Source organism: Salmo salar, chromosome ssa14 (assembly GCF_905237065.1).
Source record: "Salmo salar chromosome ssa14, Ssal_v3.1, whole genome shotgun sequence".
NCBI classification, from domain to species: domain Eukaryota; kingdom Metazoa; phylum Chordata; class Actinopteri; order Salmoniformes; family Salmonidae; genus Salmo; species Salmo salar.
The window spans coordinates 34,937,772-35,061,683 of record NC_059455.1 but is presented as its reverse complement, the minus strand read 5'-3'; the positions used below and the strand labels follow the sequence as shown (position 1 = coordinate 35,061,683).

General features: G+C 43.2%; 8 protein-coding genes, 1 non-coding gene and 1 pseudogene across 16 annotated transcripts; 9 read left to right on the top strand and 1 right to left on the bottom strand.

Moving 5' to 3' along the window:
• The first annotated feature begins 7,421 nt into the window (after positions 1–7,421).
• On the top strand, positions 7,422–12,912 carry LOC106569427 (protein arginine N-methyltransferase 5). Of its 2 annotated transcripts, none has more exons than XM_014140776.2 (16): positions 7,422–7,666; positions 8,291–8,409; positions 8,586–8,671; positions 8,936–9,070; positions 9,235–9,347; positions 9,453–9,502; positions 9,605–9,768; positions 9,884–10,045; positions 10,133–10,210; positions 10,336–10,394; positions 10,513–10,635; positions 10,887–11,062; positions 11,261–11,464; positions 11,583–11,693; positions 11,776–11,840; positions 11,947–12,912. In XM_014140776.2, the coding sequence occupies exons 1-16, from the start codon at positions 7,566–7,568 to the stop codon at positions 12,097–12,099; spliced, it is 1,899 nt and encodes a 632-aa protein (XP_013996251.1). In that variant the 5' UTR covers positions 7,422–7,565; the 3' UTR covers positions 12,100–12,912. The 2 variants fall into 2 exon arrangements, with proteins under 2 accessions (XP_013996251.1, XP_013996252.1); XM_014140777.2 differs by having other exon boundaries at positions 11,583–11,697.
• Positions 12,913–14,935: 2,023 nt separating this feature from the next.
• Positions 14,936–29,516, top strand: LOC106569428 (large neutral amino acids transporter small subunit 2). Of its 2 annotated transcripts, none has more exons than XM_014140778.2 (12): positions 14,936–15,061; positions 16,003–16,217; positions 19,596–19,800; positions 20,262–20,413; positions 20,645–20,770; positions 24,520–24,673; positions 25,125–25,248; positions 25,464–25,567; positions 25,998–26,094; positions 26,250–26,399; positions 26,713–26,890; positions 28,313–29,516. In XM_014140778.2, exons 2-12 carry the CDS (start codon positions 16,079–16,081, stop codon positions 28,402–28,404), a joined length of 1,521 nt encoding a protein of 506 aa, XP_013996253.1. In that variant the 5' UTR covers positions 14,936–15,061; positions 16,003–16,078; the 3' UTR covers positions 28,405–29,516. The 2 variants fall into 2 exon arrangements, with proteins under 2 accessions (XP_013996253.1, XP_013996254.1); XM_014140779.2 differs by having other exon boundaries at positions 14,940–15,061; positions 16,008–16,217.
• A 962-nt stretch (positions 29,517–30,478) lies between these two features.
• LOC106569429 (AP-1 complex subunit gamma-1) lies at positions 30,479–44,120 on the top strand. Of its 2 annotated transcripts, none has more exons than XM_014140781.2 (22): positions 30,479–30,733; positions 31,414–31,621; positions 33,287–33,411; positions 33,689–33,830; positions 34,035–34,131; positions 34,372–34,448; positions 34,630–34,725; positions 34,831–34,911; positions 35,005–35,103; positions 35,250–35,305; positions 36,947–37,060; positions 37,190–37,330; positions 37,639–37,693; positions 39,718–39,840; positions 39,969–40,058; positions 40,168–40,295; positions 40,469–40,573; positions 41,242–41,386; positions 41,543–41,687; positions 41,918–42,072; positions 42,278–42,376; positions 42,465–44,120. In XM_014140781.2, the coding sequence occupies exons 2-22, from the start codon at positions 31,421–31,423 to the stop codon at positions 42,561–42,563; spliced, it is 2,373 nt and encodes a 790-aa protein (XP_013996256.1). In that variant the 5' UTR covers positions 30,479–30,733; positions 31,414–31,420; the 3' UTR covers positions 42,564–44,120. The 2 variants fall into 2 exon arrangements, with proteins under 2 accessions (XP_013996256.1, XP_013996255.1); XM_014140780.2 differs by lacking the exon at positions 30,479–30,733 and adding an exon at positions 31,217–31,335.
• Positions 44,121–44,233: 113 nt separating this feature from the next.
• Positions 44,234–89,786, bottom strand: LOC106569431 (NEDD8). 4 transcript variants are annotated; one of them, XM_014140784.2, is made up of 4 exons: positions 89,618–89,786; positions 44,910–44,957; positions 44,691–44,773; positions 44,234–44,585 (listed from the first exon to the last, which is right to left on the bottom strand). In XM_014140784.2, exons 1-4 carry the CDS (start codon positions 89,633–89,635, stop codon positions 44,468–44,470), a joined length of 267 nt encoding a protein of 88 aa, XP_013996259.1. In that variant the 5' UTR covers positions 89,636–89,786; the 3' UTR covers positions 44,234–44,467. The 4 variants fall into 4 exon arrangements, with proteins under 4 accessions (XP_013996259.1, XP_045550242.1, XP_045550241.1 ...); XM_045694286.1 differs by lacking the exon at positions 89,618–89,786 and adding an exon at positions 66,083–66,235; XM_045694285.1 differs by lacking the exon at positions 89,618–89,786 and adding an exon at positions 54,326–54,514.
• LOC106569434 (uncharacterized) lies at positions 54,658–57,336 on the top strand. The gene is made up of 11 exons (XR_006758811.1): positions 54,658–54,816; positions 54,943–55,127; positions 55,204–55,306; positions 55,580–55,671; positions 55,831–56,011; positions 56,253–56,358; positions 56,435–56,523; positions 56,604–56,695; positions 56,816–56,923; positions 57,037–57,078; positions 57,177–57,336. It is a non-coding gene; the product is annotated as an uncharacterized protein (transcript).
• LOC106569435 (uncharacterized) lies at positions 66,415–69,091 on the top strand. Its single transcript, XM_045694282.1, has 11 exons — positions 66,415–66,573; positions 66,694–66,878; positions 66,955–67,058; positions 67,334–67,425; positions 67,585–67,765; positions 68,009–68,114; positions 68,191–68,279; positions 68,359–68,450; positions 68,571–68,678; positions 68,792–68,833; positions 68,932–69,091. The coding sequence occupies exons 1-10, from the start codon at positions 66,510–66,512 to the stop codon at positions 68,806–68,808; spliced, it is 1,038 nt and encodes a 345-aa protein (XP_045550238.1). The 5' UTR covers positions 66,415–66,509; the 3' UTR covers positions 68,809–68,833; positions 68,932–69,091.
• LOC123726691 (uncharacterized) lies at positions 78,189–80,870 on the top strand (annotated as a pseudogene). The gene is made up of 11 exons (XR_006758810.1): positions 78,189–78,347; positions 78,474–78,658; positions 78,735–78,838; positions 79,113–79,204; positions 79,364–79,545; positions 79,787–79,892; positions 79,969–80,057; positions 80,137–80,228; positions 80,350–80,457; positions 80,571–80,612; positions 80,711–80,870. The product of XR_006758810.1 is annotated as an uncharacterized protein (transcript).
• Positions 89,787–89,950: 164 nt separating the features above from the next.
• Positions 89,951–92,633, top strand: LOC106569433 (uncharacterized). The gene is made up of 11 exons (XM_014140786.1): positions 89,951–90,109; positions 90,236–90,420; positions 90,497–90,600; positions 90,875–90,966; positions 91,126–91,306; positions 91,550–91,655; positions 91,732–91,820; positions 91,900–91,991; positions 92,113–92,220; positions 92,334–92,375; positions 92,474–92,633. The coding sequence occupies exons 1-10, from the start codon at positions 90,046–90,048 to the stop codon at positions 92,348–92,350; spliced, it is 1,038 nt and encodes a 345-aa protein (XP_013996261.1). The 5' UTR covers positions 89,951–90,045; the 3' UTR covers positions 92,351–92,375; positions 92,474–92,633.
• Positions 92,634–101,721: 9,088 nt separating this feature from the next.
• LOC123723977 (uncharacterized) lies at positions 101,722–104,406 on the top strand. The gene is made up of 11 exons (XM_045693769.1): positions 101,722–101,880; positions 102,007–102,191; positions 102,268–102,371; positions 102,646–102,737; positions 102,897–103,077; positions 103,320–103,425; positions 103,502–103,590; positions 103,671–103,762; positions 103,884–103,991; positions 104,105–104,146; positions 104,247–104,406. Exons 1-10 carry the CDS (start codon positions 101,817–101,819, stop codon positions 104,119–104,121), a joined length of 1,038 nt encoding a protein of 345 aa, XP_045549725.1. The 5' UTR covers positions 101,722–101,816; the 3' UTR covers positions 104,122–104,146; positions 104,247–104,406.
• A 9,084-nt stretch (positions 104,407–113,490) lies between these two features.
• LOC106598348 (uncharacterized) lies at positions 113,491–116,175 on the top strand. Its single transcript, XM_014189392.2, has 11 exons — positions 113,491–113,649; positions 113,776–113,960; positions 114,037–114,140; positions 114,415–114,506; positions 114,666–114,846; positions 115,090–115,195; positions 115,272–115,360; positions 115,441–115,532; positions 115,655–115,762; positions 115,876–115,917; positions 116,016–116,175. Exons 1-10 carry the CDS (start codon positions 113,586–113,588, stop codon positions 115,890–115,892), a joined length of 1,038 nt encoding a protein of 345 aa, XP_014044867.2. The 5' UTR covers positions 113,491–113,585; the 3' UTR covers positions 115,893–115,917; positions 116,016–116,175.
• Positions 116,176–123,912: the final 7,737 nt, after the last annotated feature.

Below are 123,912 nucleotides of genomic sequence, written 5' to 3'. Positions count from 1 at the left end.
AGCAGGAAGCACCAGTGACTCAGTCTATAAAAAAGTGGTCAGATGAAGCAGATGCTAAACTAAAGGACTGTTTTGCTAGCACAGACTGGAATATGTTCTGAGATTCTTCCGATGGCATTGACGAGTACAGCACATCATTCACTGGCTTTATCAATAAGTGCATCGAGGACGTCGTCCCCACAGTGACTGTATGTACATACCCCAACCAGAAGCCATGGATTACAGGTAACATTCACACTGAGCTAAAGGGTAGAGCTGCCACTTTCAAGGAGCGGGACTCGAACCTGGAAGCTTATAAGAAATCCCGCTATACCGTCCGACAAACCATCAAACAGGCAAAGCGTTAATACAGGACTAAAATCAAATTGTACTACATCGACTCCGACGCTCGTTGGATGTGCGGGGCTTGCAAAATATTACAGACTACAAAGGGAAACTGAACTGAGAGCTGCCCAGTGACACGAGTATACCAAACGAGCTAAATAACTTCTATGCCAGCATCGAGGCAAGTAACATTGAAACATGCATGAGAGCATCAGCTGTTCCGGACGACTGTAAGATCACACACTCTGCAGCCGATGTGAGTAAGACCTTTAAACAGGTCAACATTCACAAGGCCGCTGGGCCAGACATATTACCAGGACGTATACTCCGAGCATGCGCTGACCAACTGGCAAGTGTCTTCACTGACATTTTCAATCTCTCCCTGTCTGAGTCTGTAATACCAACATGTTTCAAGCAGACCACCATAGTCCCTGTGCCCAAGAACACTAAGGTAACCTGCCTTAATGACTACCGACCCGTAGCATTCACGTCTGTAGCCATGAAATGCTTTGAAAGGCTGGTCATGGCTTACATCAACACCATTATCCCAGAAACCCTAGACCCACTCCAATTTGCATACCGCACCAACAGATCCACAGATGATGCAATCTCTATTGCACTCCATGTAACCGATGTGAAATGGCTAGTTAGTTAGCGGTGGTGCGCGCTAATAGCGTTTCAATCAGTGACGTCGCTCGCTCTGAGACTTGAAGTAGGGTTTCCCCTTGCGTTGCAAGGGCCGCGGCTTTTGTGGCGCGATGGGTAACGATGCTTCGGTGGGTGTCAGTTGTTGATGTGTGCAAGGGTCCCTGGTTCGAGCCCGGGTTGGGGCGAAGAGAAGGACGGAACCTACACTGTTACATCCACACTGCCCTTTCCCACGTGGACAAAAGGAACTCCTATGTGAGAATGCTATTAATTGACTACAGCTCAGCGTTCAACACCATAGTGCCCCCAAAGCTCATCACTAAGCTAAGGACCATGGAAATAAACACCTCCCTATGCAACTGGATCCTGGACTTCCTGATGGGCCGCCCCCAGGTGGTAGGGGTAGGTAAACTTCAGTTAGGGCTAAATACGGCTGCTAGAATCCTGACTAGAACCAAAAAATGTGATCGTATTACTCCAGTTCTAGCCTCCCTACACTGGCTTCCTGATAAGGCAAGGACTGATTTCAAGGTTTTACTGCTAACCTACAAAGCATTACATGGGCTTGCTCCTACCTATCTTTCCGATTTGCTCCTGCCGTACATACCTACACGTAAGCTACGGTCACAAGACGCAGGCCTCCTAATTGTCCCTAGAATTTCTAAGCAAACAGCTGGAGGGAGGGCTTTCTCTTATAGAGCTCCATTTTTATGAAATTGTCTGCCTACCCATGTGAGAGACGTAGACTCGGTCTCAACCTTTAAGTCTTTATTGAAGACTCATCTCTTCAGTAGGTCCTATGATTGAGTGTAGTCTGGCCCAGGAGTGTGAAGGTGAACGGAAAGGCACTGGAGCAATGAACCGCCCTTGCTGTCTCTGCCTGGCCGGTTCCCCTCTCTCCACTGGGATTCTCTGCCTCTAACCCTATTACAGGGGCTGAGTCACTGGCTTACTGGTGCTCTTTCATGCCGTCCCAAAGAGGGGTGCGTCACTTGAGTGGGTTGAGTCACTGACATGGTCTTCCTGTCTGGGTTGGCACCCCCCTTGGGTTGTGCCGTGGCGGAGATCTTTGTGGGCTATACTCTGCCTTGTCTCAGGATGGTAAGTTGGTGGTTCGAAGATATCCCTCTAGTGGTGTGGGGGCTGTGCTTTGGCAAAGTGGGTGGAGTTATATCCTGCCTATTTGGCCCTGTCCGGAGGTATCATCAGATGGGGCCACAGTGTCTCCTGACCTCTCCTGTCTCAGCCTCCAGTATTTATGCTGCAGTAGTTTGTGTGTCGGGGGGCTAGGGTCAGTCTGTTATATCTGGAGTATTTCTCCTGTCTTATCCGGTGTCCTGTGTGAATTTAAGTATGCTCTCTCTAATTATCTTTCTCTCTCTCGGAGGACCTGAGCCCTAGGACCATGCCTCAGGACTACCTGGCATGATGACTCCTTGTTGTCCCCAGTCCACCTGGCTGTACTGCTGCTCCAGTTTCAACTGTTCTGCCTGCGGCTATGGAACCCTGACCTGTTCACTGTGATTACTATTATCTGACCATGCTGGTCATTTATGAACATTTGAACATCTTGGCCATGTTCTGTTATAATCTCCACCCGGCACAGCCTGAAGACGACTGGCCCCGCCTGATTCCTCTCTAGGTTTCTTCCTAGGTTTTGGCCTTTCTAGGGAGTTCTTCCACACCTGCATTGCTTGCTGTTTGTGGTTTTAGGCCGGGTTTCTGTACAGCACTTTGAGATATCAGCTGATGTAAGAAGGGCTATATAAATAAATTTGATTTTGAACAACACATCCGCCACGCTGATCCTCAACACGGTGGCGTCTCAGGGGTGCATGCCCAGTCCCCTCCTGTACTCCCTGTTCACTCATGACTGCACGGCCAGGCACGACTCCAACACCATCATTAAGTTTTCTGATGACACAACAGTGGAAGGCCTGATCACCGACTACAATGAGACAGCCTATAGGGAGGAGGTCAGAGACATGACCGTGTGGTGCAAGGACAACAACCTGTCCCTTATCGTGATCAAGACAAAGGAGATGATTGTGGACTACAGGAAAAGGACTGAGCATGCCTCCATTCTCATTGTCGGGGCTGTAGTGGAGCAGGTTGAGAGCTTCAAGTTCCTTGGCGTCCACATCACCAACAAACTAACATGGTTCAAGCACACCAAGACAGTCATGAAGAGAGCACAACAAAACCTATTCCCCCTCAGGAGACTGAAAAGATTTGGCATGGGTCCTCAGATCCTCAAAAGGTTTTACAGCTGCACCATCGAGAGCATCCTGACGGGTTGCATCACTGCCTGGTATGGCAACTGCTCGGCCTCCGACCGCAAGATCACTACAGAGGGTAGTGCGTACGGCCCAGTCAATCACTGGAGCCAAGCTTCCTTCCATCCAGGACCTCTATACCAGGTGATGTCAGAGGAAGGCCCTAAAAATTGTCAAAGACTCCAGCCACCCTAGTCATAGACTGTTCTCTATTCTACCGCACTGCAAGCGGTACCGGAGCTCCAAGTCTAGGTCCAAGAGGCTTTAATAATTCTACCTACATGTACAATGTCTCGTCATTGTCAGTGATCAGGCCTACCACTGTTGTGTTATCAGCAAACTTAATGATGGTGTTGGGGTCGTGCAGTCAATTACCTCGACACCGGTGCCCCTGCACATTGACACATTGACTCTCTACCGGTACCCCCTGTTTATAGCCTCGCTATTGTTATTTACTGCTGCTTTTTAATTATTTGTTATTCTTATCTCTTACTTTTGTTTAGGTCTTTTCTTAAAACTGCATTGTTGGTTAAACCTGTCTGGGCTAGGGGGCAGTATTTTCACGGCCGGATGAAAAACGTACCCAATTTAAACAGGTTACTACTCTGGCCGAGAAACGAGAATATGCATATTATTAGTAGATTTGGATGGAAAACACTCTGAAGTTTCTAAAACTGTTTGAATGGTGTCTGTGAGTATAACAGAACTCATATGGCGGGCAAAAACCTGAGAAAAATCCAAGCAGGAAGTGAAAAGTCTGAGAATTGTAGTTCTTCTTTTGATTCTCTATCGAAGCTCCAGTGTCTGTAGGGTGACGTTGCACTTCCTAAGGCTTCCATTGGCTGTCTAAAGCATTCAGAAAGTGGTTTAAGGATTTTCCTGTCACTGGGCAGAGTATAGGAACTCAGTTACTGAGTGGTCTGCCTGGCAACAAAGGGATTGGATATGCTCGGTTCCGCGAGCGCGCCCCTCCTTCTTCTTCTTGAATGAATATGCTATTGTCCAGTTGGAATATTATCGCAATTTTACGTTAAAAATACCATAAAGATTGATTTTAAACAGTGTTTGACATGCTTCTAAAAATGGTAATGGAACATTTTGACTTTTCGTCTCTCGTTCCGCACTCGCGCGTTATGCCTTTGGATAAGTTATCTGTACGCACGAACAAAACAGAGGTATTTGGACATAAATATGCATTATTTGGAACAAAAACAACATTTCTTGTGGAAGTAGCAGTCCTGGGAGTGCATTCTGACGAAGATCAGCAAAGGTAATACAATATTTCTAATACTAATTCTGAGTTTAGGTTGCCCCTAATTTGGCGGGTGTCTGAATAGCTAGCCGTGATGGCTGAGCTATGTACTCAGAATATTGAAAAATATGCTTTCTCCATAAAGCTATTTTAAAATCTGACACAGCGGTTGCATAAAGGAGTAGTCTATCTATAATTCTTAAAATAATAGTTTGTATTTTGTATTTTGTATGTATTTTGTCAACGTTTATGATGAGTATTTTTGTAAATTGATGTGCACATTCACCGGACATTTTGGTGGGAATACATTTTCTGAATATCATGCGCCAATGTAAAATGCTGTTTTTGGATATAAAAATGAACTTTATCGAACAAAACATACATGTATTGTGTAACATAATGTCCTAGGAGTGTCATCTGATGAAGATCGTCAAAGGTTAGTGCTTCATTTCGCTGTGTTTTGGGTTTTATTGACACATGTTCTTGCATGGAAAATGGCTGTGTGATTATTTTTGTCTATGTACTCTCCTAACATAATCTAATGTTTTGCTTTCTCTGTAAATCCTTTTTGAAATCGGACAATGTGGTTAGATTAATGAGAAGTGTATCTTTAAAATGGTGTAAAATAGTCATATGTTTGAGTCGTATGGCTAGCGTCCCACCTAGCCCATAGAAGTTAAATGCTTGTAAGTAAGCATTTCACTGTAAGGTCTACACCTGTTGTATTCGGCGCATTTGACAAATACAATTTTATTTGATACCTAGTCAGTTGTACAACTGAATGCCTTCAACTGAAATGTGTCTTCCGCATTTAACCCAACCCCTCTGAATCAGAGAGGTGCGAGGTGCTGCCTTAATCGACATCCACTAACTGCCTTGCTCAGGGGCAGAACGACTTTGTATATTCAATATCCTTTTTTTTTTTTTTTTACCCAGCTACCAATAGGGGCCATTCTTCGTGAGGCATTGGAAAACCTCCCTGATCTTTGTGGTTGAATTTGTGTTTGAAATTCACTGCTCGACTGAGGGACATAACAAATAATTGTATGTGTGGGGTACCGAGATTAGGTAGTCATTCAAAAATCACGTTGAACACTATTATTGCACAAAGAGTGAGTTTATGCAACTTATTAAGATCATTTTTACTCATGAACTTGACATAACAAAGGCGTTGAATACTTATTGACTCAAGACATCTCAGCATTTCATTTTTAATTTATTTGTAAAACAATTATTCCACTTTGACATTATGGGGTATTGTGTGTAGGCCAGTGAAAAAAAATCTCAATTGAATTTCATTTTCCATTCAGACTGTAGCACAACAAAATGTGAAAAAGTCAAGGGGTGTGAATACTGCACAGTATCGATTGTTTTATTCTTGTGACATGATGGTTGATGCTTGGCTGCCGTTTCACAAATAAAAATGATCTCACTCTGTTCACAATAATCTCATAATGTTCGCTATTCCCGCACTGTAGCTGCGATCTGTTGGCTAGAGCACATGTGCCAATACCAGAGTGGGCACATTCGCAATAATGCAAAACATTTTTGTGACAAAACCATCAGTGGAGTTGAAAATGCAATGGAAACCCATTTAACCTGTATTTTTTATTCAGTTCATGGGAATTAACCTTCAAAAGTTTTTTTTATGTGCACTACATCATCACACACAGCCTTTTATCCGCAAAAAGTACATTTGATGGAAACTCATCTCTGGTGGTAAAATGCATACATTGGTTTTATGCAGATTTTTGAATATTCGCACGGAAATCTGTGGCCAATTGGATGGAAACCTAGCTAATGAGTTAGACATGAGGAATTGTCAAAAGACACCTACGGACCCCACCAACGAGTATATACTATCAGTTCTCTATGTTTGACAAATAGTATGGAGCTGTGGCTCAGAGTATGGTTTCTTCATCATATGTAGTGTATTCTTTGTAGTTTATTATTATTATTTTTTTAATTTGGCACTGAAGTTGTTGGGTTTATGTACCATCCCACATCCTGATATTACCAGGTTCTGACCACTAGATGGTGCTGTTCCTGCTGTTATGTGATCTTTTTAAAGGGATAGTTCACTCAAATTACATATTGGTTTTCTTACTCTGTAAGCAGTCTATGGCCCACGGGCATATTCATTACGGAAATCATTCACCGTTTAAGAACCAAACTGAAGCGAACAAAGAAAAATGAGAGTTACTATTGGACAAATTCAGGTAGGTGCCACCCCATCTTGTTTGCTTCCGTTTTGAAACAGAATCAGTGTATTGAATACGCCCCTGGTATCACAGCAACGCTTTGGTTTCATTTACTTGGCCACTGTTTCAAATGCAAACTTTTCAGCAGTTGTGTCTAATGGAAAGTCAAATGGTACCTATATTAGCATTTCTTAGTAAGTTAGTTTAGTGAGTCTGCCAGATCAGAGGCAGTACGGATGACAAGGGATATTCGGTTGATAAGTGCGTGAATTTTACTATTTTCCTGTCCTGCTTAGCATTCAAAATGTAAGAGTACTTTTGGGTGTCAAGGAAAATGTATGGAGTAAAAAATACAATATTTTCTTAAGTAAAGCAGTGAAATAAAAGTAGTCAAAAATATAAATAGTAAAGTACAGATACCCAAAATAACTACTTAAGTAGTACTTTAAAGTAATTTTACTTAAGTAGTTAACATCACTGAAAATGTGATTTATATAGCCAATATATTTTTTATATATAAATAAAAGAAACAAGAAATCAAGAACGGCGGGACGAATCTAATTAACAACCACCCCAAAACAATCTGCACTTAGATACTTACTTACGTTGTCTGGGTTTGACGAAATATGATCCCAATGGTTTTTCAAACATCTCTGACAAATGTCTCTATGACGTGGACCCAAACTACCATAATCTCGCTGGAAATGCAAGTGTCGCGACAGTTGTTGAAACGCGTGAAACTGGAAGTCATTTTGATTCTGCAATCAACAGCCACGCTATGACAGCATACGCTTGACTAGAGCCAAAATGGCGTCAGTTTCCAGATTCTAATTGCAACTCCCTTCTTTCCCATTCACTCGGTTAATGATGGCGTCCCACAGTACAGGGGGCAGGGTGTCTTGCGGGAGAGATTTGAATTGTGTGCCCGAGGTTGCTGACACGCTTGCAGCGGTCGCTAAACTTGGGTAAGTAAACTGCTTCGCTCAAGCAGTCAAATACTGGAGACGAGTATGCTATCCCTATCTACCCGTCGGCTTCATTTCTACACGTGATGTAGCCAGCTAGCTATTTTAGCGCGGCAGTAACAGCAAACTAGCTAGGTTCACTTGCCGGTGAAATATTAGCACGTGCACTATCACAATGGCTAAGAAATGTTCATCCTGACCACTACCTCAATATGATCTGTTGAGAATACATTTGACTGTAGATCCATGACGTTACTTAAATGTATTATCCAATTAAATAACGTTGGCTACTGTAGATCCATTACGTTACTTGAAAGTATTATCCAATTAAATGTTAGCTACGTTTGTAAAGTAAGTTTCGTACAATAAACTTTGCAAGAGCATCAGACAAGTCGACATTTTTTTTTTTTTAAAGGTCAACTTTATTTAACTAGGCAAGTCAGAACAAATTCTTATTTACAATGACGGCCTGCCCCGACCAAACCCGGACGACGCTGGGCCAGTTGTGAGCCGCCCTATGTGACTCCCAATCACGGCCGGATGTGATTCAGCTTGGATTAGAACCAGGGACTGTAGATCATCGACAACTCAACTAAAGTGTCCCATCTGTCCCTTCTCTTTCAGGTTTGACTTCTTGTGCATGCCCCTCTTCCACCCGAGGTTCAGGAGAGAGTTTGAGTTGGATCCCGCCAAAGTCCGATCTGGAGCACATACACGCTCGGACCTGCTACTCTGTGGGAGAGGTGAGGTCAGAGGCAACCTGTATTTATACTGGCCTCAATGGTAGAAACTAGACAGTTCATTCCCAAGTTCCACTGAACACAGGAGCATCTACTTACATAACAATCTAATGGCTCTACAGTATGTATTTTTAAAAATTAAGTATCAGGATATTGAATTACAATTCTTCCTTACCCAGACTGGAACACTCTGGTTGTTGGAAAGCTTTCTCCATGGATTGAGACAGACTCAGAGGTGGAGACGGAGCGCAGGAATTCAGAAGCGGTGAGTTGGACATCATGAAAAGATGTATTCACACTGTAACAAAAAGTAGCAAAACGCTTTGCAATGGAGGACGTTTTGCTATGAAAATGACAGTTTCTATTGTACAAATTCAGGTAGGTCCCTCCCCATTTTGTTCTGTTTGGGTTCCGTTTGAATTTTTGTGAATAAACCATGGCCTCCTTTGTCTGCTCAAGCAGACCATTTGAAACATCTTTGCCACAGGTTGAATTGTTGCTCTCCTTTCATCCCTCTGTCATGTCTCAGGCCCTGGTCCAGGAGCTGAACTTCTCAGCGTATCTGGGTCTGCCAGCCTTTATGATCCCTCTGAAGGGCCCTCACTGTGCCAACCTGGCCCGCGTGCTGCTCAACCACATCCAGACTGGACACCACTCCTGCATGGTAGCTACAGCAGTCAAGCATTATCTATCTGTACCATTTAAGAACAATAACTCATTCTTAATCCTTGGCTTGTGTTGTGACTGGCAATTTCATGGTATTTCAGTGAACTTAAAATTGAAGTTATAAAACCTACAACTAAGAAACTGTGGATTGTGTCATATCAGTTCTGGATCCGGGTCCCCCTGATTTCCTCTGATGATATGCGTGATGACATCATCGAGAATGAGCCAACGAAACACACAGATGATGGCAGTAATGACGAGAAGACCTGGGCCTGGTGGGTCTGCCGTCACAGCTAGAGCCACATGGCTAAGGCATCAAGGTTTTCAGCCTTGTATTTTTGCTTTTTGTAAAAATGTACCTTCTGTTTTTCATTTTTCAGGTGGCATTCATTCAGAACTCTTTGTGACTACAACAAGAGAATCTGTTTAGGTAAGGAAGCAGGACAGGGAAACATGGTTGGAGTGTTGACAAACTGATAAGGAATTTTGGTCACAATTGATACTGAGCTGTCTTCCCTTCCTTTCCCTGAAGCCATTGAGGTTGGAGCAGACATGCCCACCAACGCTGTGATCGACAAGTGGCTTGGAGAGCCAATTAAAGCAGCTATTCTTCCCACCAGGATCTTTCTGACCAATAAAAAAGGGTTCCCAGTCCTTTCAAAAGCCCACCAGCAAATCATCTTCCGTCTATTCAAGGTACTGTAAATGCTAGGCTATATGGCAATTGTTATAGCAACTACAACCGTTTTATCTTCAGTCTGTCTTCTGTTCTTGAAAATGAATTTGACAAAACATTTCCTTGTTCTCCCAGCTTGAGGCCCAGTTCATCTTCACTGGCACCAGTCGTCACAGTGAGAAGGACTTCCGCTCTTACTTGCAGTACCTTGAATACCTCAACCAGAACCGCCCTGCCCCCAATGCCTATGAACTGTTCGCCAAGGGTTACGAGGATTACCTACAGTCTCCTCTTCAGGTGTGTGTTAAGTTTGTAAATAGGCATACCTATTGTCTGTATGCATTGGATTCTTTGTTATGTCTCTAACTGTTCTCTTCCCATTAGCCCCTCATGGACAATCTGGAGTCTCAGACATATGAAGTGTTTGAGAAGGATCCCATCAAATACTCCCAGTACCAGCAGGTAAGGAACCTTTAACATGCATGTTCTCACAGTATAATACACTAACATTATTAGTGATGTGGCTGGTAGGGTTTAACACAGTAATATCATTAAGTACCGATTGAGTTCTCCTGATCTTTCTGCAGGCTGTGTATAAGTGTTTGATGGACAGAGTCCCGGAGGAGCAGAAGGAGACCAATACACAGTGAGTAGCTCCAACACCTCACTGTCTGTCCTCTCTGTTAATGAGTATCTATTCTCCTGACAATCACCTTCCCCCTCTGTATCTGGTGGGTAACAGTATGTATTCTCTGTAACCCCAGGGTGTTGATGGTGCTGGGTGCTGGGAGAGGTCCTTTGGTCAACGCCTCTCTGCGGGCCGCCAAGCAGGCTGACAGAAAGCTCCGTATCTACGCCGTGGAGAAGAACCCCAACGCTGTTGTCACGTGAGTGGAACCTTTTCTCATTTTGAACCCTGACCTCCAAAAGATTTGCCAGCACTGACTAAACTCATTCCAGAAGATAATTAAAGTCCTCCATTTTTTTATTCAGGCATTAGGAGTTATTTCCCTGGATAGCTTTAATACTGGCAGATAAATAAATCCAGATGAAAATGGGAGGTTGGCAACATTAATCTCCACTGAGCTCCTAAAAATTCCCTCCACCCTCCTGTACTGATCCTGTCACACTCTCCCAGGCTTGAGAACTGGAAGTTTGAGGAGTGGGGCGATCAGGTGACCGTAGTGTCATGTGACATGAGGGAGTGGGCGGCACCTGAGAAGGCGGACATCATCGTCAGCGAGCTGCTCGGGTCCTTCGGGGACAATGAGCTGTCCCCAGAGTGTTTAGATGGAGCACAGAACTTTCTCAAAGGTGGGGGGGGGAAGTCACTCTAATTGCAGTCATTTGCAACTCGTTGATATTTAAATTTTGCTTATCACTGATTGATTGAAATCTTTATGTGATCGAGCTATACATATGGTAATTTTCTTTCAATGCCCATTTATTTTGCCTCAACCACCTCTACCCTTTCTCATCTTAAACGTGTTCCCGTTCTCTTATTCCTCTCAGATGGTGGGGTGAGCATCCCCTGTTCCTACACCTCCTTCCTGGCCCCCCTCTCTTCCTCCAAGCTGTATAACGAGGTCCGGGGGTGCAGGGAGCGGGACAAGGACCCTGAGTGCCACTTTGAGACCCCCTACGTAGTCCGACTCCACAACTTCCACCAGCTGGCTGAGCCCAAGGCCTGCTTCACCTTCATTCACCCTACCACAGGTAACACACACACACACGTCAAAAACCCTTACATGGCTAACGCTTACGCACCCTAGCTAACACAGGTAATGATCACACATAAGCTATGTACTAAATGCGCTTCTCTCATTTCCTTCAGATATGAACAACAACCGGTATCAGTGCCTCAGATTCTCTGTGGGGTGTAACACAGTGCTGCATGGCTTTGCTGGATACTTCGAGACCACACTCTATGGAGATGTCACACTCAGTAAGTAGTAAGAGTGGATGATGATGAGGTTTTAAGGTGTTTGGATATCATTAACATCAATGTGTGCATCTGTTTGGTCAAGGTATCAAGCCAGAGACCCACTCTCCTGGAATGTTCTCCTGGTTCCCCATCCTCTTTCCTCTCAAAGTAAGTTGACTGTCATACGGTCATGTAAAATGTCTTTACATTTAGCACATTTTATTACCCAAAAGAATGTAGTATATTTACTTTTCCTCCCCTCTCCCACCTGCAGCAACCGATCCCTGTGACGAAGGATGATGATGTCGTGGTGAGGTTCTGGAGGTGTAACAATGGGAAGAAGGTGTGGTACGAATGGGCCGTGACAGAGCCCTCATGCTCCGCTATCCACAACCCAGCAGGACGATCCTACACCATCGGCCTGTGAAGATCTCACACTCGCATACAAACACACACATGCATACAGACACAATTAGACAGGCACTTAGTTGCAAATGTTGAGGTAGTCTTGCTCACAAAAGGTTTAGCATTTTACCTATTCACCTGTAATCATGAGCCTGCTCATACCATGAAACCTACTGACCAGGGTCACAGTGAGGGTTTAGAAACCTACAGACCAGGGCCAAATTGAAGGTTTAGAACCTACAGACCAGGGTCACAGTGAGGCTTTAGAAACCTACAGACCAGGGTCACAGTGAGGCTTTAGAAACCTACAGACCAGGGTCACAGTGAGGCTTTAGAAACCTACAGACCAGGGTCACAGTGAGGCTTTAGAAACCTACAGACCAGGGTCACAGTGAGGCTTTAGAAACCTACAGACCAGGGTCACAGTGAGGCTTTAGAGCTGGGAATATGAACCCAATCAATGGTTTAGATTGGACCGATTTGAAACTGTTACTTTACAGTATAGTTAGTCCATGCCTGAAACTGACTCCTATCATCCACACATTCACATACCTATTGAGTTTAAGTTACTTATTTAGCCGGCAGTCAAGATACCTCAATGGCAGCGTTCAGACAGGCAGTTGAATTCTGATATTTTTTTCACTAATTGTTCTTTTGACCAATCAGATCATCTATGAAAAATATCTGATGTGATTGGTCAAAAGACTGGTTAACTCCGATACAGCAGTGTGTAGGAGATGGGCTATTCAGGTCATATGTTTTTCAGGTGTTCATTTCTTTGTTTTGTTACGGTTTTTGTCTGATCCATATTGTCAATAAAGACGACTACTAGCAACTTGCTGCTCTTTGCCCTGTTTGTATATGTACCTCTTGCATCTACTTATTTAGCATATTCCCTCGTGGGTTAAATGGCAGGCTGTGATAAGGTTGTTATTCCACTTAATTATTTTGAATATAGGCTATGCATATATCAAAAGGATATTTGGAGTGGAAAACTTAAATGCATGCATGTACACAAAGAAATTGTATATAAAATATGTACCGTATTCCTTTTTGTGTCTGATCAACAGACTGCACCCTGGTTTTAATGTCTTGACTGCACCATGGCATGTACTGTGGTGATGTATTGTGTCCAGTAGGTGTCACCATAGGAGAGGTCAGGATCAAATATTGGCATTGAATGTAATTAGCATTTTATTTTTTATTTAACCAGGCAAGTCAGTTAAGAACACATTCTTATTTACAATGATGGCCTACACCATTAGAGGCAAACCTATCAAAATAACACCAAATAAGTAGGTAGCTAAACCACACATGCTGTCATTTAGGGATCAGGTCCAATAGAAATGGAGAAGGAACACAGGTATACCAACTGAGAGGAAAGTTTATCACAGATTCTTGGAATTGCTGGTAAACACCAAGTTTCCTTCTGGAAAAGAAGACTTTTAAACTCGTCTCCATAAAAACAAGGCGGGAGTGTTATTGGTGCAGTGCAGACTTCTAGGGAATACTTTCACCTACTCCCAGATCAATATGGCACTAAGCAAACCTGGGTTCAACTACTATTTCAATTACTTTCACATTTCAAAGCAATACTCAAATATTTTTGGGGGGAAATTATATGTACTTGGAAAGTATTGATGTGTATTTCAAAGTATTAAAATGCTGAGTATTTTCAAATAAATACTCTGATGCATTTGAACCCATGTCCTAGGAGTATTTGTAATAATGTAATTGGAAAGAAGTATTTTCAAATATTTTTCAAATAGGAAATTATTGGAATTTTTGGGGGAAATTGTTTGAAAATACTTCCAATAGAATTAGCTGATTTCGGCCACATTATTTGAAAATACTCAAATACTGTACACAGAAACATTTGAATTGAAATAACAAATAATTTAATACATGCATTTCAACACAGCTCTGGCGCCAAGTGACCTTTCTTGGCCAGAACACTTCGGCCCTCTCATATTCCTGTAAATAGTGTCTGCTCTAGATATATAGGTACCCTGCTATTTTAGGGTGGGACAAACACTAATGCAAAACAAGCTCATAAATATTCTCAAATGTTGGCCTTAATCCACATCACAAACCAAACTGCTCACTAACTACCATTGATGTTTTCATTTTCTCAAAACGCTGACTGTGTTGCTGTCTCTGTCCCATGCTGTTTTACCATGAGAAGACCAGCAGCAACGCTAGCTCACCCACACACTCACTCTGGCTGCTGTCTTACCAACAAGCCGTGTACGTAATGTGTGCACACATGATAATTGTCATTATGGCAGTAAGTGACACAAGTATAAGATGTTTTTTCCCCAATGAAACACAATAATTCACTGAGGCATAGTTTGGAATTTGACCAACTCAAAGTCAGTGTTTCTCTCCATCTGTCCGTCTGCGTGACCCTAATAATGTGTTTTGACAGATTTCTTGTGATGACAGAGTTGCTCATGTTAAGAGAAAACAAATATCTAGCTGTAAACACATGTGAAGGAGTGTAGGTTGTAGCCTCCACCCCAAAATCATGGTTGTTTTAGAGGAACCTGTTTTGCTTCTCAGATCAGTCTAGTTTCCAGACAACTCACAGAAAACACTGAAATCAGTGTTAATACTATGTAATATGACAGCTACTCACACCCTTCCTAATTAATGCATTTGAATTCTTTCTATCATTCTACTTCCTCTTGACCTTTCACAAACTAATTTAAACTAACATTCTTAAATTGTATTTGAGTTTACTAAAGCATTATAACAGTAAAATAATAAATGAACAACCCTGCTGAAACGTGGAGGGGAGGGGCTTACCCTGTGTTGACTATTTCGGCCACGCTGATTGGATGAGCATTTCAAGCAAATGGTGTTAAATTTTCCAGTAAGGCAGAGATCTTGTTCACTTGCTAATGTCGAACAGCTGTCGGGTGTGCTCATAACAGGATGCTGGTGATTCGTCATTTTAAAAGTCACGGCTACACGGAGAAGAGGTGGGTCGTTGCTTTTATCAATTGCTTGAATTTGAGGCTGTCAAACAGTGTCAAGGATTACAATGGCATAGGCTATATTGTATCCATCCAAACTGAATCGCCCTCATCACTAAACTACAGGGGCGCAACTTTCACTGGGGGGGAGCGACGGAGACGGACGTCCCCCACATTCTGAAATTGCATTTTTTGTCCACGATACAAAACGAGACAATTGTGCCGTAGGACCATGGGTAGGCTGTTTGGAGTGTTTATCCGACTGGAAAACAAATAAATATGTCCCCCCCCCACACGTCTAAAACCAAAGTTGCGCCCCTGCTAGGCTATATCATGCATTCTTTTTTTAAAACAAATATAATAACTTTCGGGGTTAATGAAAAAAAATACGTATTTTTATTGGCAACAGGAATGTATTAGTCTGGCACACAGTATGGGTTCTTGGGAAAATTTAGTTTACTGATATAGCCTGCTGTAAATTGCTTGCCATTGCTAGTTTGCCATTGTTATTTTCAATGTGGTCGACCAGCCGCTGTGTATAGTAGGCCTGCAAGATTATCTTTAGTGACCTATTTTCTCTACAAAGCCTATTACTGCTGGGTGATCTTGCGCCTACTTTACGCAGGTGGGGCTGGGCTGGCTGGTCGCACCGCGTTGCGTCGAACGACTGAATTATTTATGAAGCGATGTAGTTTCTAATAATAGCAGTAATCTCCTAGTAGCCCAGACACTATTCGAATGGCAGGGAAACGTAATAGGGCGTTATATTGCATGCTTCATCAGTCTGAGCGCTTACATTTTTGTATTAGTTGACTAGAGAAAATTCTCACAATTGCGATTTGTAAATCACATAATTTGTGCCACGGGCTATGTTTTTTTAAGGCATCAAAGATAACTTTGACACTGAAATAGTTTTGCTGTAGATAACCATTTTTGTTCTCCATTAGTGCAGGTAACACCAAACTGAGCTAGGTTGCACTGCACCTGCGCTTTTCATCGAACAAAAGTAATCTTGGAAACGAGATGACCGATGGTCCTAGGCTGCGGGGCAATGCGTCGGGAGATGGGGAAACGCTTTCCTCCGAATCCACTGAAGACGACTCAGGAAGAGTGGCCCTGAAGAAGGAGATTGGCCTTGTCAGCGCATGTGGAATTATTGTGGGCAAGTCATTATTATGCTCATCCGTTGTTCTTGCTATCTATTATGTCTTCCTCAATGTAGGTATGGGTGTGTCCACCTAAAATCCAACCTAAAAGATTGAGATGAAATGTATGGTCCACATGGATTGCACAAAAAGTGCTAATTTTGCAGCTGATCTGAACTGGTCTTGAAAAACCTGTTTTCAATCTGTACTTTCTTTAATGGCCAGACTACCTCCTGAAAGTTTTGTGATTGCAAGAAGATCCACAGGGCTCAAAATAATACATGATGTGCCTGTGTGAGGTTGTCTTTATCTGGTATGTGGATTTGTTCTGAAATGTCTGTCACAGAGCAGCGTCCATCCCACCCACATGCAGAGGAAGTCAATAAAAAGTCATCTCAATCACGCTTGGCCTGTGTACCAGCTGCACTTTAAATCATCAGCAAAGTGTTCTTGGGGACCTTCAATGCTACATACATTTTTTGGTACCCTTCCCCAGATATGTGCCTTGATACAGTCCTGTCTCTGAGCTCTTCGGACAATTCCTTCGACCTCATGGCTTGGTTTTTGCTCTGGTATGTACTGAACTGTGCGACCTTATATAGAAAGGTGTCTTTCCAAATCATGTCCAATCAATTGAATTTAACACAGGTGGACTCCAATTAAGTTGTAGAAACATCAAGGATGCTCAATGGGAAACCTGTTTTCACTGTCATTGTGGGGTATTGTGTGTAGATTAACGAAAATAAATATTTAATCCATTTTATAATAAGGCTGTAAAGTAACAACATTTTGAAACAGTTAAGGTGTCTGAATACTTTCAGAATGTACTGGACTCGCTTGTTTTGTCAAACTGAAATTGGACTACTAGAATTTTTGCAACCAGGAAATGGCGGCGCTATTTCTGTATAGTAGTGCATCTTTTAAAGGTGCACTGCAGAAATGGCACACAGAAATAGCGCACAGAACAGACCTACCACTTCTTAAACTTGCTTTCAAAGAAATGTGAGATCTCATTCAATGTGAATTTGGTCAGGTCACCCAAAAAGTTGCATATTGCAGCTTTAAGGTAAACCCTTAATAAAGGGTATGTAGCATAAACATAACCACATGTAACATATGAATTTGCATTAGAATACGCAGCAGAAGTCCCGTGCAACGTTACCCTTCACTTTTACATTTTGAGTTGTTACATAAAACTGATCAGCATTCCGAAGAATGCCGAAGTCATGCCGGGAAACAAAAATAATTTGTGGGGTGTGACTTAATATGGAGGATGGGACAAGTCAGCCTATTCCCTATATGTAAACGCCAAAAGAAATAACTTCAAATGTATAACTTCAAATCAATTGCACTCATGATTACTGGTTTAAATTAAATTCAGCCAATTTACAAGCAAATATGAATTTGTTACAAATCAGCTTGCAAGGTTACTAGCCTGCTAATGTTAGCCCTACAATCTGCTAACGTTACATTAGTATTGCGTGAGTCAGCCAGATGCTATCAGCACCTACCTTCCAGCAACATTAAAGTAAACCAAAGTTTTGAAAATGCATAACGCCGTCTAACCAGCTATCCAATAATGTTACCGGTATATGCAGTTCTTATCTAGCCAGCTAAAGTTATTTTAGCCTGCTAGCTAACTTAGCCAGCCAGCTAGTCAACCACCATGGTCTACATAGCTAAGTAGTAAGCCAGAAAAACAATTAGTCTAGCATAGACAGCTGAGTTGGTTACCAAAGTCAAAGAAGAGCTAAGGAGAGACCTTCAGAGGGAGCGTCAGCTAGCTAATCCAATAGCGATATAGTGAGGTAAATCCACATTACATTTACCCGGTTTATCTCCACTGTTGACACTCGCCATGTACCGGTAGGAAATAGGTTGCAGGCTTTCTTTCACGCTAGGCACAGCACCTGGTTTGTCACTCATTCCAAATCTTGCCTTCCACTGGTTATACGAAGACATGTCTTCCCTGTGGCTCAGTTGGTAGAGCGTGGTGTGTGCAACGCCAGCGTGGTGTGTGCAACGCCAGGGTGGTGGGTTCGATTCCCACGGGGGGCCATTACAAAAAAAATCCATGAAATGTATGTATTCAATACTGTAAATCGCTCTGGATTAGAGTGTCTGCTAAATGACTAAAATGTAAATGTAACTTCAGTTATCAATGGCGAAATGAGTACTGCATACAGTGACGTGCTCAGGGTTCCCCTATTCCAATCCGCTCACTTCAACCGGACAAACCATTCCGACTTCAAAGCTTGCGTCTCCTTTTTGGGCCACAAATGAGTCCTTACCCCATCCTTGTGGGTATTACTGCACTAGTGACAAACGACATAACTACTACGACACTCACCCGACTACCACTAACAAACTCGCATTACTTTATATGGTTTCTTCTTTGTGGATGTACATAGTAGCTCACCAGTGACAACACTTGGTTTGGAATGTTATTACATGCTAGCAGGTAGTAGGTAGTGTTAGCCAGCTGAAATTAGCTAGGTAGCACCAGTTCTCCATATGATGTTGAGAAATGCATTGTGGGTAGTTCCTAAGATATCCGTAAATAAGTTAGTTATGTTTAAGCATTTTTACTTTTGTTTGTAGTTTCAGGTAACCAGATCGTGACTACAACTAAGTTACTAAGTCTTTGACCACACTGTTACTTTGGCAAGTAAAAACTCATGCTTCCTATCCTTTAAGGGTAATACTTAAGATGTTTTATCTAACTGGGCTCCAGGGTTGAAGTGAAAACCTACAGGACAGTATAGCTCTCCAGGAACTGGGTTAGAGAGCCAGACCGGTGCTGTAGAATCACACTTCATAACAATTTCTCTCCATGTAGATCTAATCTTTTAGAATTTCTTTTGCAGTCGGAGTCTGACTGGGAGCTTCCTTCCTGGGTGGTCTTTGTGGTAAACGGGTCAGTCATATAAGCCTGGGGGAAACGTGACAGTCAGCAGTCTGTTCCTGAGTGTGATTAGTCAGCAGTTGGTGGTTTTGCCCTGCTGTCCTGTTTGTGCTACTGTATTATCCCAGACTCCCAAAAACATTCTGATAATCCTGATCTTATGTTTGAGTCACAACAAGTAGTCTGAAGATGTAGTTGCTGTGTTGAGACTGATGTAAATGAGAAGTAGTGGAAAGTGAGTTAAACAGGATGAGAAGTTGGCAGAGGAACCCCATGATGTTGCGCTTACTTGGCCACTAAGCAGGAAGCTGTGGACTAAGTGACCGGAAACTCTCACTTTCCGTTCCAGTCCACACTCCACTTGTTTGTCAGCCAAAGGGAACATGTTGGCCCTAGTCAATGTTGTGAAATATTACCCTCCACTTTTGAAAGATTGATGCAGCGTTTTCCACTCCTCCTTACCCTCCCTGTCTCTTTGTCTGGGTCTCAGGTAACATCATCGGTTCAGGGATCTTTGTGAGCCCAAAGGGCGTTCTGGAGAATGCGAGCTCTGTGGGGCTGGCTCTCATCGTGTGGATTGTCACCGGAGTGATCACAGCCATTGGCGCACTCTGCTATGCCGAGCTGGGCGTTACCATCCCCAAGTCTGGAGGAGACTACTCGTACGTCAAGGACATATTTGGAGGACTTGCCGGGTAAGGGAAATGCATGGTGATGAGAGAATACTTATACTGTAAGAGTACTGCAAAAGAAGTGCTGGTTACCATCTGTCATTTTTTGAGCCACCCTTTTCTCAGACAGACAAATTGACAGTATACTGTACAAATGTGCCCCCCCACAAAGCAGTACAGTACCATCCTTTTGTCCCCCACCATTTCCTGTATGTCATTAACCTTGTTTTGTTAATGTCTGCCCTTTATTGTACACATACATCAGCCCATATTATTGAATAGTCTGCTAGTTGGTTCTTTGTGTTCCCACTGTCCTCTAATGAGCACTGGTATTTATTTTTCTCACATACAGTATCTCAAGTATTCTGACAGGTTTTTGCTCTACATCAGAAATGTAGATGTTGATATGCGTGATTGAGGTGTTTTGACGTGTGACTCTCCGACCCCCTTCCCTCCCTACATCCCTCCCTACCAACCTCTCCCAGGTTCCTGCGTCTGTGGATCGCGGTATTGGTGATCTACCCCACCAACCAGGCGGTCATCGCCCTCACCTTCTCCAACTATATCCTGCAGCCCCTATTTCCCTCCTGCTTCCCCCCAGAGAATGGCCTCCGCCTGCTGGCTGCTGTCTGTCTATGTGAGCGCCCCAGAGAACATGCATGCCGCCTTAGTTTTTTTTGGACTACTTTGTTTACGTCAGCCTGATTACTGGCCCTCCTGGCCCTCTTCGCTGAATTTGCGACTTGAGGTATATTTGTAGGTCAAATATACCGTATTACCCAGTCTAGTATAGTGTTACTGTATTCCATGTGTGATAAGTTGCTGTGTGCTATGATGCGTGATGTGACTCTTCCTCCTTTCGTCCCAGTGTTGCTGACGTGGGTGAACTGCTCCAGTGTGCGCTGGGCCACTCGTGTTCAGGATGTCTTCACTACTGGGAAGCTACTAGCCCTGGGTCTTATCATCATCATGGGCTTTGTGCAGATCTGCAAAGGTAGACTCGGTCTCTTGGATTTAGATTCTGATCTGTAACTGTTGATTTGTTTCATCATTCATTACAAAGTCATTGGGATGACTACAGGATAGGCCTACTGTACGTAGAGTATTGGCAAAGAGGGTACACTACGGAGATGCTTCTCCGATAGAAAAAAACTGCTTTTCTAATAGAAATCCCAGATCACACTTGTAGGAGAAATCATGGTGACGTTGGCTAGCCAAACTCATGCATAGAAACACGTCATTGGGTCTAACGGTAGTCTCGTGCTGAACTGCCCATGTCAAATCAAAGGCACTCCTTCAAGTTGTTTTTGACTGTGTCGTTCCCGGAAGTCTCGCAAAGTTGCGCCTCGGGTTCACAAACTCTGTGCGATCATTCCCCACTGACACATACTTTACGGTCTTAATCTGTCTCCACCTGCTGGACAAAGTGTCTGAGGCCACTAGAAGTTTGAGAAACTAGTCTAATCTGTTATTCATCCAGAACCTTTGATACACAAGAATAATCACAAGATGTGAGAGGGGGAAGTATGGCTGAATAAACATAGTGCCAGAACACCATAACTGTTAACTCGTGTTTCCCACAGGATTTGCATTGTCCCTATGTGAGAGGGGATTAAAGTCCCCTTACCTCTTCATCCCACACATAATCTCTTACCAAACCAGGACCCCAGTGTCCAGTCTAGAGCGTGAAGTCACGAGCTCTGCTGGTCGGCTCCTGCGTAGCAACCTAGCGGTGCCGAAAGCCTATGTAAATTACAATCGGCAGAATGGCCAAACGAAACTTTTTTTAGGCTGCTGTTTTGGCCTCTAAAATATGTTTATTATGAAGTTCGATCCCCACTGGTAATCATTTTAAAGTTCGCTACAAATCGGGATATTTAATTAAATATACAGTTGAAGTCGGAAGTTTACATACACTTAGGTTGGAGTCATTAACTTGTTTTTTCAACCACTTTACACATTACTTGTTAATAAACTATAGTTTTGGCAAGTCGGTTAGGACATCTACTTTGTGCATGACACAAGTCATTTTTCCAACAATTGTTTACAGACAGATTATTTCACGTACAATTCACTGTATGACAATTCCAGTGGGTCAGAAGTTTACATACACTAAGTTGACTGTGCCTTTAAACAGCTTGGAAAATTCCAGAGAATGATGTCATGGCTTTAGAAGCTTCTGATAGGCTAATTGACATAATTTGAGTCAATTGGGGGTGTACCTGTGGATGTATTTCAAGGCCTACCTTCAAACTCAGTGCCTCTTTGCATGACATCATGGGAAAAGCCAAAGAAATCAGCCAAGACCTCCAAGTCTGGTTCATCCTTGGGAGCAATTTACAAATGCCTGAAGGTACCACATCTGTACAAGTAATAGTATGCGAGTATAAACACCATGGGACCACGCAGCCGTCATATCACTCAGGAAGGTGATGCCTTCTGTCTCCTAGAGATGAACGTACTTTGGTGCGAAAAGTGCCAATCAATCCCAGAACAACAGCAAAGGACCTTGTGAAGATGCTGGAGGAAACGGGTACAAAAGTATATATTTCCACAGTAAAACGAGTCCTATATCGACATAACCTGAAAGGCCACTCAGCAAGGAAGAAGCCAATACTCCAAAACCGCCATAAAAAAGCCAGACTACGGTTTGCAACTGCATATGGGGATAAAGATCATACTTTTTGGAGAAATGTCCTCTGGTCTGATAAAACAAAAATAGAACTGTTTGGCCATAATGACCATCGTTATGTTTGGAGGAAAAAGGGGGAGGCTTGCAAGCCGAAGAACACCATCCCAACCGTGAATTACAGGGGTGGCAGCATCATGTTGTTTGGTTGCTTTGCTGAAGGAGGGACTGGTGCGCTTCACAAAATAGATGGCATCAGGAAGTAGGAAAATGATGTGGATATATTGAAGCAACATCTCAAGACATCAGTCAGGAAGTTAAAGCTTGGTTGCAAATTGGTCTTCCAAATGGACAATGACTCCAAGCATACTTCCAAAGTTGTGGCAAAATGGCTTAAGGACAACAAAGTCAAGGTATTGGAGTGGCCACCACAAAGCCCTGACCTCAATCCTATAGAAAATTTGTGGGCACAACTGAAAAAGCGTGTGTGAGCAAGGAGGCCTACAAACCTGACTCACTTACACCAGCTCTGTCAGGAGGAATGGGCCAAAATTCACCCAACTTATTGTGGGAAGCTTGTGGAAGGCTACCCGAAACGTTTGACCCAAGTTAAACATTTGAAAGGCAATGCTACCGAATACTAATTGAGTGTATGTAAACTTCTGACCCACTGGGAATGTGATGAAAGAAATAAAAGCTGAAATAAATCATTCTCTCAACTATTATTCTGATATTTAACATTCTTAAAATGTGGTGATCCTAACTGACCTAAGATGGGGAGTTTTACTAGGATTAAATGTCAGGAATTGTGAAACTGAGTTTGAATGTATTTGGCTAAGGTGTATGTAAACTTCCGACTTCAACTGTACTTGTCAAATATAAACGCAACATGCATCAATTTCAACATTTTTACTGAGTTAAAGTTCATATAAGAAAATCACTCAATTGAAATAAACTCATTAGACCCTAACCTGTTGATTTCACGTGACTGGGCAAGGTGAGCATTTGCCCACTGAAGTCGGTTATGACGCCGAACTGCAGTCAGGTCAAGACACTGATGAGGACGGTGAGCATGCAGATGAGCTTTCCGAGATGTTTTCTGGCTGTTTGCAGAGATTCTTCGGTTGTGCAAACCCACAGTTTCATCAGCTGTCTGTGTGGCTGGTCTTAGACGATCCCGCAGGTGAAGAAGCCGGATGCGGAGGTCCTGGGCACAGGGTCTGCAGTTGTGAGGCCGGTTGGACGTACTGCCAAATTATCTAAAACAATATTGGAGTCAGTTTTTGGTAGAGAAATTAACATAAAATTCTCTGACAACGACTCTAGTGGACATTCCTGCAGTCAGCATGCCAATTGCACGCTCCTTCAAAACTTGAGACATCTGTGGCATTGTGTTGTGACAAAACTGGACATTTTAAAGTGTCCTTTCATTGTTCCAATCACAAGCTGCACCTGTGTAATGATCATGCTGTGTAATGATCATGCTGTTTAATCAGCTTCTTGATATGCCACAACTGTCAGGTGGATGGATTGTCTTGGAAAAGGAAAAATGCTCACTATCAGGGATGTAAACAAATTTGTGCACAAGATTTGAGAGAAATTAGCTTTTTGTGCTTATGGAAAATTTCAGGGATTTTTTTTTTTTCAGCTCATGAAACATGAGACCAACACTTTACATGTTGATTTATATTTTTGTTCAGTGTAGTTATCCATTCTGACTACATTTGTTGTGACGCAGGACCATGTGCTGACAGACAAATCATGGGCCAGTAGGCTCCGAGGAGGGCCACGCCCTCATGCCATAGACATTAAGGTTAACTCTCAGGCAGGATGAAAACGACTACATCGACCACAATCCTTTCCTGCAGTTACAGCCACTTTCACCATGATCCTTATTGATTTTTTTGTTGTTGGTGCCATTCAGCTCAATTCAGCAATATTGCGCACTTCAAATTAAAATACTTCTGGCTTCATGTGCTGTTGGATTGTTTTCCATATTAATACGTGGATGACGTCAGCGCTGTCACGATCTACTGGTTTTAATGTCCATGGACCCAACACACAATTCCACCACCCACTCTGTTGTCTGTGTTGTCTGTGTTGTCTGTGCCCAGGGGAGTATTACTGGCTGGAGCCAGCGCATGCATTTGAGACGTTCCAGCCCTATGACATTGGCCAGATAGCCCTGTCCTTCCTGCAAGGCTCCTTTGCCTACGGGGGATGGAACTTCCTCAACTATGTCACAGAGGAGCTTGTCGACCCCTACAAGTGAGCTAGGTCCCCCAACTTGACCGAAATCACAAGTTGCACATGGTCTCAACAGGGTAGCATTACATACACACCCAATCTAGCCAGTTTCATGTCTGGTTATCATTAGTGCCCGACTTGGGCAGGAGCTCACCGGAGTGGAGTACCGGCACCTAAAATGTTCTACTGCTTGAGCTCCTGCACCTCTTATAGAATAGTAGCTCAAAAGTATTGTGGAAATGCTGCACCTAAATATATACGGTACCGGCACCCAAAATGAGTATCGGTACCTATTTCAGTCCAAGTCAAGCACTGGTTATCCTAGTCAACCATGATCTATACCTATAACTCTGTATTACAGATGAGATGGTGTCCTGTTAGGCCTGTGTTATCAAATCGGATGGTAATTCACACCATAAATACACCCCCACCAGAACCCCAGCTCTTCAACCCTGTTCTCTCTGTATAACAGGAACCTTCCTCGGGCCATCTTCATCTCCATCCCTCTGGTGACTTTTGTTTATGTGTTCGCCAACATCGCCTATGTCACCGCCATGAGTCCTCAGGAGCTGCTGGCCTCGAATGCCGTCGCTGTGGTGAGATGCGGCCCTCCCATTCCACTGCCCTTGTGTAGCTGCTTTTGGGAATGGCTGCTTTTGGGACGTATGCAGCTTGGTCTAAAGTCTGGTTATCAGTAGAAAATGCTTTTAGTCACCAGTCTTGGGTTTCAAAGTCATCCAGAAACATCAGTTAGTAGAATTTGTTTGTGTTGAAACTCTCCTCTCTCCTATGTCCACAAATTCTCTCCCAGACATTTGGTGAGAAGTTACTTGGAGTGATGTCATGGATCATGCCCATCTCTGTCGCTCTGTCTACCTTTGGGGGGGTCAATGGCTCCCTCTTCACCTCGTCGAGGTCAGTTTATGCACCCCATCCTTCTCTCTTGCTCTCTCTCGGTCTGTCTTTTTGCTCTCACGCTGTCTGTAATTTACATTCCCCATTCTTGCCTCCTGTCTGTAGTGCGTCCTTCATACGTGTGGAAATATCAGACCACAGAATGATCACATCTAGTCACTCTGATTCCTGTTCTTTCTGCACCATCTCTTCCCCTTTCTTATTCCATATGTTGCACCTCTGTGTGCCTCTACCATCACTGCCTTGCTTTGTCTTCATTTCTTTGTGTCCCATTTGTTATCACCTGTTTGTTGTTCTATACCTCAATGGACAGGTTTATTTTTATTTTTTTCCCTCATTCTTTGTGAGTCCAAAAGCAACAAGAGAGGACTGTTTTTCCAGTATCTGTGCTGACCTTATGTTCATGTTCTTCACGGTCTCTTTCATTCAGGCTGTTTTTTGCTGGAGCAAGGGAAGGCCATCTCCCCCGGCTACTGGCAATGATTCATGTGAAACGCTGTACCCCAATCCCAGCCCTACTATTCACCGTGAGTCCTAACTTTACCCGACATAATCTCTCTTCCTCTCACATCTACAAACGTGTCATCCCAGTTCGCTCTCTTTCTATGTATAGTAGTCTGATCTCTCTTGAGTCTTTAAAATGAATGGATGACTTTTGCCCCACCACCCTGCTTCTTTACAGTGTATATCCACTCTACTGATGCTGTGCACCAGTGACATGTATACCCTCATCAACTATGTGGGCTTCATAAACTACCTCTTCTATGGGGTCACCGTCGCTGGGCAGATTGTGCTGCGCATCAAACAGCCAGACCTAAATCGGCCTATCAAGGTAAACCCTTCATGTCTGTGCTTCCATCACTCAATCCGATTGGACAAGGTTATTGCTTGCTTGCACATTTTGGGAGGAGCATGGTTTTGATAAGAATTCTTTACTCAATACTGTCCTGATTGCAGTCATGGGTCTACTCTTGTTTATGACAAGTTACAAGCTGACACATGCGCAATGCCATAATTGTCAAAGCATGTGTTGTTCCCCCTGTGGATTGTTCAATTGTTTACTCTGTACTTTGTATGTATTACATTGTTTGTGTAAATTTGATTATGTATGAGATTGTATAGATTGTTGGCTGTCCTGTCTTCAGGTGAGCCTGGTGTGGCCAGTGATCTACCTGTTGTTCTGGGCCTTCCTGCTCATCTTCTCGCTGTACTCTGAGCCTGTGGTGTGTGGCCTCGGCATGGCTATCATGCTGACTGGAGTCCCTGTCTACTTTCTGGGGGTCTACTGGGACAACAAGCCCCAATGCTTCAACACCTTCATTGGTATGGAAACCATGTTCACTAGTGATGCTCATTACTACGACCCCTAGTTCTTCCTGGTCAGTTCATGTGGTCAGGAAACACGGGGTTCTAGTAAAGTGGTAAATGACAGTGCTTGTACCATTTTATTGTAGTGCAAAATGCTTAGCCTTCGGGATTATAGTTGTGGCCAAAAGTTTTGAGAATGACAAATTAATTTTCAAAGTCTGCTGCTTCAGTGTCTTTATATATTTTTGTCAGATGTTACTATGGAATACTGAAGTATAATTACAAGCATTTCATAAGTGTCAAAGGCTTTTATTGACAATTACATAAAGTTGATGCAAAAAGTCAATATTTGCAGTGTTGACCCTTTTCAAGACCTCTGCAATCCACCCTGGCATGCTGTCAATTAACTTCTGGGCCACATCCTGACTGATGGCAGCCCATTCTTGCATAATCAATGCTTGGAGTTTGTCAGAATTTGTGGGTTTTTGTTTGACCACCTGCTTCTTGAGGATTGACCACAAGTTCTCAATGGGATTAAGGTCTGGGGAGTTTCCTGGCCATAGACCCAAAATATTTATGTTTTCTTCCCCAAGCCACTTAGTTATCACTTTTGCCTTGTGGCAAGGTGCGCCATCATGCTGGAAAAGGCATTGTTCGTCACCAAACTGTTCCTGGATGGTTGGGAGAAGTTGCTCTCGGAGGATGTGTTGGTACCATTCTTTATTCATGGCTGTGTTCGTAGGCAAAATTGTGAGTGAACCCACTCCCTTGGCTGAGAAGCAACCCCACACATGGTCTCAGGATGCTTTACTGTTGGCATGACACAGGACTGATGGTAGCGCTCACCTTGTCTTCTCCGGACAAGCTTTTTTCCAGATGCCCCAAACAATAGGAAAGGGGATTCATCAGAGAAAATGACTTTAGCCCAGTCCTCAGCAGTCCAATCTCTGTCCCTTTTGCAGAATATTAGTCTGTCCCTGATGTTTTTCCTGGAGAGAAGTAGCTTCTTTGCTGCCCTTCTTGACACCAGGCCATCCTCCAAAAGGCTTCAACTCACTGTGCGTGCAGATGCAATCACACCTGCCTGCTGCCATTCCTGAGCAAGCTCTGTACTGGTTGTGCCCCGATCCCGCAGCTGAATCAACTTTAAGAGATGGTCCTGGCGCTTGCTGGACTTCCTTGGGCGCCCTGAAGCCTTCTTCACAACAATTGAACGTTAATTTGCATGGCAAAGAGGGACTTTGCAATTAATTGCAATTCATCTGATCACTCTTCATAACATTCTGGAGTATATGCAAATTGCCATCATACAAACTGAGGCAGCAGACTTTGAAAATTAATATGTCATTCTCAACTTTTGGCCACGACTGTATTGATGTGAATTCTATTTTTTCCTCTTTTACACTTGGTTACTCCTCACTTCCTTCTCCCACCCAGGTAAGCTGACCCACATGTGCCAAAAGTTCTGTGTGGTGGTGTACCCAGACATGGGCGAAAGCAGAAATGTAGGAAACCAGGGAATGGAATAGGGACAGAAAGAAGAACTGGGGAATGTTCAACCCATCTGAATGAACATTGGCACAGACAGTCACACTCTTAAAAGGGCGTCGAGAGACTGGGAGACTTCAAAAGATGGACAGATGCACTCAAGGAGATATGCTTGGTTTTCTCTCTTAAATGTTGACTGGCCTTAAGACTTTACACATCTGCCTCAATGCAATACTACTGCCCATTCCCATGAGTCTGAGCTGCAATATCAATATATTGGACAGATCATTTTCTGTAGGATCTGTTTTGGGAAATGTTGTACTGTATTGTCTTTATTTAGATTTTGGTATCTGTTGTATTTCGGTTTTGGTTGTGGCAAAGTTTAATAGTGATCTTAATGTATAGTCTTCCACATAACACTAAACAAACTGTCATTCCCTAAATCTATTTGTTTACTGCATTTAATTTATCACTCTTTTCATTGTTTAATGTTATTGTTACACATGAGTGTGATGTTTTCTGTAGACTGCTCTTCAATGTACTATAAATGGCAGATGTATGGTGTACTCCTGAACGATCAGATCTTTTTACGTGACAAAGTCACGTTATCTCACCCTCACATAACGTGTTGATGTTCAAGATTAGATTTTATATTCTTGCAAAAGAACTAGCATGACTGAATGTAATTATGTAAACAAATGATTAATAATCGTAGAAATGCTGCATAGAAAATATATAATTTACATTAAGTTTTGCTCAAAGGGGCACACCTCGTCTGTGTATGGTTGTCAATAATAATGCAATGCACTCCTGTAATGCCAGTCACAGGTCTTTTTATTTGGCGATGCACATCTTGCATTGATTGAAATGTTTGATATTACTGTGCTGCTCAGCATGGAATCACTAATTCCTTACACTTTCAAGTTTCATTAACATCTTCTCAATACAGACATGCAATGAAACACACTACTAGTCACTTGATAAGAAATTCCTCACTGAACTGCCACCATCTTTCTTACATGCTTTGTTACCCTGTTTGGAACTCAACAACGGGCAATGAAAATGAACAGGCATGCTCCCACTGTCTCCTTGTGGTGCTGGGAAGCCCAATGCTGGTGGTTTAGTTTCTTCCATTAAAATCCTCCCACAAACACCTCTCTGCTCCATTTATGTGGTCCAATCTATGCTTCCGAGGATATTACTTCCCTTTCCATTTGATATTCAACACTGCCTTAAAGATGTGTGCAATAAATGTGCCACCACTGTTTAGTAATATGTAATACAGCTCTCATCACGTAAATGTGTTTGAGTTGTGTGTCTGCAGCGGCAGAAAGGGAAAAGTGCATGCTTAGACACTAACACACACAATGTTACGTATGAAAATTACATTTCTAGGGATGACTGATGAGAGGACTGTTGCTATAATATGGAAAAAGATGACTGACCATGACCAATGTAATTGTTCAGTTGATCGCTTCTCTATCTGGCCATGCACCATCAGTTTACTCTGCACCCCCACCTCAAGCTTTCATCCACCTGGGGTGTATTCATTAGTTGGATTGTTTTGCAACAACTAGTTTCAAAAGGACAAATTCAGTTATGTTTGCTTCCGTTTGATTCATAGAATAAAACTGTTGCTAAATGTTTTGCAACGGAATCTGACTAATACACCCCTGTTGTCAAGGACACCGACCTCCACGTAGCCTACAGTCTAGGCCTAGGAACAGACAGTGTTCCTAGCAAAGTTGTATATAAACCCTGAATTGCAATGCTATGTTTTGGCCATTGAGAGGCTTTGAAACCACTGGACGGCCATATTGGCAACCCCCAGCAGGCGCAGTCCTCCATAGGAATGAATGGAATTGTCCTGCATTTAAATTCAATGTTTCAAGGACAAAATGACATGTATTTAAGTATGTTTCTGTTATAGTGGGGACTGTAACATTATGCATTAAGGTATCTGTAATAGAACAAATGTGGCAAAAACGAATGTAGGCATTAACTTCTATAGCTATTTCTTTACACCAGCGAGGGAGTGCCAGAGGCAAGAGGCTTCAACACAGCGCCCCCTACAAATCATCTAGTGTGTATATAAATAATTAGTTTCTAGCCTTCAGTTTTCCTAAGGGGCGGAGTTCAAGGCTTGTCAGAGATCCGATTTGGGAAGTGATGCTGCCATTATGTTTTTCAGATGAAGTTTATGGGTTTAGGTACCTTCGTACATTAGGCGTCGAGCCAATATAAGCCGCCGAGTAGTTTTAGTTGCCCATTCATTTGTGAGGCAAGAGTTTAATGAATGTTGACACATCTCCGTTTATTGAGAAAAAAAACGGCTTGGTATTTTTATAGGGGCGTTTTCACTTTCTGAAGGTAAGAGACGAGCATCAAGCTCCCATGTAATCGGAGGTTATCCTCGAGCATTAACGTTAGCTAGCTGGCTAAATAAATGCATGGTTGACATCTCTATTAAACATGTTCTAAAAGTAGATCGCCTAACGAACTGAATTTCTATGCAAGAGCTGTGGTTCCTCGCTTGCCATCACAGCATAAAAACATCGTGTGTGGCTAGGAGTGCTAGTTAGGCGAGTGAATTTGATAGCTAACTACATTGACTGTATCAAGATAAAATTGACGTCACTGTCTTATATTTCACCGCTGCCTGTATCGCGTAAAGCTTGTTGTTTAGTTGTACATCATGGTCGTTTCGTATTTTACTTTTCACTGTAAATAATGACTGAACGGCTGCTCTATTTAAACGAATTAGAGACCTTCTCAGGTGTATCATTAACCCCACTTGTACCTCGGAAGTAATATTGTTGTTCTTCATGACTGTACAGGAAATGCTAGTGCTTTTACAGGCGCTCATGAACATGTTATTAGTCCTGCTTGGACCGATACTCAATGCATTTTCCCGTTCAGATTATTATGTCTTCTTGTCTGTCATTTGCCTTACGTGTCGGTGAACCAGGCAGGTAATAAGGACCTTTGTTGACGTTGTTGGAGCTGTTGAATATTGCTCATCCTCAACTCTCTCTCACTCACTCCAACAGCAGAGCCATGTCTCCTTCCGTGCGTCTGCAGGAGATGATCAGGGTGATCAGAGGAGCCCGTACACAGGGTGAGGAGCGTGGTGTGATCCAGAGGGAGTGTGCTGCCATCCGGGCACAGTTCAGACAGGCTGACAATGGGACCCGCTCTCACAACCTGGCAAAGCTGCTGTATGTGCACATGCTGGGCTACCCCGCCCACTTTGGTCAGGTAGTGAACAGTGCTCTTAAGATAATCATTATTTATTGAGTTTCTATAGCGCTTTTCATTACAGAATCTCAGTGTTGATAAGAGAAATAAACAAGCAACATATAAAATATATATACAGTATGTAGCTACACTGAACAAAAATATAAATGCTACAATTTCAAAGATTTTACTGAGTTACAAAAAATTTAAGGAAATCAGTCAATTTAAATAATTTCATTTGGCCCTAATCTATGAATTTCACATGACTGGTATGCAACTGTTGGTCACAGATACCTTTAAAAAAAGGTAAGGGCGTGGATTACAAAACCAGTCAGTATCCGATGTGATCACCATTTGCCTCATGCAGCACGACACATCTCCTTCACATAGAGTTGATCAGGCTGTTGATTGTGGCCTGTGGAATGTTGTACCACTGCTCTTCAATGGCTGTGTGAAGTTGATGGATATTGGCGGGAACTGGAACACGCTGTCGTACAAGTCGATACAGAGCATTCCAAACGTGCTCAATTGGTGACATGTCTGGTGAGTATGCAGGCCATGGAAGAACTGGGACATTTTCAGCTTCCAGGAATTGTGTACAGATCCTTGCGACATGGGGATGTGCATTATAATGCTGAAACATGAGTTGATGAATGGCAAGCCAATGGGCCTCCGGATGCCATAGATAAAATGCAATTTTGTTCGTTGTCTCTAGCTTATGCCTGCCCATACCATAACCCACCACCTCCATGGGGCACTCTGTTCACAACGTTGACATCAGCAAACTGCTCACCCACACAACGCCATACTGCCATCTGCCCAGTACAGTTGAAACCGGGATTGATCCGTGAAGAGCACACTTCTCCAGCATGCCAGTGGCCATCGAAGGTGAGCATTTTCCCACTGAAGTTGGTTACGATACCGAGCTGCAGTCAGGTCAAGACCCTGGTGAGGACTATGAGCACGCAGATGAGCTTCCCTGAGACGGTTTCTGACAGTTTGTGCAGAAATTCTTTGGTTATGCAAACCCACAGTCTGTTTCATCAGCAGTCCAGGTGGCTGGTCTCAGACGATCCTGCAGGTGAAGACGCCGGATGTGTAGGTCCTGGGCTGGCATGGTTACACGTGGTCTGCGGTTGTGAGGCCGGTTGGACGTACTGCCAAATTCTCTAAAACGATGTTGGAGGTGACTTATGGTAGAGAAATTAACATTCAATTCTCTGGCAACAGCTCTGGTGGATATTCCTGCAGTCAGCATGCCAATTGCAGGCTCCTTCTATACTTCAGACATCTGTGGCATTATATTGTGATAATCGCACATTTGAGTGGCCTTTTATTGCCCTCAGCACAAGGTGCACCTATGTAATGAACATGCTGTTTAGTCAGCTTCTTGATATGCCACACCTGTCAGGTGGATGGATAATCTTGGCAAAGGAGAAATGCTCACTAACAAGGATGTAGCCAAATTTCTGCACCAAATTTGAGAGAAATAAGCTTTTTTTTTGCATATGTGAAATGTCAGGGGATGACTGGCTCTTTTATTTCAGCTCATGAAACATGGGACCAACACTTTACATGTTGCATTTATATTTTTGTTCGGTGTACATAAGATGTCAGGGGATGACTCCGTAGAGTTGGTATTTTTGCTCTTTTTGTATCCTAACCCCCCCCCCCATCTGGTCTCAGATGGAGTGTGTGCGTCTGATTGCAAGCCCTCGGTACAATGAGAAACGTGTTGGGTACCTGGGTGCCATGATGCTTCTAGACGAGAAACAGGATGCCAGCCTGCTCATCACTAACTCCATCAAGAAGTAAGGACAATTTTATCTGAAATACTCTAAAAGGGAGAAATGTACGACAGACAGACGGAACTCTGACACAGACAGACAGACAAAACTCTGCTAATCAGGCTGGAACTGGTTCTGTCTACAGTTCCATAATCATGTCTAGGCTGTGTACGATCAATGTAGTCATTAGTTACATAAACATTGAACTAGTGGTCTAGTAGCCTCTACTTGATGACAAAGTAATTGAGAAATGGTCATTAAACCCCTTCTCTCTCTCTCTCTCTGTGTGTGTGTGTTTCAGTGACCTGTCCCACAGCAGTCAGTATGTCCAGTCTCTGGCTCTGTGTACTCTGGCCTGTATGGGCTCGGCTGAGATGTGTCGAGACCTGGCCCCAGAGATCGACCGCCTCCTCAGAGCCTCCAACTCCTACATCAAGAAGAAGGTGAGCACCGTCTGTAGCCACACACACACACACCGCCACTCCTTCCATCATGGCTGAGCTTGGTAATGCAGAAACACAAACCAATCCATCTTGATCACTGCTGTCAAACACTGCGTTGCAACAGACTGACGTAAACAATCATGTGCACTGATGTTGAAGGTTATTTTAGTTATGTAGCTGATCGTGATGACGTTGCCATTTCAGGCAACTCTTTGTGCAGTACACATGGTGAGAAAAGTACCAGAGCTAGGAGAGCTGTTCACCCCTGCAGCTCGATCCCTGCTCTCTGAAAAGAACCACGGTGAGCCACTTTCATCTAACCGTTTAAAAAATATATTTTTATTACCAGAAATCTGTTTTAAAAAAATAATCAAAACAGCTGTTCACTGTCTGCTCCTCTGTACCAGACCTATTTCAGTCTTACATTTGAGGACAGTACGTAGTCTTCCATTTTGACTGTGAGCTGTTATTATGCATGTTATAGTAAATGGTGTCAGTGTGGCAAATATTCCCCTGTCCTAATGGTTAGGTCCGATTGCAGGTGTGTTACATGGAGCTGTGGTTCTGATCACTGAGCTGTGTGAGCGCAACCCAAACACTCTAGAGCAGTTTCGTAAGGTAAGACACACCTCATCCTACTCCATTCCGGTACATCCACTCAACATGAGACATTACATTTCAGTCCCTTGAAATCTGGTTTTACACTGTAACATCTAATTACAAAAACAGAACACATTCTCCCACAGCCCTAGATGATGGTCTGTGAGCCTGACTCCTGCTCTGTGTGTGTTTGGTCCAGGTGGTGCCGGAGCTGGTCCTGATGATGAAAGGCCTGGTGATGTCTGGTTACTCTCCAGAACACAATGTGGCTGGGATCAGTGATCCATTCTTGCAGGTCAGTGTTTTGAATAGTGAATTGGAGTTTGGGTAAAAACAAGCATATTGTGACTGAATCTACATGTTTCCCTTTCTCTCTTCCTCCTCCTTCCTCCATCATTAGGTGCGCATTCTTAGGTTGCTGAGGATCCTGGGGCGCAATAATGACACAGCCAGTGATGCCATGAATGACCTGCTGGCCCAGGTACAGTATTTTCATCAGTAAATAGTCATGCAGCGTTGTTGTTGTATGAACTATTTAGATTTTAATCACAGCTTATGTATTATTGACCTTCAGGTGGCTACGAACACAGACAGCAGTAAGACCGCAGGCAGTGCTGTTTTGTATGAAACGGTTCTGACTGTCATGGACATCAAATCAGAAAGTGGCTTGAGGGTAAGTGTCACGCGTGATAACGTCATCAAGTAATTTCTCATTTGTGTACATTTACATCTATTGGAAGTGCTACAAGTGATGGTGGCTAATGTAGCTCACATTTCTGTATAACAGAAGCCATATCTAAGATGTTTTGTGTGTGACAGGTCTTGGCTGTGAACATCCTGGGGAGATTTCTTCTGAACAATGATAGGAACATCCGGTTAGTCTTCGCTCTCTCTCTTCCTTTGATCTCATCTGGTCCTTTTCCATAGTTTCTACCCCGTTGCCTAGAAGATTATTGTTGCCTGAGGCAGACAAACATCTGGATTCTGATCATGCTAAACACAGTCAGTAATGTCGTGAGATTATTTAGCTAGAGCCTTTAGAATGGCAGACAGGGTTCTCTGTATGTCGTGGGCTCACGTTCACATATAAAGTTTCCTTTTTATCTGTCTGTTCTGAGGCATACTTCCTGTTGGGATTGTCCCAGTAGGGTCTGTCTGGTCCAGCAGGCTTTTCTTGTCTGGTTCTAGGCTTAAGCTCCCATCCCTGTGACAGTGTGACGGCTGCCGGAGAGCTGCTAGACTGGCTTAGATGGGATCATTCTGACATATCGATTCACCAGATGCACTATATATACAAAACTATGTGGACACCCATTCAAATTTGGCTATTTCAGCCACACCCGTTGCTGACAGGTGTATAAAATCGAGCACACAGCCATGCAATCTCCATAGACAAACATTGGTAGTAGACTGGCCTTACTGAAGAGCTCAGTGACTTTCAACGTGGCACCGTCATAGGATGCCACCTTTCCAACAAGTCAGTTTGTCAAATTTCTGCCCTGCTAGAGCTGCCCCGGTCAACTGTAAATGCTGTTATTGTGAAGTGGAAACATCTAGGAGCAACAATGGTTCAGCCGTGACATGGTAGGCCACACAAGCTCATAGAATGGGACCGCTGAAGTGCTTAGCATGTAAAAATTGTCTATCCTCGGTTGCAACACACAGAGTGTGTGTATGTATGTATGTATGTATGTATGTATGTGGAACTTCATGAAATGGGTTTACTTGGCCGAGCAGCTGCACACAATAATGGTCTGGGGCTGTTGTTCATGGTTCGAGCTAGGCCCCTTAGTTCCAGTGAAGGGAAATCTTAACTCTACAGACTACAATGACATTCTAGACAATTCTGTGCTTCCAACTTTGTGGCAACAGTTTGGGGAAGGCCCTTTCCTGTTTCACCATGACAATGCCCCTGTGCACAAAGTGAGGTAAATACAGAAATGGTTTGTTGAGATCGGTGTGGAAGAACTTTACTAGCTTAAACAAAGCCCTAACCTCAAAACCATCGAACACCTTTGGGATGAATTGGAACGCCGACTCCGAGCCAGGCCTAATCGCACAACAACCAGTGCCCGACCTCACTTATGCTCTTGTGGCTGAATGGAAGCAAATCCCCTCAGCAATGTTCCAACATCTAGTGGAAAGCCTTCCCAGAAGAGTGGAGGCTGTTATAGCAGCAAAGGGGGACCAACTGCATATTAATGCCCATGATTTTGATTTTCGATTAGCTGGTGTTCACATACATTTGGTCATGTAGTGTAGATATTTAAAAGAAAATTCAAAGACCTTGAACTTGGAGGAGAGCAGTCATGCTTAACACCAGGGAAGAAAGCACACCATTTTTTTTGCATAAGATATGAGATGGGAGATCTTGGAAATGATACTTGTAGACAAGAATCATAAGCATGTTGCTTGTTTGAGCAGAGTATATTTTCCGTGAAATGTATCCATGCACCAATTGTGTTGATCAATTCACAGCCCTCACACAAATATAACTTGTCTGAATGTATGCACAGGTATATCTCCATGACTTCCCTTCAGAAAATTGTTCAGACAGACCACAATGCAGTGCAGCGTCACAGGGGGACCATAGTGGACTGCCTGAAGGACCAGGATGCTTCTGTCAAACGGTAATGATTTCTGAACTTGTCTTACCAGCTGGCCATGTGCTGCCTATACATGAGCTACGATGGAAGAGGTGTGGTAATGTAGAGAACAGCAAACAGTATATAGTTCTATTATTTATGTTTATCTCCCAGCCGGGCGTTGGAGCTTTCTCTGGCCCTGGTGTCAGCTGTCAACATCCGCTCTCTGATGAAGGAGCTTCTCCTCTTCCTCTCCAGCTGTCCCCCAGAGCTCCGAGCACACACCACCTCGGGCATCTTCAACGCTGCAGAGAGGTACTGGGCTGGACCTCGCCTGGCTATGGGCTTTAATAATCTCTATGCCACAAAGTATTTCTTTGTGGTCTGTGTGTGCTGGGATATCTCATTTTGTGTCTTTGTCTATATGAATGTTTCCCTGTCTCTTTGAGTGATGTGTTACTGTGTTTCTGTCTTGCTCTCAGTGTCTGTATGTCTCACAGCTATCTGACTGTTCTATCACAAAACACACACAGGCCTAGCCAGGAGACTGCCCTCCCTGTGTGTCAGTCTCTGTCTATTTGTGTCTGAGCTGCAACACTGACCACTAAGTCTGTGTCTCTCAGGTATGCTCCCTCTCAGCGCTGGCACATTGACACCATCCTGCATGTCCTCACCACGGTAAATAATGACACTGTACTGCACCACAATCACCTGGGTTCAGAGCATCTACAACTTGTTTTTAACTATGAATAGCTATTGAAAATACCCCCATGATGTGTCTCACTGGTCTCACCCCACTAGCCTATACCTCAAGCCGTCTTGGTGGAAACTAGGCCGCCCCACATTGCCACTTTGATTCTAGTCTAGACAGTGGAGTTCTTCACGGATCCAGAAAGGACCCGTTCCGAAATGTACATGGGGCTTTCCCCCAAAATACAATTTTAAAATATAGAAACCCGTTCCAAACGGACCTGAGGACAACTAGACCCGTTCCATATAGACTTGGTCAGATCCAGACCCGATCCGAGTGAGTGAAGCAGCAGTCCATTTTTAAGCTACTTTATTAACCAGAGCTGATAAAGGGAGTGGCGGGAGAGAGAGGTGCTGCTCTAGCAGGGTCTGTGTTGTGTGTACTCTGAGTGTGAGCCAGTGACACTGGGGGGAGGAGGAGTTGGGGAGAGATGAGACAGCAACCAACCAAGTGGAGGGAGGGATAGACTGCAACGTCATGCCTGTCTTGACTGCCTCAAACCGGGAGAAGCTAGTTAAGCAAGCTAGCTAGACAAATTGATTCTTTGTGTGCTTTCTCGCCCTACACAGTTGGCTACAAATAACAATAATATTAAGTAGCAGCCTACCTGTTGGCTCTTGGTCATTTAAGCCTATCCTCCTTTAACTTTTAATTCTGTCATTTTAATTCCATCTTCCATTGATTAGATAACTCTGAACTGTTGCCACACGGAGGCTCTATGACTGAAGCCTATTGGCGCTTTGACTTATGATTCGTCAACAACAACAAGCTACACGCGGCAGGCTCCACTCTCGTGAAAAGCAAGATCAGCAGCATAAATTATAGAATTTATCTCTCTACTGCAGCAGTCACATTCAGATCTGTACGGGTCCTTCAGGACAAGTCAGTTAAAATGACACATACCTGGGACAATTAGATTCGACCCAGACCCGTGACATTATTTAGAGTTCTAGATCCGGACCCGCTGTCTAGCTTTCTACTAGACAGTACTAAATCAAATCAAAGTTTATTTGTCACATGTGCCGAATACAACAGGACCTTACAGTGAAATGCTTACTTACAGGCTCTAACCAATAGTGCGAAAAAAAGGTGTGTGTGTGTGTGTGTGTGAAGAAATAAAACAACTGTAAAAATACATTTCAAAATAACAGACGCAAGGCTATATACAGACACCGGTTAGTCAGGCTTATTGAGGTAGTATGTAGGTATGGTTAAAGTGATTATATGATATACTGCATATATGATGAACAGAGAGTAGCAGCAGCGTAAAAAGAGGGGTTGGCAGGTGGTGGGGCACAATGGCTAACCGGGCTATCTGCAATGTGTGGGAGCACTGGTTGGTCGGGCCAATTGAGGTAGTATGAATGTGTAGTCAAAGTGACTATGCATATATGATAAACAGAGTAGCAGCTGTATAAAAGAGGGGTTGGGAGGGGCACACAATGCAAATAGTCCGGGTAACCATTTGGTTACCTGTTCAGCAGTCTTATGGCTTGGGGGTAAAAACTGTTGAGAAGCCTTTTTTCCCTAGACTTGGCACTCCGGTACCGCTTGCCATGCGGTAGTAGAGAGAACAGTCTATGACTGGGGTGGCTGGGGTCTTTGACAATTTTTAGGGCCTTCCTCTGACACCGCCTGGTGTAGAGGTCCTGGATGGCAGGCAGCTTTGCCCCAGTGATGTACTGGGCGGTATGCACTACTTACCCTCTGAAGTGCCTTGCGGTCGGAGGCCGAGCCATTGCTGTACCAGGCAGTGATGCAAAACTGTCAGGTTGCAGCTGTATAACCTTTTGAGGATCTCAGGACCCATGCCAAATCTTTTTAGTTTCCTGAGGGGGAATAGGCTTTGTCGTGCCCTCTTCACAACTGCCTTGGTGTGTTTGGACCATTCTAGTTTGTTGTTGATGTGGACACCAAGGAACTTGCAGCTCAGTCAAACTATCTCTTTCAGGCAGGGGGTGACGTTCGGGATGAGACTGTGCCCAACCTGATCCAGCTCATCACCACAGCAACAGAACTTCACTGCTACACGGTCCACAAGCTGTACAGAGCCCTGATTACAGACATCTCAGTGGTATGGCTTTAGTATGAATGTGTTTGTGTGCCACACTCTGCAGGAATGTGTGTGTTATCAGTCAGGAAAACCTCAAGGCCCTGGTTATACTTATCAGCTGGGGAACTGTGCAATGTTTGTGTGTGCAGCAATCCCTGGTACAGGTTGCGTGCTGGTGTATTGGGGAGTATGGAGACCTGCTTCTGAGAGGAGAGTGTGAGGAGACAGAACCTGTTCAGGTACATGCTTTGGTTGTTGTAACACAGTCATGGTTAATACCAATTGACAATACAGTAGTAATTGTCATTAAACCGAGGCAGTAGTTCTTGTTTTCTGTCCTGCCCTTAGGTGACGGAGGATGATGTCCTGGACGCCTTGGAAACGGTTCTACAGTCACATATGTCGTCGCCAGCAACCAGGGGCTTCGCTCTCACAGCAACCATGAAACTCAGCACACGCATAACACATAACGTGGAGTAAGCATCAGTATCTCACACTGCTAGAACCACTATACAGCAATAACTGAAAACTGCCGTGTCAGTTTTTTTGCCCACTGCGTGGGGTCTGGGACTCTACATTGCTGATACAGCGAAAACTAAAATAGCTCTTGCTTCTGCCTGGTTTTCTCTCCCCTGTCCCTCTCTGGTAGTCGCATTAGGAGCATCGTCAGCATCTACGGCAGCTGTATCGACGTGGAACTCCAGCAGAGAGCAGTGGAATATAACGCTCTCTTCAAGAAATACGACCACATGAGGTACAACCAATAATATACATAATACTATTTCCAATGTTAGCCAATCATACATGCATATAGTGGTGTCAGAGGAAGGCCCTAAAAATTGTCAGACTCCAGCCACCATAGTCATAGACTGTTCTCTCTGCTACCGCACGGCAAGTGCCTAGTCTAGGTCCAAAAGGCTTTTAAACAACTTCTACACTTGAGCCATAAGAATCCTGAACACCTAATCAAATGGCTACCCAGACGATTTGCATTGCCCCCCCCCCCCAATACACCGCTGCTACTGTCTGTTGTCATCTATGCATAGTCACTTTAAACTCTACCTACATGTACATATTACCTCAACTAACCAGTGCCCCTGCACATTGACTCTGTACCGGTACCTCCCTGTATATAGTCTCGCTATTGTTATTTTACTGCTGCTCTTGATTTACTTGTTTATTTCTTATCTGTATTTTTTTAAACTGCATTGTTGGTTAGGGGCTCATAAGAAAGCATTTCACTAAGGGCTACACCTGTTGTATTCGGCACATGTGACTAATAAAATTTGTTTTTGATTTCTAGTATTATATTTTATGTAGTATTTTATGTATGGGTACATTGCCAGTGAGTGGGGCTTTGCATCATGGTTGCCACTATATCCCACCCCAGTACACTGCTAAGAGAGCTCTCTGTGCTCGCAGGGCTGCGGTACTGGAGAGAATGCCGGTGATTGACAAAAGCTCCCCGGGACATACCAATGGAGAATCAGCAGGGGGGACTATCAAAGAGTTGGAGCCAACCAAACTGACACATGAAATAGTGTTTCCCCAGGAACCTTCTAATCAGGTAAGTGATGAAAATGACTGCAATAAACTTTGGTATTTCAGCTATCTGGATATATAGAACTGACCTACTATTGTATACTGTGCGTGTACTTTCTCAAGCTAAACTTCTTGAATGTTACATAATGTGGAATCTTTACCCTCACTTTCCCTTGTCAAGGTGTGTGATCTGTTGGACCTGCTGGGTGGTTCTGGGGAGCCTTTCCAGCCCAGCCCGTCCCTGTCCAGCACAGCACCCGGCCCAGCTAGCAGCACGGCTGGGGGAGACCTACTGGACCTACTGGGAGGCCTGGATGTCACCCCTGGTGAGACGCACACAACAGCTGAGAGAGGGTGATGGGCAGAGCAGGGGGTCGCAAAGAGATGGATGGAGGGCGAGATGGAGTCAAATATCAACTATTTTGGAATGAACACATCTGTAGCTTTATACAAAATATACAGTACATCTTCATAATGTATTTAATGATGATTTGTTTCTGGTGTTGAATTCCAAGATTCCCAATGACAGAATTTGTTTTTTTCTTTGTTTCCATAGCACCACCTAGTGTTACAGTGTATGAGAAGAACGGTGTGACTCTAAAACTACAGACTGACAGACAGACAGACACAGGAATGACTGTTACCCTCACGGCCACCAACTCCACTGACGGGGACATCACTGGCCTCACCCTGCAAGCAGCAGTACCCAAGGTCTGCTTCCCCATCTCTTTTGTGTCGGAGTACCTTTGTATTTGTTATTCCAAGCTTTTACGTCATAAGTAGGGTCCTCTAGACCATGTAACTGACCAGGAAGAACTCTGGGCCCTACTTATAGGCTGTTTGTGACCTTTTTAAAACTCTGGGTCCTAGTTACAGGCTGTTCATGACCTTTGTCTCGCACTCCCATCCACCTCAGAGCGTCCAGTTACAGATGAAGGCTCCGAGTGGTGACGTCATCCCTGCGCATGGCTTAGGTCAGGTGACCCAGACTGTGCTCCTCAACAACCCAAACAAGGTGGGTCTTCATTCAGTCAGTTCATGGTCACCACACGCATGCGCACACCCACAATGGACTAAAAATGTACTTCCTTTCCCCCCCCCAGGTGAGTCTGAAGATTAGGGTGCGTGTGTGCTACACCAGCCAGAGCTCTGTCTGCCAGGACACGGTGCAGATCGACTCCTTCCCAAGCACCGCCTGGTAATGACCGCTGCAATCAACCTGTCCATCAACACTGACACAGACATCAGACAATGTACGTGGAAGGATCGACAGCTGACCAGGCCCAGGAGTGGGGACCCATTCTACCTAACAGCAGTTTGTAAATCATATAGAGGGGATCCTCTCTGTCAATCAACTATTCCACACTACAACCTGATGCTCTGTCAATCCAAGCTGATGTTTTTTTAAATTACTCTTAATTCTGTTATTTTTCTAAATGGCTGACCCTCGTGAACTGTGGAAATTGTCCCACTACAGTTTGACAAGGATTCATGTAGATAAACTCTCAAGAGACTCCGTCACCCTAAAAGCCATTGTCACCATTCTACCTTTTCAGCTCCTGTTCGGACTACTGGTATTACATTTCCCATAGGTTAACTAGCGGTATTAATGACACTACTGAACATGGTACTAGCTTCGCTGTGTATTTCCGGAGTTGCAGGTCATCTGTGTCACATCAATCAACAACAGTAATATGCAGCTGTCTGCCTGAGCCAGTGGGACTCGTCCAATCAGAAGGTGAATAAATCCTGAGAACTGTAATCATGACTGTCCACATGAAAGGGGTCCGTCGGGATACATTTTAAGAGTAGCTTGAAGTTTTGGCTCATGCAACCTTGTAAACTAGTTAAAAGCTTGACAACTTTTCTTTCACTCCAGGACCACTGACCTACTTACTGGTGTGGCTCAGTGTTACAATTCTCTGTAGTCTATCTGAGCCACATGATCAGCATCCCCTAACACTACGCCTTATCTAGATGTACATGCCTTCCGTTGGTGTGCTCTTCTCCCTACCTCTCTTTACCATCTGCTTGGCTGCTTCTCTCTTCCCTTGTGCCTGTCACTCAGAACCTCCTTTTGGAGCTGAGGTATTATGGTGTATATTGACTTTATTTTGAGGTGAGAGTTGCTGTTTTATCTGTGAATAATATAACTCCCCCATATCGCTGTATCTTTGAAGCATCAGTGCCAGTCAGGCAGTCCTAACCAGTGTTTCCCCTGCCATAGCTTTAGCTTACGGAGTTATTTTTTTTATGCCCAGGGAAAGTAAATGTAGGAGAAAGACTGGCCCTGACCCCTGCCCTGTATACACTACTCAACCTCTTTCAGCAAAAAAATACACAATGGGTGACATATGTTCTTAAAACACTAGATAGTCTTGGTTTGTATGAGATTGCAAATCTTGTTGCAATACCAAATAATTGATATACATGTGCTGATGCATATTTGAGAAGTGCCTCCACAAGGTTACAAAAGTAATAGAAAATTAATTTGGTAACTTTCCAATATTCCAAAGTTCTGGGCCTTATTACCGGCTGCCCACGCAATTGTTAAGTAACTTGCAGTGATAAATTGGTTTGTGGATATTAATGGTACGCTTCAATGGGATTCAGTGCAAATAAGCAAAACATCCACCCTTTAGACCACTACTCTAAAAGGAACCAGAGGGAGAAATGGAGACGGAAAGAGAATTCCGTTGTGTGCATTGCCTTCGACTCCCATGTTGTGTCATTTCTAATTAAAGGTTATCAAACCTCAATGAGTTTAGAATTCCTATCACTGCTTATATGGAAAGTAGTTTTACAATGCACTGCTAAGTCACACACTCCTACAATAGCAGCCATACAGCCACGTACTTCAAAACAAAAACAGTCAACTTTACCTTTTTAATCACAAGCAAAATACTTAAACTTACAGCAAGAGGTGGTTACAAAAACAATCTACACAGAAGAATTATAGCAGAAAGTCCTTTGTTTGCTGAGGCCCAGGAAGCCTAAGAATTTTAGTGCCACACCATTGTGGCAATTCGCTGCTCTGTGCTGCAACATGGTGTGAGTGACAATGACAGAAACTTGTGGGTTGGCACAAGGCCGGCCCCACTGCCCACTAGACGATGAGTTGTATTCTGTTACAGTGGCAGACTAGCCCTCCTCTTAGCGCCAGGACCAGATGCAGAACTGAGCCTCCCTGGATCTTGTAGTCTGCAGCAGTCTTCTCATCGTTCCTGAGGGATGGGAGCAGATAAAACATCCAACATGTAATACCACCACTTGATTAAATGGAGCTGATGTTTCATGACAAGATTGTGATGGAAGGGTTGATCACTAACATCTGTTTTCCACTGTAGATGAGTCTTTGTTGTTGAGGTGGAATACCCTCTTTCTCCTCCACTCTTTCTTTAATTCTCTCCACCTTCATGTATACAAGAGAGCATATAAGCTAAATGTCTTTACTAGGGTGTCACTCCCCAGCAATGTATGCTGACATGAGTAATCAAAATATTACACATAGAAAGCAAATCCATGAGACTAATGTAGATGTTTCATACCTTGTCTGTGGGCTCAATGTCGATCTCTATTTCTTTGCCAGTGAGAGTCTGTAACAGTAAAATAACTGATCATTTTAGAGCATAAAATACCATATTGCATTTAACAGCAACATCTTATAAGGTTTGGCCTAAATTAGTGGGTAATGGCTATGGTTCTACAGCACCTGTTTATTGTACTAAGTGAGGCCTTGTATCCTGTCTGGATTAAGATGTAGACTGGGTGAGCAAAGAAGCTCAAATGTAGGACATAGGCCATACAATTGAATTTAGTTAGGCAGTAACACCCAGCTAGCCTATAGTTAGTTAGCTACCTAAAGTAAATTAGTTATACTGAACAAAAATATAAATGCAACATGGAAAGTGTTGGTCTAATGTTTCATGAGCTGATATAAAAGATGGCAGACATTTTTCATAAGCACAAAAAGCTTATTTCTCTCATTCTTTTGCATGAATTTGTTTAAATCCCTACTAGTGAGCATTTCTCCTTTGCCAAAACAATCCATCCACTTAAGGACTATAAAAGGCTGCTCTAAAATGTTTTGTCACACAACACAATGCCACAGATGTGTCAAGTTTTTAGGGAGCGTGCAATTGTCATGCTGACTGCAGGAAAGTCCACCAAAGCTGTTGGCAGATAATTTAATGTTAATTTCTCTACCATAAGCCGCCTCCAATGTTATTTTAGAGAATTTGGCAGTACGTCCAACTGGCATCACAACCGCAGACCATGTGTGACCACGCCAGCCCAGGATGTCCACATCTGGCTTCTTCACCTGAGGGACCCTGACAGCTGATGAAACTGAGGAGTATTTATGTCTGTAATAAAGCCCTTTTGTGGGGAAAAACTCATTCTGATTGGCTTGGCCTGGCTCCCCTGTGGCTGAGCACTTGCCCTCCCAGTCCCACCCATGGCTGCGCCCCTGCCCAGTCCTGTGAAATCCATAGATTGGGGCCTAATGAATTTATGAGCGTCAGTCAATGGACCTTTAAGGCTTTGATGAAGAGGAAAGCTCTGGAGATATGACCAGTTCATGGATACTCAGTGGAGTATATGACCCTGCAAGTCAGGAATCTTCCGAGAGACAGGAGACAGTCAGAGATGAGATGGAGCAAGAACAGTCAGCGTACAGCTGCAGGGACAATCCAACTCAAGACCGTCAAGCTCAGCTATCTCTCGATAATGAGACAGCTATTAGCATTCCTGACTATGACAGGGTAGCTGTAGTCCCTGACACAGAACCTTCAGGTATTCCTGACTCAATTGCACCAGCTGATTTAGCTAGTGACCAAGACTTACAAAGACCGGGTTCACGTGATTCGCAAGATGTGGTCAGAACACGCACTGGCAGGGTAGTGAAATCTGTAAGTCGACTTATTGAGACAATGGCTCAGAGACCATTCACTATGGAGGGCTGAGCCACCACACTAGGAAAGAAGTCCCAGTCTCTTCTAACTCTGTTTTAAAAAAAGGTTTTCTTTATTTCTTCTGTTGTTCTGAGGAATATTCATGGATATGTAAAGCCATCTAAGTGATGTGTAGAATGGTGTCAAGGGATAATGTGATGTGAGGACGAGTGTTGTATGATGTACTTGGCATCGTATTTGTCCAGGAGGTTCTCAGGCCTGATCAACCTTAGATTCCTCTGAATCTGCCTGCAGATAGCTTGTATAGCAGAGACCAAAGATGAGATCTTGGTGTTCACTTGTGCCAGTAGTGACTCAGTAGAGTTTGGTGTCCCTTGTGTTCCATACCTTGTTTGATATGCATTCAGGATTTTGGTAAAATTCAGGAGGGGTGAATGTAACAGGTGTAAAATATACTTTATGCATTTCACCGAAAATCCCTCATATTTATTTTAATGTATTATTTTAAGGTTATTTTAAGATGTATTACATTACTTTCAAGAGTGAACTATTTTATTGTATTTCTTTTCTAAATTGTGTTAATGCTGTGATGTCATCAGCAGGAGCCATGCTCTTACTCCTCAGTTTGCTCAGAGTGTGATGAGGAGAGGCAAATATACTTGTATGGAGTCCAGACTGCAGCAGTAACTTACTTTTGCCTTGTATTTGTATCCATTCCGTGCTGTCATTAAAAGAGAGAGAACCGGCTGAATTGTGTCCAGAGCCTTATCTTCCACCTACACCTTACCAGAACACAACGCAGAAAGGGACCGGTGCAGAACCAGTTACACTTGCAGCTGGAGGTTGTTAACATAGCAAAACACACAGATGGCAGTGGTTAACTTGATTGCTTGCTGACATTTATTATAGGCATCGCCAATTGACAATAACCCTAACCCCTATTCTAATCCTAACCCTGGCCCCAAACCTGAACCCTATTCTAACTCTGACCCTGCTAACTGGGAATTAGCTAGCTATGCTAATAGACATATTATGCTATCTAGCTGGCTAGCATTTATTTCACCTCAGACTTTCTGCTAGTGAGGTTGCGAACTGGGCTAGCCGGTGCCTAAATTACAGCTAGAAACAAATGATCAACCATAAAGAGGAGAGATATCTTGCCGCATAGGCGGGGCATCCTGCCCTCAACATACTAACCTAGCATTTACTACTTTACTAAAAAAACAAATGTTTCTCTCTAAACAAAAAGCTTTTCTCTCTTTTTTTGCACGAATTTGTTTAAATCCCTGTTAGTTAGCATTTACCCTTTGCCAAAACAATCCAAACAATCCACTTTGACACCTTGTGCTAGGGACAATAAAAGGCTGCTCTAAAATGTGCCGTTTTATCACAACACAATGCCACAGATGTGTCAAGTTTTGAGGGAGCATGCAATTGCCATGCTGACTGCAGGAAAGTCCACCAAAACTTTTTTTGCCAGAGAATTGACTTAATTTCTCTACCATAAGCCGCCTCCAGGCTCTCAAAGTGCTCGATGGAAAGCCCAATAGCCATCATCACTGTTACATCCTCAGAAAGCATGAGCTCCTGAGTTGGGAAAATCTTGTGCAATACACCGACGCATGTCTTGTATTCAAGATCCTAAATGGCCTAGCTCCCCCTCCACTCAGTATTTTTGTAAAACAGAAAACCCAAACATATGGCAGCAGATCCACAAGGTCTGCCATGAGAGGTGACTGTATAGTTCCCTTAAGGAAAAGCACCTTTAGTAAATCTGCTTTCTCTGTGAGAGCTTCCCATGTCTGGAATACACTGCCATCAGACACACATAACTGCACCACATATCACACTTTCACAAAATGCATGAAGACATGGCTAAAGGTCAATCAGACTTGTGAACATAATCCCTAGCTGTGTATTGCCGCTTTCCATGTTGTCTGTAGCTTGTGAGGTGTGGAAACACTTTGTTGTTTTTATGGATTTTGTCTTGTTGCTTTTTGTTCTATGTTGCTCTGTCTGTATGCTACATCTTCCTTGTCCTATGTTGCTCTGTCTGTATGCTATGTCTTGCTTGTCCTATGTTACTCTGTGTGTGCTCACTGTTCAATGATTGTCTATATTGTAATTGTTTTTAATAACCTGCCCAGGGACTGCGGTTGAAAATTAGCCGGCTGGCTAAAACCGGCACTTTTACTGAAACGTTGATTAATGTGCACTGTCCCTGTAAAAATAAAATAAACTCAAACAAACAAACAAACAACGTCATTTTAGAGAAATTGGCAGTACGTCCAACCGGCCTCACAACCACGTGTAACCACGCCAGCCCAGGACGTCCACATCTGGCTTCTTCACCTGAGGGACCCTGACAGCTGATGAAACTGAGGAGTATTTCTGTCTGTAATAAAGCCCTTTTGTGGGGAAAAACTCATTCTGATTGGCTTGGCCTGGCTCCCATGTGGCTGCGCCCCTGCCCTCCCAGTCCCACCCATGGCTGCGCCCCTGCCCAGTCCTGTGAAATCCATAGGTTGGAGCCTAATGAATTTAATTAAATTGACTGATTTCCTTATATGAAATGAAACTCAGAAAAATCTTTAACCGTTGCTTGTGGCGTTTATATTTTGGTTCAGTATAGTTAACGTTAGCGAACTCTGCATTGGATACAGGGATGACTGTTTCAATGCCAATGGCCTGCTGCGATGCCCACTATATAGCGCTTTTCAGATCTATTCATATATTTAGCTACGGCAGATAGCTAGATCGGTGATGAGATGATAATTCAGTATGTAAACTAGCGGAAGCTGTACTTTTAGTTTATTGTTTATGCAGTTTGTTCTGGCCATTAGCCAATCGGCATTTCTCAACGAGTTCAAAGCGGGAATGCATCCAACTAGTTACGACCAACAACTTGGTAAATTCACTATCTCCCACTTAAGCCACAAAGGCAGCATAAGTATCTGATAATTCATTGCAAGATTGGAATCGGAGTTCATACTAAGGATTTCCAGATCAGGGTGATTGATTGCCTGTGTAACAGGAGTAAAATATACTTCTTGTATTTCACCAAAATCTCATATATTTATTTTAATTTATTATTTTAAGGTTGTTTTAAGATGTATTACATTACTTTCAAGAGTGAATTATTTTATTGTATTTTTTTCTAATTTGTGTTAATGCTGTGATGTCATCAACGGGAGCTATGCTCTTACTCCTCAGCTTGCTCAGAGCGTGAGGAGTGAGAGGCAAACAGCTACTTGTATGGGAGTCCAGACTGCAGCAGTAACTTTTGCCTTGTATTTGTATCCATTCCATGCAGTCATTGAAAGAGAGACAACCGGCTGAATTCGTGTCCAAAGCCTTATCTTCCACCTACACCTTACCAGAACACAATGCAGAAAGGTACCGCAGAACCGTTACATTGGTGCCGTGACCCAGATCAGCGCGCGGGATCATTGTGAATCGTCATGATCAACACCAGCTTGGTCGCCGTGGGAGTTGCTATGCTATAAATAGGTTGGAAGTGAAATTCTATACACGCAAGGGGGAAAAAGCTAATGTTTTGTTAGGTATATCTCTTAGATTAACTGATTCATTTTGAAATTGTCTCATACATATTTCATTTTAATTTGTGTATATTGATAGTGAATAATATGACTTATATTGTTGGAAAAGGAGAACGTATCATCGGTGATGAGCTTGAACTGGTTCTTGGGAGAGGGAGGTTTTCCAGGGAGTTTGCCCCAGACCCCAGCCAGAACTATAGATGTAGACTCACCAAAGTTTTGTTCTCTACTCGGGTGCCTAACGACACACCCCCAGCTCCTGTAATTATGTCTAGTGACACTCACTCAGATAGTTCAGGTGGCCAGTCCTGAATTTGGGAAATTTTATCACGTCAACCCGCCCATCAGATAGAGACAGCCTATATCAGCTCAAATTAGGAAGGAAGGTGAGAGTGAAGGAGGATAGCAAGCGCACATGCTCAGAGCTCCAGTGCAGGCCAGACATTCGCTGGACACAATCCCTCCCTTAATTTATCTCGGTATGGAACTTGTCATGCAGTCAGATCGTGAGAGAGCCTCCTATGTCTCAGAGGGGATGGGTCTGACAAGTACTCAGTACATGAATGTGGAGGAACCCATGGACGTTTACCTGAGAAAGAGGTTGCCGGCTGGTAGAAATGCTGCCGCAGGAGATCATGTCCAAGCTTATGGGGAGAGCTAGAGACGCATATGGAAGATAACACTCCGCAGCAACACATCTCTGAAACCTCACGAGAACCCCAAAGTGATAATAGATATACTGAAACAACATTTCAGTGAGTTGACATATTCATCCATGCCTCTTGCCGATCTTTATAACACTTTGCCAGTACTAGGAGAAATTGCCATGGAGGACTGGATCCGGTTGAACAAGGCATTAGATGTGGCCGACGAGTGTTTGAGGAGGCAGGGTCGAGCACCCGAGGACTCCAGCCGAGAGGTAATGATGATGTTTGTGAAACACTGCCCAGATCCTTCTCTTTCTGCAGATTTAAAGTTCAAAAAAGCTGATAGGTGGACAGCAGCTGAGATACAAGAACGTCTAGATAAGTATTAGTCTGAAATGAAAGCCCAAATGTTGACCAGGTCAAAGCACCCTGCTGCTGTGAGACAGGTGGTCACACATGTCCAGATGCCTGTACTTGAAGATGAAGTGACATCTTGTCCAGTGTCTCCTAACCAGAGTGAGGTAATTGTCGTGCTATAAATTCTCAGACAACCCAAAGATTCCTTGATGCCCTTCCAGACTCCCCCTCTGCCTACCCAAGGACGTCAGAGGACAAAAAACAGTTAACCACCTAACCGAGGAACTCAATTTAACCTTGCGCATTACCCTAGATGCAGTTGCACCCCCTAAAAACTAAAAACATTTGTCATAAGAAACTAGCTCCCCTGGTATACAGAAAATACACGAGCTCTGAAGCAAGCTTACAGAAAATTGGAGCGGAAATGGCGCCACACCAAACTGGAAGTCTTCCGACTAGCTTGGAAAGACAGTACCGTGCAGTATCGAAGAGCCCTCACTGCTGCTCGATCATCCTATTTTTCCAACTTAATTGAGGAAAATAAGAACAATCCGAAATTTCTTTTGATACTGTCGCAAAGTTAACTAAAAAGCAGCATTCCCCAAGAGAGGATGGCTCTCACTTCAGCAGTGATGAATTCATGAACTTCTTTGAGGAAAAGATCATGATCATTAGAAAGCAAATTACAGACTCCTCCTTAAATCTGAGTATTCCTCCAAAGCTCCGTTGTCCTGAGTCTGCACAACCCTGCCAGGACCTAGGATCAAGGGAGACACTAAAGTGCTTTAGTACTATATCTCTTGACACAATGATGGAAATAATCATGGCCTCTAAACCTTCAAGCTGCATACTGGACCCTATTGCAACTAAACTACTGAAAGAGCTGCTTTCTGTGCTTGGCCCTCCTATGTTGAACATAATAAACGGCTCTCTATCCACCGGATGTGTACCAAGCTCACTAAAAGTGGCAGTAATAAAGCCTCTCTTGAAAAAGCCGAATCTTGACCCAGAAATTATAAAAACTATCGGCCTATATCGAATCTTCCATTCCTCTCAAAAAAATTTGAAAAGCTGTTGCGCAGCAACCTCACTGCCTTCCTGAAGACAAACAATGTCTACGAAACGCTTCAGTCTGGTTTTAGACCCCATCATAGCACTGAGACTGCACTTGTGAAGGTGGTAAATTACCTTTTAATGACGTCAGACCGAGGCTCTGCATCTGTCCTCGTGCTCCTAGATCTTAGTGCTGCTTTTGATACCATCGATCACCACATTCTTTTGGAGAGATTGGAAACCCAAATTGGTCTACATGGACAAGTTCTGGCCTGGTTTAGATCTTATCTGTCGGAAAGATATCAGTTTGTCTCTGTGAATGGTTTGTCCTCTGACAAATCAATTGTAAATGTCGGTGTTCCTCAAGGTTCCGTTTTAGCACCACTATTGTTTTCACTATATATTTTACCTCTTGGGGATGTCATTCGAAAACATAATGTTACATTTCACTGCTATGCGGACGACACACAGCTGTACATTTCAATGAAACATGGTGAAGCCCCAAAATTGCCCTCGCTAGAAGCCTGTGTTTCAGACATAAAGAAGTGGATGGCTGCAGACTTTCTACTTTTAAACTCGGACAAAACAGAGATGCTTGTTCTAGGTCCCAAGAAACAAAGAGATCTTCTGTTGAATCTGACAATCAATCTGGATGGTTGTACAGTCGTCTCAAATAAAACTGTGAAGGACCTCGGCGTTACTCTGGACCCTGATCTCTCTTTTGAAGAACATATCAAGACTGTTTCAAGGACAGCTTTTTTCCATCTACGTAACATTGCAAAAATCAGAAACTTTCTGTCCAAAATGATGCAGAAAAATGTATCCATGCTTTTGTTACTTCTAGGCTGGACTACTGCAATGCTCTACTTTCCGGCTACCCGGATAAAGCACTAAAGAAACTTCAGTTAGTGCTAAATACGGCTGCTAGAATCCTGACTAGAACCAAAAAATGTATCATATTACTCCAGTGCTAGCCTCTCTACACTGGCTTCCTGTTAAGGCAAGGGCTGATTTCAAGGTTTTACTGCTAACCTACAAAGCATTACATGGGCTTGCTCCTACCTATCTTTCCGATTTGGTCCTGCCGTACATACCCACACGTACGCTACGGTCACAAGCGCATGAGCCTCCTAATTGTCCCTAGAATTTCTAAGCAAACGGCTGGAGGTAGGGGCTTTCTCCTATAGAGCTCCATTTTTATGGAATGGTCTGCCTACCCATGTGAGAGACGTAGACTCAGTCTCAACCTTTAAGTCTTTACTGAAGACACATCTCTTCAGTAGGTCCTATGATTAAGTATAGTCTGGCCCAGGGGTGTGAAGGTGAACGGAAAGGCTGGAGCAACGAACCGCCCTTGCTGTCTCTGCCTTGCCGGTTCCCCTCTCTCCACTGGAATTCTCTGCCTCTAACCCTATTACAGGGGCTGAGTCACTGCCTTACTGGTGTTCTTCCATGCCGTCCATGGGAGGGGTACGTCACTTGAGTGGGTTGAGTCACTGACGTGGTCTTCCTGTCTGGGTTGGTGCCCCCCCCCTCCCCCTTGGGTTGTGCCGTGGCGGAGATCTTTGTGGGCTATACTCGGCCTTGTCTTAGGACAGTAAGTTGGTGGTTGGAGACATCCCTCTAGTGGTGTGGGGCTGTGCTTTGGCAAAGTGGGTGGGGTTATATCCTGCCTGTTTGGCCCTGTCCGGGGTATCATCGGATGGGGCCACAGTGTCTTCTGATCCCTCCTGTCTCAGCCTCCAGTATTTATGCTGCAGTAGTTTATGTGTCGGGGCTAGGGTCAGTCTGTTACATCTGGAGTATTTCTCTTGTCTTATCCGGTGTCCTGTGTGAATTTAAATATGCTCTCTCTAATTCTCTCTTTCTCTCTTTCTTTCTTTCTTTCTTTCTTTCTTTCTTTCTCTCGGAGGACCTGAGCCCTAGGACCATGCCTCAGGACTACCTGGCATGATGACTCCTTGCTGTCCCCAGTCCACCTGGCCGTGCTGCTGCTCCAGTTTCAACTGTTCTGCCTGCGGCTATGGAACCCCTGACCTGTTCACCGGACGTGCTTGTTGCACCCTCGACAACTACTATGATTATTATTATTTGACCATGCTGGTCATTTATGAACATTTTAACATCTTGACCATGTTCTGTTATAATATCCACCCGGCACAGCCAGAAGAGGACTGGCCACCCCTCATAGCCTGGTTCCTCTCTAGGTTTCTTCCTAGGTTTTTTGGCCTTTCTAGGGAGTTTTTCCTAGGGAGTTTTTCCTAGCCACCGTGCCTCTTTCACATGCATTGCTTGCTGTTTGGGGTTTTAGGCTGGGTTTCTGTACAGCACTTTGAGATATCAGCTGATGTACGAAGGGCTATATAAATACATTTGATTTGATTTGATTATGTAAACTAGCGGACTTGGCCACCAATTAAATAGCTGGTCTTACCTTAACCTTGATCAGCATTTTGACTGTCGCATAAAATACGCTTTAAATCGATGTAAAAAATACCTAATCCACACTTGGTGTGGTACTGTCAAATTGAGCAAACCAGATTGTTCAATCTTTTTGATTCAACTTTATTTCCTGTGTAAGTCACTATTCCGTCCGTCCATCGTGTTTTGTGAGACATAGGTTCCGCTTTGCAGACTACTTTATGGGGAAAAGATGTGACTATTACAATTTTTACTTTTAAAACCCATAAAAATTCAAGGATGTTTTCAGACCAGGAAATACCAAAACTGATGACGTTGGTAAGTTTTTAGGTCTATAATTATCGCTCCTTGACCTCTCACAGGTGTTCAGAATTAAGATGATTAGGATCAATTGGTCCATAAATATTTGTAGTTTGTAGGCACTCCTAGATCATTCAGTCATGTCTCTCCTTTGGCAATGTGCAATTGTTTTGGCTGTTGTAGCAGCAAGCGCTGCCAATGAAGGTACGTCTAATAATGAACGCATAATATGATTACGCAGCGCTGAGACCATGTTAACTTGAATAGGCTACTTATCGCATGCTGACCCTTGAGATGTGAATGATGACATTATCAAATTTATATTTTTAGATTTTAATGTGGATTGTGAGAAACACTCCATTAAAGTGACATGGAAGGTCAGTCCAGAGCTGGTTGAAAATGCTGCCCGTCTTTTCCTTGGACACTGTGTTCCGTCCACATTTTCTGTTCTACCCACGGGAGAAGGGATGGCGACATTCCACTACAACCTCAATGGCTGTGCCATCAAGAAACGGGTAATGTCTGACTCTTGACCCAATGTATGCCATTTTGAATCCTGTGACGACTAATGCTTCTCCTTCTGTTCCCTAGGTGACTGGCAAAAACACATCTATTCAACCAACCTGACTTACAGACCTGACCGAAAGCCCAAACCTGCTGCTATTAGTCACCATATTAAGTGTGTTTACATAAGGTAACCATCTATGCCAGGGGTACTCAACTCTTACCCTAAGAGGTCTGGCGCCTGCTGTCTTTCGGTTCTACTTTATCATTAATTGCACACACCTGGTGTCCCAGGTCTAAATCAGTCCCTGACTAGGGGGAATGACTAACAAAATGCAGTGGAACTGAGTTGCGTTTTAGGGCTCTATTGGGTGTAGTGTACTGTAGCTATGGTGTTGGAATCAAATCTTCCTAAGCCTTCGCCACCTTCATTATTAAACCAAACATTCCCCCTTGTTTGTAGACCTGAGGGGTGGATTCCCCCATTCCTTATCCCTGCCTATGGTAGTGCTGAGGGTCATGGAGGATTGGTTTTCCACATGGCACTCCTCAATGGTGAGTGACTCATACAACATCAATTATTGTAAGAATATGTTCAGTCAACTTACCTGGTAAAGAAATTCCTAGCAGAGGACACTGCCCAAAGCTAGTTGAAACCTGTGGCTGTACAGTACGTATGAGCATTGCGCCCCTTCCCCTCTCTGTTGCATGTAGAAGACCTTACTGGTCTGGCTAAGACCAGCCTGTTTCCCCTGGGCTCTTTCATCCCCATCTGGGCAGCAGTGGATCAGAAGGACCATCAGCCCTTGCTGCTGCTCTTGGAGGAGTGTGTGGCGGCCACAACACCAGAACTGCAGTCTGCGAGCCTGGTGTACCCCATCATCACCAACAAGGGGTATGTACCAGACCTGGCTATGGCCATGTTTTGGTTTTTGACTGCCTAGCACTACACAGCCTACTCAAATGACCAACTCGTCATCAAGCTTTGATTATTTGAATCTGCAGTGTAGTGCTAGGCGAAAGCCAAAATGTGCACTGGGGGATTCATCCCATTAAAGTATGGAATACATTTTAAAGTTAGATTATTTGCTGGATGGAAGTTCTGTTTGTCTGCTCATTGCACAATGCATTTTCAGTTGCCTTGCTGATGGGAAGACGGGGAACTCCAGGTTCCTGCCTAGGTACCACTCGTCTGCTATTCTGCTTTACCTGCAGTCCTTCAAGTTTGCCCTAGGCGAGGAAGTGAGTGGACCACAAGTTCTCGGTATGACTGGGTTGTTTTCATACTGTAGCTCTTGACTGTTCTCTTTCACCCCAGGTGTATATTCATTGTAAGCTTGTTGCATGGGACCCTGAGGTTTTTGATATAGAAAAGAAGGCCTGCCACTACATTAAAGAGACTGGAGAGTAAGTATTGGTCACATTCTTTAACATTGGACCATAATGACGTTAGTGCCAATGCAACAGCCAACTTTTTTTATTCATAGATGGGAGCTGCTGGATGACCCGTCTCAAAGTGACCTCTGCAAGTGCTGTGACTCGAGTTGCAAGCCTCGGTTGAAGAGGGGTGTGGATTCAGGTATTTTGAGGCACTTCATTTCAAGCCTGAATGAACTGTTTAGTTCCATATTCATTTGAGCTGATCACTCTTGAGTTTCTGATGGGAATGCAGCTTGAAGTAATTCATTTTTTTTCTCAGGACCCCAGGGCCTGGTTCAAAACTCTGTTCTTGGACCGCTCACAATAGTGGAATACTCTGAAACCCGGATCCCCAGTGAATTTGTAAAATATCCTACTGTAAAACAAGGTTGGTGATTTTGGCATTGAAGACTATAGTTTACATTTAGAAATGTATCAGATTTGATGCCAAATGAACTTGAACCTGTAACCTACTCATCTGTCATTGTGTTCTGTGTTCAGTTGACTGGTTGGTGTAATGGTCTGGAACACTTTGCTTGTCAGGTGTGTGTGTGTGTGCTGGTTATTGGCGGTCATTTTACTGTAACATCCCCCAACGGCAATGAGATGCATGTTACTAACAATTCTTCAACCTGTTACAGGGATGGCTGTCTTTTCTGTCTCCACAGCCATCTAATTGTTGGTGGCCTGAAGGGTGTGCATCACAGTACATTTAGAGAAGTGGTGGAAACTACAACCCAGTATGGATTTGAAGTCCTTTGACTTTAGCATGTTTCAATAAAATGAGTACTTTACAATGGTTTTTGTCTCTAATGGTTGTCAAAATGCTATGATCCTGATGAGCTGTACCCTAAATCCAGTAGTGCGGGCCGGTATCTACACAAAATAGCCAAGAGGTGACCATCTGGTTGTAAGAAGATGATCACAATGTGAGTGCTCAGTGTTTTGCGACTTTGTTCTGGACTACCCAGTGTCCTTTTTACTCTTGAACTGTAACACTTTCTTCTCTTGGCATAATTAGTTTGCTAATGATAGTCACAGCAGGTGTTCATGCAATGGTAAAGCTATTTGAAAGATTGTCATAAGTGAACCTGGTTATTGTTGGCTATACTTTTTCAGCAGTAGCCCACCCCAAGATCAAATTGACACAAGCCAAGTTTAGAGCTTGTAGGTGGCTGATGGCCATGCTTAGGTAACAATCCAGGAAAATGGCAGCAGTTTACATTTTAGTTCAAATGTAATTATTTTATTTTTTTAAGCAAGTGCCCATCAGGGAATTTACCCCAAAGATTATGCCTTGGTTTCAGTGCCTTTCATACATCACCTGCAAAAATGCGTACCTTTCTAACGCTTATGTTCAGTTTAACTAGACTAAGGCAAGATTTAAAATCCCAGCAGTTCAAGATTAAACTGTTTCCATCAGTTTAATATTTTTGGCACATTCATTGGAATATAACTGATTAAACATTTCATAACACTGGCATTTCCCCTCTGACAGGTCACAAATGAATCCCACCCCAGTTAAATTTCAGCATAGCTCATGAGCCCAGTATTTGCACTGTATCCGGTAACAGAACAAGCGTCACGGGTTTCGTTCTGCCTTTGCTTTTTTTTTTTTTTTTTTGCCTTGTCCTCCAGGAACCTCTTGTGGGGTGACGATGTCGACTGTAGCTGACTTGGCATTTTCCTTGGCCTGGGGGGCGACTCCAATATGGCCACTGTTTGTAGACCTGGTACTTTTGAACAGGAACTCATGACTATTGGTTCAATTATAATGGGCTCCCGAGTGGCGCAGCGGTCTAAGGCACTGCATTTCAGTGCGAGAGGCGTCACTAGACCCTGGTTCAACCGGCCGTGATTGGGAGTCCCGTGGGGTGGCGCACAATTTGGCCCAGCGTTGTTAGGGTTTGGCCGGGGTAGGTGGTCATTGTAAATAAGAATTTGTTCTCTACTGACTTGCCTAGTTAAATAAAATACACTGCTACTATATTTCCTAAAATGTGTGCTGACGTTTCCCTTTCTTACCAACATTTGGAGGAAGGTCACTGGAGACCTGTGGGGTGGAAGTTGTGGCAGGGGTAGAGGTCATGGTGGGTGTGAAGCCTTCAGCTTGAGCCAGACTGGTTGCTTGTGGGATATACGGATGGCTAATCCTGGGTGCCGCTACATAAAACTGTTAAAACCAGTCTATGCCTGCCAACTGCCTTTCCTTATTCAATGTGTTTTGGATTCCCATCCTCTCCGCCAGGTCAAAAGTAAGTTTTCGGACATCCCAGGGCTCTTTCCATTTTTGGGGTATGACACACCAGGTCTCATTCTAAAGAACCAATGAAAGACTGGTTACCCACCCAAATGGCCGTGGCCTGGGATTTGACCTGCTTGTCTCAGTGGCACCTCAGGGTTTTGGGTGGCACATTAAAAGCCCGGGCAGCTGCCTTAATGCCCTGCCTATGTTCAATAGCATTCAGGGCACAACGAGCGCCTCTTCGCCATAGCCTCACAATCAGATATTTTCTTGTTAACTCATCTAAAAATAAACCAGAATTATCTTAGGAACGGTGGAGAACTGAACCTATTCTGACCCTAACCCCTATTCCTGCTAACTGGGGGATTAGCTGGCTATGATAGACATATTATGCTAACTAGCTGGCTAGCATTTATTTCACCTCAGACTTTCTGCTGGTGAGGTTGCTAGCTAGCTAACTTGGCTAGCCAGTGCCTAAATTACAGCTAGAAACAAATGATCAACCATAAAGAGATATCTTGCCGCATTGGTGTGGCAGGCGGATTCCTGCCCTCAACATACTAAGCTAACGTATTACTACTTTACTAAAAAAACAATCAAAATGCTTCTCTTTAAACAAATGGATGATTTATCTTAAGGCTTCCTTACATGTATGTATCTAACTTCATTGGAATATATCTGCAACTTTTTCTAAATTATAAATAATTAAACTCAATTGTTTTGATGGAATGACTTCAAAAATGTTGAAACAGAGGACATTTGTAGTTGATCAAGAATAGCGGCAGCCAGAGGAACTGTTGATTTTTGTTGTTGTTGTTGTGAGTTACAGGGGAGGGCACGTCTTACCCCAGGGTGCGTCTCGCCCCATAGTACCCTATATCCCAGTTGATTTGATGTTGAATTTACAACACTTCTAAGCGATGAGTAAGAAATGGGAAAGTTCCAATTCCAAACAAGCTTAAGTCTCTTTCTGTACCTGTTCAAATACTCTGGAAATGCAGTATTGCTTTCTTCCTTCCATGAGATCACTAGCTATTCCATTACTTTTCCAGTGATTTTTTTGTTTAAAAAAATTACATTTAGAAAGTTGACATAAACAAATAGTCTCGACAATAGAATTTCCTGCTACGGTGCGTTTTCAAAAAATTGCTAAAAATGCGAATTAATACATTTGAGACAGCCTGTATGCACTGCCACCTATCTGTTTCATGTCTCAGGTAGCCCTCGAAAGCCAGCATGGACAGAATGCAATAATTGTCTCATGCCATATTATAATTGCACTCCTCTAGATCTGAAAAAATTGAACGGTGAAACTTGCATCCATCCAGTCAACCATAAAAGCAAGCCAAAGCAATTCAGGCATTCTTGAAAGTCTGGACAATCCTTGTCCTGCAAATAAAACATTTTATAGCAGAAAAAATGATTTTGCAAGCAGTAGGCATTTCTAAATAAATGCAGTGGAACTTTATAGTTAGACCTGCTGGATGATGTTCTACCTTCAGAATTATTTGTGAATTTGTGTAAACAGGCAGCCCAATTCTGGTCTTTTCCCACTCATTGGCCTTTTGCTCAATCAGATCAGATTTTGGGCAAAAGATCAGAATTGGGATGCTTGTGTAAACGCAGCCATAGAAACCACAATCAGTTTTATTGGCACAAGATTAAGGGTGTGTTCCTCTGACCAGTCTTTGCGGAGGCATGCCAGATCTTACAACGCCTGGATAAGTATCAGCTAACCACATATGTTATAGCAATCTGGTTCCTGACACACTCATTGGTTGATGCATGTACTGTCTGAGCAAGGGATCGCAACCTAATGCTGTGTTCACTAACCAAGTGGTAATTCACCATATATGACTGGGAAGATTCCACTTGAACGGGCCTCCAACTGGTAATTACTAGTGGGAAACTTGTCTATCATCCTGAGCTCCCACATGCTGACCTCTGATGTCATCTACTATGAAAATTACCTCGATAATTGCATTTTCTTCAGGTAAATGCAACAACAAAACATTACTTATAAAAAGCAATCTATTAATATGGTTTTTGAACACTATAGTTTGTTTACAAGCATGATAGCTGTACTTTTAGTTTATTGTTTATGCAGCTTGTTCGCCATTAGCCAATCGGCATTTCTCAACGAGTTCAAAGCACGGGAATGCATCCAACTAGTTACGACTTCACAACTGGTAAATTCACATCTCCCACTTGGTTACAAATGCAGCATAAGTATCTGATAATTCATTGCAAGATTGGAATGAGTTCATACTAATGATTTCCAGATCAGTGATTGATTGCCTGTGTAACAGGAGTAAAATATACTTTATGTATTTCACCGAAAATCCCTCATATTTATTTTAATTTATTATTTTAAGGTTATTTTAAGATGTATTACATTACTTTCAAGAGTGAATTATTTTATTGTATTTCTTTTCTAAATTGTGTTAATGCTGTGATGTCATCAACGGGAGCCATGCTCTTACTCCTCAGTTTGCTCAGAGCGTGAGGAGGAGAGGCAAATATACTTGTATGGAGTCCAGACTGCAGCAGTAACTTTTGCCTTGTATTTGTATCCATTCCATGCAGTCATTGAAAGAGAGACAACCCGGCTGAATTGTGTCCAAAGCCTTATCTTCCACCTACACCTTACCAGAACACAATGCAGAAAGGTACCGGTGCAGAACCGGTTACATTGGTGCCGTGACCCAGATCAGCGTGGATCATTGTGAATCGTCGTTGATCAACACCAGCTTGGTCGCCGGGAGTTGCTATGCTATAAATAGGTTGGAAGTGAAATCTCTTATACACGCAAGGGGAAAAAAGCTAATGTTTTGTTAGGTATATCTCTTAGATTAACTGATTCATTTGAAATTGTTCATACATATTTCATTTTATTTGTGTATATTGATAGTGAATATGACTTATATTGTTGGAAAAGGAGAACGTGTCTTCGGTGATGAGCTTGAACTGGTTCTTGGGAGAGGGAGGTTTTCCAGGGAGTTGCCTCAGACCCCAGCTAGAACTATAGATGTAGATTCACCAAAGTTTTGCTCTACTCGGGTGCCTAACGACACACCCTCAGCTCCTGTAATTATGTCTAGTGACACTCACTCAGATAGTTCAGAGGTGGCCAGTCCTGACTTGGGAAATCTTATCACACAACTCGCCCATCAGATAGGACAGTCTATATCAGCTCAAATTAGGAAGGAAGGTGAGAGGAAGGAGGATAGCGGCGCACATGCTCAGAGCTCCAGTGCAGGCCAGACATTCGCTGACACACCCTCCCTTAATTTATTCGGTATGAACTTGGTCATGCAGTCAGACGTGAGAGAGCCTCTATGTTTCAGAGGGGATGGGTCTGACAAGTACTCAGTACATGAATGGGAGGAACTCATGGACGTTTACCTGAGAAAGAGGGGTGTGCCGGTCATAGAACAGTCGCAGGAGATCATGTCCAAGCTTATGGGGAGAGCTAGAGACGTCATAAAGATAACACTCCGCAGCAATACATCTCTGAAACCTCACGAGAACCCCAAAGTGATAATAGATATACTGAAACAACATTTCAGTGAGTTGACATATTCATCCATGCCTCTTGCCGATCTTTATAACACTTTGCCAGTACTAGGAGAAAATTGCCATGGAGGACTGGATCCGGTTGAACAAGGCATTAGATGTGGCCGACGAGTGTTTGAGGAGGCAGGGTCGGAGCACCGAGGACTCCAGCCGAGAGGTAATGATGATGTTTGTGAAACACTGCCCAGATCCTTCTCTTTCTGCAGATTTAAAGTTCAAAAAAGCTGATAGGTGGACAGCAGCTGAGATACAAGAACGTCTAGATAAGTATTAGTCTGAAATGAAAGCCCAAATGTTGACCAGGTCAAAGCACCCTGCTGCTGTGAGACAGGTGGTCACACATGTCCAGATGCCTGTACTTGAAGATGAAGTGACATCTTGTCCAGTGTCTCCTAACCAGAGTGAGGTAATTGTCGTGCTATAAATTCTCAGACAACCCAAAGATTCCTTGATGCCCTTCCAGACTCCCTCTGCCTACCCAAGGACGTCAGAGGACAAAAAACAGTTAACCACCTAACCGAGGAACTCAATTTAACCTTGCGCAATACCCTAGATGCAGTTGCACCCCTAAAAACTAAAAACATTTGTCATAAGAAACTAGCTCCCTGGTATACAGAAAATACACGAGCTCTGAAGCAAGCTTACAGAAAATTGGAACGGAAATGGCGCCACACCAAACTGGAAGTCTTCCGACTAGCTTGGAAAGACAGTACCGTGCAGTATCGAAGAGCCCTCACTGCTGCTCGATCATCCTATTTTTCCAACTTAATTGAGGAAAATAAGAACAATCCGAAATTTCTTTTTGATACTGTCGCAAAGTTAACTAAAAGCAGCATTCCCCAAGAGAGGATGGCTCTCACTTCAGCAGTGATGAATTCATGAACTTCTTTGAGGAAAAGATCATGATCATTAGAAAGCAAATTACAGACTCCTCCTTAAATCTGAGTATTCCTCCAAAGCTCCGTTGTCCTGAGTCTGCACAACCCTGCCAGGACCTAGGATCAAGGGAGACACTAAAGTGCTTTAGTACTATATCTCTTGACACAATGATGGAAATAATCATGGCCTCTAAACCTTCAAGCTGCATACTGGACCCTATTGCAACTAAACTACTGAAAGAGCTGCTTTCTGTGCTTGGCCCTCCTATGTTGAACATAATAAACGGCTCTCTATCCACCGGATGTGTACCAAGCTCACTAAAAGTGGCAGTAATAAAGCCTCTCTTGAAAAAGCCGAATCTTGACCCAGAAATTATAAAAAACTATCGGCCTATATCGAATCTTCCATTCCTCTCAAAAAAATTTGAAAAAGCTGTTGCGCAGCAACCTCACTGCCTTCCTGAAGACAAACAATGTATACGAAACGCTTCAGTCTGGTTTTAGACCCCATCATAGCACTGAGACTGCACTTGTAAAGGTGGTAAATTACCTTTTAATGACGTCAGACCGAGGCTCTGCATCTGTCCTCGTGCTCCTAGATCTTAGTGCTGCTTTTGATACCATCGATCACCACATTCTTTTGGAGAGATTGGAAACCCAAATTGGTCTACATGGACAAGTTCTGGCCTGGTTTAGATCTTATCTGTCGGAAAGATATCAGTTTGTCTCTGTGAATGGTTTGTCCTCTGACAAATCAATTGTAAATGTCGGTGTTCCTCAAGGTTCCGTTTTAGCACCACTATTGTTTTCACTATATATTTTACCTCTTGGGGATGTCATTCGAAAACATAATGTTACATTTCACTGCTATGCGGACGACACACAGCTGTACATTTCAATGAAACATGGTGAAGCCCCAAAATTGCCCTCGCTAGAAGCCTGTGTTTCAGACATAAAGAAGTGGATGGCTGCAGACTTTCTACTTTTAAACTCGGACAAAACAGAGATGCTTGTTCTAGGTCCCAAGAAACAAAGAGATCTTCTGTTGAATCTGACAATCAATCTGGATGGTTGTACAGTCGTCTCAAATAAAACTGTGAAGGACCTCGGCGTTACTCTGGACCCTGATCTCTCTTTTGAAGAACATATCAAGACTGTTTCAAGGACAGCTTTTTTCCATCTACGTAACATTGCAAAAATCAGAAACTTTCTGTCCAAAAATGATGCAGAAAAATGTATCCATGCTTTTGTTACTTCTAGGCTGGACTACTGCAATGCTCTACTTTCCGGCTACCCGGATAAAGCACTAAAGAAACTTCAGTTAGTGCTAAATACGGCTGCTAGAATCCTGACTAGAACCAAAAAAATGTATCATATTACTCCAGTGCTAGCCTCTCTACACTGGCTTCCTGTTAAGGCAAGGGCTGATTTCAAGGTTTTACTGCTAACCTACAAAGCATTACATGGGCTTGCTCCTACCTATCTTTCCGATTTGGTCCTGCCGTACATACCCACACGTACGCTACGGTCACAAGACGCAGGCCTCCTAATTGTCCCTAGAATTTCTAAGCAAACGGCTGGAGGTAGGGCTTTCTCCTATAGAGCTCCATTTTTATGGAATGGTCTGCCTACCCATGTGAGAGACGTAGACTCAGTCTCAACCTTTAAGTCTTTACTGAAGACACATCTCTTCAGTAGGTCCTATGATTAAGTATAGTCTGGCCCAGGGGTGTGAAGGTGAACGGAAAGGCTGGAGCAACGAACCGCCCTTGCTGTCTCTGCCTTGCCGGTTCCCCTCTCTCCACTGGAATTCTCTGCCTCTAACCCTATTACAGGGGCTGAGTCACTGCCTTACTGGTGTTCTTCCATGCCGTCCATGGGAGGGGTACGTCACTTGAGTGGGTTGAGTCACTGACGTGGTCTTCCTGTCTGGGTTGGTGCCCCCCCCTCCCCCTTGGGTTGTGCCGTGGCGGAGATCTTTGTGGGCTATACTCGGCCTTGTCTTAGGACAGTAAGTTGGTGGTTGGAGACAGCCCTCTAGTGGTGTGGGGGCTGTGCTTTGGCAAAGTGGGTGGGGTTATATCCTGCCTGTTTGGCCCTGTCCGGGGGTATCATCGGATGGGGCCACAGTGTCTTCTGATCCCTCCTGTCTCAGCCTCCAGTATTTATGCTGCAGTAGTTTATGTGTCGGGGGCTAGGGTCAGTCTGTTACATCTGGAGTATTTCTCTTGTCTTATCCGGTGTCCTGTGTGAATTTAAATATGCTCTCTCTAATTCTCTCTTTCTCTCTTTCTTTCTTTCTTTCTTTCTTTCTTTCTCTCTTCGGAGGACCTGAGCCCTAGGACCATGCCTCAGGACTACCTGGCATGATGACTCCTTGCTGTCCCCAGTCCACCTGGCCGTGCTGCTGCTCCAGTTTCAACTGTTCTGCCTGCGGCTATGGAACCCTGACCTGTTCACCGGACGTGCTTGTTGCACCCTCGACAACTACTATGATTATTATTATTTGACCATGCTGGTCATTTATGAACATTTTAACATCTTGACCATGTTCTGTTATAATATCCACCCGGCACAGCCAGAAGAGGACTGGCCACCCCTCATAGCCTGGTTCCTCTCTAGGTTTCTTCCTAGGTTTTTGGCCTTTCTAGGGAGTTTTTCCTAGGGAGTTTTTCCTAGCCACCGTGCCTCTTTCACATGCATTGCTTGCTGTTTGGGGTTTTAGGCTGGGTTTCTGTACAGCACTTTGAGATATCAGCTGATGTACGAAGGGCTATATAAATACATTTGATTTGATTTGATTATGTAAACTAGCGGACTTGGCCACCAATTAAATAGCTGGTCTTACCTTAACCTTGATCAGCATTTTGACTGTCGCATAAAATACGCTTTAAATCGATGTAAAAAAATACCTAATCCACACTTAGTGTGGTACTGTCAAATTGAGCAAACCAGATTGTTCAATCTTTTGATTCAACTTTATTTCCTGTGTAAGTCACTATTCCGTCCGTCCATCGTGTTTTGTGAGACATAGGTTCCGCTTTGCAGACTACTTTATGGGGAAAAGATGTGACTATTACAATTTTTACTTTTAAAACCCATAAAAATTCAAGGATGTTTTCAGACCAGGAAATACCAAAACTGATGACGTTGGTAAGTTTTTAGGTCTATAATTATCGCTCCTTGACCTCTCACAGGTGTTCAGAATTAAGATGATTAGGATCAATTGGTCCATAAATATTTGTAGTTTGTAGGCACTCCTAGATCATTCAGTCATGTCTCTCCTTTGGCAATGTGCAATTGTTTTGGCTGTTGTAGCAGCAAGCGCTGCCAATGAAGGTACGTCTAATACCTTCATATGATTACGCAGCGCTGAGACCATGTTAACTTGAATAGGCTACTTATCGCATGCTGACCCTTGAGATGTGAATGATGACATTATCAAATTTATATTTTTAGATTTTAATGTGGATTGTGAGAAACACTCCATTAAAGTGACATGGAAGGTCAGTCCAGAGCTGGTTGAAAATGCTGCCCGTCTTTTCCTTGGACACTGTGTTCCGTCCACATTTTCTGTTCTACCCACGGGAGAAGGGATGGCGACATTCCACTACAACCTCAATGGCTGTGCCATCAAGAAACGGGTAATGTCTGACTCTTGACCCAATGTATGCCATTTTGAATCCTGTGACGACTAATGCTTCTCCTTCTGTTCCCTAGGTGACTGGCAAAAAACACATCTATTCAACCAACCTGACTTACAGACCTGACCGAAAGCCCAAACCTGCTGCTATTAGTCACCATATTAAGTGTGTTTACATAAGGTAACCATCTATGCCAGGGGTACTCAACTCTTACCCTAAGAGGTCTGGCGCCTGCTGTCTTTCGGTTCTACTTTATCATTAATTGCACACACCTGGTGTCCCAGGTCTAAATCAGTCCCTGACTAGAGGGGAATGACTAACAAAATGCAGTGGAACTGAGTTGCGTTTTAGGGCTCTATTGGGTGTAGTGTACTGTAGCTATGGTGTTGGAATCAAATCTTCCTAAGCCTTCGCCACCTTCATTATTAAACCAAACATTCCCCCCTTGTTTGTAGACCTGAGGGGTGGATTCCCCCATTCCTTATCCCTGCCTATGGTAGTGCTGAGGGTCATGGAGGATTGGTTTTCCACATGGCACTCCTCAATGGTGAGTGACTCATACAACATCAATTATTGTAAGAATATGTTCAGTCAACTTACCTGGTAAAGAAATTCCTAGCAGAGGACACTGCCCAAAGCTAGTTGAAACCTGTGGCTGTACAGTACGTATGAGCATTGCGCCCCTTCCCCTCTCTGTTGCATGTAGAAGACCTTACTGGTCTGGCTAAGACCAGCCTGTTTCCCCTGGGCTCTTTCATCCCCATCTGGGCAGCAGTGGATCAGAAGGACCATCAGCCCTTGCTGCTGCTCTTGGAGGAGTGTGTGGCGGCCACAACACCAGAACTGCAGTCTGCGAGCCTGGTGTACCCCATCATCACCAACAAGGGGTATGTACCAGACCTGGCTATGGCCATGTTTTGGTTTTTGACTGCCTAGCACTACACAGCCTACTCAAATGACCAACTCGTCATCAAGCTTTGATTATTTGAATCTGCAGTGTAGTGCTAGGGCGAAAGCCAAAATGTGCACTGGGGGGATTCATCCCATTAAAGTATGGAATACATTTTAAAGTTAGATTATTTGCTGGATGGAAGTTCTGTTTGTCTGCTCATTGCACAATGCATTTTCAGTTGCCTTGCTGATGGGAAGACGGGGAACTCCAGGTTCCTGCCTAGGTACCACTCGTCTGCTATTCTGCTTTACCTGCAGTCCTTCAAGTTTGCCCTAGGCGAGGAAGTGAGTGGACCACAAGTTCTCGGTATGACTGGGTTGTTTTCATACTGTAGCTCTTGACTGTTCTCTTTCACCCCAGGTGTATATTCATTGTAAGCTTGTTGCATGGGACCCTGAGGTTTTTGATATAGAAAAGAAGGCCTGCCACTACATTAAAGAGACTGGAGAGTAAGTATTGGTCACATTCTTTAACATTGGACCATAATGACGTTAGTGCCAATGCAACAGCCAACTTTTTTATTCATAGATGGGAGCTGCTGGATGACCCGTCTCAAAGTGACCTCTGCAAGTGCTGTGACTCGAGTTGCAAGCCTCGGTTGAAGAGGGGTGTGGATTCAGGTATTTTGAGGCACTTCATTTCAAGCCTGAATGAACTGTTTAGTTCCATATTCATTTGAGCTGATCACTCTTGAGTTTCTGATGGGAATGCAGCTTGAAGTAATTCATTTTTTTTCTCAGGACCCCAGGGCCTGGTTCAAAACTCTGTTCTTGGACCGCTCACAATAGTGGAATACTCTGAAACCCGGATCCCCAGTGAATTTGTAAAATATCCTACTGTAAAACAAGGTTGGTGATTTTGGCATTGAAGACTATAGTTTACATTTAGAAATGTATCAGATTTGATGCCAAATGAACTTGAACCTGTAACCTACTCATCTGTCATTGTGTTCTGTGTTCAGTTGACTGGTTGGTGTAATGGTCTGGAACACTTTGCTTGTCAGGTGTGTGTGTGTGTGCTGGTTATTGGCGGTCATTTTACTGTAACATCCCCCAACGGCAATGAGATGCATGTTACTAACAATTCTTCAACCTGTTACAGGGATGGCTGTCTTTTCTGTCTCCACAGCCATCTAATTGTTGGTGGCCTGAAGGGTGTGCATCACAGTACATTTAGAGAAGTGGTGGAAACTACAACCCAGTATGGATTTGAAGTCCTTTGACTTTAGCATGTTTCAATAAAATGAGTACTTTACAATGGTTTTTGTCTCTAATGGTTGTCAAAATGCTATGATCCTGATGAGCTGTACCCTAAATCCAGTAGTGCGGAGCCGGTATCTACACAAAATAGCCAAGAGGTGACCATCTGGTTGTAAGAAGATGATCACAATGTGAGTGCTCAGTGTTTTGCGACTTTGTTCTGGACTACCCAGTGTCCTTTTTACTCTTGAACTGTAACACTTTCTTCTCTTGGCATAATTAGTTTGCTAATGATAGTCACAGCAGGTGTTCATGCAATGGTAAAGCTATTTGAAAGATTGTCATAAGTGAACCTGGTTATTGTTGGCTATACTTTTTCAGCAGTAGCCCACCCCAAGATCAAATTGACACAAGCCAAGTTTAGAGCTTGTAGGTGGCTGATGGCCATGCTTAGGTAACAATCCAGGAAAATGGCAGCAGTTTACATTTTAGTTCAAATGTAATTATTTTATTTTTTTAAGCAAGTGCCCATCAGGGGAATTTACCCCAAAGATTATGCCTTGGTTTCAGTGCCTTTCATACATCACCTGCAAAAATGCGTACCTTTCTAACGCTTATGTTCAGTTTAACTAGACTAAGGCAAGATTTAAAATCCCAGCAGTTCAAGATTAAACTGTTTCCATCAGTTTAATATTTTTGGCACATTCATTGGAATATAACTGATTAAACATTTCATAACACTGGCATTTCCCCTCTGACAGGTCACAAATGAATCCCACCCCAGTTAAATTTCAGCATAGCTCATGAGCCCAGTATTTGCACTGTATCCGGTAACAGAACAAGCGTCACGGGTTTCGTTCTGCCTTTGCTTTTTTTTTTTTTTTTTGCCTTGTCCTCCAGGAACCTCTTGTGGGGTGACGATGTCGACTGTAGCTGACTTGGCATTTTCCTTGGCCTGGGGGGCGACTCCAATATGGCCACTGTTTGTAGACCTGGTACTTTTGAACAGGAACTCATGACTATTGGTTCAATTATAATGGGCTCCCGAGTGGCGCAGCGGTCTAAGGCACTGCATTTCAGTGCGAGAGGCGTCACTAGACCCTGGTTCAACCGGCCGTGATTGGGAGTCCCGTAGGGTGGCGCACAATTTGGCCCAGCGTTGTTAGGGTTTGGCCGGGGTAGGTGGTCATTGTAAATAAGAATTTGTTCTCTACTGACTTGCCTAGTTAAATAAAATACACTGCTACTATATTTCCTAAAATGTGTGCTGACGTTTCCCTTTCTTACCAACATTTGGAGGAAGGTCACTGGAGACCTGTGGGGTGGAAGTTGTGGCAGGGGTAGAGGTCATGGTGGGTGTGAAGCCTTCAGCTTGAGCCAGACTGGTTGCTTGTGGGATATACGGATGGCTAATCCTGGGTGCCGCTACATAAAACTGTTAAAACCAGTCTATGCCTGCCAACTGCCTTTCCTTATTCAATGTGTTTTGGATTCCCATCCTCTCCGCCAGGTCAAAAGTAAGTTTTCGGACATCCCAGGGCTCTTTCCATTTTTGGGGTATGACACACCAGGTCTCATTCTAAAGAACCAATGAAAGACTGGTTACCCACCCAAATGGCCGTGGCCTGGGATTTGACCTGCTTGTCTCAGTGGCACCTCAGGGTTTTGGGTGGCACATTAAAAGCCCGGGCAGCTGCCTTAATGCCCTGCCTATGTTCAATAGCATTCAGGGCACAACGAAGCGCCTCTTCGCCATAGCCTCACAATCAGATATTTTCTTGTTAACTCATCTAAAAATAAACCAGAATTATCTTAGGAACGGTGGAGAACTGAACCTACTTCTGACCCTAACCCCTATTCCTGCTAACTGGGGGATTAGCTGGCTATGATAGACATATTATGCTAACTAGCTGGCTAGCATTTATTTCACCTCAGACTTTCTGCTGGTGAGGTTGCTAGCTAGCTAACTTGGCTAGCCAGTGCCTAAATTACAGCTAGAAACAAATGATCAACCATAAAGAGATATCTTGCCGCATTGGTGTGGCAGGCGGATTCCTGCCCTCAACATACTAAGCTAACGTATTACTACTTTACTAAAAAAAACAATCAAAATGCTTCTCTTTAAACAAATGGATGATTTATCTTAAGGCTTCCTTACATGTATGTATCTAACTTCATTGGAATATATCTGCAACTTTTTCTAAATTATAAATAATTAAACTCAATTGTTTTGATGGAATGACTTCAAAAATGTTGAAACAGAGGACATTTGTAGTTGATCAAGAATAGCGGCAGCCAGAGGAACTGTTGATTTTTGTTGTTGTTGTTGTGAGTTACAGGGGGGGAGGGCACGTCTTACCCCAGGGTGCGTCTCGCCCCATAGTACCCTATATCCCAGTTGATTTGATGTTGAATTTACAACACTTCTAAGCGATGAGTAAGAAATGGGAAAGTTCCAATTCCAAACAAGCTTAAGTCTCTTTCTGTACCTGTTCAAATACTCTGGAAATGCAGTATTGCTTTCTTCCTTCCATGAGATCACTAGCTATTCCATTACTTTTCCAGTGATTTTTTTTTGTTTAAAAAAATTACATTTAGAAAGTTGACATAAACAAATAGTCTCGACAATTGAATTTCCTGCTACGGTGCGTTTTCCAAAAAAATTGCTAAAAATGCGAATTAATACATTTGAGACAGCCTGTATGCACTGCCACCTATCTGTTTCATGTCTCAGGTAGCCCTCGAAAGCCAGCATGGACAGAATGCAATAATTGTCTCATGCCATATTATAATTGCACTCCTCTAGATCTGAAAAAATTGAACGGTGAAACTTGCATCCATCCAGTCAATCATAAAAGCAAGCCAAAGCAATTCAGGCATTCTTGAAAGTCTGGACAATCCTTGTCCTGCAAATAAAACATTTTATAGCAGAAAAAAATGATTTTGCAAGCAGTAGGCATTTCTAAATAAATGCAGTGGAACTTTATAGTTAGACCTGCTGGATGATGTTCTACCTTCAGAATTATTTGTGAATTTGTGTAAACAGGCAGCCCAATTCTGGTCTTTTCCCACTCATTGGCCTTTTGCTCAATCAGATCAGATTTTGGGCAAAAGATCAGAATTGGGATGCTTGTGTAAACGCAGCCATAGAAACCACAATCAGTTTTATTGGCACAAGATTAAGGGTGTGTTCCTCTGACCAGGCTTTGCTGAGGCATGCCAGATCTTACAACGCCTGGATAAGTATCAGCTAACCACATATGTTATAGCAATCTGGTTCCTGACACACTCATTGGTTGATGCATGTACTGTCTGAGCAAGGGATCGCAACCTAATGCTGTGTTCACTAACCAAGTGGTAATTCACCATATATGACTGGGAAGATTCCACTTGAACGGGCCTCCAACTGGTAATTACTAGTGGGAAACTTGTCTATCATCCTGAGCTCCCACATGCTGACCTCTGATGTCATCTACTATGAAAATTACCTCGATAATTGCATTTTCTTCAGGTAAATGCAACAACAAAACATTACTTATAAAAAGCAATCTATTAATATGGTTTTTGAACACTATAGTTTGTTTACAAGCATGATAGCTGTACTTTTAGTTTATTGTTTATGCAGCTTGTTCGCCATTAGCCAATCGGCATTTCTCAACGAGTTCAAAGCACGGGAATGCATCCAACTAGTTACGACTTCACAACTGGTAAATTCACATCTCCCACTTGGTTACAAATGCAGCATAAGTATCTGATAATTCATTGCAAGATTGGAATGAGTTCATACTAATGATTTCCAGATCAGTGATTGATTGCCTGTGTAACAGGAGTAAAATATACTTTATGTATTTCACCGAAAATCCCTCATATTTATTTTAATTTATTATTTTAAGGTTATTTTAAGATGTATTACATTACTTTCAAGAGTGAATTATTTTATTGTATTTCTTTTCTAATTTGTGTTAATGCTGTGATGTCATCAACGGGAGCCATGCTCTTACTCCTCAGTTTGCTCAGAGCGTGAGGAGGAGAGGCAAATATACTTGTATGGAGTCCAGACTGCAGCAGTAACTTTTGCCTTGTATTTGTATCCATTCCATGCAGTCATTGAAAGAGAGACAACCGGCTGAATTGTGTCCAAAGCCTTATCTTCCACCTACACCTTACCAGAACACAATGCAGAAAGGTACCGGTGCAGAACCGGTTACATTGGTGCCGTGACCCAGATCAGCGTGGATCATTGTGAATCGTCGTTGATCAACACCAGCTTGGTCGCGGGAGTTGCTATGCTATAAATAGGTTGGAAGTGAAATCTCTTATACACGCAAGGGGGGAAAAAAGCTAATGTTTTGTTAGGTATATCTCTTAGATTAACTGATTCATTTGAAATTGTTCATACATATTTCATTTTATTTGTGTATATTGATAGTGAATATGACTTATATTGTTGGAAAAGGAGAACGTGTCTTCGGTGATGAGCTTGAACTGGTTCTTGGGAGAGGGAGGTTTTCCAGGGAGTTGCCTCAGACCCCAGCTAGAACTATAGATGTAGATTCACCAAAGTTTTGCTCTACTCGGGTGCCTAACGACACACCCTCAGCTCCTGTAATTATGTCTAGTGACACTCACTCAGATAGTTCAGAGGTGGCCAGTCCTGACTTGGGAAATCTTATCACACAACTCGCCCATCAGATAGGACAGTCTATATCAGCTCAAATTAGGAAGGAAGGTGAGAGGAAGGAGGATAGCGGCGCACATGCTCAGAGCTCCAGTGCAGGCCAGACATTCGCTGACACACCCTCCCTTAATTTATTCGGTATGAACTTGGTCATGCAGTCAGACGTGAGAGAGCCTCTATGTTTCAGAGGGGATGGGTCTGACAAGTACTCAGTACATGAATGGGAGGAACTCATGGACGTTTACCTGAGAAAGAGGGGTGTGCCGGTCATAGAACAGTCGCAGGAGATCATGTCCAAGCTTATGGGGAGAGCTAGAGACGTCATAAAGATAACACTCCGCAGCAATACATCTCTGAAACCTCACGAGAACCCCAAAGTGATAATAGATATACTGAAACAACATTTCAGTGAGTTGACATATTCATCCATGCCTCTTGCCGATCTTTATAACACTTTGCCAGTACTAGGAGAAAATTGCCATGGAGGACTGGATCCGGTTGAACAAGGCATTAGATGTGGCCGACGAGTGTTTGAGGAGGCAGGGTCGGAGCACCGAGGACTCCAGCCGAGAGGTAATGATGATGTTTGTGAAACACTGCCCAGATCCTTCTCTTTCTGCAGATTTAAAGTTCAAAAAAGCTGATAGGTGGACAGCAGCTGAGATACAAGAACGTCTAGATAAGTATTAGTCTGAAATGAAAGCCCAAATGTTGACCAGGTCAAAGCACCCTGCTGCTGTGAGACAGGTGGTCACACATGTCCAGATGCCTGTACTTGAAGATGAAGTGACATCTTGTCCAGTGTCTCCTAACCAGAGTGAGGTAATTGTCGTGCTATAAATTCTCAGACAACCCAAAGATTCCTTGATGCCCTTCCAGACTCCCTCTGCCTACCCAAGGACGTCAGAGGACAAAAAACAGTTAACCACCTAACCGAGGAACTCAATTTAACCTTGCGCAATACCCTAGATGCAGTTGCACCCCTAAAAACTAAAAACATTTGTCATAAGAAACTAGCTCCCTGGTATACAGAAAATACACGAGCTCTGAAGCAAGCTTACAGAAAATTGGAACGGAAATGGCGCCACACCAAACTGGAAGTCTTCCGACTAGCTTGGAAAGACAGTACCGTGCAGTATCGAAGAGCCCTCACTGCTGCTCGATCATCCTATTTTTCCAACTTAATTGAGGAAAATAAGAACAATCCGAAATTTCTTTTTGATACTGTCGCAAAGTTAACTAAAAAGCAGCATTCCCCAAGAGAGGATGGCTCTCACTTCAGCAGTGATGAATTCATGAACTTCTTTGAGGAAAAGATCATGATCATTAGAAAGCAAATTACAGACTCCTCCTTAAATCTGAGTATTCCTCCAAAGCTCCGTTGTCCTGAGTCTGCACAACCCTGCCAGGACCTAGGATCAAGGGAGACACTAAAGTGCTTTAGTACTATATCTCTTGACACAATGATGGAAATAATCATGGCCTCTAAACCTTCAAGCTGCATACTGGACCCTATTGCAACTAAACTACTGAAAGAGCTGCTTTCTGTGCTTGGCCCTCCTATGTTGAACATAATAAACGGCTCTCTATCCACCGGATGTGTACCAAGCTCACTAAAAGTGGCAGTAATAAAGCCTCTCTTGAAAAAGCCGAATCTTGACCCAGAAATTATAAAAAACTATCGGCCTATATCGAATCTTCCATTCCTCTCAAAAAAATTGAAAAAGCTGTTGCGCAGCAACTCACTGCCTTCCTGAAGACAAACAATGTATACGAAACGCTTCAGTCTGGTTTTAGACCCCATCATAGCACTGAGACTGCACTTGTGAAGGTGGTAAATTACCTTTTAATGACGTCAGACCGAGGCTCTGCATCTGTCCTCGTGCTCCTAGATCTTAGTGCTGCTTTTGATACCATCGATCACCACATTCTTTTGGAGAGATTGGAAACCCAAATTGGTCTACATGGACAAGTTCTGGCCTGGTTTAGATCTTATCTGTCGGAAAGATATCAGTTTGTCTCTGTGAATGGTTTGTCCTCTGACAAATCAATTGTAAATGTCGGTGTTCCTCAAGGTTCCGTTTTAGCACCACTATTGTTTTCACTATATATTTTACCTCTTGGGGATGTCATTCGAAAACATAATGTTACATTTCACTGCTATGCGGACGACACACAGCTGTACATTTCAATGAAACATGGTGAAGCCCCAAAATTGCCCTCGCTAGAAGCCTGTGTTTCAGACATAAAGAAGTGGATGGCTGCAGACTTTCTACTTTTAAACTCGGACAAAACAGAGATGCTTGTTCTAGGTCCCAAGAAACAAAGAGATCTTCTGTTGAATCTGACAATCAATCTGGATGGTTGTACAGTCGTCTCAAATAAAACTGTGAAGGACCTCGGCGTTACTCTGGACCCTGATCTCTCTTTTGAAGAACATATCAAGACTGTTTCAAGGACAGCTTTTTTCCATCTACGTAACATTGCAAAAATCAGAAACTTTCTGTCCAAAAATGATGCAGAAAAATGTATCCATGCTTTTGTTACTTCTAGGCTGGACTACTGCAATGCTCTACTTTCCGGCTACCCGGATAAAGCACTAAAGAAACTTCAGTTAGTGCTAAATACGGCTGCTAGAATCCTGACTAGAACCAAAAAAATGTATCATATTACTCCAGTGCTAGCCTCTCTACACTGGCTTCCTGTTAAGGCAAGGGCTGATTTCAAGGTTTTACTGCTAACCTACAAAGCATTACATGGGCTTGCTCCTACCTATCTTTCCGATTTGGTCCTGCCGTACATACCCACACGTACGCTACGGTCACAAGACGCAGGCCTCCTAATTGTCCCTAGAATTTCTAAGCAAACGGCTGGAGGTAGGGCTTTCTCCTATAGAGCTCCATTTTTATGGAATGGTCTGCCTACCCATGTGAGAGACGTAGACTCAGTCTCAACCTTTAAGTCTTTACTGAAGACACATCTCTTCAGTAGGTCCTATGATTAAGTATAGTCTGGCCCAGGGGTGTGAAGGTGAACGGAAAGGCTGGAGCAACGAACCGCCCTTGCTGTCTCTGCCTTGCCGGTTCCCCTCTCTCCACTGGAATTCTCTGCCTCTAACCCTATTACAGGGGCTGAGTCACTGCCTTACTGGTGTTCTTCCATGCCGTCCATGGGAGGGGTACGTCACTTGAGTGGGTTGAGTCACTGACGTGGTCTTCCTGTCTGGGTTGGTGCCCCCCCCCTCCCCCTTGGGTTGTGCCGTGGCGGAGATCTTTGTGGGCTATACTCGGCCTTGTCTTAGGACAGTAAGTTGGTGGTTGGAGACATCCCTCTAGTGGTGTGGGGGCTGTGCTTTGGCAAAGTGGGTGGGGTTATATCCTGCCTGTTTGGCCCTGTCCGGGGGTATCATCGGATGGGGCCACAGTGTCTTCTGATCCCTCCTGTCTCAGCCTCCAGTATTTATGCTGCAGTAGTTTATGTGTCGGGGGGCTAGGGTCAGTCTGTTACATCTGGAGTATTTCTCTTGTCTTATCCGGTGTCCTGTGTGAATTTAAATATGCTCTCTCTAATTCTCTCTTTCTCTCTTTCTCTCTTTCTTTCTTTCTTTCTTTCTTTCTTTCTCTCGGAGGACCTGAGCCCTAGGACCATGCCTCAGGACTACCTGGCATGATGACTCCTTGCTGTCCCCAGTCCACCTGGCCGTGCTGCTGCTCCAGTTTCAACTGTTCTGCCTGTGGCTATGGAACCCTGACCTGTTCACCGGACGTGCTTGTTGCACCCTCGACAACTACTATGATTATTATTATTTGACCATGCTGGTCATTTATGAACATTTTAACATCTTGACCATGTTCTGTTATAATATCCACCCGGCACAGGCAGAAGAGGACTGGCCACCCCTCATAGCCTGGTTCCTCTCTAGGTTTCTTCCTAGGTTTTTTGGCCTTTCTAGGGAGTTTTTCCTAGGGAGTTTTTCCTAGCCACCGTGCCTCTTTCACATGCATTGCTTGCTGTTTGGGGTTTTAGGCTGGGTTTCTGTACAGCACTTTGAGATATCAGCTGATGTACGAAGGGCTATATAAATACATTTGATTTGATTTGATTATGTAAACTAGCGGACTTGGCCACCAATTAAATAGCTGGTCTTACCTTAACCTTGATCAGCATTTTGACTGTCGCATAAAATACGCTTTAAATCGATGTAAAAAATACCTAATCCACACTTAGTGTGGTACTGTCAAATTGAGCAAACCAGATTGTTCAATCTTTTTGATTCAACTTTATTTCCTGTGTAAGTCACTATTCCGTCCGTCCATCGTGTTTTGTGAGACATAGGTTCCGCTTTGCAGACTACTTTATGGGGAAAAGATGTGACTATTACAATTTTTACTTTTAAAACCCATAAAAATTCAAGGATGTTTTCAGACCAGGAAATACCAAAACTGATGACGTTGGTAAGTTTTTAGGTCTATAATTATCGCTCCTTGACCTCTCACAGGTGTTCAGAATTAAGATGATTAGGATCAATTGGTCCATAAATATTTGTAGTTTGTAGGCACTCCTAGATCATTCAGTCATGTCTCTCCTTTGGCAATGTGCAATTGTTTTGGCTGTTGTAGCAGCAAGCGCTGCCAATGAAGGTACGTCTAATAATGAACGCATAATATGATTACGCAGCGCTGAGACCATGTTAACTTGAATAGGCTACTTATCGCATGCTGACCCTTGAGATGTGAATGATGACATTATCAAATTTATATTTTTAGATTTTAATGTGGATTGTGAGAAACACTCCATTAAAGTGACATGGAAGGTCAGTCCAGAGCTGGTTGAAAATGCTGCCCGTCTTTTCCTTGGACACTGTGTTCCGTCCACATTTTCTGTTCTACCCACGGGAGAAGGGATGGCGACATTCCACTACAACCTCAATGGCTGTGCCATCAAGAAACGGGTAATGTCTGACTCTTGACCCAATGTATGCCATTTTGAATCCTGTGACGACTAATGCTTCTCCTTCTGTTCCCTAGGTGACTGGCAAAAAACACATCTATTCAACCAACCTGACTTACAGACCTGACCGAAAGCCCAAACCTGCTGCTATTAGTCACCATATTAAGTGTGTTTACATAAGGTAACCATCTATGCCAGGGGTACTCAACTCTTACCCTAAGAGGTCTGGCGCCTGCTGTCTTTCGGTTCTACTTTATCATTAATTGCACACACCTGGTGTCCCAGGTCTAAATCAGTCCCTGACTAGAGGGGAATGACTAACAAAATGCAGTGGAACTGAGTTGCGTTTTAGGGCTCTATTGGGTGTAGTGTACTGTAGCTATGGTGTTGGAATCAAATCTTCCTAAGCCTTCGCCACCTTCATTATTAAACCAAACATTCCCCCTTGTTTGTAGACCTGAGGGGTGGATTCCCCCATTCCTTATCCCTGCCTATGGTAGTGCTGAGGGTCATGGAGGATTGGTTTTCCACATGGCACTCCTCAATGGTGAGTGACTCATACAACATCAATTATTGTAAGAATATGTTCAGTCAACTTACCTGGTAAAGAAATTCCTAGCAGAGGACACTGCCCAAAGCTAGTTGAAACCTGTGGCTGTACAGTACGTATGAGCATTGCGCCCCTTCCCCTCTCTGTTGCATGTAGAAGACCTTACTGGTCTGGCTAAGACCAGCCTGTTTCCCCCTGGGCTCTTTCATCCCCATCTGGGCAGCAGTGGATCAGAAGGACCATCAGCCCTTGCTGCTGCTCTTGGAGGAGTGTGTGGCGGCCACAACACCAGAACTGCAGTCTGCGAGCCTGGTGTACCCCATCATCACCAACAAGGGGTATGTACCAGACCTGGCTATGGCCATGTTTTGTTTTTGACTGCCTAGCACTACACAGCCTACTCAAATGACCAACTCGTCATCAAGCTTTGATTATTTGAATCTGCAGTGTAGTGCTAGGGCGAAAGCCAAAATGTGCACTGGGGGATTCATCCCATTAAAGTATGGAATACATTTTAAAGTTAGATTATTTGCTGGATGGAAGTTCTGTTTGTCTGCTCATTGCACAATGCATTTTCAGTTGCCTTGCTGATGGGAAGACGGGGAACTCCAGGTTCCTGCCTAGGTACCACTCGTCTGCTATTCTGCTTTACCTGCAGTCCTTCAAGTTTGCCCTAGGCGAGGAAGTGAGTGGACCACAAGTTCTCGGTATGACTGGGTTGTTTTCATACTGTAGCTCTTGACTGTTCTCTTTCACCCCAGGTGTATATTCATTGTAAGCTTGTTGCATGGGACCCTGAGGTTTTTGATATAGAAAAGAAGGCCTGCCACTACATTAAAGAGACTGGAGAGTAAGTATTGGTCACATTCTTTAACATTGGACCATAATGACGTTAGTGCCAATGCAACAGCCAACTTTTTTATTCATAGATGGGAGCTGCTGGATGACCCGTCTCAAAGTGACCTCTGCAAGTGCTGTGACTCGAGTTGCAAGCCTCGGTTGAAGAGGGGTGTGGATTCAGGTATTTTGAGGCACTTCATTTCAAGCCTGAATGAACTGTTTAGTTCCATATTCATTTGAGCTGATCACTCTTGAGTTTCTGATGGGAATGCAGCTTGAAGTAATTCATTTTTTTTTCTCAGGACCCCAGGGCCTGGTTCAAAACTCTGTTCTTGGACCGCTCACAATAGTGGAATACTCTGAAACCCGGATCCCCAGTGAATTTGTAAAATATCCTACTGTAAAACAAGGTTGGTGATTTTGGCATTGAAGACTATAGTTTACATTTAGAAATGTATCAGATTTGATGCCAAATGAACTTGAACCTGTAACCTACTCATCTGTCATTGTGTTCTGTGTTCAGTTGACTGGTTGGTGTAATGGTCTGGAACACTTTGCTTGTCAGGTGTGTGTGTGTGTGCTGGTTATTGGCGGTCATTTTACTGTAACATCCCCCAACGGCAATGAGATGCATGTTACTAACAATTCTTCAACCTGTTACAGGGATGGCTGTCTTTTCTGTCTCCACAGCCATCTAATTGTTGGTGGCCTGAAGGGTGTGCATCACAGTACATTTAGAGAAGTGGTGGAAACTACAACCCAGTATGGATTTGAAGTCCTTTGACTTTAGCATGTTTCAATAAAATGAGTACTTTACAATGGTTTTTGTCTCTAATGGTTGTCAAAATGCTATGATCCTGATGAGCTGTACCCTAAATCCAGTAGTGCGGAGCCGGTATCTACACAAAATAGCCAAGAGGTGACCATCTGGTTGTAAGAAGATGATCACAATGTGAGTGCTCAGTGTTTTGCGACTTTGTTCTGGACTACCCAGTGTCCTTTTTACTCTTGAACTGTAACACTTTCTTCTCTTGGCATAATTAGTTTGCTAATGATAGTCACAGCAGGTGTTCATGCAATGGTAAAGCTATTTGAAAGATTGTCATAAGTGAACCTGGTTATTGTTGGCTATACTTTTTCAGCAGTAGCCCACCCCAAGATCAAATTGACACAAGCCAAGTTTAGAGCTTGTAGGTGGCTGATGGCCATGCTTAGGTAACAATCCAGGAAAATGGCAGCAGTTTACATTTTAGTTCAAATGTAATTATTTTATTTTTTTAAGCAAGTGCCCATCAGGGGAATTTACCCCAAAGATTATGCCTTGGTTTCAGTGCCTTTCATACATCACCTGCAAAAATGCGTACCTTTCTAACGCTTATGTTCAGTTTAACTAGACTAAGGCAAGATTTAAAATCCCAGCAGTTCAAGATTAAACTGTTTCCATCAGTTTAATATTTTTGGCACATTCATTGGAATATAACTGATTAAACATTTCATAACACTGGCATTTCCCCTCTGACAGGTCACAAATGAATCCCACCCCAGTTAAATTTCAGCATAGCTCATGAGCCCAGTATTTGCACTGTATCCGGTAACAGAACAAGCGTCACGGGTTTCGTTCTGCCTTTGCTTTTTTTTTTTTTTTTGCCTTGTCCTCCAGGAACCTCTTGTGGGGTGACGATGTCGACTGTAGCTGACTTGGCATTTTCCTTGGCCTGGGGGCGACTCCAATATGGCCACTGTTTGTAGACCTGGTACTTTTGAACAGGAACTCATGACTATTGGTTCAATTATAATGGGCTCCCGAGTGGCGCAGCGGTCTAAGGCACTGCATTTCAGTGCGAGAGGCGTCACTAGACCCTGGTTCAACCGGCCGTGATTGGGAGTCCCGTAGGGTGGCGCACAATTTGGCCCAGCGTTGTTAGGGTTTGGCCGGGTAGGTGGTCATTGTAAATAAGAATTTGTTCTCTACTGACTTGCCTAGTTAAATAAAATACACTGCTACTATATTTCCTAAAATGTGTGCTGACGTTTCCCTTTCTTACCAACATTTGGAGGAAGGTCACTGGAGACCTGTGGGGTGGAAGTTGTGGCAGGGGTAGAGGTCATGGTGGGTGTGAAGCCTTCAGCTTGAGCCAGACTGGTTGCTTGTGGGATATACGGATGGCTAATCCTGGGTGCCGCTACATAAAACTGTTAAAACCAGTCTATGCCTGCCAACTGCCTTTCCTTATTCAATGTGTTTTGGATTCCCATCCTCTCCGCCAGGTCAAAAGTAAGTTTTCGGACATCCCAGGGCTCTTTCCATTTTTGGGGTATGACACACCAGGTCTCATTCTAAAGAACCAATGAAAGACTGGTTACCCACCCAAATGGCCGTGGCCTGGGATTTGACCTGCTTGTCTCAGTGGCACCTCAGGGTTTTGGGTGGCACATTAAAAGCCCGGGCAGCTGCCTTAATGCCCTGCCTATGTTCAATAGCATTCAGGGCACAACGAAGCGCCTCTTCGCCATAGCCTCACAATCAGATATTTTCTTGTTAACTCATCTAAAAATAAACCAGAATTATCTTAGGAACGGTGGAGAACTGAACCTATTCTGACCCTAACCCCTATTCCTGCTAACTGGGGGATTAGCTGGCTATGATAGACATATTATGCTAACTAGCTGGCTAGCATTTATTTCACCTCAGACTTTCTGCTGGTGAGGTTGCTAGCTAGCTAACTTGGCTAGCCAGTGCCTAAATTACAGCTAGAAACAAATGATCAACCATAAAGAGATATCTTGCCGCATTGGTGTGGCAGGCGGATTCCTGCCCTCAACATACTAAGCTAACGTATTACTACTTTACTAAAAAAACAATCAAAATGCTTCTCTTTAAACAAATGGATGATTTATCTTAAGGCTTCCTTACATGTATGTATCTAACTTCATTGGAATATATCTGCAACTTTTTCTAAATTATAAATAATTAAACTCAATTGTTTTGATGGAATGACTTCAAAAATGTTGAAACAGAGGACATTTGTAGTTGATCAAGAATAGCGGCAGCCAGAGGAACTGTTGATTTTTGTTGTTGTTGTTGTGAGTTACAGGGGGGAGGGCACGTCTTACCCCAGGGTGCGTCTCGCCCCATAGTACCCTATATCCCAGTTGATTTGATGTTGAATTTACAACACTTCTAAGCGATGAGTAAGAAATGGGAAAGTTCCAATTCCAAACAAGCTTAAGTCTCTTTCTGTACCTGTTCAAATACTCTGGAAATGCAGTATTGCTTTCTTCCTTCCATGAGATCACTAGCTATTCCATTACTTTTCCAGTGATTTTTTTGTTTAAAAAAATTACATTTAGAAAGTTGACATAAACAAATAGTCTCGACAATAGAATTTCCTGCTACGGTGCGTTTTCAAAAAATTGCTAAAAATGCGAATTAATACATTTGAGACAGCCTGTATGCACTGCCACCTATCTGTTTCATGTCTCAGGTAGCCCTCGAAAGCCAGCATGGACAGAATGCAATAATTGTCTCATGCCATATTATAATTGCACTCCTCTAGATCTGAAAAAATTGAACGGTGAAACTTGCATCCATCCAGTCAACCATAAAAGCAAGCCAAAGCAATTCAGGCATTCTTGAAAGTCTGGACAATCCTTGTCCTGCAAATAAAACATTTTATAGCAGAAAAAAATGATTTTGCAAGCAGTAGGCATTTCTAAATAAATGCAGTGGAACTTTATAGTTAGACCTGCTGGATGATGTTCTACCTTCAGAATTATTTGTGAATTTGTGTAAACAGGCAGCCCAATTCTGGTCTTTTCCCACTCATTGGCCTTTTGCTCAATCAGATCAGATTTTGGGCAAAAGATCAGAATTGGGATGCTTGTGTAAACGCAGCCATAGAAACCACAATCAGTTTTATTGGCACAAGATTAAGGGTGTGTTCCTCTGACCAGGCTTTGCTGAGGCATGCCAGATCTTACAACGCCTGGATAAGTATCAGCTAACCACATATGTTATAGCAATCTGGTTCCTGACACACTCATTGGTTGATGCATGTACTGTCTGAGCAAGGGATCGCAACCTAATGCTGTGTTCACTAACCAAGTGGTAATTCACCATATATGACTGGGAAGATTCCACTTGAACGGGCCTCCAACTGGTAATTACTAGTGGGAAACTTGTCTATCATCCTGAGCTCCCACATGCTGACCTCTGATGTCATCTACTATGAAAATTACCTCGATAATTGCATTTTCTTCAGGTAAATGCAACAACAAAACATTACTTATAAAAAGCAATCTATTAATATGGTTTTTGAACACTATAGTTTGTTTACAAGCATGATAGCTGTACTTTTAGTTTATTGTTTATGCAGCTTGTTCGCCATTAGCCAATCGGCATTTCTCAACGAGTTCAAAGCACGGGAATGCATCCAACTAGTTACGACTTCACAACTGGTAAATTCACATCTCCCACTTGGTTACAAATGCAGCATAAGTATCTGATAATTCATTGCAAGATTGGAATGAGTTCATACTAATGATTTCCAGATCAGTGATTGATTGCCTGTGTAACAGGAGTAAAATATACTTTATGTATTTCACCGAAAATCCCTCATATTTATTTTAATTTATTATTTTAAGGTTATTTTAAGATGTATTACATTACTTTCAAGAGTGAATTATTTTATTGTATTTCTTTTCTAAATTGTGTTAATGCTGTGATGTCATCAACGGGAGCCATGCTCTTACTCCTCAGTTTGCTCAGAGCGTGAGGAGGAGAGGCAAATATACTTGTATGGAGTCCAGACTGCAGCAGTAACTTTTGCCTTGTATTTGTATCCATTCCATGCAGTCATTGAAAGAGAGACAACCGGCTGAATTGTGTCCAAAGCCTTATCTTCCACCTACACCTTACCAGAACACAATGCAGAAAGGTACCGGTGCAGAACCGGTTACATTGGTGCCGTGACCCAGATCAGCGTGGATCATTGTGAATCGTCGTTGATCAACACCAGCTTGGTCGCCGGGAGTTGCTATGCTATAAATAGGTTGGAAGTGAAATCTCTTATACACGCAAGGGGGAAAAAAGCTAATGTTTTGTTAGGTATATCTCTTAGATTAACTGATTCATTTGAAATTGTTCATACATATTTCATTTTATTTGTGTATATTGATAGTGAATATGACTTATATTGTTGGAAAAGGAGAACGTGTCTTCGGTGATGAGCTTGAACTGGTTCTTGGGAGAGGGAGGTTTTCCAGGGAGTTGCCTCAGACCCCAGCTAGAACTATAGATGTAGATTCACCAAAGTTTTGCTCTACTCGGGTGCCTAACGACACACCCTCAGCTCCTGTAATTATGTCTAGTGACACTCACTCAGATAGTTCAGAGGTGGCCAGTCCTGACTTGGGAAATCTTATCACACAACTCGCCCATCAGATAGGACAGTCTATATCAGCTCAAATTAGGAAGGAAGGTGAGAGGAAGGAGGATAGCGGCGCACATGCTCAGAGCTCCAGTGCAGGCCAGACATTCGCTGACACACCCTCCCTTAATTTATTCGGTATGAACTTGGTCATGCAGTCAGACGTGAGAGAGCCTCTATGTTTCAGAGGGGATGGGTCTGACAAGTACTCAGTACATGAATGGGAGGAACTCATGGACGTTTACCTGAGAAAGAGGGGTGTGCCGGTCATAGAACAGTCGCAGGAGATCATGTCCAAGCTTATGGGGAGAGCTAGAGACGTCATAAAGATAACACTCCGCAGCAATACATCTCTGAAACCTCACGAGAACCCCAAAGTGATAATAGATATACTGAAACAACATTTCAGTGAGTTGACATATTCATCCATGCCTCTTGCCGATCTTTATAACACTTTGCCAGTACTAGGAGAAAATTGCCATGGAGGACTGGATCCGGTTGAACAAGGCATTAGATGTGGCCGACGAGTGTTTGAGGAGGCAGGGTCGGAGCACCGAGGACTCCAGCCGAGAGGTAATGATGATGTTTGTGAAACACTGCCCAGATCCTTCTCTTTCTGCAGATTTAAAGTTCAAAAAAGCTGATAGGTGGACAGCAGCTGAGATACAAGAACGTCTAGATAAGTATTAGTCTGAAATGAAAGCCCAAATGTTGACCAGGTCAAAGCACCCTGCTGCTGTGAGACAGGTGGTCACACATGTCCAGATGCCTGTACTTGAAGATGAAGTGACATCTTGTCCAGTGTCTCCTAACCAGAGTGAGGTAATTGTCGTGCTATAAATTCTCAGACAACCCAAAGATTCCTTGATGCCCTTCCAGACTCCCTCTGCCTACCCAAGGACGTCAGAGGACAAAAAACAGTTAACCACCTAACCGAGGAACTCAATTTAACCTTGCGCAATACCCTAGATGCAGTTGCACCCCTAAAAACTAAAAACATTTGTCATAAGAAACTAGCTCCCTGGTATACAGAAAATACACGAGCTCTGAAGCAAGCTTACAGAAAATTGGAACGGAAATGGCGCCACACCAAACTGGAAGTCTTCCGACTAGCTTGGAAAGACAGTACCGTGCAGTATCGAAGAGCCCTCACTGCTGCTCGATCATCCTATTTTTCCAACTTAATTGAGGAAAATAAGAACAATCCGAAATTTCTTTTTGATACTGTCGCAAAGTTAACTAAAAAGCAGCATTCCCCAAGAGAGGATGGCTCTCACTTCAGCAGTGATGAATTCATGAACTTCTTTGAGGAAAAGATCATGATCATTAGAAAGCAAATTACAGACTCCTCCTTAAATCTGAGTATTCCTCCAAAGCTCCGTTGTCCTGAGTCTGCACAACCCTGCCAGGACCTAGGATCAAGGGAGACACTAAAGTGCTTTAGTACTATATCTCTTGACACAATGATGGAAATAATCATGGCCTCTAAACCTTCAAGCTGCATACTGGACCCTATTGCAACTAAACTACTGAAAGAGCTGCTTTCTGTGCTTGGCCCTCCTATGTTGAACATAATAAACGGCTCTCTATCCACCGGATGTGTACCAAGCTCACTAAAAGTGGCAGTAATAAAGCCTCTCTTGAAAAAGCCGAATCTTGACCCAGAAATTATAAAAAACTATCGGCCTATATCGAATCTTCCATTCCTCTCAAAAAAATTTGAAAAAGCTGTTGCGCAGCAACTCACTGCCTTCCTGAAGACAAACAATGTATACGAAACGCTTCAGTCTGGTTTTAGACCCCATCATAGCACTGAGACTGCACTTGTGAAGGTGGTAAATTACCTTTTAATGACGTCAGACCGAGGCTCTGCATCTGTCCTCGTGCTCCTAGATCTTAGTGCTGCTTTTGATACCATCGATCACCACATTCTTTTGGAGAGATTGGAAACCCAAATTGGTCTACATGGACAAGTTCTGGCCTGGTTTAGATCTTATCTGTCGGAAAGATATCAGTTTGTCTCTGTGAATGGTTTGTCCTCTGACAAATCAATTGTAAATGTCGGTGTTCCTCAAGGTTCCGTTTTAGCACCACTATTGTTTTCACTATATATTTTACCTCTTGGGGATGTCATTCGAAAACATAATGTTACATTTCACTGCTATGCGGACGACACACAGCTGTACATTTCAATGAAACATGGTGAAGCCCCAAAATTGCCCTCGCTAGAAGCCTGTGTTTCAGACATAAAGAAGTGGATGGCTGCAGACTTTCTACTTTTAAACTCGGACAAAACAGAGATGCTTGTTCTAGGTCCCAAGAAACAAAGAGATCTTCTGTTGAATCTGACAATCAATCTGGATGGTTGTACAGTCGTCTCAAATAAAACTGTGAAGGACCTCGGCGTTACTCTGGACCCTGATCTCTCTTTTGAAGAACATATCAAGACTGTTTCAAGGACAGCTTTTTTCCATCTACGTAACATTGCAAAAATCAGAAACTTTCTGTCCAAAAATGATGCAGAAAAATGTATCCATGCTTTTGTTACTTCTAGGCTGGACTACTGCAATGCTCTACTTTCCGGCTACCCGGATAAAGCACTAAAGAAACTTCAGTTAGTGCTAAATACGGCTGCTAGAATCCTGACTAGAACCAAAAAAATGTATCATATTACTCCAGTGCTAGCCTCTCTACACTGGCTTCCTGTTAAGGCAAGGGCTGATTTCAAGGTTTTACTGCTAACCTACAAAGCATTACATGGGCTTGCTCCTACCTATCTTTCCGATTTGGTCCTGCCGTACATACCCACACGTACGCTACGGTCACAAGACGCAGGCCTCCTAATTGTCCCTAGAATTTCTAAGCAAACGGCTGGAGGTAGGGCTTTCTCCTATAGAGCTCCATTTTTATGGAATGGTCTGCCTACCCATGTGAGAGACGTAGACTCAGTCTCAACCTTTAAGTCTTTACTGAAGACACATCTCTTCAGTAGGTCCTATGATTAAGTATAGTCTGGCCCAGGGGTGTGAAGGTGAACGGAAAGGCTGGAGCAACGAACCGCCCTTGCTGTCTCTGCCTTGCCGGTTCCCCTCTCTCCACTGGAATTCTCTGCCTCTAACCCTATTACAGGGGCTGAGTCACTGCCTTACTGGTGTTCTTCCATGCCGTCCATGGGAGGGGTACGTCACTTGAGTGGGTTGAGTCACTGACGTGGTCTTCCTGTCTGGGTTGGTGCCCCCCCCTCCCCCCTTGGGTTGTGCCGTGGCGGAGATCTTTGTGGGCTATACTCGGCCTTGTCTTAGGACAGTAAGTTGGTGGTTGGAGACATCCCTCTAGTGGTGTGGGGGCTGTGCTTTGGCAAAGTGGGTGGGGTTATATCCTGCCTGTTTGGCCCTGTCCGGGGGTATCATCGGATGGGGCCACAGTGTCTTCTGATCCCTCCTGTCTCAGCCTCCAGTATTTATGCTGCAGTAGTTTATGTGTCGGGGGCTAGGGTCAGTCTGTTACATCTGGAGTATTTCTCTTGTCTTATCCGGTGTCCTGTGTGAATTTAAATATGCTCTCTCTAATTCTCTCTTTCTCTCTTTCTTTCTTTCTTTCTTTCTTTCTTTCTCTCGGAGGACCTGAGCCCTAGGACCATGCCTCAGGACTACCTGGCATGATGACTCCTTGCTGTCCCCAGTCCACCTGGCCGTGCTGCTGCTCCAGTTTCAACTGTTCTGCCTGCGGCTATGGAACCCTGACCTGTTCACCGGACGTGCTTGTTGCACCCTCGACAACTACTATGATTATTATTATTTGACCATGCTGGTCATTTATGAACATTTTAACATCTTGACCATGTTCTGTTATAATATCCACCCGGCACAGCCAGAAGAGGACTGGCCACCCCTCATAGCCTGGTTCCTCTCTAGGTTTCTTCCTAGGTTTTTTGGCCTTTCTAGGGAGTTTTTCCTAGGGAGTTTTTCCTAGCCACCGTGCCTCTTTCACATGCATTGCTTGCTGTTTGGGGTTTTAGGCTGGGTTTCTGTACAGCACTTTGAGATATCAGCTGATGTACGAAGGGCTATATAAATACATTTGATTTGATTTGATTATGTAAACTAGCGGACTTGGCCACCAATTAAATAGCTGGTCTTACCTTAACCTTGATCAGCATTTTGACTGTCGCATAAAATACGCTTTAAATCGATGTAAAAAAATACCTAATCCACACTTAGTGTGGTACTGTCAAATTGAGCAAACCAGATTGTTCAATCTTTTTGATTCAACTTTATTTCCTGTGTAAGTCACTATTCCGTCCGTCCATCGTGTTTTGTGAGACATAGGTTCCGCTTTGCAGACTACTTTATGGGGAAAAGATGTGACTATTACAATTTTTACTTTTAAAACCCATAAAAATTCAAGGATGTTTTCAGACCAGGAAATACCAAAACTGATGACGTTGGTAAGTTTTTAGGTCTATAATTATCGCTCCTTGACCTCTCACAGGTGTTCAGAATTAAGATGATTAGGATCAATTGGTCCATAAATATTTGTAGTTTGTAGGCACTCCTAGATCATTCAGTCATGTCTCTCCTTTGGCAATGTGCAATTGTTTTGGCTGTTGTAGCAGCAAGCGCTGCCAATGAAGGTACGTCTAATAATGAACGCATAATATGATTACGCAGCGCTGAGACCATGTTAACTTGAATAGGCTACTTATCGCATGCTGACCCTTGAGATGTGAATGATGACATTATCAAATTTATATTTTTAGATTTTAATGTGGATTGTGAGAAACACTCCATTAAAGTGACATGGAAGGTCAGTCCAGAGCTGGTTGAAAATGCTGCCCGTCTTTTCCTTGGACACTGTGTTCCGTCCACATTTTCTGTTCTACCCACGGGAGAAGGGATGGCGACATTCCACTACAACCTCAATGGCTGTGCCATCAAGAAACGGGTAATGTCTGACTCTTGACCCAATGTATGCCATTTTGAATCCTGTGACGACTAATGCTTCTCCTTCTGTTCCCTAGGTGACTGGCAAAAAACACATCTATTCAACCAACCTGACTTACAGACCTGACCGAAAGCCCAAACCTGCTGCTATTAGTCACCATATTAAGTGTGTTTACATAAGGTAACCATCTATGCCAGGGGTACTCAACTCTTACCCTAAGAGGTCTGGCGCCTGCTGTCTTTCGGTTCTACTTTATCATTAATTGCACACACCTGGTGTCCCAGGTCTAAATCAGTCCCTGACTAGAGGGGAATGACTAACAAAATGCAGTGGAACTGAGTTGCGTTTTAGGGCTCTATTGGGTGTAGTGTACTGTAGCTATGGTGTTGGAATCAAATCTTCCTAAGCCTTCGCCACCTTCATTATTAAACCAAACATTCCCCCTTGTTTGTAGACCTGAGGGGTGGATTCCCCCATTCCTTATCCCTGCCTATGGTAGTGCTGAGGGTCATGGAGGATTGGTTTTCCACATGGCACTCCTCAATGGTGAGTGACTCATACAACATCAATTATTGTAAGAATATGTTCAGTCAACTTACCTGGTAAAGAAATTCCTAGCAGAGGACACTGCCCAAAGCTAGTTGAAACCTGTGGCTGTACAGTACGTATGAGCATTGCGCCCCTTCCCCTCTCTGTTGCATGTAGAAGACCTTACTGGTCTGGCTAAGACCAGCCTGTTTCCCCTGGGCTCTTTCATCCCCATCTGGGCAGCAGTGGATCAGAAGGACCATCAGCCCTTGCTGCTGCTCTTGGAGGAGTGTGTGGCGGCCACAACACCAGAACTGCAGTCTGCGAGCCTGGTGTACCCCATCATCACCAACAAGGGGTATGTACCAGACCTGGCTATGGCCATGTTTTGGTTTTTGACTGCCTAGCACTACACAGCCTACTCAAATGACCAACTCGTCATCAAGCTTTGATTATTTGAATCTGCAGTGTAGTGCTAGGGCGAAAGCCAAAATGTGCACTGGGGGGATTCATCCCATTAAAGTATGGAATACATTTTAAAGTTAGATTATTTGCTGGATGGAAGTTCTGTTTGTCTGCTCATTGCACAATGCATTTTCAGTTGCCTTGCTGATGGGAAGACGGGGAACTCCAGGTTCCTGCCTAGGTACCACTCGTCTGCTATTCTGCTTTACCTGCAGTCCTTCAAGTTTGCCCTAGGCGAGGAAGTGAGTGGACCACAAGTTCTCGGTATGACTGGGTTGTTTTCATACTGTAGCTCTTGACTGTTCTCTTTCACCCCAGGTGTATATTCATTGTAAGCTTGTTGCATGGGACCCTGAGGTTTTTGATATAGAAAAGAAGGCCTGCCACTACATTAAAGAGACTGGAGAGTAAGTATTGGTCACATTCTTTAACATTGGACCATAATGACGTTAGTGCCAATGCAACAGCCAACTTTTTTATTCATAGATGGGAGCTGCTGGATGACCCGTCTCAAAGTGACCTCTGCAAGTGCTGTGACTCGAGTTGCAAGCCTCGGTTGAAGAGGGGTGTGGATTCAGGTATTTTGAGGCACTTCATTTCAAGCCTGAATGAACTGTTTAGTTCCATATTCATTTGAGCTGATCACTCTTGAGTTTCTGATGGGAATGCAGCTTGAAGTAATTCATTTTTTTTTCTCAGGACCCCAGGGCCTGGTTCAAAACTCTGTTCTTGGACCGCTCACAATAGTGGAATACTCTGAAACCCGGATCCCCAGTGAATTTGTAAAATATCCTACTGTAAAACAAGGTTGGTGATTTTGGCATTGAAGACTATAGTTTACATTTAGAAATGTATCAGATTTGATGCCAAATGAACTTGAACCTGTAACCTACTCATCTGTCATTGTGTTCTGTGTTCAGTTGACTGGTTGGTGTAATGGTCTGGAACACTTTGCTTGTCAGGTGTGTGTGTGTGTGCTGGTTATTGGCGGTCATTTTACTGTAACATCCCCCAACGGCAATGAGATGCATGTTACTAACAATTCTTCAACCTGTTACAGGGATGGCTGTCTTTTCTGTCTCCACAGCCATCTAATTGTTGGTGGCCTGAAGGGTGTGCATCACAGTACATTTAGAGAAGTGGTGGAAACTACAACCCAGTATGGATTTGAAGTCCTTTGACTTTAGCATGTTTCAATAAAATGAGTACTTTACAATGGTTTTTGTCTCTAATGGTTGTCAAAATGCTATGATCCTGATGAGCTGTACCCTAAATCCAGTAGTGCGGAGCCGGTATCTACACAAAATAGCCAAGAGGTGACCATCTGGTTGTAAGAAGATGATCACAATGTGAGTGCTCAGTGTTTTGCGACTTTGTTCTGGACTACCCAGTGTCCTTTTTACTCTTGAACTGTAACACTTTCTTCTCTTGGCATAATTAGTTTGCTAATGATAGTCACAGCAGGTGTTCATGCAATGGTAAAGCTATTTGAAAGATTGTCATAAGTGAACCTGGTTATTGTTGGCTATACTTTTTCAGCAGTAGCCCACCCCAAGATCAAATTGACACAAGCCAAGTTTAGAGCTTGTAGGTGGCTGATGGCCATGCTTAGGTAACAATCCAGGAAAATGGCAGCAGTTTACATTTTAGTTCAAATGTAATTATTTTATTTTTTAAGCAAGTGCCCATCAGGGGAATTTACCCCAAAGATTATGCCTTGGTTTCAGTGCCTTTCATACATCACCTGCAAAAATGCGTACCTTTCTAACGCTTATGTTCAGTTTAACTAGACTAAGGCAAGATTTAAAATCCCAGCAGTTCAAGATTAAACTGTTTCCATCAGTTTAATATTTTTGGCACATTCATTGGAATATAACTGATTAAACATTTCATAACACTGGCATTTCCCCTCTGACAGGTCACAAATGAATCCCACCCCAGTTAAATTTCAGCATAGCTCATGAGCCCAGTATTTGCACTGTATCCGGTAACAGAACAAGCGTCACGGGTTTCGTTCTGCCTTTGCTTTTTTTTTTTTTTTTTTTTGCCTTGTCCTCCAGGAACCTCTTGTGGGGTGACGATGTCGACTGTAGCTGACTTGGCATTTTCCTTGGCCTGGGGGGCGACTCCAATATGGCCACTGTTTGTAGACCTGGTACTTTTGAACAGGAACTCATGACTATTGGTTCAATTATAATGGGCTCCCGAGTGGCGCAGCGGTCTAAGGCACTGCATTTCAGTGCGAGAGGCGTCACTAGACCCTGGTTCAACCGGCCGTGATTGGGAGTCCCGTAGGGTGGCGCACAATTTGGCCCAGCGTTGTTAGGGTTTGGCCGGGGTAGGTGGTCATTGTAAATAAGAATTTGTTCTCTACTGACTTGCCTAGTTAAATAAAATACACTGCTACTATATTTCCTAAAATGTGTGCTGACGTTTCCCTTTCTTACCAACATTTGGAGGAAGGTCACTGGAGACCTGTGGGGTGGAAGTTGTGGCAGGGGTAGAGGTCATGGTGGGTGTGAAGCCTTCAGCTTGAGCCAGACTGGTTGCTTGTGGGATATACGGATGGCTAATCCTGGGTGCCGCTACATAAAACTGTTAAAACCAGTCTATGCCTGCCAACTGCCTTTCCTTATTCAATGTGTTTTGGATTCCCATCCTCTCCGCCAGGTCAAAAGTAAGTTTTCGGACATCCCAGGGCTCTTTCCATTTTTGGGGTATGACACACCAGGTCTCATTCTAAAGAACCAATGAAAGACTGGTTACCCACCCAAATGGCCGTGGCCTGGGATTTGACCTGCTTGTCTCAGTGGCACCTCAGGGTTTTGGGTGGCACATTAAAAGCCCGGGCAGCTGCCTTAATGCCCTGCCTATGTTCAATAGCATTCAGGGCACAACGAAGCGCCTCTTCGCCATAGCCTCACAATCAGATATTTTCTTGTTAACTCATCTAAAAATAAACCAGAATTATCTTAGGAACGGTGGAGAACTGAACCTATTCTGACCCTAACCCCTATTCCTGCTAACTGGGGGATTAGCTGGCTATGATAGACATATTATGCTAACTAGCTGGCTAGCATTTATTTCACCTCAGACTTTCTGCTGGTGAGGTTGCTAGCTAGCTAACTTGGCTAGCCAGTGCCTAAATTACAGCTAGAAACAAATGATCAACCATAAGAGATATCTTGCCGCATTGGTGTGGCAGGCGGATTCCTGCCCTCAACATACTAAGCTAACGTATTACTACTTTACTAAAAAAACAATCAAAATGCTTCTCTTTAAACAAATGGATGATTTATCTTAAGGCTTCCTTACATGTATGTATCTAACTTCATTGGAATATATCTGCAACTTTTTCTAAATTATAAATAATTAAACTCAATTGTTTTGATGGAATGACTTCAAAAATGTTGAAACAGAGGACATTTGTAGTTGATCAAGAATAGCGGCAGCCAGAGGAACTGTTGATTTTTGTTGTTGTTGTTGTGAGTTACAGGGGGGAGGGCACGTCTTACCCCAGGGTGCGTCTCGCCCCATAGTACCCTATATCCCAGTTGATTTGATGTTGAATTTACAACACTTCTAAGCGATGAGTAAGAAATGGGAAAGTTCCAATTCCAAACAAGCTTAAGTCTCTTTCTGTACCTGTTCAAATACTCTGGAAATGCAGTATTGCTTTCTTCCTTCCATGAGATCACTAGCTATTCCATTACTTTTCCAGTGATTTTTTTTGTTTAAAAAAATTACATTTAGAAAGTTGACATAAACAAATAGTCTCGACAATTGAATTTCCTGCTACGGTGCGTTTTCAAAAAAATTGCTAAAAATGCGAATTAATACATTTGAGACAGCCTGTATGCACTGCCACCTATCTGTTTCATGTCTCATGTAGCCCTCGAAAGCCAGCATGGACAGAATGCAATAATTGTCTCATGCCATATTATAATTGCACTCCTCTAGATCTGAAAAAATTGAACGGTGAAACTTGCATCCATCCAGTCAACCATAAAAGCAAGCCAAAGCAATTCAGGCATTCTTGAAAGTCTGGACAATCCTTGTCCTGCAAATAAAACATTTTATAGCAGAAAAAAATGATTTTGCAAGCAGTAGGCATTTCTAAATAAATGCAGTGGAACTTTATAGTTAGACCTGCTGGATGATGTTCTACCTTCAGAATTATTTGTGAATTTGTGTAAACAGGCAGCCCAATTCTGGTCTTTTCCCACTCATTGGCCTTTTGCTCAATCAGATCAGATTTTGGGCAAAAGATCAGAATTGGGATGCTTGTGTAAACGCAGCCATAGAAACCACAATCAGTTTTATTGGCACAAGATTAAGGGTGTGTTCCTCTGACCAGTCTTTGCGGAGGCATGCCAGATCTTACAACGCCTGGATAAGTATCAGCTAACCACATATGTTATAGCAATCTGGTTCCTGACACACTCATTGGTTGATGCATGTACTGTCTGAGCAAGGGATCGCAACCTAATGCTGTGTTCACTAACCAAGTGGTAATTCACCATATATGACTGGGAAGATTCCACTTGAACGGGCCTCCAACTGGTAATTACTAGTGGGAAACTTGTCTATCATCCTGAGCTCCCACATGCTGACCTCTGATGTCATCTACTATGAAAATTACCTCGATAATTGCATTTTCTTCAGGTAAATGCAACAACAAAACATTACTTATAAAAAGCAATCTATTAATATGGTTTTTGAACACTATAGTTTGTTTACAAGCATGATAGCTGTACTTTTAGTTTATTGTTTATGCAGCTTGTTCGCCATTAGCCAATCGGCATTTCTCAACGAGTTCAAAGCACGGGAATGCATCCAACTAGTTACGACTTCACAACTGGTAAATTCACATCTCCCACTTGGTTACAAATGCAGCATAAGTATCTGATAATTCATTGCAAGATTGGAATGAGTTCATACTAATGATTTCCAGATCAGTGATTGATTGCCTGTGTAACAGGAGTAAAATATACTTTATGTATTTCACCGAAAATCCCTCATATTTATTTTAATTTATTATTTTAAGGTTATTTTAAGATGTATTACATTACTTTCAAGAGTGAATTATTTTATTGTATTTCTTTTCTAAATTGTGTTAATGCTGTGATGTCATCAACGGGAGCCATGCTCTTACTCCTCAGTTTGCTCAGAGCGTGAGGAGGAGAGGCAAATATACTTGTATGGAGTCCAGACTGCAGCAGTAACTTTTGCCTTGTATTTGTATCCATTCCATGCAGTCATTGAAAGAGAGACAACCGGCTGAATTGTGTCCAAAGCCTTATCTTCCACCTACACCTTACCAGAACACAATGCAGAAAGGTACCGGTGCAGAACCGGTTACATTGGTGCCGTGACCCAGATCAGCGTGGATCATTGTGAATCGTCGTTGATCAACACCAGCTTGGTCGCCGGGAGTTGCTATGCTATAAATAGGTTGGAAGTGAAATCTCTTATACACGCAAGGGGGAAAAAAGCTAATGTTTTGTTAGGTATATCTCTTAGATTAACTGATTCATTTGAAATTGTTCATACATATTTCATTTTATTTGTGTATATTGATAGTGAATATGACTTATATTGTTGGAAAAGGAGAACGTGTCTTCGGTGATGAGCTTGAACTGGTTCTTGGGAGAGGGAGGTTTTCCAGGGAGTTGCCTCAGACCCCAGCTAGAACTATAGATGTAGATTCACCAAAGTTTTGCTCTACTCGGGTGCCTAACGACACACCCTCAGCTCCTGTAATTATGTCTAGTGACACTCACTCAGATAGTTCAGAGGTGGCCAGTCCTGACTTGGGAAATCTTATCACACAACTCGCCCATCAGATAGGACAGTCTATATCAGCTCAAATTAGGAAGGAAGGTGAGAGGAAGGAGGATAGCGGCGCACATGCTCAGAGCTCCAGTGCAGGCCAGACATTCGCTGACACACCCTCCCTTAATTTATTCGGTATGAACTTGGTCATGCAGTCAGACGTGAGAGAGCCTCTATGTTTCAGAGGGGATGGGTCTGACAAGTACTCAGTACATGAATGGGAGGAACTCATGGACGTTTACCTGAGAAAGAGGGGTGTGCCGGTCATAGAACAGTCGCAGGAGATCATGTCCAAGCTTATGGGGAGAGCTAGAGACGTCATAAAGATAACACTCCGCAGCAATACATCTCTGAAACCTCACGAGAACCCCAAAGTGATAATAGATATACTGAAACAACATTTCAGTGAGTTGACATATTCATCCATGCCTCTTGCCGATCTTTATAACACTTTGCCAGTACTAGGAGAAAATTGCCATGGAGGACTGGATCCGGTTGAACAAGGCATTAGATGTGGCCGACGAGTGTTTGAGGAGGCAGGGTCGGAGCACCGAGGACTCCAGCCGAGAGGTAATGATGATGTTTGTGAAACACTGCCCAGATCCTTCTCTTTCTGCAGATTTAAAGTTCAAAAAAGCTGATAGGTGGACAGCAGCTGAGATACAAGAACGTCTAGATAAGTATTAGTCTGAAATGAAAGCCCAAATGTTGACCAGGTCAAAGCACCCTGCTGCTGTGAGACAGGTGGTCACACATGTCCAGATGCCTGTACTTGAAGATGAAGTGACATCTTGTCCAGTGTCTCCTAACCAGAGTGAGGTAATTGTCGTGCTATAAATTCTCAGACAACCCAAAGATTCCTTGATGCCCTTCCAGACTCCCTCTGCCTACCCAAGGACGTCAGAGGACAAAAAACAGTTAACCACCTAACCGAGGAACTCAATTTAACCTTGCGCAATACCCTAGATGCAGTTGCACCCCTAAAAACTAAAAACATTTGTCATAAGAAACTAGCTCCCTGGTATACAGAAAATACACGAGCTCTGAAGCAAGCTTACAGAAAATTGGAACGGAAATGGCGCCACACCAAACTGGAAGTCTTCCGACTAGCTTGGAAAGACAGTACCGTGCAGTATCGAAGAGCCCTCACTGCTGCTCGATCATCCTATTTTTCCAACTTAATTGAGGAAAATAAGAACAATCCGAAATTTCTTTTTGATACTGTCGCAAAGTTAACTAAAAAGCAGCATTCCCCAAGAGAGGATGGCTCTCACTTCAGCAGTGATGAATTCATGAACTTCTTTGAGGAAAAGATCATGATCATTAGAAAGCAAATTACAGACTCCTCCTTAAATCTGAGTATTCCTCCAAAGCTCCGTTGTCCTGAGTCTGCACAACCCTGCCAGGACCTAGGATCAAGGGAGACACTAAAGTGCTTTAGTACTATATCTCTTGACACAATGATGGAAATAATCATGGCCTCTAAACCTTCAAGCTGCATACTGGACCCTATTGCAACTAAACTACTGAAAGAGCTGCTTTCTGTGCTTGGCCCTCCTATGTTGAACATAATAAACGGCTCTCTATCCACCGGATGTGTACCAAGCTCACTAAAAGTGGCAGTAATAAAGCCTCTCTTGAAAAAGCCGAATCTTGACCCAGAAATTATAAAAAACTATCGGCCTATATCGAATCTTCCATTCCTCTCAAAAAATGTTGAAAAAGCTGTTGCGCAGCAACTCACTGCCTTCCTGAAGACAAACAATGTATACGAAACGCTTCAGTCTGGTTTTAGACCCCATCATAGCACTGAGACTGCACTTGTGAAGGTGGTAAATTACCTTTTAATGACGTCAGACCGAGGCTCTGCATCTGTCCTCGTGCTCCTAGATCTTAGTGCTGCTTTTGATACCATCGATCACCACATTCTTTTGGAGAGATTGGAAACCCAAATTGGTCTACATGGACAAGTTCTGGCCTGGTTTAGATCTTATCTGTCGGAAAGATATCAGTTTGTCTCTGTGAATGGTTTGTCCTCTGACAAATCAATTGTAAATGTCGGTGTTCCTCAAGGTTCCGTTTTAGCACCACTATTGTTTTCACTATATATTTTACCTCTTGGGGATGTCATTCGAAAACATAATGTTACATTTCACTGCTATGCGGACGACACACAGCTGTACATTTCAATGAAACATGGTGAAGCCCCAAAATTGCCCTCGCTAGAAGCCTGTGTTTCAGACATAAAGAAGTGGATGGCTGCAGACTTTCTACTTTTAAACTCGGACAAAACAGAGATGCTTGTTCTAGGTCCCAAGAAACAAAGAGATCTTCTGTTGAATCTGACAATCAATCTGGATGGTTGTACAGTCGTCTCAAATAAAACTGTGAAGGACCTCGGCGTTACTCTGGACCCTGATCTCTCTTTTGAAGAACATATCAAGACTGTTTCAAGGACAGCTTTTTTCCATCTACGTAACATTGCAAAAATCAGAAACTTTCTGTCCAAAAATGATGCAGAAAAATGTATCCATGCTTTTGTTACTTCTAGGCTGGACTACTGCAATGCTCTACTTTCCGGCTACCCGGATAAAGCACTAAAGAAACTTCAGTTAGTGCTAAATACGGCTGCTAGAATCCTGACTAGAACCAAAAAAATGTATCATATTACTCCAGTGCTAGCCTCTCTACACTGGCTTCCTGTTAAGGCAAGGGCTGATTTCAAGGTTTTACTGCTAACCTACAAAGCATTACATGGGCTTGCTCCTACCTATCTTTCCGATTTGGTCCTGCCGTACATACCCACACGTACGCTACGGTCACAAGACGCAGGCCTCCTAATTGTCCCTAGAATTTCTAAGCAAACGGCTGGAGGTAGGGCTTTCTCCTATAGAGCTCCATTTTTATGGAATGGTCTGCCTACCCATGTGAGAGACGTAGACTCAGTCTCAACCTTTAAGTCTTTACTGAAGACACATCTCTTCAGTAGGTCCTATGATTAAGTATAGTCTGGCCCAGGGGTGTGAAGGTGAACGGAAAGGCTGGAGCAACGAACCGCCCTTGCTGTCTCTGCCTTGCCGGTTCCCCTCTCTCCACTGGAATTCTCTGCCTCTAACCCTATTACAGGGGCTGAGTCACTGCCTTACTGGTGTTCTTCCATGCCGTCCATGGGAGGGGTACGTCACTTGAGTGGGTTGAGTCACTGACGTGGTCTTCCTGTCTGGGTTGGTGCCCCCCCCCTCCCCCCTTGGGTTGTGCCGTGGCGGAGATCTTTGTGGGCTATACTCGGCCTTGTCTTAGGACAGTAAGTTGGTGGTTGGAGACATCCCTCTAGTGGTGTGGGGGCTGTGCTTTGGCAAAGTGGGTGGGGTTATATCCTGCCTGTTTGGCCCTGTCCGGGGGTATCATCGGATGGGGCCACAGTGTCTTCTGATCCCTCCTGTCTCAGCCTCCAGTATTTATGCTGCAGTAGTTTATGTGTCGGGGGGCTAGGGTCAGTCTGTTACATCTGGAGTATTTCTCTTGTCTTATCCGGTGTCCTGTGTGAATTTAAATATGCTCTCTCTAATTCTCTCTTTCTCTCTTTCTTTCTTTCTTTCTTTCTTTCTTTCTCTCGGAGGACCTGAGCCCTAGGACCATGCCTCAGGACTACCTGGCATGATGACTCCTTGCTGTCCCCAGTCCACCTGGCCGTGCTGCTGCTCCAGTTTCAACTGTTCTGCCTGCGGCTATGGAACCCTGACCTGTTCACCGGACGTGCTTGTTGCACCCTCGACAACTACTATGATTATTATTATTTGACCATGCTGGTCATTTATGAACATTTTAACATCTTGACCATGTTCTGTTATAATATCCACCCGGCACAGCCAGAAGAGGACTGGCCACCCCTCATAGCCTGGTTCCTCTCTAGGTTTCTTCCTAGGTTTTTTGGCCTTTCTAGGGAGTTTTTCCTAGGGAGTTTTTCCTAGCCACCGTGCCTCTTTCACATGCATTGCTTGCTGTTTGGGGTTTTAGGCTGGGTTTCTGTACAGCACTTTGAGATATCAGCTGATGTACGAAGGGCTATATAAATACATTTGATTTGATTTGATTATGTAAACTAGCGGACTTGGCCACCAATTAAATAGCTGGTCTTACCTTAACCTTGATCAGCATTTTGACTGTCGCATAAAATACGCTTTAAATCGATGTAAAAAATACCTAATCCACACTTAGTGTGGTACTGTCAAATTGAGCAAACCAGATTGTTCAATCTTTTTGATTCAACTTTATTTCCTGTGTAAGTCACTATTCCGTCCGTCCATCGTGTTTTTGTGAGACATAGGTTCCGCTTTGCAGACTACTTTATGGGGAAAAGATGTGACTATTACAATTTTTACTTTTAAAACCCATAAAAATTCAAGGATGTTTTCAGACCAGGAAATACCAAAACTGATGACGTTGGTAAGTTTTTAGGTCTATAATTATCGCTCCTTGACCTCTCACAGGTGTTCAGAATTAAGATGATTAGGATCAATTGGTCCATAAATATTTGTAGTTTGTAGGCACTCCTAGATCATTCAGTCATGTCTCTCCTTTGGCAATGTGCAATTGTTTTGGCTGTTGTAGCAGCAAGCGCTGCCAATGAAGGTACGTCTAATAATGAACGCATAATATGATTACGCAGCGCTGAGACCATGTTAACTTGAATAGGCTACTTATCGCATGCTGACCCTTGAGATGTGAATGATGACATTATCAAATTTATATTTTTAGATTTTAATGTGGATTGTGAGAAACACTCCATTAAAGTGACATGGAAGGTCAGTCCAGAGCTGGTTGAAAATGCTGCCCGTCTTTTCCTTGGACACTGTGTTCCGTCCACATTTTCTGTTCTACCCACGGGAGAAGGGATGGCGACATTCCACTACAACCTCAATGGCTGTGCCATCAAGAAACGGGTAATGTCTGACTCTTGACCCAATGTATGCCATTTTGAATCCTGTGACGACTAATGCTTCTCCTTCTGTTCCCTAGGTGACTGGCAAAAAACACATCTATTCAACCAACCTGACTTACAGACCTGACCGAAAGCCCAAACCTGCTGCTATTAGTCACCATATTAAGTGTGTTTACATAAGGTAACCATCTATGCCAGGGGTACTCAACTCTTACCCTAAGAGGTCTGGCGCCTGCTGTCTTTCGGTTCTACTTTATCATTAATTGCACACACCTGGTGTCCCAGGTCTAAATCAGTCCCTGACTAGAGGGGAATGACTAACAAAATGCAGTGGAACTGAGTTGCGTTTTAGGGCTCTATTGGGTGTAGTGTACTGTAGCTATGGTGTTGGAATCAAATCTTCCTAAGCCTTCGCCACCTTCATTATTAAACCAAACATTCCCCCTTGTTTGTAGACCTGAGGGGTGGATTCCCCCATTCCTTATCCCTGCCTATGGTAGTGCTGAGGGTCATGGAGGATTGGTTTTCCACATGGCACTCCTCAATGGTGAGTGACTCATACAACATCAATTATTGTAAGAATATGTTCAGTCAACTTACCTGGTAAAGAAATTCCTAGCAGAGGACACTGCCCAAAGCTAGTTGAAACCTGTGGCTGTACAGTACGTATGAGCATTGCGCCCCTTCCCCTCTCTGTTGCATGTAGAAGACCTTACTGGTCTGGCTAAGACCAGCCTGTTTCCCCTGGGCTCTTTCATCCCCATCTGGGCAGCAGTGGATCAGAAGGACCATCAGCCCTTGCTGCTGCTCTTGGAGGAGTGTGTGGCGGCCACAACACCAGAACTGCAGTCTGCGAGCCTGGTGTACCCCATCATCACCAACAAGGGGTATGTACCAGACCTGGCTATGGCCATGTTTTGGTTTTTGACTGCCTAGCACTACACAGCCTACTCAAATGACCAACTCGTCATCAAGCTTTGATTATTTGAATCTGCAGTGTAGTGCTAGGGCGAAAGCCAAAATGTGCACTGGGGGATTCATCCCATTAAAGTATGGAATACATTTTAAAGTTAGATTATTTGCTGGATGGAAGTTCTGTTTGTCTGCTCATTGCACAATGCATTTTCAGTTGCCTTGCTGATGGGAAGACGGGGAACTCCAGGTTCCTGCCTAGGTACCACTCGTCTGCTATTCTGCTTTACCTGCAGTCCTTCAAGTTTGCCCTAGGCGAGGAAGTGAGTGGACCACAAGTTCTCGGTATGACTGGGTTGTTTTCATACTGTAGCTCTTGACTGTTCTCTTTCACCCCAGGTGTATATTCATTGTAAGCTTGTTGCATGGGACCCTGAGGTTTTTGATATAGAAAAGAAGGCCTGCCACTACATTAAAGAGACTGGAGAGTAAGTATTGGTCACATTCTTTAACATTGGACCATAATGACGTTAGTGCCAATGCAACAGCCAACTTTTTTTATTCATAGATGGGAGCTGCTGGATGACCCGTCTCAAAGTGACCTCTGCAAGTGCTGTGACTCGAGTTGCAAGCCTCGGTTGAAGAGGGGTGTGGATTCAGGTATTTTGAGGCACTTCATTTCAAGCCTGAATGAACTGTTTAGTTCCATATTCATTTGAGCTGATCACTCTTGAGTTTCTGATGGGAATGCAGCTTGAAGTAATTCATTTTTTTTTCTCAGGACCCCAGGGCCTGGTTCAAAACTCTGTTCTTGGACCGCTCACAATAGTGGAATACTCTGAAACCCGGATCCCCAGTGAATTTGTAAAATATCCTACTGTAAAACAAGGTTGGTGATTTTGGCATTGAAGACTATAGTTTACATTTAGAAATGTATCAGATTTGATGCCAAATGAACTTGAACCTGTAACCTACTCATCTGTCATTGTGTTCTGTGTTCAGTTGACTGGTTGGTGTAATGGTCTGGAACACTTTGCTTGTCAGGTGTGTGTGTGTGTGTGCTGGTTATTGGCGGTCATTTTACTGTAACATCCCCCAACGGCAATGAGATGCATGTTACTAACAATTCTTCAACCTGTTACAGGGATGGCTGTCTTTTCTGTCTCCACAGCCATCTAATTGTTGGTGGCCTGAAGGGTGTGCATCACAGTACATTTAGAGAAGTGGTGGAAACTACAACCCAGTATGGATTTGAAGTCCTTTGACTTTAGCATGTTTCAATAAAATGAGTACTTTACAATGGTTTTTGTCTCTAATGGTTGTCAAAATGCTATGATCCTGATGAGCTGTACCCTAAATCCAGTAGTGCGGAGCCGGTATCTACACAAAATAGCCAAGAGGTGACCATCTGGTTGTAAGAAGATGATCACAATGTGAGTGCTCAGTGTTTTGCGACTTTGTTCTGGACTACCCAGTGTCCTTTTTACTCTTGAACTGTAACACTTTCTTCTCTTGGCATAATTAGTTTGCTAATGATAGTCACAGCAGGTGTTCATGCAATGGTAAAGCTATTTGAAAGATTGTCATAAGTGAACCTGGTTATTGTTGGCTATACTTTTTCAGCAGTAGCCCACCCCAAGATCAAATTGACACAAGCCAAGTTTAGAGCTTGTAGGTGGCTGATGGCCATGCTTAGGTAACAATCCAGGAAAATGGCAGCAGTTTACATTTTAGTTCAAATGTAATTATTTTATTTTTTTAAGCAAGTGCCCATCAGGGGAATTTACCCCAAAGATTATGCCTTGGTTTCAGTGCCTTTCATACATCACCTGCAAAAATGCGTACCTTTCTAACGCTTATGTTCAGTTTAACTAGACTAAGGCAAGATTTAAAATCCCAGCAGTTCAAGATTAAACTGTTTCCATCAGTTTAATATTTTTGGCACATTCATTGGAATATAACTGATTAAACATTTCATAACACTGGCATTTCCCCTCTGACAGGTCACAAATGAATCCCACCCCAGTTAAATTTCAGCATAGCTCATGAGCCCAGTATTTGCACTGTATCCGGTAACAGAACAAGCGTCACGGGTTTCGTTCTGCCTTTGCTTTTTTTTTTTTTTTTGCCTTGTCCTCCAGGAACCTCTTGTGGGGTGACGATGTCGACTGTAGCTGACTTGGCATTTTCCTTGGCCTGGGGGGCGACTCCAATATGGCCACTGTTTGTAGACCTGGTACTTTTGAACAGGAACTCATGACTATTGGTTCAATTATAATGGGCTCCCGAGTGGCGCAGCGGTCTAAGGCACTGCATTTCAGTGCGAGAGGCGTCACTAGACCCTGGTTCAACCGGCCGTGATTGGGAGTCCCGTAGGGTGGCGCACAATTTGGCCCAGCGTTGTTAGGGTTTGGCCGGGGTAGGTGGTCATTGTAAATAAGAATTTGTTCTCTACTGACTTGCCTAGTTAAATAAAATACACTGCTACTATATTTCCTCAAATGTGTGCTGACGTTTCCCTTTCTTACCAACATTTGGAGGAAGGTCACTGGAGACCTGTGGGGTGGAAGTTGTGGCAGGGGTAGAGGTCATGGTGGGTGTGAAGCCTTCAGCTTGAGCCAGACTGGTTGCTTGTGGGATATACGGATGGCTAATCCTGGGTGCCGCTACATAAAACTGTTAAAACCAGTCTATGCCTGCCAACTGCCTTTCCTTATTCAATGTGTTTTGGATTCCCATCCTCTCCGCCAGGTCAAAAGTAAGTTTTCGGACATCCCAGGGCTCTTTCCATTTTTGGGGTATGACACACCAGGTCTCATTCTAAAGAACCAATGAAAGACTGGTTACCCACCCAAATGGCCGTGGCCTGGGATTTGACCTGCTTGTCTCAGTGGCACCTCAGGGTTTTGGGTGGCACATTAAAAGCCCGGGCAGCTGCCTTAATGCCCTGCCTATGTTCAATAGCATTCAGGGCACAACGAAGCGCCTCTTCGCCATAGCCTCACAATCAGATATTTTCTTGTTAACTCATCTAAAAATAAACCAGAATTATCTTAGGAACGGTGGAGAACTGAACCTATTCTGACCCTAACCCCTATTCCTGCTAACTGGGGGATTAGCTGGCTATGATAGACATATTATGCTAACTAGCTGGCTAGCATTTATTTCACCTCAGACTTTCTGCTGGTGAGGTTGCTAGCTAGCTAACTTGGCTAGCCAGTGCCTAAATTACAGCTAGAAACAAATGATCAACCATAGAGATATCTTGCCGCATTGGTGTGGCAGGCGGATTCCTGCCCTCAACATACTAAGCTAACGTATTACTACTTTACTAAAAAACAATCAAAATGCTTCTCTTTAAACAAATGGATGATTTATCTTAAGGCTTCCTTACATGTATGTATCTAACTTCATTGGAATATATCTGCAACTTTTTCTAAATTATAAATAATTAAACTCAATTGTTTTGATGGAATGACTTCAAAAATGTTGAAACAGAGGACATTTGTAGTTGATCAAGAATAGCGGCAGCCAGAGGAACTGTTGATTTTTGTTGTTGTTGTTGTGAGTTACAGGGGGGAGGGCACGTCTTACCCCAGGGTGCGTCTCGCCCCATAGTACCCTATATCCCAGTTGATTTGATGTTGAATTTACAACACTTCTAAGCGATGAGTAAGAAATGGGAAAGTTCCAATTCCAAACAAGCTTAAGTCTCTTTCTGTACCTGTTCAAATACTCTGGAAATGCAGTATTGCTTTCTTCCTTCCATGAGATCACTAGCTATTCCATTACTTTTCCAGTGATTTTTTTGTTTAAAAAAATTACATTTAGAAAGTTGACATAAACAAATAGTCTCGACAATTGAATTTCCTGCTACGGTGCGTTTTCAAAAAAATTGCTAAAAATGCGAATTAATACATTTGAGACAGCCTGTATGCACTGCCACCTATCTGTTTCATGTCTCATGTAGCCCTCGAAAGCCAGCATGGACAGAATGCAATAATTGTCTCATGCCATATTATAATTGCACTCCTCTAGATCTGAAAAAATTGAACGGTGAAACTTGCATCCATCCAGTCAACCATAAAAGCAAGCCAAAGCAATTCAGGCATTCTTGAAAGTCTGGACAATCCTTGTCCTGCAAATAAAACATTTTATAGCAGAAAAAATGATTTTGCAAGCAGTAGGCATTTCTAAATAAATGCAGTGGAACTTTATAGTTAGACCTGCTGGATGATGTTCTACCTTCAGAATTATTTGTGAATTTGTGTAAACAGGCAGCCCAATTCTGGTCTTTTCCCACTCATTGGCCTTTTGCTCAATCAGATCAGATTTTGGGCAAAAGATCAGAATTGGGATGCTTGTGTAAACGCAGCCATAGAAACCACAATCAGTTTTATTGGCACAAGATTAAGGGTGTGTTCCTCTGACCAGTCTTTGCGGAGGCATGCCAGATCTTACAACGCCTGGATAAGTATCAGCTAACCACATATGTTATAGCAATCTGGTTCCTGACACACTCATTGGTTGATGCATGTACTGTCTGAGCAAGGGATCGCAACCTAATGCTGTGTTCACTAACCAAGTGGTAATTCACCATATATGACTGGGAAGATTCCACTTGAACGGGCCTCCAACTGGTAATTACTAGTGGGAAACTTGTCTATCATCCTGAGCTCCCACATGCTGACCTCTGATGTCATCTACTATGAAAATTACCTCGATAATTGCATTTTCTTCAGGTAAATGCAACAACAAAACATTACTTATAAAAAGCAATCTATTAATATGGTTTTTGAACACTATAGTTTGTTTACAAGCATGATAGCTGTACTTTTAGTTTATTGTTTATGCAGCTTGTTCGCCATTAGCCAATCGGCATTTCTCAACGAGTTCAAAGCACGGGAATGCATCCAACTAGTTACGACTTCACAACTGGTAAATTCACATCTCCCACTTGGTTACAAATGCAGCATAAGTATCTGATAATTCATTGCAAGATTGGAATGAGTTCATACTAATGATTTCCAGATCAGTGATTGATTGCCTGTGTAACAGGAGTAAAATATACTTTATGTATTTCACCGAAAATCCCTCATATTTATTTTTATTTATTATTTTAAGGTTATTTTAAGATGTATTACATTACTTTCAAGAGTGAATTATTTTATTGTATTTCTTTTCTAAATTGTGTTAATGCTGTGATGTCATCAACGGGAGCCATGCTCTTACTCCTCAGTTTGCTCAGAGCGTGAGGAGGAGAGGCAAATATACTTGTATGGAGTCCAGACTGCAGCAGTAACTTTTGCCTTGTATTTGTATCCATTCCATGCAGTCATTGAAAGAGAGACAACCGGCTGAATTGTGTCCAAAGCCTTATCTTCCACCTACACCTTACCAGAACACAATGCAGAAAGGTACCGGTGCAGAACCGGTTACATTGGTGCCGTGACCCAGATCAGCGTGGATCATTGTGAATCGTCGTTGATCAACACCAGCTTGGTCGCCGGGAGTTGCTATGCTATAAATAGGTTGGAAGTGAAATCTCTTATACACGCAAGGGGGAAAAAAGCTAATGTTTTGTTAGGTATATCTCTTAGATTAACTGATTCATTTGAAATTGTTCATACATATTTCATTTTATTTGTGTATATTGATAGTGAATATGACTTATATTGTTGGAAAAGGAGAACGTGTCTTCGGTGATGAGCTTGAACTGGTTCTTGGGAGAGGGAGGTTTTCCAGGGAGTTGCCTCAGACCCCAGCTAGAACTATAGATGTAGATTCACCAAAGTTTTGCTCTACTCGGGTGCCTAACGACACACCCTCAGCTCCTGTAATTATGTCTAGTGACACTCACTCAGATAGTTCAGAGGTGGCCAGTCCTGACTTGGGAAATCTTATCACACAACTCGCCCATCAGATAGGACAGTCTATATCAGCTCAAATTAGGAAGGAAGGTGAGAGGAAGGAGGATAGCGGCGCACATGCTCAGAGCTCCAGTGCAGGCCAGACATTCGCTGACACACCCTCCCTTAATTTATTCGGTATGAACTTGGTCATGCAGTCAGACGTGAGAGAGCCTCTATGTTTCAGAGGGGATGGGTCTGACAAGTACTCAGTACATGAATGGGAGGAACTCATGGACGTTTACCTGAGAAAGAGGGGTGTGCCGGTCATAGAACAGTCGCAGGAGATCATGTCCAAGCTTATGGGGAGAGCTAGAGACGTCATAAAGATAACACTCCGCAGCAATACATCTCTGAAACCTCACGAGAACCCCAAAGTGATAATAGATATACTGAAACAACATTTCAGTGAGTTGACATATTCATCCATGCCTCTTGCCGATCTTTATAACACTTTGCCAGTACTAGGAGAAAATTGCCATGGAGGACTGGATCCGGTTGAACAAGGCATTAGATGTGGCCGACGAGTGTTTGAGGAGGCAGGGTCGGAGCACCGAGGACTCCAGCCGAGAGGTAATGATGATGTTTGTGAAACACTGCCCAGATCCTTCTCTTTCTGCAGATTTAAAGTTCAAAAAAGCTGATAGGTGGACAGCAGCTGAGATACAAGAACGTCTAGATAAGTATTAGTCTGAAATGAAAGCCCAAATGTTGACCAGGTCAAAGCACCCTGCTGCTGTGAGACAGGTGGTCACACATGTCCAGATGCCTGTACTTGAAGATGAAGTGACATCTTGTCCAGTGTCTCCTAACCAGAGTGAGGTAATTGTCGTGCTATAAATTCTCAGACAACCCAAAGATTCCTTGATGCCCTTCCAGACTCCCTCTGCCTACCCAAGGACGTCAGAGGACAAAAAACAGTTAACCACCTAACCGAGGAACTCAATTTAACCTTGCGCAATACCCTAGATGCAGTTGCACCCCTAAAAACTAAAAACATTTGTCATAAGAAACTAGCTCCCTGGTATACAGAAAATACACGAGCTCTGAAGCAAGCTTACAGAAAATTGGAACGGAAATGGCGCCACACCAAACTGGAAGTCTTCCGACTAGCTTGGAAAGACAGTACCGTGCAGTATCGAAGAGCCCTCACTGCTGCTCGATCATCCTATTTTTCCAACTTAATTGAGGAAAATAAGAACAATCCGAAATTTCTTTTTGATACTGTCGCAAAGTTAACTAAAAAGCAGCATTCCCCAAGAGAGGATGGCTCTCACTTCAGCAGTGATGAATTCATGAACTTCTTTGAGGAAAAGATCATGATCATTAGAAAGCAAATTACAGACTCCTCCTTAAATCTGAGTATTCCTCCAAAGCTCCGTTGTCCTGAGTCTGCACAACCCTGCCAGGACCTAGGATCAAGGGAGACACTAAAGTGCTTTAGTACTATATCTCTTGACACAATGATGGAAATAATCATGGCCTCTAAACCTTCAAGCTGCATACTGGACCCTATTGCAACTAAACTACTGAAAGAGCTGCTTTCTGTGCTTGGCCCTCCTATGTTGAACATAATAAACGGCTCTCTATCCACCGGATGTGTACCAAGCTCACTAAAAGTGGCAGTAATAAAGCCTCTCTTGAAAAAGCCGAATCTTGACCCAGAAATTATAAAAAACTATCGGCCTATATCGAATCTTCCATTCCTCTCAAAAAAATTTGAAAAAGCTGTTGCGCAGCAACTCACTGCCTTCCTGAAGACAAACAATGTATACGAAACGCTTCAGTCTGGTTTTAGACCCCATCATAGCACTGAGACTGCACTTGTGAAGGTGGTAAATTACCTTTTAATGACGTCAGACCGAGGCTCTGCATCTGTCCTCGTGCTCCTAGATCTTAGTGCTGCTTTTGATACCATCGATCACCACATTCTTTTGGAGAGATTGGAAACCCAAATTGGTCTACATGGACAAGTTCTGGCCTGGTTTAGATCTTATCTGTCGGAAAGATATCAGTTTGTCTCTGTGAATGGTTTGTCCTCTGACAAATCAATTGTAAATGTCGGTGTTCCTCAAGGTTCCGTTTTAGCACCACTATTGTTTTCACTATATATTTTACCTCTTGGGGATGTCATTCGAAAACATAATGTTACATTTCACTGCTATGCGGACGACACACAGCTGTACATTTCAATGAAACATGGTGAAGCCCCAAAATTGCCCTCGCTAGAAGCCTGTGTTTCAGACATAAAGAAGTGGATGGCTGCAGACTTTCTACTTTTAAACTCGGACAAAACAGAGATGCTTGTTCTAGGTCACAAGAAACAAAGAGATCTTCTGTTGAATCTGACAATCAATCTGGATGGTTGTACAGTCGTCTCAAATAAAACTGTGAAGGACCTCGGCGTTACTCTGGACCCTGATCTCTCTTTTGAAGAACATATCAAGACTGTTTCAAGGACAGCTTTTTTCCATCTACGTAACATTGCAAAAATCAGAAACTTTCTGTCCAAAAATGATGCAGAAAAATGTATCCATGCTTTTGTTACTTCTAGGCTGGACTACTGCAATGCTCTACTTTCCGGCTACCCGGATAAAGCACTAAAGAAACTTCAGTTAGTGCTAAATACGGCTGCTAGAATCCTGACTAGAACCAAAAAAATGTATCATATTACTCCAGTGCTAGCCTCTCTACACTGGCTTCCTGTTAAGGCAAGGGCTGATTTCAAGGTTTTACTGCTAACCTACAAAGCATTACATGGGCTTGCTCCTACCTATCTTTCCGATTTGGTCCTGCCGTACATACCCACACGTACGCTACGGTCACAAGACGCAGGCCTCCTAATTGTCCCTAGAATTTCTAAGCAAACGGCTGGAGGTAGGGCTTTCTCCTATAGAGCTCCATTTTTATGGAATGGTCTGCCTACCCATGTGAGAGACGTAGACTCAGTCTCAACCTTTAAGTCTTTACTGAAGACACATCTCTTCAGTAGGTCCTATGATTAAGTATAGTCTGGCCCAGGGGTGTGAAGGTGAACGGAAAGGCTGGAGCAACGAACCGCCCTTGCTGTCTCTGCCTTGCCGGTTCCCCTCTCTCCACTGGAATTCTCTGCCTCTAACCCTATTACAGGGGCTGAGTCACTGCCTTACTGGTGTTCTTCCATGCCGTCCATGGGAGGGGTACGTCACTTGAGTGGGTTGAGTCACTGACGTGGTCTTCCTGTCTGGGTTGGTGCCCCCCCCCCCCCCCTTGGGTTGTGCCGTGGCGGAGATCTTTGTGGGCTATACTCGGCCTTGTCTTAGGACAGTAAGTTGGTGGTTGGAGACATCCCTCTAGTGGTGTGGGGGCTGTGCTTTGGCAAAGTGGGTGGGGTTATATCCTGCCTGTTTGGCCCTGTCCGGGGGTATCATCGGATGGGGCCACAGTGTCTTCTGATCCCTCCTGTCTCAGCCTCCAGTATTTATGCTGCAGTAGTTTATGTGTCGGGGGGCTAGGGTCAGTCTGTTACATCTGGAGTATTTCTCTTGTCTTATCCGGTGTCCTGTGTGAATTTAAATATGCTCTCTCTAATTCTCTCTTTCTCTCTTTCTTTCTTTCTTTCTTTCTTTCTTTCTTTCTCTCGGAGGACCTGAGCCCTAGGACCATGCCTCAGGACTACCTGGCATGATGACTCCTTGCTGTCCCCAGTCCACCTGGCCGTGCTGCTGCTCCAGTTTCAACTGTTCTGCCTGCGGCTATGGAACCCTGACCTGTTCACCGGACGTGCTTGTTGCACCCTCGACAACTACTATGATTATTATTATTTGACCATGCTGGTCATTTATGAACATTTTAACATCTTGACCATGTTCTGTTATAATATCCACCCGGCACAGCCAGAAGAGGACTGGCCACCCCTCATAGCCTGGTTCCTCTCTAGGTTTCTTCCTAGGTTTTTTGGCCTTTCTAGGGAGTTTTTCCTAGGGAGTTTTTCCTAGCCACCGTGCCTCTTTCACATGCATTGCTTGCTGTTTGGGGTTTTAGGCTGGGTTTCTGTACAGCACTTTGAGATATCAGCTGATGTACGAAGGGCTATATAAATACATTTGATTTGATTTGATTATGTAAACTAGCGGACTTGGCCACCAATTAAATAGCTGGTCTTACCTTAACCTTGATCAGCATTTTGACTGTCGCATAAAATACGCTTTAAATCGATGTAAAAAAATACCTAATCCACACTTAGTGTGGTACTGTCAAATTGAGCAAACCAGATTGTTCAATCTTTTTGATTCAACTTTATTTCCTGTGTAAGTCACTATTCCGTCCGTCCATCGTGTTTTGTGAGACATAGGTTCCGCTTTGCAGACTACTTTATGGGGAAAAGATGTGACTATTACAATTTTTACTTTTAAAACCCATAAAAATTCAAGGATGTTTTCAGACCAGGAAATACCAAAACTGATGACGTTGGTAAGTTTTTAGGTCTATAATTATCGCTCCTTGACCTCTCACAGGTGTTCAGAATTAAGATGATTAGGATCAATTGGTCCATAAATATTTGTAGTTTGTAGGCACTCCTAGATCATTCAGTCATGTCTCTCCTTTGGCAATGTGCAATTGTTTTGGCTGTTGTAGCAGCAAGCGCTGCCAATGAAGGTACGTCTAATAATGAACGCATAATATGATTACGCAGCGCTGAGACCATGTTAACTTGAATAGGCTACTTATCGCATGCTGACCCTTGAGATGTGAATGATGACATTATCAAATTTATATTTTTAGATTTTAATGTGGATTGTGAGAAACACTCCATTAAAGTGACATGGAAGGTCAGTCCAGAGCTGGTTGAAAATGCTGCCCGTCTTTTCCTTGGACACTGTGTTCCGTCCACATTTTCTGTTCTACCCACGGGAGAAGGGATGGCGACATTCCACTACAACCTCAATGGCTGTGCCATCAAGAAACGGGTAATGTCTGACTCTTGACCCAATGTATGCCATTTTGAATCCTGTGACGACTAATGCTTCTCCTTCTGTTCCCTAGGTGACTGGCAAAAAACACATCTATTCAACCAACCTGACTTACAGACCTGACCGAAAGCCCAAACCTGCTGCTATTAGTCACCATATTAAGTGTGTTTACATAAGGTAACCATCTATGCCAGGGGTACTCAACTCTTACCCTAAGAGGTCTGGCGCCTGCTGTCTTTCGGTTCTACTTTATCATTAATTGCACACACCTGGTGTCCCAGGTCTAAATCAGTCCCTGACTAGAGGGGAATGACTAACAAAATGCAGTGGAACTGAGTTGCGTTTTAGGGCTCTATTGGGTGTAGTGTACTGTAGCTATGGTGTTGGAATCAAATCTTCCTAAGCCTTCGCCACCTTCATTATTAAACCAAACATTCCCCCTTGTTTGTAGACCTGAGGGGTGGATTCCCCCATTCCTTATCCCTGCCTATGGTAGTGCTGAGGGTCATGGAGGATTGGTTTTCCACATGGCACTCCTCAATGGTGAGTGACTCATACAACATCAATTATTGTAAGAATATGTTCAGTCAACTTACCTGGTAAAGAAATTCCTAGCAGAGGACACTGCCCAAAGCTAGTTGAAACCTGTGGCTGTACAGTACGTATGAGCATTGCGCCCCTTCCCCTCTCTGTTGCATGTAGAAGACCTTACTGGTCTGGCTAAGACCAGCCTGTTTCCCCTGGGCTCTTTCATCCCCATCTGGGCAGCAGTGGATCAGAAGGACCATCAGCCCTTGCTGCTGCTCTTGGAGGAGTGTGTGGCGGCCACAACACCAGAACTGCAGTCTGCGAGCCTGGTGTACCCCATCATCACCAACAAGGGGTATGTACCAGACCTGGCTATGGCCATGTTTTGGTTTTTGACTGCCTAGCACTACACAGCCTACTCAAATGACCAACTCGTCATCAAGCTTTGATTATTTGAATCTGCAGTGTAGTGCTAGGGCGAAAGCCAAAATGTGCACTGGGGGGATTCATCCCATTAAAGTATGGAATACATTTTAAAGTTAGATTATTTGCTGGATGGAAGTTCTGTTTGTCTGCTCATTGCACAATGCATTTTCAGTTGCCTTGCTGATGGGAAGACGGGGAACTCCAGGTTCCTGCCTAGGTACCACTCGTCTGCTATTCTGCTTTACCTGCAGTCCTTCAAGTTTGCCCTAGGCGAGGAAGTGAGTGGACCACAAGTTCTCGGTATGACTGGGTTGTTTTCATACTGTAGCTCTTGACTGTTCTCTTTCACCCCAGGTGTATATTCATTGTAAGCTTGTTGCATGGGACCCTGAGGTTTTTGATATAGAAAAGAAGGCCTGCCACTACATTAAAGAGACTGGAGAGTAAGTATTGGTCACATTCTTTAACATTGGACCATAATGACGTTAGTGCCAATGCAACAGCCAACTTTTTTTATTCATAGATGGGAGCTGCTGGATGACCCGTCTCAAAGTGACCTCTGCAAGTGCTGTGACTCGAGTTGCAAGCCTCGGTTGAAGAGGGGTGTGGATTCAGGTATTTTGAGGCACTTCATTTCAAGCCTGAATGAACTGTTTAGTTCCATATTCATTTGAGCTGATCACTCTTGAGTTTCTGATGGGAATGCAGCTTGAAGTAATTCATTTTTTTTTTCTCAGGACCCCAGGGCCTGGTTCAAAACTCTGTTCTTGGACCGCTCACAATAGTGGAATACTCTGAAACCCGGATCCCCAGTGAATTTGTAAAATATCCTACTGTAAAACAAGGTTGGTGATTTTGGCATTGAAGACTATAGTTTACATTTAGAAATGTATCAGATTTGATGCCAAATGAACTTGAACCTGTAACCTACTCATCTGTCATTGTGTTCTGTGTTCAGTTGACTGGTTGGTGTAATGGTCTGGAACACTTTGCTTGTCAGGTGTGTGTGTGTGTGCTGGTTATTGGCGGTCATTTTACTGTAACATCCCCCAACGGCAATGAGATGCATGTTACTAACAATTCTTCAACCTGTTACAGGGATGGCTGTCTTTTCTGTCTCCACAGCCATCTAATTGTTGGTGGCCTGAAGGGTGTGCATCACAGTACATTTAGAGAAGTGGTGGAAACTACAACCCAGTATGGATTTGAAGTCCTTTGACTTTAGCATGTTTCAATAAAATGAGTACTTTACAATGGTTTTTGTCTCTAATGGTTGTCAAAATGCTATGATCCTGATGAGCTGTACCCTAAATCCAGTAGTGCAGAGCCGGTATCTACACAAAATAGCCAAGAGGTGACCATCTGGTTGTAAGAAGATGATCACAATGTGAGTGCTCAGTGTTTTGCGACTTTGTTCTGGACTACCCAGTGTCCTTTTTACTCTTGAACTGTAACACTTTCTTCTCTTGGCATAATTAGTTTGCTAATGATAGTCACAGCAGGTGTTCATGCAATGGTAAAGCTATTTGAAAGATTGTCATAAGTGAACCTGGTTATTGTTGGCTATACTTTTTCAGCAGTAGCCCACCCCAAGATCAAATTGACACAAGCCAAGTTTAGAGCTTGTAGGTGGCTGATGGCCATGCTTAGGTAACAATCCAGGAAAATGGCAGCAGTTTACATTTTAGTTCAAATGTAATTATTTTATTTTTTTAAGCAAGTGCCCATCAGGGGAATTTACCCCAAAGATTATGCCTTGGTTTCAGTGCCTTTCATACATCACCTGCAAAAATGCGTACCTTTCTAACGCTTATGTTCAGTTTAACTAGACTAAGGCAAGATTTAAAATCCCAGCAGTTCAAGATTAAACTGTTTCCATCAGTTTAATATTTTTGGCACATTCATTGGAATATAACTGATTAAACATTTCATAACACTGGCATTTCCCCTCTGACAGGTCACAAATGAATCCCACCCCAGTTAAATTTCAGCATAGCTCATGAGCCCAGTATTTGCACTGTATCCGGTAACAGAACAAGCGTCACGGGTTTCGTTCTGCCTTTGCTTTTTTTTTTTTTTTTGCCTTGTCCTCCAGGAACCTCTTGTGGGGTGACGATGTCGACTGTAGCTGACTTGGCATTTTCCTTGGCCTGGGGGCGACTCCAATATGGCCACTGTTTGTAGACCTGGTACTTTTGAACAGGAACTCATGACTATTGGTTCAATTATAATGGGCTCCCGAGTGGCGCAGCGGTCTAAGGCACTGCATTTCAGTGCGAGAGGCGTCACTAGACCCTGGTTCAACCGGCCGTGATTGGGAGTCCCGTAGGGTGGCGCACAATTTGGCCCAGCGTTGTTAGGGTTTGGCCGGGGTAGGTGGTCATTGTAAATAAGAATTTGTTCTCTACTGACTTGCCTAGTTAAATAAAATACACTGCTACTATATTTCCTCAAATGTGTGCTGACGTTTCCCTTTCTTACCAACATTTGGAGGAAGGTCACTGGAGACCTGTGGGGTGGAAGTTGTGGCAGGGGTAGAGGTCATGGTGGGTGTGAAGCCTTCAGCTTGAGCCAGACTGGTTGCTTGTGGGATATACGGATGGCTAATCCTGGGTGCCGCTACATAAAACTGTTAAAACCAGTCTATGCCTGCCAACTGCCTTTCCTTATTCAATGTGTTTTGGATTCCCATCCTCTCCGCCAGGTCAAAAGTAAGTTTTCGGACATCCCAGGGCTCTTTCCATTTTTGGGGTATGACACACCAGGTCTCATTCTAAAGAACCAATGAAAGACTGGTTACCCACCCAAATGGCCGTGGCCTGGGATTTGACCTGCTTGTCTCAGTGGCACCTCAGGGTTTTGGGTGGCACATTAAAAGCCCGGGCAGCTGCCTTAATGCCCTGCCTATGTTCAATAGCATTCAGGGCACAACGAAGCGCCTCTTCGCCATAGCCTCACAATCAGATATTTTCTTGTTAACTCATCTAAAAATAAACCAGAATTATCTTAGGAACGGTGGAGAACTGAACCTATTCTGACCCTAACCCCTATTCCTGCTAACTGGGGGATTAGCTGGCTATGATAGACATATTATGCTAACTAGCTGGCTAGCATTTATTTCACCTCAGACTTTCTGCTGGTGAGGTTGCTAGCTAGCTAACTTGGCTAGCCAGTGCCTAAATTACAGCTAGAAACAAATGATCAACCATAGAGATATCTTGCCGCATTGGTGTGGCAGGCGGATTCCTGCCCTCAACATACTAAGCTAACGTATTACTACTTTACTAAAAAAACAATCAAAATGCTGCTCTTTAAACAAATGGATGATTTATCTTAAGGCTTCCTTACATGTATGTATCTAACTTCATTGGAATATATCTGCAACTTTTTCTAAATTATAAATAATTAAACTCAATTGTTTTGATGGAATGACTTCAAAAATGTTGAAACAGAGGACATTTGTAGTTGATCAAGAATAGCGGCAGCCAGAGGAACTGTTGATTTTTGTTGTTGTTGTTGTGAGTTACAGGGGGGAGGGCACGTCTTACCCCAGGGTGCGTCTCGCCCCATAGTACCCTATATCCCAGTTGATTTGATGTTGAATTTACAACACTTCTAAGCGATGAGTAAGAAATGGGAAAGTTCCAATTCCAAACAAGCTTAAGTCTCTTTCTGTACCTGTTCAAATACTCTGGAAATGCAGTATTGCTTTCTTCCTTCCATGAGATCACTAGCTATTCCATTACTTTTCCAGTGATTTTTTTGTTTAAAAAAATTACATTTAGAAAGTTGACATAAACAAATAGTCTCGACAATTGAATTTCCTGCTACGGTGCGTTTTCAAAAAAATTGCTAAAAATGCGAATTAATACATTTGAGACAGCCTGTATGCACTGCCACCTATCTGTTTCATGTCTCAGGTAGCCCTCGAAAGCCAGCATGGACAGAATGCAATAATTGTCTCATGCCATATTATAATTGCACTCCTCTAGATCTGAAAAAATTGAACGGTGAAACTTGCATCCATCCAGTCAACCATAAAAGCAAGCCAAAGCAATTCAGGCATTCTTGAAAGTCTGGACAATCCTTGTCCTGCAAATAAAACATTTTATAGCAGAAAAAAATGATTTTGCAAGCAGTAGGCATTTCTAAATAAATGCAGTGGAACTTTATAGTTAGACCTGCTGGATGATGTTCTACCTTCAGAATTATTTGTGAATCATCGTTTATTTGAAAAAAAACACAGTTTCCATCATGCAAGAAGTTTGCCCAAATAAAAATTGTGTCAATCTTCAGAAAATGTATCCTATATCTGCCATTTCTACACTTGTAGCAATGATATTTTTTGAAACATTGCTTTTGCTGAATAAGCCTGGGTCAATGGAAACCTGCCTACTGATCTGATAAGACAGATATGACTGCGTTTAAACAGGCAGCCCAATTCTGGTCTTTTCCCACTCATTGGCCTTTTGCTCAATTAGATCAGATTTTGGGCAAAAGATCAGAATTGGGATGCTTGTGTAAACGCAGCCATAGAAACCACAATCAGTTTTATTGGCACAAGATTAAGGGTGTGTTCCTCTGACCAGGCTTTGCTGAGGCATGCCAGATCTTACAACGCCTGGATAAGTATCAGCTAACCACATATGTTATAGCAATCTGGTTCCTGACACACTCATTGGTTGATGCATGTACTGTCTGAGCAAGGGATCGCAACCTAATGCTGTGTTCACTAACCAAGTGGTAATTCACCATATATGACTGGGAAGATTCCACTTGAACGGGCCTCCAACTGGTAATTACTAGTGGGAAACTTGTCTATCATCCTGAGCTCCCACATGCTGACCTCTGATGTTATCTACCATGAAAATTACCTCAATAACAGAATTTTCTTCAGTTAAATGCAACAACAAAACATTACTTATAAAAGCAATCTATTAATATGTTTTTTTAACACTACAGTTTGTTTACAAGCATGACTTTTATCGTTTATGCAGTTTGTTGGCCATTATGTCAGGAGCGTCGTACAAAGTTGACCAAGGCATGCTCATCTTCCTTTTTATTTTGTCAAATGTGAACACTTAGAACAAAAATAACAAACAACGACAAAAATAGTCCTGTAAGGCTACACAGCTATACACGGAACAACTACCCAAAAAACCCATGGCAAAACACCCCTACTAAATAGGACCTTCAATAAGAGGCAACGAGGAACAGCTGTCTCCAATTGAAGGTCAACCCAATAAACTAGAAAATAAAGGAAAGCCGCACACTCTAAGAGCTCAGATGCAAAAATGTAATAACCAACGTTGACAGCGAAGCTGTCTTCATCAGGGTATCATCACAAACACTGCGAGATGAGTCATTTATATAGTGTCAAGACACACAGGTGTTTGTAATCATGGCCAAGTATGGCCTAATATCATTGGTTAACTCATATTTTAAAAAATGGCATACAAAGAACATACAAAAAGACAAACAAATGGATAGCACCTCGCCTTTATAGGTGTGCGTTTCTTTTTTCTAGATTGTTCTGTTACCCAGTTAACAGCACCCTATCGACTAAAAAGCTCTAATACGATGCCGAATGACAATTATTTTCCTGACACTGGTCACAGACCCAAACAAGATTACTTTGAATATAGCCTAAAGGAGCGTGATAAAATCATTGTTTCGGAGTCCCTTTTTGACATGCCGGGAGGTAATTCTGACCTCTCGAAATAACTGTTACATTTATCTAAGCGCCAGACGAGAATGCATTTACATACAGTCACTCGTAGTGATTACGTGCGTCAAGGCATTATTCCACGGGGACTCAGGTGGCAAAAAGAGCCATCATTGGGACAGCGCACAGATGATTTCTGTGAGCGCTGGTGTGCCATCCTGAACAAGTGCTCTATTGATTTAATGACATTAATTGTTGACCAGTTGAAAAAGGATTTTAGTGAAATGGATAATACGATTAAAGACAAACGCACAGCTCTACAAATAGCTGTTAATGATGATGGCATATTCAATGAACTGATGAAAACTAACCAAGCGCTCCAGGACAAGCTGTCTACAGAAATAAAGGAACTTAAAATCAAGAAATTCAACCAAGACAAAAAAGACAAGGCCGAGGATAAAGTCTACTTTTGGAGAAACCCTGACAAAGGAGGTCCTGCTCCTCCCCATGGCAGACGCAGGAGTGATGACACTTACTTTGATCCACCCCCGTCTGACCAACACTCTACAACTAGCGCCTCATCGGCTTCCAGTGGCAGTTTTTTTATTCAACGAGAGACTGGGCCAACGGAAGGGCGCGGGTGGCCGCAGGCACGCGCATCGACGAGATGCCGCACCCGACGGGGTAAGAAGAAACGACTATCAGAGGCAGAGGAGACCGTTCACACGGTCCCAGAACCCACGGGACTGAGTGTCTTTAATTTATCAAGCAAGATATTGAGCCCTGCCCATGTCTCTTTGCTTAATAAAGGGTTATCTTTTGTGCCTACAACACAGTGTAACGATTTTGACGTTAAGGTAGACATGTTCAATTTTTTTTTAGAAACATCCGTTTAAGGGAATACTTTAGCTCCCCCAATCCTGACACTTCTATTGAACCAGTAGGTTACTTACCTGTACATACTCCAACTCATTTTAGAAGCAAGAGTTATTTTGTACCTCCAGCCAATCGCAATTACTCTATCGAGACATATTGCAGACTTGTTGAAAAAGATGTTGCTCATCTCCTTAAGAATAAACAGGACTTCAAATCTTTCCATAATTTATCTAAGGATGAAAAACAAGCTTTGCTTGATTTACAATCCGATACGTCAGTCCTTATTCGTCCTGCTGATAAGGGTGGGTCGGTTGTACTCATGGATAGGACAGCTTATGTAAATGAGTGTCATAGACAACTGCTTGACAATACCTTTTACAAGAAACTCAGAACTGACCCTACTTCCCAATTTCAGAATACTATCTTTACTGTCCTAGATGGTTATTTAAATTCTGGTCAGATAACCAAAAAATAATATGACTTTCTGGCCATTCAACACCCTAAAATTGCCACTTTCTATACTTTGCCGAAATTACACAAGAATGTTACAAACCCTCCAGGGCGCCCTATTGTAGCGGGCATTGATGCAGTAACGGCCCCTCTATCTACTTTTGTTGACTTTTTTATTAGACCACTCGCAGAACAGCTCCCCTCCTTTGTAAAGGACACCAGCAGTATGATCTCTATTATTGAATCTCTCGAGCCTCTCCCTGAGAACACCTTGTTAGTTACTTTTGATGTTGAGTCGTTATACACAAATATTCCACACGAGGGCGGTATTGAAGCCATGGAACATTTTCTTCTGCAACGTGACCCTAATGAGCTACCTTCCAGTGCCTGCATTGTAACGTTGGCTGAAATAGTACTCACACATAACTATTTCATGTTTCTAAATGATTTCTTTATTCAGACGAAGGGTACTGCTATGGGATCCCCCATGGCTCCTAACTATGCTAATTTGTATGTGGGTTACATGGAGAAACAATCCATTTTCAACCCTCTCAAAAATGTTTTCTTGCCTAACATCATTATTTGGAAACGGTATATTGACGATATTTTTGTTCTATGGAGGGGTGATGCAGAACTGCTTCAGGCGTTTTATGCTTTTCTTAACTCCTGTTCTGAACATTTGAGATTTACTATGCAATCTGATACACGTCAAATCAGTTTTCTTGATCTTCTGATCTTGTGTGAAGATAATGTTTTATACACTGATCTTTACAGGAAACCTACTGATCGTAACAGTTTGTTGAGGGCTGATAGTTGTCACCCACTTCCCTTGAAAAATAGTTTGCCCTACAGCCAATTCTGTCGAATCAAAAGAATTTGTATTAAACAATCAGATTGACAGAAATATGGCTGAGACTCAGGATAAGTTCAAGGAGAGGGGGTACAACAATGATCAGATTAATATTGCCATTGAGAAAATTCAAAACAAAACGAGACATGACCTTTTTCAAGGTCAGTCTCGCAAAAAGACGCACTCTTGCGTTCTCACTACCCGCTATTCAAAGTGCTCTGAACAAATTAAAGGAATCATTCACAAACATTGGCACATTCTGAAATATGATGATAGTCTCGGTAATGTGTTTTCTGATCTTCCCCTGGTCGTATTCTCGCGGGGCAGAAATCTCAGAGACCAATTGGTACACTCTGATTTACCACCCCAAGATATTCCTGAACAACGCCTATTTGCGCCCATACTGGATGGAAATTACAAGTGTAATGGCTGTGCTCAATGCAATGGCACTTATAAATGTAGATCCTTCAAACACCCCCAAACAGGGAAATCTATCCCAATTAAAGGTGTTATTACGTGTTCCACTAAGGCAGTTATTTACCTTATAACTTGTCTCTGTGGTAAAAAGTATGGGGGTAAAACAAAGCGTGAATTAAAAGTACGTATCTCAGAGCACCGTAGCACCATCAGGTGCAAAAACTTGACTTACCCAGTTGCGGCCCACTTTTTGGAGGCAAACCATTCGATTTCGTCTCTGCGTTATATTGGCATTGAACATGTCACCCTCCCGAGGAGAGGGGGAGACCTTGATAATTTATTGTTAAAACGAGAGGCTGCCTGGATCTTTAATTTAAAGACCCTTGCTCCCTTCGGTCTCAACATAGACTTTGATCTGAAGCCATTCTTGTGATTATTGTGATTTTGCCATTGTAATTGTTTGTTAGATACATTTTAGACTACAAATGCTATGATCGTATGCTATCCATTTGTTTGTCTTTTTTAATGTTCTTTGTATGCCATTTTTTAAATATGAGTTAACCAATGATATTAGGCCATACTTGGCCATGATTACAAACACCTGTGTGTCTTGACACTATATAAATGACTCATCTCGCAGTGTTTGTGATGATACCCTGATGAAGACAGCTTCGCTGTCGAAACGTTGGTTATTAAATTTTTGCATCTGAGCTCTTAAAGTGTAAGGCTTTCCTTTA

Excerpts from the sequence above, each read along its gene's own strand:
- LOC106598348 (XM_014189392.2), top strand. The coding sequence starts at position 113,586 with ATGTCTCTCCTTTGGCAATGTGCAATTGTTTTGGCTGTTGTAGCAGCA. Across the intron at positions 113,650-113,775 it reads AGCAAGCGCTGCCAATGAAG|ATTTTAATGTGGATTGTGAG; the intron begins GTACGTCTAATA and ends TTATATTTTTAG. Across the intron at positions 115,361-115,440 it reads TACATTAAAGAGACTGGAGA|ATGGGAGCTGCTGGATGACC; the intron begins GTAAGTATTGGT and ends TTTTATTCATAG.
- LOC106569431 (XM_045694284.1), bottom strand. The coding sequence starts at position 47,002 with ATGACAGCACGGAATGGATACAAATACAAGGCAAAA. Across the intron at positions 44,958-46,966 it reads GATACAAATACAAGGCAAAA|ACTCTCACTGGCAAAGAAAT; the intron begins GTAAGTTACTGC and ends TTACTGTTACAG. Across the intron at positions 44,586-44,690 it reads ATCTACAGTGGAAAACAGAT|GAACGATGAGAAGACTGCTG; the intron begins GTTAGTGATCAA and ends CCCATCCCTCAG.
- LOC106569429 (XM_014140780.2), top strand. The coding sequence starts at position 31,265 with ATGCATTTTCCCGTTCAGATTATTATGTCTTCTTGTCTGTCATTTGCC. Across the intron at positions 31,336-31,413 it reads CGTGTCGGTGAACCAGGCAG|CAGAGCCATGTCTCCTTCCG; the intron begins GTAATAAGGACC and ends TCACTCCAACAG. Across the intron at positions 33,412-33,688 it reads ATCACTAACTCCATCAAGAA|TGACCTGTCCCACAGCAGTC; the intron begins GTAAGGACAATT and ends TGTGTGTTTCAG.
- LOC123723977 (XM_045693769.1), top strand. The coding sequence starts at position 101,817 with ATGTCTCTCCTTTGGCAATGTGCAATTGTTTTGGCTGTTGTAGCAGCA. Across the intron at positions 101,881-102,006 it reads AGCAAGCGCTGCCAATGAAG|ATTTTAATGTGGATTGTGAG; the intron begins GTACGTCTAATA and ends TTATATTTTTAG. Across the intron at positions 103,426-103,501 it reads AGTTTGCCCTAGGCGAGGAA|GTGTATATTCATTGTAAGCT; the intron begins GTGAGTGGACCA and ends CTTTCACCCCAG.
- LOC106569433 (XM_014140786.1), top strand. The coding sequence starts at position 90,046 with ATGTCTCTCCTTTGGCAATGTGCAATTGTTTTGGCTGTTGTAGCAGCA. Across the intron at positions 90,967-91,125 it reads CCACATGGCACTCCTCAATG|AAGACCTTACTGGTCTGGCT; the intron begins GTGAGTGACTCA and ends TGTTGCATGTAG. Across the intron at positions 91,307-91,549 it reads CCCATCATCACCAACAAGGG|TTGCCTTGCTGATGGGAAGA; the intron begins GTATGTACCAGA and ends ATGCATTTTCAG.
- LOC106569435 (XM_045694282.1), top strand. The coding sequence starts at position 66,510 with ATGTCTCTCCTTTGGCAATGTGCAATTGTTTTGGCTGTTGTAGCAGCA. Across the intron at positions 67,059-67,333 it reads ATTAAGTGTGTTTACATAAG|ACCTGAGGGGTGGATTCCCC; the intron begins GTAACCATCTAT and ends CCTTGTTTGTAG. Across the intron at positions 67,766-68,008 it reads CCCATCATCACCAACAAGGG|TTGCCTTGCTGATGGGAAGA; the intron begins GTATGTACCAGA and ends ATGCATTTTCAG.
- LOC106569427 (XM_014140776.2), top strand. The coding sequence starts at position 7,566 with ATGATGGCGTCCCACAGTACAGGGGGCAGGGTGTCTTGCGGGAGAGAT. Across the intron at positions 8,410-8,585 it reads CCTGCTACTCTGTGGGAGAG|ACTGGAACACTCTGGTTGTT; the intron begins GTGAGGTCAGAG and ends TTCCTTACCCAG. Across the intron at positions 9,769-9,883 it reads TCATCTTCCGTCTATTCAAG|CTTGAGGCCCAGTTCATCTT; the intron begins GTACTGTAAATG and ends TTGTTCTCCCAG.
- LOC106569428 (XM_014140778.2), top strand. The coding sequence starts at position 16,079 with ATGACCGATGGTCCTAGGCTGCGGGGCAATGCGTCGGGAGATGGGGAA. Across the intron at positions 25,249-25,463 it reads CCTCGAATGCCGTCGCTGTG|ACATTTGGTGAGAAGTTACT; the intron begins GTGAGATGCGGC and ends ATTCTCTCCCAG. Across the intron at positions 26,400-26,712 it reads ACCTAAATCGGCCTATCAAG|GTGAGCCTGGTGTGGCCAGT; the intron begins GTAAACCCTTCA and ends TCCTGTCTTCAG.